This window comes from Equus przewalskii, chromosome 15 (assembly GCF_037783145.1).
Source record: "Equus przewalskii isolate Varuska chromosome 15, EquPr2, whole genome shotgun sequence".
Classification (NCBI taxonomy): Eukaryota; Metazoa; Chordata; class Mammalia; order Perissodactyla; family Equidae; genus Equus; species Equus przewalskii.
The window spans coordinates 81,211,325-81,329,546 of record NC_091845.1 but is presented as its reverse complement, the minus strand read 5'-3'; the positions used below and the strand labels follow the sequence as shown (position 1 = coordinate 81,329,546).

The 118,222-nt window shown below is 38.6% G+C and overlaps 1 protein-coding gene and 1 long non-coding RNA gene across 2 annotated transcripts; one reads left to right on the top strand and one right to left on the bottom strand.

Moving 5' to 3' along the window:
* The first annotated feature begins 48,766 nt into the window (after window positions 1-48,766).
* Window positions 48,767-91,800, top strand: PLSCR4 (phospholipid scramblase 4). Its single transcript, XM_070577596.1, has 10 exons — window positions 48,767-48,906; window positions 49,171-49,257; window positions 68,897-68,924; window positions 71,198-71,308; window positions 80,291-80,511; window positions 84,038-84,080; window positions 85,013-85,239; window positions 88,234-88,395; window positions 89,753-89,911; window positions 90,828-91,800. The coding sequence occupies exons 3-10, from the start codon at window positions 68,918-68,920 to the stop codon at window positions 90,885-90,887; spliced, it is 990 nt and encodes a 329-aa protein (XP_070433697.1). The 5' UTR covers window positions 48,767-48,906; window positions 49,171-49,257; window positions 68,897-68,917; the 3' UTR covers window positions 90,888-91,800.
* A 7,682-nt stretch (window positions 91,801-99,482) lies between these two features.
* On the bottom strand, window positions 99,483-117,547 carry LOC139076229 (uncharacterized). The gene is made up of 2 exons (XR_011527611.1): window positions 117,412-117,547; window positions 99,483-102,146 (listed from the first exon to the last, which is right to left on the bottom strand). It is a non-coding gene; the product is annotated as an uncharacterized lncRNA (long non-coding RNA).
* Window positions 117,548-118,222: the final 675 nt, after the last annotated feature.

Below are 118,222 nucleotides of genomic sequence, written 5' to 3'. Positions count from 1 at the left end.
AAAAAAAAGGTGAAGTGAGTCTCTTACATGCAGCATATAGTTGGGTCTTGGTTTTTTTATCCATTCAGCCACTCTATATCTTTTGATTGGAGAATTTGGTCTATTTGCTTTTAAAGTAAATAAACTATTACCATTTTGCTAATTCTTCGCTGTCTGTTTTGTAACTCGTTTCTTCCCTTCTTCTTGTCATATCCTTTGTTCTTTAATGATTTTCTGTTGTGGTATACTTAGATTCCTTTCCCTTTTTATCTACTATAGGTTTTTGCTTTGTGGTTACCGTGAGGCTTACATAAAACATTAAATTTATAACAGTCTATTTAAAGTTTAAAAAGACTTATGTGTGAATGCATTCTATAGGTCCATGTTTTTACTCTCCTTCCCCCAACACATTTTATGGTTTTGATGTCACAATTTACATCTTTTTACCTTGTGTATCCATTAACAAGTTATTGTAGTTACAGGGTTTTCTCTTTTTATTATTTTTGTCTTTTAATCTTCATACTAGATTTATAAATGATCAACCCATCACCATTTCAACTTTAGACTATTCAGAATTTAACTATTTATTTACCATTGTAAGTTATATTAATACTGTCATATGTTTTCCTGTCACTAATTAGCATTCTTTCATTTCACCTTAAAGATGTTCCTTTAACATTTCTTATAAGTCTGGTCTAGTGATGCATTTCTTTAGCTTTTGCTTTCCTTGAAAACTCTTTATCACTCTTTTAGTTATGAAGAACAACTGTGCCAGGTAGAATATTCTTGCTTGGCAGATTTTTTCTTTCAGTATTTTGACTATATCATACCACTCCCTTCTGGCCTGCATTTCTGCTGAAAAATCTGCTCATAGTCTTACGCAGTTTCTCTTGTAGGTAACAAACAGTCTTTCTCTTACTGCTTTTAAGATTTCCTCCTTGTCTTTGACTTTGGACAACTTAATCATAATGTGTCTTGATGTGGATCTCTTTGGATTCATCTTATTTGGAACTATCTGGGTCCTCAGTTTGGATGTCTGTGTTTCCCAAGGCAAGGGAAGTTTTCAGTCATTTTTTTCTTCAAATAATTGTTCTGCCTCTTTCAGTCTCTCTTCTCCTTCTTGGATTCCTATAATGTAAATATTGGTCTGCTTGATGTGGTCCCATAAATGCCTTAAGCTATCTTCACTCCTTCATTCTTTTTCTTTTTGATCCTCTGACTGGATGAATTTCATTGCCCCTGTTTTTTAATTTACTGATCCATTTTTCCACTTCATCTATTCTGCTGTTGAACCCCTCTTTGAATTTTTCAGTTCAGTTCGTGTATTCTTCAGCTCTGTATTTTTCTTTGGTACTTTTTTATATTCTCTATCCCTTGTTGAAGTTCTCACTTTATTCATGCATTGTTCTCCTGATCTCAGTGAGCATGTCTTTTGGAAAGCTTTTTAAAAATTTTTTAAATTTTGTTTAAAGGTATGCTTTTTGGTGAGGAAGATTGACCCTGAGCTAACATCTGTTGCCAATCTTCCTCTTTTATTTTTCTCCCCAAAGCCCCAGTACATAGTTGTATATCCTGGTTGTACGTCCTACTAGTTCTTCTATGTGAGACACCCCCTCAGTTTGGCTTGATGAGCAGTGTGTAGGTCCATGTCCAGGATCCGAACTGGTGAAGCCCAAGCCACAAAAGAGGAGCACACAAACTTAACTACTATGCCACCAGGGAGGCCCCAGAGAGCATCTTTATAGCCATTATTATGAACTCTTTACAGAGTTGACTTATCACTTATCTCCAGTTCACTAAAGTCTATCTCATCCTTTTGTTTGGAACTGATTTCTTTGTTTCTTCATTTACATTCATTCTCTGTGTTGGTTTCTGTTCATTAGATGAAACAGCCACCTCTCCCAGTCTTGAATGAGTGGTCTCATGTAGGAGATGAACCTTGTTGTTCAAACTTCCATGGCTCTTGGTTGACCCTCAAATCTTTGTCATTGTCTAAGCTGCCTTCTTTCTTCTTGGTGACTAACAGTTGTTGAGGATAAGCCAAAACCTGTCAGAGTTCTAAAGGGGTTTAACTCAATCAGCACACAGATTTTGGCTGACTAGAAGTTAGACTATCAGGTAGTAGCTTTTAAAGTTATGAAAGCAGATATTTTTTAGGGAAAGACTGGGAGCTGGGCATTTCTGTGTGGTCCTTCTGTGCTGAGCCCTAGGTGATAGGCAGTTGAGAACTGTTTCTTTGTTTACTGCAGTCCTGTGGGATCCATGAATTCAAGCCCTGCTGGCTGTTAGAGCCAGGTGATAAGTGATGTTCCCCTTGGGCAGTAGCTGCAGTAGCCAGGGTGCTAGTCATGTGTAGAAGCTCATTCCAGGGAAACAGAAGTGATTTGAAGCTGGCCAGAGGGAGAACGTAGAGATGGAGCCCTCTGGCCTCCCAGGTCCAAGGAGGATCACAATCTATACCTAGATTGTGCTAAATTAGAAGCCTGACCCACAGGCAGCAGCTTTTAAAGTATGCAAATCAGCCTCTGTGGGAGAAGAACTGGGAGATGGTCCTTTCTGTCTGTTTTCTCTGTGCTGGGCCTTAGAGTAATAGCTGTTTAAGTAGTATTTCTTTCTTTGCTACAGTCCTGTGGGACCTGAACTCAGGTCCCACTAGCCACCAGAGCTGGGTGATCCAGGGGACATCCCTGATGGCAGCCACGAAAGCTAGGGCATGAGACACATGCACAAGCTCTTTCCAGGGAGACACTGGTGACCTGGAGAAGGGCTGACAGAGAATGTGGAGATGGTACCTGCTGGCATCCCCAGTCTCCTGCGAGGATCACAGTCAGCCTCTAGGTGTGTGTTAAATTAGAAACCTGATCCTCAGGCTACAGTTTTTAAGATATGCAAATAAGCATCTTTTAGTTAAGACATAGAGATGGGTGTTTCTGTCTGCCACCTGTATGCTAAGCCCTGTGGGGATAACCACGGAAAGTCTTTGGGAGCCCCTTATGAACTGTTTCTTTGTTTACTGTAGTCCTGTGCATCTCAGGGATGCAAGCCCTGATCACTTTTCAAATTAGGAATTTTAGGGGTCCATCCCTCAGGTGGAAGTCTTAGAAATTTTCGTGGTGCCTGATGTTGGGTCCAAACACTTCTCTTTACAAGGAGATTCTGGGAGCGGTAAGGTCCCTTCCAAGTATACGGCAATGTGTTGGGGTAGAGTTTATGGCAATTGTGTATCACAGCCATTCCTACCTGTTTCAATGTAGCTTTCTTCTCATTCGCCCAATGAGAAGAAGTTGCTCAGCTTGATTCTGGATTTCTTTTAGAGGGAATTGTTCCATGTGTAACTGTAGATTTGGTATGTCCACCTAAGGTGAGTTCTGGAGCCTCCTGTGATACCATCTTGGACCTGAACCTCCTCAAATTAATTTTGTTTTAATGCTTGATGAGCTCGCCATTCCTTGTGGTATGACTTTGGTCCAGTATTAGTGTTTATCTAGTCAGAAGTTGGGCTTAGTTTGCAATTTTTGTCATAGTTACCCTTGGTGCCCCTCAGGCTTCAAATTCTCCTGGAGATAACTGGTGTTCAGGATTTGGGCTAGTTTGTCAGCGAGTTTTACTGAGTGTCTGCTCCTCAGAGAGACTCTGTCTCTTGCAGCGTTCCAAGCTGTAATTCACTGTGCTTATTAACCTGGGTGTGGGGAATGGAGGACATAGTGTTCTGTGATGTAATTGAGGTGTCAGTCTTCAGCAAGCACTGTAAATCTCCTGAGGCCACACCTCAATTCAATGTAGCCCTGAAGTCAGAGATTGTGGTGATGTGGCCAATTTACCTCTTTAATCAAGTCATCATGCAGCAAGCATTCACAGAGAGCCCAGGCCTGGCTAGGAATTTGGGTGTGTTTATGTGAGGGGAGTTGATGGGTGATGAGGTACAGGGGGTGGGAGGGTTGATAGAATCTTTTGGTCAAAAGAGACTCAACACGTAGAGAAATTTAATGATCCCAGTTAGAAACATGCCAGAGTGGAAAAGTTCAGAAAAGCAAATTGAGACCACTCCTTCAGAGGGCACGTGCTCTATACGGCTTGGCTGGGGCAAAAGTGCATAGAGTATTGAGTCTGCTATTATCCTAGGACAGGGAAGTGCTTTCTGTACTCCTACCCCATCACCTTCCCACACTTCCCAGTCCATATCCCAAGATTCTTTAGCCAGAGAGGGAATACAAAGGGTGAGAAATTTCTCATCTTGCTCTGGGAGTGCCTGAGTCCCAGGAGAGGTTTAGGGGCACACCTAGGGCCTAGGAACCAGGTCATGTTCAGTGGGTTGTGACAGAGAATGTTGTGGATGTCCCTGACGAAGGGTAAATGTGGGGAGAAGGAGTTTCAGAGGCAGAGGATGGAGCTGTGTTTTCAATCTTGAGAAGGAAGATCTGGGTGTATGGTCAGTGGGGAACAGAGGAGAATGGATGGAGGGAGAGGAAGAAGGCAAGTACCTGGCCAGAGGCATTGTCGGGGTGCAGGGTCATAAGTGGAGAAGTTGCTGGGAGAGAAGAGAAGCTCCAGGCAGTGGCAGTTAAAATGGCCAGAAAATCACTGGGCTCCTAGCATCCAGTAAGCTATTCTTTGCAGTCTAGGTATTGAGTTTGAAAGGGAGTTTGGGAAGAAAAAGAGCTACTCTAATTTTAGGGTAATTTGAATTAATTCAATACTAATTCCTGCCATTGTTTAAGGAAAAACTGAGTTTAAAAAAGCTTCCAGGACACTGTTACTCCTCCTAGCCCTAGAACACGCCCTGGGTGGGTGCTCAGAGTTTCCCTCAGAAACCTGTCCAGCTCCTGCCCCTGTCCCTGCCCCCACCTGCCATGCCCTGGCTGTCTGACTTTTCTAGGGACTCGTTCCTGTACCCAGCCCTGTCTCTTCTAAGCTGTGTACCTCCCTGTTCCGTAACTTCCTCAATTGTCAAGTGGCTGTGAAAACAATATTTACCTCATAAGGTTGGTGTGAGCATTACAGGTTCTAATGTAGTCAAGTCACTTGAGCACATTCCTACAGGAGAGCCAGAGCAGAAAATGAAAATGTCTTAATGTTGGTAATGATCAATGGTTTCAAAACTGAGAGAAGTAGCTCAAGGCAAAGTAGAAAATATTGGTTAAATTGAGTTTCTGTATTGTGGCTTTAAATGTCGTATAAAATTTATTCTGAACACTCAGATGAAAAATGATTCTCCACTTGGAAGAAAGAAGATGCCTTCATATAAGATGCGAAACTGGGGGACCATTCTCATCTCAGAAGAGGGTGGAATACTGTCTGGCACAGAGGCCTTGACTTCCTTTCTTAGCCTCATGGCATCAAAATGTGGCAGGCTATTGAAAGAGGGGGGCAAAAATCTGGAGCATGAGACCAGGTGAAATACTATTAACCGAACAATGCAGGATTTGAATTGGCAGCTCTGGATCTGTAAGCAGGATGGCCATAAGATGACGCCCAACAGAGCCAAACGGCCACAGACTTCTCAACTTGCTTCCCCTACACCATGCATTAGAGTTGGATTTCAGTCTACCTCTAATATTACATAATAGAAAATAGCTTATTTGTACCAAAGGACAGCTAATAAATTTACCTAAGCTGGAAACCGACCAGACTTGGAAAACTGATGCTTGAAGTGGGCTTGCCTAAAAGGCAATTTATTTCTGCCTGTGGGTTCTGGTTTCCCATCATTAACATATTGAAGTTATTCTGCCTGACAATTACAGGAAACAAACATGGTTTATTTTTTCCTCCATTAGAAGTTGCTTTTGAGAATGAGTTGCTAGGAAACATTTCAACTTGTTTTCAAATCTATTTTGTTTTTTGTGAAGAAGACAGATTCACTCAAATAATTCAAATAAATGTATTTGTGGGATTTGTTTCATTAAAATTGAGAGAACAAATATAAAACATAAAATTGATGACATTTAAATTGATTATCAGTCATATAATAAATATGTACAAAGTCCCAACTCTGGGGAAATGGCCGTGCTAGGTATATTGGTCAGAATATTGAATCAAAAATTATTCTACTCAAGGTGCTCAGCATACATACGGAAAGTGCAAGGATAGTGTTCAGGGTACTATGGAAAGCAAGTAGTAGGGACACTTACAATATTGTGATTTATAATAATATGTCTTTACTCATTCAGATGACCAAAGTGTCATTCTCCAGAATATATGTATTTAGTTTTAACCCAGGGTTCCTGGCTCATAGCTCCCCAAAACCTTGGAATTTCCTGAGCAATAAGGCCAATAGAACATCTTTTGTTATAATATTTGCTCCTTTGTCCTCAGTTCCTGAAATCACTTTAGAGACACAAAGGTGACTTTATTCATAACAAGCCTCCTTCTACCACCATAGGGTTTATGTTAACAAGGTGACCTTTGGAAAAGACATAATGATGGGGGCCAGTTGCCAGGGGAACCAACCATGAGTAGAGAGGTATAACTTTTAATTCTATCCCCTGATATCCTGAGAAGGGAGAAGGGCTGAAGGTTGAATCAATTGCCAAGGGCCAATGATTTAATCAATCATGCCTATATAATGAAGCCCCCATAAAAACCCAAAAGGATAGGGTTTGGAGAGCTTCCAGGTTGGTGAACAGGGGGAGGTTTGGGGAGAGTGCTGAGCTCAGAGAGCACAGAAACTCCATGCCCTTTCCCCATACCTTGCCCTACGCATCTCTTCCATCTGGCTGTTCCTGTGTTGTATTCTTTTATAGTACATCAGTAGTCTAGTGAGTAAATGGGTTTCTTGAGTTCTATGAGTTGCTCTAGCAAATTAACTGAACCCAAGGAGGGGGCCATGGGAACCTCTGACTTATGGCCAGTCAGGCAGAAGTACAGGTAACAATCTGGACTTGCAACTGGCATTTGAAGTCCAAAGAGAGGGTCACTGGAAACTCCAATCAATAGCCAGTTGGCCAGAACAGGTGATAACCTGGGCTTGTGAGTGGCATCTGAAGTGGGGGAGGGGGAGGGTATACACAGTATCAAAATTGAGTTGAATGTAAGACACCCAGCTGGTCTCCAAAGAATCGTTTTTGATGCAGGGGCAATGTTGCTTTCACGCTCACATCCATCCGCAGAACATGCAAATCCCTTTCTTTGGTTCAAGGGGATTTACAAATGTCCAAGACTGTTTCATTGTCCATGGCTAAGGTTAGCAAACAGGCTCATGCAAGAGCGAAGCTCGCTAGAGTATTCTTGCTCCCTGCTTCAGGGTCCTCATGCAGTGAGGTTGCTCCATCTCTCTTCTGTTTTGAATCCATTTCACTCCTGTTTTGAAATACCAAAGCCTTTACCTTTCCCCTCACCCAAAGCCTGATACCAAATGTGATGTCCTAATTCACACTCCATTTTGTCTTTCTCTCTTTCATATATTTGTACTCAGTCTGAAGGGGTACTTCTCAAAAAAATTCCCCTTCACAAGGTGCAAGAAAGAAAACCAGCACAACAGAAGATCACATACAATGCTCTTAAACCATTTTATGAACCACAAAGTAATTTTTAAAATTCTCCCTATGATTATTATTCAGAGCAGTAGGGCCCTTAGCTATCAGTAAGCCCATAGGAAGTGGCCTCAGCTTGGTCAATTATTTGAATTTAGTGCTTGGCACTCCACTTTGTGCCTCTGCTGCCATTACAGGACTGCAGGAGAAATCATCAGCATTACATCCTAGGAAACAGGTGAGTATTCATAAAATTAATTAGCTTCAAAGTTCTGAATGCAATGTTTATTATTGTGGCCGCTTGGGTGTCTTACCTTAGACTCTTCCTCATAACAACTTTGGGAGTCTATGGATTGTGGTCCAGACAGAGGACTAAGCCCCCTCAAACTCACCTCCCAGGTGGCCATTCCACACGTAGTTTCCAGAGTGTAATGCGTTCCAACTGTTGGTCACCATAACTGACTTCTTCCCTTTGTTTATGTCTATGGTCCTGTTTGTGGCCTATCTAATAGAGATTTTATAACTCAAATTGGGTAAGTGTAGTCTTTAGGCAAAAAGATCTACAATTTTGCCAATGCTTCATTGCTGCTGTTCTGACATAAGTGAAAATCTTGCTGCCTTTTTGGAGAGGATGCCTAAGTTCCTGGGTTTAGGACAAATCTCCGAGATCCCCCCTCAGCTGTTCAGTATCCAAAGTAAGAAGCAGACATTTATCTTCTTATCTAGAGAGCAGTAAATCAAACATCATAGCTTATGAGTAACAAATCTCCAACCCCATCTTATTTCCAACTTATACTTAGCCACATATTTAAAATATATCTGACCCTACATGCACCTCTTCTTTCCTGCCCTGATACATTTTCTCCACCCGTACTCCCCATCCCCATTCCATGATCAAATTCAGAGACTCCTGCTATTCCTCTTCTTGAGAATACCTGAGCTCTCTTTCTAGTCTCTATATTTATAAATCTGAAAGATAACAAAACATATTTGAGGCTCACATTTTTAATCTGTAAAAATTGTATGAGGGGAGAATGACACCATGGAAGTGGTGTTTTCTATCATATTCCCTCTAAAGAACACTGATATTGACAGTCAGTTACGAATGAGAGTGCCTTTGTGGAAGTCCAGGAGTCCAGCAGAGATATTCCAGCACACCACTGGAGCAAAAAGATATGAGAAATTGGACATATTGAAGAGGATAAGTGGAATGGTTTCACTTTATACACATTATCCTTCCCTGAAGGCAGCAAAGCTCTGTACCAAGGGAGACCTTCTTGGCCCATGATTTCTCCTGCAGGGGAAAGTTGAGCATGTGAATGAATGCCCACGTCCCCAAATGTCCAGGATGATTCCAAAGAGACCTACTCTTTTCTCACCCTATACAGAATACAAAGGTGTGTAAAACGATTAAGGGGCAGCTGGGAGAACTGGGAGGGCATCAAAGGGACGGATTCCACTACTCGCGTCACAGGCTTCATCTGGTAGCCTGCCCACAAGATCTCCCAAGCAGGCTCAGAGCCACCTCCAACACTCTGTGTACCTCACCCTCAAACACACCCACCCTGTGGCCAGCTCACTGCACATGATCCCAAAGGTGGCAAGAGCAAACATTTGGATCTAGCCAGTGAGTACACACAGAAAGCAGGCCTGACTATGCAGGACTCCAAAAAATCACATAAACTTGAGCATTCAGTACCACCCTAGGGAAAGCAAACAGGAGGCTTTCAGCACCTGCATACAATCTTAAGAATTACCCCCAAGCGAGAATAAGAAGTACAAAGCAGGCATACCCATAGAAAGGATGTGAGAAACCCTTGGGATCCCTAAGAGAGGTAACAGAAGGTATTTCTCTCCAAAAATCAGTCAAAAAAGACTATAGGTGTTGACTGCTTCTTCAAATGAAACCACAGCCATGTAAAACTGCCAGGAAGAGGAAAATCAAGGAAGCATGACAGCACCAAAGGAACATAATAATTTTGCAGTAACAGAACCCCAAAAAAATAGAAATTTGCCCAATAAAGATTCAAAATAGTTGTTTTAAGGGAGCTCAGTGAACCACAAGAAAACAAAAACAATTCAATGAAATTAGCAAAACAATACATGAACAAAATGACAAGTTTAACAGAGAGACAGAAATCATAAAAAAGAACCAAACAGAAATCATGAGGTAAAGAATATGAGTGAAATAAAAAATGCAACATAGAACATCAATAACAAACGATCAAGCAGAAGAAAGAATCTGTGAAGTCAAAGACAGTCATTTGAAATTTTTCAGTCAGAAATGAATAAAGAAAAAAGAATGAAGAAAGCCTGTGTGAACTATAGGAAACCATTAAAAGAAGCAATCTAAGACTTATTGGAGTCCCAGGAGTAGAACAGAGTGCAAAGGGGCTTAAAGTTTACTTAAAGTAATAATGGCTGAGAACTTCCCAAATCTACAGAGAGATTTCGACCTCAAGCTTCATGAAGCTCATAGAGCCCCCCAAAATTTCAACTCAAAAAGATTTTCTCCAAGACACACTATAATAAAATTGTCTAAAATCAAAAACAAAGAGAGGATTTTAAAAGTAGCAGGGAAAAAAGATTCCACATATACAAGGGAAGCTCCCATAAGGACATCAGTGGCTTTCTCAGCAGAAACCTTGCAAGCCAGGAGAACGTGGGATGCAATATTCAAGGTGCAGAAAGAAAAAGGATACCTCACCTGGAAAAGTTGCCCTTCAGAAATGAAGGGGAGAGGACATCAGCGACATGGCGGCGTGAGCTCACCCGGGACTCTCTTCCCTCCAAACTACAACTAAAACCACCAACTGAATTCCAACCAAAAAGAAAAAATCCTAATAATGGAAATCATCAGAGACCCACAGCAGCCAAATGACGGAGGGCGGAGAGGCTGGAGCTGCCGTCAGAGGAGCTGGAACAGGGTAAGAGACGTCTTCGCTCCCTCCCCTAGAGACTGGGATCGCTGCTGGGGGTGATGGAAGCAGTAGGGGAGGGGCCGCATGTCCGTGGGATTGTCCAGGACTCCCACAGACCTGTGCAGTGAAAACGCTCTAACGGGGGAAAGCTTTCACGTAGAGGAACCCCATCAAGCCAGGGCCCCAGGAAACCAGAGAGCCAGCACTGAACAGAATCCAGGTCTGCAGGAGACAGAAAGTGCCCCTCCTCCCCCAACCCGCGCTGCGTGCCACCATCATGGCTGAAGGCGGAGGGCTCAGAACGCATGGCTCTCTACCCCCATCTAGTGGCAACAGGCTGTAACTGCAACCGAATAATAGCATGCACAAAAACCCCTCCTCTACCATACAGCAATTTATAAAAGCTCCAGACCAAAAGGAAAATAATTAAAACACAGATTTCCTGAGGACTTGGAAATAGATAAACTCAGTGACAATGAATTCAGAGTAGCTATCATCAAGAAACTCAATGAGGTAAAGGGAAATATAGAGAAACAAGTCAACGAGTTCTGGAGTTACTTCACAAAAGAGATTGAAACTACAAAGTAGAATCAATCAGAAATACTAGAGATGAAAAATACAATGGATCAGATAAAACAGAATATGGATTCCCTGAATGCACGTGTAGACACCATAGAGGAGCAAATTAGCATAATCGAAAATAGACAGACTGAATGGCTCCACACAGAGGAAGAAAGAGAGCTAAGAATTTAAAACACTGAAGAAAATATCTGAGAAATAGCGGACTCAATGAGAAAATCCAACTTAAGAATCATCGGAATCCCTGAGGATGTGGAAAAGGAAAATGGAGCAGAAAGTGTGCTTAAAGAAATTATAGAAGAGGACTTCCCAAAAATAGGGATTGAGGGAGAAATGTGTGTGGAAGAAGCTTTCAGATCTCCTAGCTTTGTCAATGTAAAAAGACCTACTGCAAGGCATATAGTAGTAAAAATGGCAGAAATGAATGACAAAAAAGGAATTCTCAGGGCAGCAAGGCAGAAGAAAATAACCTACAAAGGAACCCTTGTCAGACTTTCAGTGGATTTCTCTACAGAAACCTTACAAGCTAGGAGAGAATGGAATGACATGTTCAAAACTTTAAAGGATAAAAATCTTCAGCCAAGAATACTCTATCCAGCAAAAATATCCTTCAGATATGGGGGAGAAATTAAATCTTTTCCAGACAAACAAAAGCTAAGGGACTTTGTAGCCACAAGACCACAACTACAAGAAATCCTCAAGAAGGCTCTCATAGCTGAAAAAAGAAAAAAAGGGAGAAAAGGGTCACAAAACATGGAGTAGGGAGACAAGTACATAGAATCAGAATAGGATAGCAAATATTCAACTATAGCATTAAGATAAAGGGAAGGAAATCACCAAAGCAAAGACAATCTTATCACTCTAACCACAAACTCACAACACAAGTTGGAATAAGGGATGAAAATAATATTTTAGGAGGGGAGGAGGAAAGGGATTGAATAAGTCTAGGCTAAGAAAGTAAGAGACCACCAGAAAATGGACTATGTTATACACGAGATTCTGAATACAAACTTCAGGGTAGCCACTAAACTAAAAAACAGAACAGAGACACAAAATATAAATAAGGAAAAATCTAAGAAACCCAGCATAAGAAAATGCAGAAGTCAATGGGTAGGCTAAAACACACAGAACAAGAAACAAAGGAAACGCAGGAAAACCAGAAAATAAGTGACACAATGACAGCATCAAGCCCTCATTGCATCAATCATCACCCTCAATGTAAACAGATTGAACTCTCCAATAAAAAGACACAGAGTGGCAAAATGGATTAAAGAACAAGATCCAACAATTTGTTGCCTCCAGGAAACACACCTCAGCTCCAAGGACAAACACAGGCTCAGAGTGAAGGGGTGGGAGACAATACTCCAAGCTAACAGTAAACAAAAGAAAGCAGGTGTCACAATACTTATATCAGACAAAACAGATTTCAAGGTAAAGAGAGACATGGAGGGCCAATATATAATGATCAAAGGGACACTTCATCAAGAAGAAATAATGCTTATAAATATCTATTCACCCAACACAGGAGCACCAAAGTTCATAAAGCAACTATTAACAAACCTAAAAGAAGATATCAAAAATAACACAATAACAAGAGGGGACCTCAACACGCCACTCACATCAATGGACAGATCATCCAGACAGAAAATCAACAAGGAAACATTGGAATTAAATGAAAAGCTAAAACAGTTGGACTTAACAGATGTATATAGAACACTTCATCCAAAAACATCAGAATACACATTCTGCTCAAGCACACATGGAACATTCTCAAGGATAGACCATATGTTGGGAAACAAGGCAAGCCTCTACAAATTTAAAAAAATTGAATAATAACAAGCATCTTCCCCAATCATGCTATAAAGCTAGAAATTAATTGCAAGAGAAAAGCTGAGAAAGGCACAAGGATGTGGAGACTAAACAGTATGCTATTGAACAAGCAATGGATCATTGAAGAAATTAAAGAAGAAATTAAAAAATACCTGGAGACAAATGAAAATGATAATATGCCATACCAACTCATATGGGATACAGCAAAAGCTGTTTTAAGAGGAAAATTCATTGCAATACAGGCACATCTTAACAAACAAGAAAAATTCCAAATAAGCAATCTTAAACTACACCTAACCAAATTAGAGAAAGAAGAATAAACAAAGCCCAAAGTCAGCAGAAGGAGAGAAATAATAAAAATCAGAGCAGAAATAAATACTATTGAAACAAAAAAGGCAGTAGAAAGGATCAATGAAACAAAGAGCTGGTTCTTTGAGAAGATAAATAAAATTGACAAACCCCTAGCCAGACTTACAAAGAAAAAAGAGAGAAAGCTCAAATAAACAAAACCAGAAATGAAAGAGGAGAAATAGCAACAGACACCACAGAAATACAGTGGATTATGAGAGAATACTATGAAAAACTATATGCCAACAAAATGGATAACCTAGAGGAAATGGATAAATTCTTGGACTCCTACAATCTCCCAAAGCTTAGTCAAGAAAAAGCAGACAATTTGAACAGACAAATCACAAGGAAAGAGATTGAAACAGCAATCAAAAACATCCCAAAGAATAAAACCCCAGGACCAGATGGCTTTCCTGGGGAATTCTACCAAACTTTCAGAGAGGATTTAATGCCTATCCTTTTAAAGCTATTCCAAAAAATTAGGGTGGATGGAACACTCCCTAACACATTCTATGAGGCCAACAACACATTGATACCAAAGCCTGACAAAGACAGCATGAAAAATGAGAACTACAGGCCAATATCACTGATGAACATAGATGCAAAAATTCTAAACAAAATTTTGGCAACCCGAATTCAACAATTCATCAAAAGGATCATACATCATGATCAAGTGGGATTCATACCAGGGACACAGGGATGGTTCAACATCTGCAACTCGATCAACGTGATACACCACATCAAGAAACTGAGTAATAAAAACCACATGATCATCTCGATAGATGCAGAGAAAGCATTTGACAAAACCCAACAGCTGTTTATGATAAAAACTCTGAACAAAATGGCCATAGAAGGGAACTACCTCAACATAATAAAGGCCATATATGACAAACCCACAGCCAACATCATACTCAATGGGTGAAAACTGAGCGCCATCCCCCTGAAAACAGGAATGAGACAAGGATGCCCTCTGTCACTACTCTTATTTAACATAGTACTGGAGGTCCTGGCCAGAGCAATTAGGCAAGAAAAAGGAATAAAAGTAATCCAAATAGGGAGGGAAGAAGTGAAACTCTCACTGTTTGCAGATAACATGATCTTTTATATAGAAAACCCCAAAGAATCCATTGGAAAACTTTTAGAAGTAATCAACAACAACAGCAAAGTTGCAGGGTATAAAATCAATTTACATAAATCAATAGCATTTTGATACTCTAATAATGAACTAACAGAAAAAGAACTCAAGAACACAATACCATTCACAATCTCAACAAAAAGAATAAAATACCTCAGGGTGAATTTATCTAAGGAAGTGAAAGACCTATACAACGAAAATTACAAGGCTTTTCTGAAAGAAATGGATGACGACATAAAGAGATGGAAAGACATTCCATGTACATGGATTGGAAGAATAAACATAATTAAAATGTCCATTCTACCTAAAGCAACCTACAGATTCAATGCCATCCCAATCAGAATCCCAATGACATTCTTTACAGAAATAGAACAAAGAAATCTAAAATTCATATGGGGCAACAAAAGACCCTGAATTGCTAAAGCAATCCTGAGAAAGAAGAACAAAGCTGGAGGCATCACAATCCCTGATTTCAAAACATACTGCAAAGCTACAGCAATCAAAACAGCATGGTACTGGTACAAAAACAGGTGCACAAATCAATGGAACAGAATTGAAAGTCCGGAAATAAAACCACACATCTACGGACAGCTAATCTTCAACAATGGAGCTGAGGGCATACAATGGAGAAAAGAAAGTCTTTTCAACAAATGGTGCTGGGAAAACTGGACAGCCACATGTAAAAGAATGAAAATTGACCATTATTTTTCACCACTCACAAAAATAAACTCAAAATAGATGAAAGAACTAAAGGTGACACCTGAAACCATAAGGTTTCCAGAAGAAAATGTAGGTAGTACATTCTTTGACATCAGTATTAAAAGGATCTTTTCAGACACCATGTTTTCTCAGACAAGGGAAACAATAGAAAGAATAAACAAATGGGACTTCATCAGACTAAAGAGCTTCTTCAAGGCAAAGGAAAACAGGATTGAAACAAAAAAACAACCCACTAACTGGGAAAAAATATTTGCAAGTCATACATCCGACAAAGGCTTAATATCCATAATATATAAAGAACTCACACAACTCAACAACAAAAAATCAAACAACCCAATCAAAAAATGGGCAAGAGACATGAACAGACATTTCTGCAAAGAAGATATACAGATGGCCAATAAGCACATGAAAAGATGTTCATCATCGCTGATCATCAGGGAAATGCAAATCAAAACTACACTAAGATATCACCTTACACCCATTAGAATGACAAAAATAACTAAAAAAAATAGAAACAAATGTTGGAGAGATTGTGGAGAAAAATGAACCCTCATACACTGCTGGTGGGAATGCAAACTGGTGCAGCCACCATGGAAAACAATATGGAAATTCCTCAAAAAATTAAAAATAGAACTACCATAAAATCCAGCTATCCCACTACTGGGTATCTATCCAAAGAGCTTGAAGTCAGCAATTCCAAAAGTCCCATGCACCCCAATGTTCATTGCAGCACTATTTACAATAGCCAAGACATGGAAGCAACCTAAGTGCCCATCAACAGATTATTGGATAAAGAAGATGTGGTATATATACACAATGGAATACTACTCAGCTGTAAAAAAGAACAAAATCGTCCCATTTGCAACAAGATGGATGGATCTTGAGGGAATTACGTTGAATGAAATAAGCCAGATAGAGAAGGACAGTCTCTGTATGACTTCACTCATATGAAAAATTTAAAAATGCAGGCAAAGAGAACAGATTAGTGGCTACCAGGGGAAAGGTGGGGTGTGGGTGGGCACAAAGGGTGAAGGGGTGCACCTACAACACGACTGACAAACATTAATGTCCAACTGAAATTTCACAAGATTGTAACCTATCACTCTCAACGCTGAATAGTTGAAAGCTTTTCCTCTGAGAACAGGAACAAGACAAGGAGCCCAGCCTCATCCGTCCTATTCAACATAGCACAGGAACTATAGCTACAGCAATTAGGTAGGAAAAAGAAGTAGAAGGCATCCATAGCAGAAGGAAATAAGTAAAATTGTCTCTGTTTGTAGATAACATCATCTTATATAGAGAAAATCCTAGACTCCCCTAAAAAATGATTGGAACTAATCAATGAGTTCAGTCAAATTTCAGGATATAAAATCAATATACAGAAATCAGTTCTGTGTCTATACACTAACAGTGAATTATCTGAAAGAGAAATTAAGAAAGCAATCCCATTTACAATGGCATCAAGAACAATAAAATGCTTAGGAATAAATTTACCAAAAAGGTGAAAGATCTTTACACTGAAAACTATAAGATATTGATGAAAGAGATTGAAGAAGACACAAATAAATGAGAAGATATCCCAAAGTCTTGGATCAGATGAGCCGATATTATTAAATGCCCATTATATCCAAAGCCGTCTATATATTCAATGCAATAACTATCAAAATTCAAATATAGCTTCTTGTAGATATTTCAAAAATCCTAAGATTAATACTGAACCAGAAAATACCCCAAATAGACAAAGAAATCCTGAGAGAGAAGGATAAAACTGAAATCCTCCTGATTTAAACTATATACAAAGCTATACTAATCAAAACATTACGGTATTGGTATAAAAACAGACGCATAGATCAATGGAACAGAACAGAGAGGCCAGAAGTAAACCCAAGTATACATGCTCAACTAATTTTCAACAAGGGAGTCAAGAACATACAATGGGAAAATGATAGTCTCTTTAATAAATGATATTGAGAAAAACTGGATAGTCACTTGCAAAAGAATGAAACTGGACCACTATTTTTTCTTGGTTTCTACTATCCAGATTGAAGACCTAATAAAGAATTTTTCATGTCCTGGAAGGAAAAGATGAAAAGGAATAAAACTTAACGTAACTCAAAACATAATAGTAATGGATTAGTCTCTCTGAAACTCAAAAATGATACAAAAAAGCTATGCATAGAATTTTAGTAGTCAAAGGAACCAGAAAGTGGCTGGTGCATCTTTTTAAATTTTTTTGTAGGGGGAAACTAAGATACCAGTGAAGCTAAGTGATTTAAAGCCACGCCATTGATTACCCAATGTAAGTTCCATATTTGAAGGTAATTTGACATGCAATTTATACACGTCTCCATCAGTATTACTAATAAACCACCACCTTGTTTCATTCTTTATGCCTCAGTCATTTTGAAACAAAAAATATGAAGTCATCAACAATCAAGGAGAGAGAATTCCTTTTGCAGAAGAGCAAAGCAATCTCCTCCAACACTTCTGTGGACCTTCAAGGCCTTTTACCTTGAGAATTTGTGATATTGTAGGCCACGACATCATTACCACACATAAAGCTCTAAGATGTAGCTGTTGCTGGAGCAACTGCTACCTATGAAAGGTAGGTAAATATTATTTCTACCACCTGATTTAGAAGATATTTGAGTTTTTTTGAAAAAGCCTTAACATTGGGCAGTGTGTTAAAATTAAAACAGTGGATTTGGCTGCAAAGCGTCTGGAAAGAAATATATATCAGGGAGAGAATTATGTATTTGTACCACATACCTGCAGGTGAGGATCATACACGATGCTGTAAATATTTTTCAGGCAATGGAGGTCAGAAGATCTTTAGATTTTTAGAACCTTTCTATTCTAAAATATTGTGGGTTTTATTTGCATTTTCCTGCATATGCTTATTAGCTATTTGAATGTGTTCTAGGAAATGCTGAAATCTTTTGCCCATTTTAAAAATCAGTCTCTTTGTCTTAGTATTGAGTTATAAGAATTCTTTATACAGTCTGGCTATAAGTCCTTTTTCAGATGCATGAATTGCCAATATTGTCTCCAGGTTTATGGCTTGACTTTTCATATTCTTGTCCTTGGAAAAATAGGTTTCAATTTTGATGAAACCTAATTTAGCATGTATATTTAGCATGTATCTTTTATGTTTCATGCTTTTTTTATTGGTTTTTACTGAGGAAGATTCATCCTGAGCTAACATCTGTTGCCATTCTTCCTCTATTTTGTATGGGGGCCACCAGCACAGCATGGCCACAAGTGGCATAGGTCTGCGCCAGGGATCAGAACCCAGGCCACCAAAGCAGAGTACGCCAAACTTAACCACTAGGCCACTGGGCTGGCCCTATGTTTCATGCTTTTTATGACTTGTTTAAGAAATCATTGCCTACTACAAAATGGCAAAAACTCTCTCTCATATTTCCTCCAGAAATTCTATATTTAGGTCTAGCTCCGTTTTGAGTGAATCTGTGCATCTGAGGAAAGGTTTGAGATTCAGTTTTTTCCAATTTGATATCCAGTTGTTTGAACACCATGTTTTGAAAAAGGCTATCCTTTTCTATTGAATTGTCTTTTTACCTTTTCTGAAAATAAATTGCCAATATATATATATCTATTTCTGGAATCTACTCTCTCCCATTGTTCCATTGATCTGTATATAGATAGATAGATGTATAGAGATATATACCATTATGTCAATACTACATTGTCTCGACTCTAACTTTGGAGTAAATCTTAATATCAGGCAATATAAGCTTCCAATTTTGCTTTGCTTTTAAAAGATTGTTTGGCTCTGTTAAGTATTTTCCATTTTCATACAAATTTTACAAGAGCCTTTTATATTACTTTAAAATTCCTGCTGAGCTATTGATTTGGATGGCATTGAACCTGTTCATTACTTTGGAACAGAACTGATGTCTTACTAATACTGTATCTTCTGCTCAATGACCATGGTACATTTCTCCTTGTATTTAGGTCTTCTTTAAGAATTCCCAGTAGTGGTTAGGTGTTTTCAGTGCTTAGTCTTACAAATATTCTATTAGGAGTAAATGTAAATATTTCATGTCTTTAGATACAATTAAAAATATCTTCAGATTAAATATTCTATTTCCGTTGCTCATATACAGAAAACAATAGATCTTTGTATATTGACCCTTTACCCTTTTGATTTTTCCAAAAATCACTTATGAACTCTAGTAGTCTTTTGCAGATTCCTTAAGATTTTCTACAATTATATACTAACAAAAACAAAGTTTTACTACTTATTTTGCCATCTGTATGCTTTTTATTTATATGTGTATATGTATGAATGTAGTATGCATTTATTGTTATTTCTGTTCTGGTTAGGAACTGTCATATACTGTTGAAGAGAAGTAGGAGAGAGGATAACCTTGCCTTTTGTCCTGATTTTGGAGGAAAGGATTCAATCTTTATCATTCAGTATGAGGTTATCTGTAGTTTTTTTTTTTTTTTTAAGATATCACTTACTACGTTGAGGAGATCACATTTATTCCTAGTTTTCTGAATTAATATCATAAATAAATTTTGTATTTTATCAAATACTTTTCCACATCTATTCATTTGATTATATGATTTTTCTCTTTTAATCTGTAAATATGGGAATTGCATCACGTGATTCTTTTAAATGTTAAGCCAAACTTGCATTCTTCAGATAAATCCCACTTGGACCTTGGACATATTTGTTGTTCTTTTTTATATATTGCTGGATTCACTTTGCTAAGATTTTGTGTCTAGGTTTATAATATAAAGATCTGTAGTTTTCCTTTAAATTTTTGTGTGGTTCTGGTATTAGCATAATGTTGGTTTTGTAAAGAGAGTTGGGAAGCATTCCTTATTCTTTTATGAAAGAATTTAATTAGGTTTGATATTATATTTTACTTAAACATTTGATCATATTCAACAGTGAACTTATTTCAGGCTGAAGTAGAGTGTGTGTGAAGGATTTCAGGTTTAAATTCAAAACTTCTTTAATAGATAAAGGTTTTTCTTCTTGAGTCCATTTTTGTAATTTGTGTCTTTTGAAGAATTTGTCTAAGTCGTTGAATTTGTTGGCATAAAGTTGTTAATATTTGTTTATTGTCCTTTTAAGTTTGCATATTATGTAGTAATAGCTCCTTTTTCATTTCTGAGATTGGTAATTTGTGTTTTCTTTCTTTCTCATGCTTAGCTTAAGGAATTTTGTTGATATCTTCAAAGAATTGTAACCAAAAGTTCGGTGTCTGAACCCGATGCCAATCCAAATAATGAGAACAGAGTCTTGAGTGGAAGAGGAAAGGTTTTTACTATGCCTGGCACAGGGAGCAAAGCAAGGGCTCATGCCTCAAAAATTGCTAGCTCCCCGATGAGGAATGGGTAGGGATTTTTATTTGGGGTTTTGGGTAGGGGAGGGGGGGACATGTAGCTTGTGCAGCTCGGTGCTTTCCCACCAGCCTGCGTTTGGCCTTGAAAGGCTGCTTGCAGCAAGGCAGGGGGGAGGGTGAGACAGGAGGATGGCAGGTGGGCGTCCTTCGCCTTGTCTCCTCTTCTTGTTTGAGGTGGGTTCGAGCGCCGGGAGTCGGAGTGGAGGAGTTGAGGTCTGGGAAGCCTCTGCTCCTTGATATTCTTGAGACAGCGGCTTTCCTGGCAAACTCAAGGACACATGATTAGCCAAACTTTAGTGTGCCTCCAACTCCAGGCCACCTGGGCTTTTAACAATTTGTAACTCCCATTTAGTTGTAAAGCTCAAGGAGTCCAAGTTTAAAGAAACAGATATTTACATACGAGTGGAGCTAGAGAAGCAGGAAAGAGAGTGGTGGGTTTTAGTTTTAACCCCATATTCGCTGGGTTCAATGTGGGGAACTGATACCAGGGCGGATGTTAAGAGCCTGTAAACAGAACCAGCTTTTAGTTTCATTTGTTTTCTCGATTTTTTGTCCATTTTCTATTTCATAAATTTTTTTCCTTTAATCTTTATTATTTCTTTTCTTCTACAATTTTTCTCAACTGGCAAACCCCAGGCCATCAAAGCAGAACATGCACACTTAACCACTGAGCCACCGGGCCAGCCCCTAAAAAATAATCTTAACACTCAAATTCTATTTTCTTCAAGGCTATATCTCAAAAATGAAAGTGCAATAAATAAATTAGCATTAAAAGAAAACTAAAAGTTTTACAACACACAGATCATTTCTAAAGGAGATACTTCAGGAAGAAGGCACATGATCTGAGAAAGATCATCTGAGGCTCAATAAGATTCATCAGCAAATAAAATGCTAAATATATTTGTGAATGTAAATATGTTTAAAAAATAAAATAATAGCAAGCATCTAATTTATGAGGTCAAAAAGAACCAAAACTAAAATGCTAGCCAACCAAAGTATATAAGTTGTGAGAAAGTGATTAAAATTAAAATGTTCTAAGGTCTTTCTATTGTTCAAGAGATGAGTTCAGTTAAATGTGCATGTTAAAATTTCATGGATGACCACTGAAACAACAGTAAGACTGTATAAATTTCAAACTAGTAGAGAAGAAAAATGGGATTAAAATACAATCAGGCAAACAAAAAACCAAAAAACTCATTGGGAAAAAAAGAGAAAAAAGCACAGAGAAAGTGAGGCAAACAGAAATAGAGATTAAAATGGTAAAAAATATCTACCTATTTGGCTATATCAAGAAGTCAATTAAATATATATTTATATTAAATAATTTTAAAAAAATTTATATCTTTTTACAATAGCTACAATAAATGTAAATGGGCAAAACTTGCAAGTTAAAAGATAGAAGTCATTAAATTGGATTTTTAAAGTATCCATAGGCTCTTCATAGGAGGCAAATCTAGAATAATGACAAAAAATTTGAAAGAAAGAAAATATGGGTAAAAGTATAGCCGGAAAATATTAACCACAAGATAACTAGTAAAACTAAGTTAACACCAGAAAAAAATTTAAGACCAAAAAAAACATTATTAGGGACAGAGATAGGAAGGGTAACAGCATGATGATAAAAGTTCTACTCAAAAGAAGATGTAATAATTCTGGACTTGTGTGCATCTAATACCAACCTCAAAATGCAGAGAAAAATGTTATAGTATTTGAAAGTGGCAGACTCATCATCATAGTGGGAAATTCTTCCACATCTTTCAATATTTACCTGGAGTAGGAGACAGAACCTTAGTAAAGTTATTTAAAATTTGAACAAAAAAATTAAGAAGCTTGATTTAATGGACATATATAGAACTTTATCAAACAAGGAGATAACATACATTGTTCTCAAACAAACTTTTTTACAAAAATTATTCTCATAGTGGGCCAAGAAGCAAGCCTCATGTTTCAGAGAATCAGTATCATTTGGACCTTGGTGTCTGAGCAAATAAAACTAAATTATAAACAGATAAAGGTATATATTTTAAAATATTTTTTACTATGGAAACACGTAAATAACTCTGGGATAAAAAGTAATACATGATGAAAAATTTAAAATATTATCAAATTGTCTAATAACTAAAATATTACATATCAAAACTTTTGGGATGAAACTAAAGATGTTAAAGAGAAATAAATAGCTGAAAACACTTATTGAAGAAAAGTGGAAAACTAATGAGCTAATTATCTAGCTCTTAAAAAGTTAATGAAAGAACAGAACGAACCTAAAGGAAGCATACGGAAGGAGATACTGAACTGCTGATCAAAGATGAATGAACAAACAGCACCCACAGCTGGTCTCCAGATGGAAAAGAACTTTCAAAGCAAGGAAGTCTCAAAGTAGCAGACTGCTAAGTTAGAATATCTAAACTTACGTACAAGACAAATCATAACATTAAATATTCAAAAGCTGACAATAAAGTAAGGACAATGTAGACTTCAATTATGACCAATGAATAATATCCTTATATTAATGAGAGATTTTATTTAAGTGAGAGGAAAAACTTCAAATTCCCAATGGAAACGGACAGAGAATGTGAAAAAGTACTGTATACAACCACTGAAGAGGGAAGACTAATAACCAATAACCATAAGGAAACATTTTCAAAAACATATGAAGAGAAGCAAAAATGAAAAAAACAATGAAATATCCTTTTTCATTTCTCATATAATCATTTTTTTCTGACGGTGAACTCTCAGCGCTGATGCAGGTTTAGGGAATCAGGGACTCATGAGCTACGGGTACGACCGTGGGGGACCACACCGAGATATCTCTAAAACAGAGTGTTAAAGACTCAAAACTAATGTCCAATAAATGAGCTTGAACGATGAATACTCAGGATATATTATGCAGTGAAAAAAGCAAGATATAAGCATGTTATAATACCAATTCTGTGTGTCTGGAAGGAATTTGAACCAAAAGATTAATGATAGATTTTGAGGAGATTGAAAATATAAATTTTTCCCTTCTCTATACCTACATTTTTTCATATTGAGTATATATGAATGAAAAATGGAGAGAGAGAAATAAAATGAAGTAGAATTAGTTGCTGTCCTCTAAGTGCCTTTATATCCAAATTTGTTATTTTGGTGTGTTTAAAAGTAGTCAAACGATCATTGTTTTGCTCTTGAAAGTTGGCTCCTCCTAGGTCTGATGCTCAGAATTCTGTTTTAATGTTTTATAATCATGTTGTTATAACACCCAAAAAGCACTGTCATGTCTAAGGTCTGTACCTATTTCTACTATTAAACCAAGCTAATTATATTTACTTTTCTTTTTTTTCTAGGACTACATGTATTTTGAACTCTGGTCATGAGAATCAGCCTGAAAGAATACACCAAAGATTACTGACATTAAGTTTTTGCCAGCCCTCAGCAAAATCAAACAACTTTCACTGAGAATATCTAAATAAAATTATTTGTATGATTTTTTTCTGCATAATAAACCACACTAAAATTTAGGAACTTCATATGATCACTTTCTTTAGCTCAGGATTCTGCTGTATAGTTCTCCTGGTCAAGAACTGGCTCACTCATGCATGCGCAGTCACTTAACAGATTGGCTGGGGACTATCTCATCCCAGATGGCTTCATTCATATGTCTGGCTGTTTTCTAAGGCAAGAGTGTCAACAGGCCACATATCTTCATCATCTAGGAGGCTAGCCAAAGCTTTTACACGTGATGGCTATGTTACAAAAGCAGCAAGAAAGCAAGATGAAATGTTCAAGCTCATTTAAAGCCTCTGTTTCTGTTACATGTGCCAAAGTCTCATTGGCCAAAGCAAGTCATGTGGCCAAGTCCAGATTCGAGACATGGAAAAATAGATTCAATTTCTTTATGGGAGTTGCTGCAAAATATTGTGGGATTTTTTTTTATCCCCTCTAATCTACCATTGTTCACCCTCTCGTCACAATTATTTCATTCTCCCCACACAGAAAATATCTTCAACCCTCTTAGCACGTTCAAAATTCTCTCTCAATGACAGCATCAGGCTCAAGTCCAGTATCATGGGATCTGCATCTTTTGTGAACGCACAACATCATACTTGGTTGCAGCTCCTCTTGATTCAGAGACTTCACAATTAAAAAGACACACCCAACATTCAATAGTGAACTAAGGTCAAAATAACCACAATAAACAAATGGAATCTGCATAGCAGTCACCGGTCAACAGCAATGTTGGAATTGAGATGAGCACACGTTCCCAGTTCCCTTTACTCTGAGGACAGAGAACATTCTGCCCTCTGGAAGTGGCTCTCTAGTCCATTGTTCTCCATGGCTGTGCCCTCTGGGATTTTGGTTCTATCTTCTGAGACATTTTCCCTTTCCTAAATGAAATGGCCACGTTTTTAGCTGAACAGTTTTTGCAGCCTTCTTCTCACCTACAGAAAGTTAAAGACAGAAGTCTCTTTTCGTTTTAAACTGTCTCACTTTCTTTTAGTCTGTTCTGGTACAACTCCCTTAAAAACTGTGTGGCTTTCCTTGTATCAGATTTAGTCTATTCCATTGGAAAAAGCCACATCCACTTTTCTTTTCAAGATACACTTCTGTCTCTGGATTTGCTCATAGCTAGCCTAGTTTTTATATGATGGATGGGTTCCAAAAGCACCCAGAGGATACATCCTTCTGCACAAGCACTTTTGAAGCCTCTGCTTGCATCAAGTTTGTAAACGTCCCATTAGCCAGTTCAAGTCACATGGCTAAATCTACATTCAAGGGATCTTATAAGAGACCTCACCCCTTGATGGGATGTGTTGTAAAATATTGTGGACATTTTTTCACAATTTACCACACTATTTAGCAAGTGATTTTTCTTGATTTGTGTTTGCTATAGACTGAATGTTTGTGTCCCCCAAAATTCATCCATTGAAACCTAATGTTCAGTGTGGGGCTTTGAGGAGATGATTAGGTCATGAGAGAGGAGCCTTCATGAATGAGCGAGTACCCTTAAAAAAGAGGCTCCAGGGAGTTCCCCTGCCCTTTCACCATGTAAAGTTATAGGAAGAGGACGGCCAATTATGAACTGCAAGTGGACCCTCATGAGACACTTAATCTTCCAGCGTCTTGATCTTGAACCTCCTAGCCTTCACAACTATGAGAAATAAATTTCTGTTGTTTATAAGCCACTCAGTCTGTGGCATTCTGTTACGGCAGCCCAAACTGACTAAGATAGTCTTATCTATGAAATAGCTTTTAATATGGGATTTTATTTTTCAGTTCTATCTCGTGTAATTACCTGATAATTATTATGATGATTCTTAGATATGGTTTGTTTCAATGAGAGATAAGGTCCAAAGAACAGGGCAGTTAGGGGGAAGGTCAAAGTTTCTTTCAGAGTCTTTTGTTTCTAAAAATAAGGCAAGGCAAAGAGACGCATTTTGGGGTGGCCAATTCTGATCCCCCACAGTAGTTATTGCCTTTGACGTACATGTGGGATGTCAACTTTGCTGGCCCTTTCTGTCCTTCAAGGACTGTGTTCTCAGAACTGTTCCACAACCATCCTATAGGAATCATCATTCCCAGTGCAACTAGTAATGCAATTGGACCACTTGGCATCTGTTCCACTTGCATAGCCTGCAGGATAAATTTGGACAATTATCAGTATTCAAACCACTAGATGACTAGAGAGGTTTTTAGTTTGGATTAGTTTGGTTTAGTTTGGATTCCATAGGTTTACAACCCAAATGTCTATTGAATGACTATACAAAGTAATTCCTGCTTCTAAGAAAAAGAATCACCTTTGCTGTTTTGCAGATGTTGGGAACGCTAGTAGGGCAGCATTGCTTTCTTGGTTTTTATCTGAGAAAACAAATGCTAGAAGCAACGTGGCTACAACTGCACGCACTTCTTGGGCTAATATGTCCTGGTTACCTACAGCAATGTAACCTGGACATAACTGTCTGGAAGTTGATTTTGCCACCATGTGAGTAATTGCTGTAGATTATTACTTCATGACTGTGTGTGTGTCAGATACCTGTGACCATTCTGCACTACCAGTACTAGCCTAAAATGCTTGAAGTCATCAAAGCAGGCCTTCCTTAACTTCCTGCTAATCCACTAACAAACTTACTTGAATTCACATTCATACTTTCTTTTTTTCCTCCTTGTCACAAAGAGGCATCTGCATTTTCTCCCATCAACAAGGCAACCAAACCACTGCAGCTCTATATGCTTTCATCCTTCCAAAGCTCCTCGCCCAATCAACTATCTCTTTTCTCTCCTTTCTCTTCAGTCTCTCTCCCTAGAGCAGAGTGTTACTCAAAGTGTGGTCTTTGAGTCAGCATCATTAACATAATGTGGGAACTTTTTTAAAAGGCAAATTCGTGGTCCCTACCCTAGACCTCCTGAATCGGAACCTCTGGGGATGGGGTCCAGCAATCTGTTTTAACAAACTCTCAAGGTAATTTTAGTCATCACAAAACTGTGAGAAGCGCTAAAATAGTGTGGTGGTTCTCAGACTTACCTACACATTGGAATCACCTGGGAGCTTTAGAAAACTATTAAAGCTTTGGTCCTAGCCCCAGAGATTGATTGCATTTATCTAAGGCACAGCCTGAACGCCGGATTCTTTTTTTTAATAGACTTCTTTTAAGAGCAGTTTTAGAGTCACAGCATAGAGATTTCCTGTGTATGCTCTGCCCCCACAAACACACAGGCCCTGGAATGTTTAAAGGCTCTCCGGGTGATTCTCATGGAATCACTCCCAAGAATATTTTTCTTCTCGGAATGTAAACATGCTCAGGATTCTCTCGTTTTTCCTTCAATTTCCCTCAGTTGTAGATCTACCTCCACCTTTGACATTTTGGTGTTGTTCTTTCATACTTAAGCTTGAGTTTTGTCACCTTTCTTTCTCCACGTCCTCGTCTCCTATTCATCGTCCAGCTCACTGTGATTTCTCTCTCATTTCCACCATTCCCTTATTTTCACTAAGGGATCCTTTTAAACCTTATCTTGCTTGACTTCTGTAGGGCCTTGGTGTTGCTGACAACCTTCTTGAACTCTTCTCTTTCACTGGTTTCCAGACAATCCATTCTCTGGAGTTGATTCCCCACTTCTCACTCAGTCTCTATTAGGATTTCCCCTGCGCCCAAGCCTTAAATGTTGATCCTCCTCAAGTTTGCATTTCAGGCTCTCTTCTGGACTAACCAGCTTGTCACGAAGCAGGAAAATTTGGGTCACATGGAGAATTTTTTTAAAGTAACTTTTGTTTATTAATGAAGAGCACATAGATAGTATAAAAAGCCAAACACTGCTAAAAGACTTAGAAGTCTCTGGCTATTCCCCTCTACCCATTTTCCACAAAAACAAACAAGAAAACTTTCTGGGATTTTTTTGGAATTTCCTTGAATCCATAGAATCAATTTGTGAAGAACTGACATTTCAAAAATATTGAAATATCGAATCTGAGAATATGGTATATTTTATGTAGGTTCTTCTTTAATTTCTGTCATCTCAATTGTGCAGTTAGAAGAGTAGAAGTCTTACACATTTTTCATTGCTTTTTTTTACTACGTATTTGATGTTTTGATGCTGTTGTACATGGCATCTTTTAAATTATCTTTTCTAATTTTGATTTCTTGTATAAGGAAATACGATTATTTCTGTGCATGTTAACTTTCATACTATGACTTTGCTAAATTCACTAATTAGTTCTAGTAGATTCTTCATAGAGTCTTTTGGATTTTTTGTGCACACAACTGTCATTTGTGAATAAAAATAATTATACTTGACACTTTCTAATCTTTATGGATTTTCTTTCTTTTTCTTGCTTTTTTGAATTGGATAGGACCTCCAGTATAATGGTGAATAAAAGTATTGGCAGTAGACATCTTTTCTTTGTTCCCAAATTTCTTTAAGAGAAAACCTTTTAATATTTCACCCTTGTATATGTGATTAGCTCTAGGTTTTATACTCTTAATCAGATAGATACTCTTAATCAGATTGAGGAAGTTTAATTCTATTCCTAAATTACTGAGATTTTTACCAACGTAAATCTAATTAAGTGATTTTTATGTATTTGTGATAAGATCATATGGTTTTTCTCCTTATTCTGATCAATGGTGAACTACATTGATTGATTTTGGATTATTCACCTAACCTTGCATTCTTAAAATATCAATCATATTGCCATATCCCACTTGATCATAATGTTTTGTTAATTTTACTGGGCTATAATGGCTGATATTCTGTTAAAGATACTCACATCTATGTTCATGAGTGATTTTACTCTATAATTCCCTCTTCTTGTAATATCTTTGTCAAGTTATGGAATCAGGGTTAACTGACCCAGTGGTGTGCTGGTAAACATTAAATCATTGGCTTCCCAGAGGAATCAAAGGCCATATTTTATAGTGATTGATGATTACTTTGGTGAACATACTCTCATCATAGCTGATTTCAATCCACCAATGGGATGTCACTGAATGCAGAGTTGGGAAGGGATGCTCACAATTGGCTCTTGCTAGGCTTTGCAAGCTGGATCCAGCATACCACTGTTCTGACCTAAAAAAAAACAAGTGGGGGCCCTGTTGCATAGTGGTTAAGTTCGCATGTTTCACTTTGGTGGCCCAGGGTTCGAGGTTCAGATTTCAGGCTTGGACCTACATGCCTCTCACTAAGCCATGCTGTGGCAGCGTTCCACATACAAAATAGAGGAAGATTGGCACAAATGTTAGCTCAGGGACAATCTTCCTCAAGGAAAAAAGAGGGGAAGATTGGCAACCAGATGTTAGCTCAGGGCCAACCTTCCTCACCAAAATAAAAGTTTGTAATTGTTCTATCATACTTCATACTCTGAATGAATTAGTGTAATATTGATATTTCTACTTCCTCTTTAAATTTTTCTTAGCATTCATAGGGTTGTAATTAATGAATTTGAATGCTGATCCTATTAGTCTTGAAAAAGATAAATGTATTTTCTTTTTCTTAATGTAAAAGAAATTTCCCTCTCCTACAAAGAGCATGTCCTCAGTTGTACTGTGTCTTTTGAGAGAAGCTCTTATTTAACATATAAGTGCCATATTTCCATATTCCAGGAAAAAGAAACTCAAATGAAGAAAAAGGCAAAAAGAACCTCAGGATCTTCCTACCTGACAACTACATTTGCAGTTGGCTAAACAATTAGCAGTGGCTTTTGTCAAATGCTATTGGAGAAAGATTTACACTAATAATGGTTCACTTTGTGTTATGCTAAGACATTAGCTTAATCAGTGGCTTACTTTCTCTTTAGCTAAAACATTAGCTAAATCACATTGAGAAAATAAAACCCAGAGGCAGAAACTAATTGGAAACATTGCTTTTAGGTAATGAAGCACTTTACACATCCATTTTGGGATTCATTAAGTTTTAGTTTGGAGAAGTTTTCACATAACTCACCTAAAAAATGCATAATTGTGACTGAGATATATAATTGCCAAAACCTGCATAAAAAGGGGAATTTGGCATTTCATTTCACCAAACATTCCATCAAAATTTTGACTGAATTTTAGGGGTCTGAAGATAAAAAAGATGAACAAGGCTGTATTCCACTACTTGAGGAGCCTAGTAGAGGATGAACACATTTAAACTAGTAACAACTTTACCAGGTGATAAAGGCAATTAAAGAGATTTATGCGAAGCACTGTAGGAACACAATGAGAGAGCAATACATTCTTTCTAGCTGGGAGACAAAGTCTATTGACAACGTTATAGCCTCCGTCTCTCTCTCAGCCTCCCTCCCTCTCTCCCCTCGTAGATTTAGTATTTTGAAGATCAATTTAAAGAAAGGTCAAGGAATTCCTTCAGTAAACCAGAGGAAGTCACTTCTGTCCCAAGTCCTGTGTTTGGTTAAGAGGTTTGCTCAACCCAAATGAAGGGGAATTCATTCCCAGTGGGAATGTTCCTTCCTTTGGAGAAGTCCAGAAGCATCACCGTGGGTGGAGAACACTTCAGCAACAAGTGAGCACATTCAGGGTCAATGAGTACCATTCTCACAGGAAAGAGAAAACTGATATCCGAGAGGAATAGCTGTTTACTAATGATGAAATGCAGCAGTCCCAGAATTGTCCAGGAACAATCTTGCCTGTTGATTGGGATAGGTTTTATCACAGTTTTAAACATGAAGACTGTTCAAAGAGATATTGAGATATTTTCTAGAAGCAGGACCAGCTATGTAATTTGCTGGACCCAATGCAAATTAAAAATGTAGTGCCATTTGTTTAAACACCCTTAAAATTTCAAGATGGCAACAGTGTCACATTGAACCAAGCAGGGGGTCCTGAATGACTGCACAGCTCCCGGCCTGTGAAGCCAGCCTTGACCAGAGGGCAGTATCACTTCATATATTAAAGCAAGATAAACCTTTCTTGATTGGTCTAGAACGGGAAACCGTAAGCTTTAAAATATAGCAAATACAAGTCTGAATCCTGCCTTCATTGCATATTACCTCCTGGACGTTGGACAAGTTTTGAAAATTTCCATTTCCTCACTGAAATGTGGCCATACAATTTAAAACTTCCATTGCAAGTTCCAACAATATATATGAACACACATGCGAATTTTCTATGGGTGAATTTACAAATAATTATATGCATTATGAAAAAAAGAGTGTGCAAATTAGTGGCGTTAGAATATTGCAGTTAGTTTTAGAAAAATAAAGTAAATAATGTTAAATTAAAAGATTCCTTTGATTTCTTTCTTTTTAAACTTTCTTGTCCATTGCTGACATTGCTCCTCTCAGTTGTGAGCTATCAGTCACAAGTTAGATCCAAAAAAAAGATCATTTTAAGATCATATTTTTTAATATTCAAATAATTTATGTATTTAGGATTAGCAACATCATATCAGGTGCATTATATATTCTGCATATTATATTCTTCATTATGCTATTTCACCATTACTTTTGGGTATTCATAGATAGGTCCATTTAATTTACGTTGTGTTTAACAATTTAAAAAATTATTTGCTAAAATAATATGGTGTTGGCATAAAACAGACACTTAGATCAACGAAACAGAACAGAAAGCCCAGAAATAAACCTACACACATATGGTCAATTCATTTACAACTAAGGGGCCAAGAATGTACAATGGAGAAAGGAGAGTCTCTTCAATAAATGGTGGAAAAACTGGACAGCCACATGCAAAAGAATGAAACTAGACCACTATCTTATACCATACACAAAAATTACCTCAAGATGGATTAAAAACTTGAATATAAGACCTAAAACCATAAAACTTCTAGAAGAAAATGCAGGCAGTAAGCTATTTGATATCAGTCTTGGTGATGATTTTTTGGATTGACACCAAAAGCAAGGGCAACAAAAGAAAAAAAAGTGGAACTACATTAAACTAAAAAACTTCTAAAGAACAAATAAAACCATCAACAAAATGAAAAGGCAACCTACTGAATGGGAGAAAATATTTGCACATCATATACCTGACAAGGAATTAATATCCAAAATATATAAAAAACTTATACAACTCAATAGTAAAAAAAACCAAACAATCTGATTAAAAACTGATCAGAGGATCTGAATAAACTTTGTTCCAAAGAAGAAATACAGATGGCCGATGGGTATATAAAATATGTTCAACATCACTAATCAGCAGAGAAATGCAAATCAAAACCATGAGATATCACCTCACATTTGTTAGAATGGCTTCTGGTCAAAGGGACAAGAAATAACAAGTGTTGGCGAGCATGTGGAAAAAAGGGAGCTCTTTTGCACTCTTGGTGGGAATGTAATTGATGCAGCCAGTATGGAAGTATGGAGGTTCCTTGAAAAATTAAAAATAGAACTACCATTTGATCCAGCAGTTCCACTTCTGGGTATTTATCTGAAGGAAATGAAAACATTAACTCAAAAAGATATAGGCAGCCCCATGTTCGTTGCAGCATTATTTACAATGTAGTTTCCATACAACATATGGAAACAACCTATGTGTCCATTACTGGATGAATCGATACAGAAAATGTGGTGTATATATATATATATATGTATATATACACACTCACACACAATGGAATATTATTCAGCCATAAAAAAGAATGAAATCTTACCATTTGTGACAACATGGATGGACCTGAAGGGCATTATGCTAAGTAAAATAAGTCAGACAGAGAAAGACAAATACCATATGATCTCACTTATATGCGGAAGTTGTAAAAATGAGCGCATAGATATAGAGAATAGACTGATGGTTATTGGCAGTTGCAGAAGGGAGTGAAATGGCTGAAAGGGGTCAAAAGGTACAAACTTCCATTTATAAAACAAACAAGTCATGGGAATGTAATGTACAGCATGGTGAGCATAATAAATAATACTCTATTGCACCTTTGAAAGGTTCTAAGAGAGCACATCTTCATAGTTCTCACCACAAGAAAAAAACTTTTTGACTATGTATGGTGACCCATGTTAAGTAGTCTTATTGTGGTGATCGTTTCAAAATGCACACAAATACCTGTCTGGAATCATTATGTTGTACACTTGAAACTAATGTACTGTTAGATGTCAACTACACCTTCTTGTTCAGAAAGACAGGAGTGCTAGTTCTTGATTGTGGTCCTCCCTCTCTGGGCGGCCTGGCAGCTTTGTTCACTGTCTTCAGGTGGCTATTAGAGAGCTGGCTTTTTCTAGCTCATCAAGAATCTGGAACCACATCTTCAAGTATCTATTCCTCTGAGCAAAATCACTGTTATGCTCTCTCCATTAAGAAGAGAAAGCAGCAGGGGGCAGAGTAACTTTGTCAACAGCCAGCCCCATGGTCCAAGCACATTTCTCCAGGAAATTGCAAAGACAGGGACTCATGCTCCTGTTGAAACTCACTATGTGATGTTTACTGCTGTCTGCCTGAGCCTTTGCAAGATAGCCCTTATTGAGTCACCGGAAGATAACAAGGGCAGGAATTATTCATCTCCTTTTACTAGTGAGAAACGTAAAGTCAGATGAATGAAGTGAAACACCCAAGGTCACAAATCTAGTGATCAGCATTGATGTGCGAAAATATACAAAGAACTCATACATCTCAACAACAAAAAAATTAACAACCCAATTAAAACATGGGCAAAAGATCTGAACAGACATTTTTCCAAAGAAGATACACAGATGGTAAACAGGCACATGAAAAGATGTTCAACATCACTAATTATCAGGGAAATGCAAATGAAAACTACCATGAGATATTACCTCACGCCCATCAGAATGGGTATAATTAACAAGATAGGAGATAACAAGTGTTGGAGAGGATGTGGAGAAAAAGGAACTCTCATACACTGCTGGTGGGTATGCAAACTGGTGCAGCCACTGTGGGAAACACTATGGAGATTCCTCAAAAGATTAAGAATAGAACTAACATATGATCCAGCAATTCCACTGCTGGGTATTTATCCAAAGAACAAGAAAACATGAATGCCTAAAGATATATGCACCCCTGTGTTCATTGCAGCATTATTCACGATTGCCAGGACTTGGAGGCAACCTAGGTCTTCATCAAGGGACAAACGGATAAAGAAGATGTGATATATATACACAATGGAATGCTACTCAGGCATGAAAAAGGATGAAATCTGGCCATATGTGACAACATGGATGGACCTTTGAGGGTATTATGCTAAGCAAAATAAGTCAGAGGGAGAAAGCCAAATACCATTTGATCTCACTCATAAAAAGAAGATAAAGACAACAACAAACAATCACATAAAGACAGCAAACGGATTGGTGGTTACCAGAGGGGGAAGGGGGGAAGAAGGGGAGGAGTATGAAAGGGCTGATCAGGCACACGTGTGTGGTGATGGATTGTAATTAGTCTTTGGGTGGTGAACATGATGTAATCTACACAGAAACTGAAATATAATGATGTACACCCAAAATTTATATAATGTTAAAAACCAATGTTACCACGATAAAAAAAATAAATAAACAATGCAAGTATACTGGAAATGCAAAGGAAAACAAGTTTGCTGAAAGATAAACATCTCCAAGAGAAAAAACTTCATACAATATTTTTTATAATCAGAATAAACTTTTAATTTTTACTGGATGAGTATTTAGCAGAAATGCCTTTAAATACATGTTGCATTAATTCCTTTTTTCTTTATATATATTTGTTTCTTGGCTTTACCTAGAACCTGGCTACCTAAAGTGGGGTTCTATAAGCTGGTAACATCAGAACTACTTGAGAGCTTGTTAAAAATGCAGAATCACAGACTCCTTCTTAGAATCCATCTATCAAGTCAGAATCTCCATTTTGCTCAGGAGATTTGTATGCACATTAAAATATGGAAAGTGCTACTCCAGAATTTAAACTTCTAGAGAGCAGGTACTTCACTCTTCTGTGTTCAATCTCCTGTGTTCTTCCATGTCATCCAGCACCTGGGCTAATGGGAATCATTCAATATGCCAAGCTGCACCAAGTATGAACAGAGTGCTCCTTTATCAGACTATTTATCTCTAAGCATTAGTGCTTTTCCTTGGCATTTGTGTTGTTGACTAGGGAAGTCCATGTGGCAGCGAAAATACTATGTGTTCACTAGCAAATAGTGTATAAAAAAACTACATTTCCCAGCCACTCTTGCAAAAATCAAGGCCATAGTCTGAGTGTTGGCCCATGGGGTAGATCCGTGGCTGGAAGCTGTGGGCATGAGAGTTCCTGTGCAACCCTCAGGACTGACTAATAATTTGTGGGGCCCAGTACAAAGTGAAAAAGCAAGGCCTCTTGTTCAAAAATTAGGAATTTTAAGATGGCAAGGGCAGAGCATTAAACCAAACACTGGCCCTTTCCAGTGGGGACTGGGTGGGCGGTGGGGGCCCAGTGCTCCTGCGCAGGGTGCATACCATGGAGCCGGCTCTGGCAGCACTCTAGTTCCTCTCTTCTCTGGCCCTGGCGACTCCTGAAACCATGTGTGAGATTGTGGTATTATAAAATGCTGGAGCCTCTGTCAGCCTCAGTCCCTGAGTTACCCTGGGGAACAGAGCACCTGCCAACACTCTTTGGACATATAGTGAATGAGGAAAAAACCTTTTGTTTCTGAAAAAAAATAAATAGATAAATAATAAAAATTTTAAAAATTAAATTTACTCTTAAATTCTAAATTTGTCTCTACTGTGCACAGATTTTTAAAATTTTTTGCTTTTCTAGAAGTGTTGAAGCTCATATTCCTTGGGGGAGGCAGAACATAAATTTAATGAATATATTCATAAACTAAACAAATTGTAAATAAGTAAAATATATAGTATTTGACAAGAGAATAAGTACAAGTATTCAAAAAAGTAATAAGTGCATGAGGAAAAAAGGATCAGGGAACTGGGATGGAAAGTATACTGTAGTGCTAAAAGTTTAGATTGAATCATCAGGAAAAGCTTCATATTTAAGGAAAGGTTTGAGGAGGTCAGAGAGCAAAACTTGTGGCTATGGGGGAAGAGCATTCCAGTCAGAGAATGCAGCATTTGCAAAGACCCTGCAGTGGGGTGTGCCTTGGATGTTGAAAAATCAGAAAGAGACCAATATGTCTAGAGAAAAAGCAAGAGAGTGAGAGAGTAACGGGAGGTGAGGTCTGAACTGCCAGATTGTGCAAGTCATTACAAGGAATTTGGTCCATACTTTGAGTGGACTGATGGGAAAACAGTAGGCAAGTCACGTGTCTTTTTCTGAGGCAGCTGGAAGAAGACTCTCAACATCCAAATCTACTAGGGTTCTCCTAGATGGAGGGTCATGAAGGTCAAGTTCTCATTGGCTATGATATGTGTGTTCTAGCTTTCGGGGATCACCAAACCCAAATATGCATGGTTCTACATAATTAAGCATCATCATCGTCAGATTCATAGACAAGCTCTTCCCATGATTAAAGTCTTCGTATGATCTCTCACACTAAGAAGAGAACCTCTCTCATCTTCTCTTCTCAGGTTAAACTGCTGGGAGCTGGGCAGGGACCACGCATGACTGGAATCCTTTGTATGATGCATTTGCCAGACAGCCCTTTGTGACAGCGTATGAGGTAGCTCTTTAAAGCTTTTGTAATGATTAGAAATGACATCTTAGATCAAGTGAAAATCTGTTGTCCATCCCTGAAAATTCTTTTCTTTGTTTTCAACTCTAACATACTGAGATGCAAAGACACTTCTAAAAAGTTCTTCAAATGCTTCAAGACAATGGTCAAACTCATCCTCTACCCTAAACCTTTAGTTTTAGGTGCTAAGTATCCTTGGTGTTAGCTGTTTTTCAAATGAAGCCATGCTCAGGTGCTCTCTGTCTCCAATGGCTATTCTTTAAGATATTCTCACCCCCACAACCCCATTTGAAATGAGGCTCCAGGAACTAAGCATGATATTCCCTGTAGATTCTCATCAGTGCAGTGTACTCATCTACTAATGTACATGACGTTGGTATCAATTTCTTTGGAGCCATATGAGATGGCTGACTCATCCTGAGCATGGAGCTGGCTGACTTGTCTATTTATTTCCGTTTCAGTAACCAAAATATAAGTATATGACTTACATGATTAGTTCATGGAAATTATGGCTACGCTTGGAACAAGAATTAAAGCACTGCAAAGTTTTAAACACAGCCAAAAACTAGCAGGATATTTAATCATTTATTTAAACGGATCGCCTAGTATTGTCAGAGTTGTTTTATATCTTACTTTAGGAATTCTGCTTATGGTTAGGAACTCACTAGGGAAGGTCCATCATCCATTCTCTCCTGACTTTCACTGAATGCAGTTGTTAAAAGCTTTGCCTTTGATTTCAGCCATAAGAAATGATGGGATTTGGATTAGCCAACTAATATCCTTCGGCTAAAGTCAGCACACACGAGATGGTTGAAATCATAGAATGATTTGCTGCTTTGGAACCATTTCCCACTGAAGATGAGCTATTCCTCAGCTGAAACTGAAAAAATTCATCCTCAGCCAGGCTCACGTGCTCAGGGTCCACATTAGCCTTTAAACAGAAAGACACTAATATAAGAAAAAAGTCCAGGGCACTGCAGGTCCCACTGACACTTCTTCAGTCCCCAGTACTCTCCTCACTGCTGAGACTCAAAGGCTCACATTTCATTCATTGGAAACTTACTAGCACTCTTGAAATTTTGCTCATGAACTCTATAATTGGGTTTCAGGATATGTTCACATGCTTTGTCTTATTTGAATCTCACAATATTACGGAGTGAACAAGGAAGGTATTAGCTTCTCCATCGTAGAGACAAAAACACTGAGGCTAAGAGAAGTTAAGTAACTAACTCCAGGCCACACAGCTAGTCAATAGTGGATCAAAAATCCAGGCCCAGATTTTCATGTTTTCTAACACCCATTAGTCACTATAAAAGAGAAGGAACTGAGCAGTGGTTCTCAACCCAAGTGCATATAAGAATTACCTCGAGATCTTTTAAAAATGTACCAATTCTTGAGCCCCATCTCTTAAGATTCTGTCGTTTTTCTGCAGCCCTGACATCAATATTTATGAAAAACTCCCCAAGTGATTCTAACACTTGTCATTGTTAAGAACAAACGGCAGAATGTGTCTAAGCACCCAGACTCTGCAGTGAGGCCGCCTGAGTGCAGATCCTGGCTCTACCACGGGAGAGCGTGTCATCTTGGGCACGTTATCAACCTCTCTGTACTTTGATTTCCTCATCTGTAAATTGAGTATTATAAGAGAATCCACTGAAGTTCAGTCCCGGGAAGACAAAATGTAATAATCCATGTGATCCACTTAGCACAATGAATAACAAATAATAAGCACTGATAAATGGGAACATCCATATTGTTATGGTGCTTTGCAGTTTTTAAAAAGTTTTCATGATCATTATCTCATTTGTTTCTTGCAGCAGCACTGTAAGATAAGTTATGAAATTCAGATTTAAAATTGGAAGACCACAGCTCAAAGGTAGTTCTGGCCTGGGGAGACCAACTGTCCAGTTTGCCTGGAACCAAGAGGGCTCTTGGGACACAAAGCGCTAAAGTCGGAAAGTCCTGGGCAAACCATAAGTTCCTTTGATCTGAAATATGAGACCTTTTTAGGATGTCGTGCTTCTGAGTCAGGCTGGGAACTGCTCAAGGAAAGACAGTGTCTTTCTCTGCTCGTTTCCCCACTACAAAGTACTCCGCCCAACCTCCACTAAAAAACTCACCCATTTTCTGAAGAATTATGAACTGAGTGATTATTTAACTAACTGGTAGATTAAGGCTAATGAGTATATAATGAAAGTGATTCACATGATGTATACATTTGCATATATACAATTCCCTTCTGCTAATAGCCAATTGTGTGCCTAGGAGTTATTTGTTAGTGTTCAGGCTTGGTTACTATACTGACCCAATAGTTAGCTTTTCTTCTCTCAGCGGTTGTATAGTATAGTGAAATGCAAGTAGCTGACTGTCTTCAGCTCTGCCTAATCCAGGGAAAGTTTGTCTTCTCCAAGCTTCAGCTGCCTGATCAATAAAATTAGAATAATAAGACCTACATCACGTGTTTGTTTTGAGGATTAAATGAGACAACAAATGCAGGGCTACTGGCACACTGCAGTGTCTGATAGTTTTTTATGAATTTGTAGACAAGTTGATGCTTTATGTATGTGTTTGTTTGAATTTAATTGGACATTCTTGGGTAAGAAGAGGGAAGTTTTTGCCATACGCCAATCACCTTCCTTGTTCATCCTATCACACCACACACCTGGGGGTTGCTAATTCGATCTGATTTCAACACACCATTTGGTCACATTTGGTGATGGGTAGAGTCAATATGTTATAAAGATCGCATATATGGATGTGCCATTCTTTCCCCTGTGTCCCCATGTATGTTTAAATAAGTAAACCAGCCATCATGCTCACTCTCCTGCTCACGAACTGGTGTTAGGTTTGGGCCAAGAGGGAAGGAGAGGCTTCTAGCCAAATTATCCAACGAACGCTGAGTTAGTGCTTATAGTAATAAGTGTGGATAACAGTAAAGTGTTAACATTAAATTGGTACACCTCTTGTTGTTGCTGTGGACCTGGGACTCCCCTCCCCAACCAGGAGATACCAAGGCAGGCAGGCAGAACTTAGCAATTGGGACTCAGCTACAAGAACCCTGGCCCCAGAAAACTCTTTGCCCCTGCTGGCCTGAGACTCTTCCCCCACTGGGTGACACCTGGCAGCCCAGCAGCCCAGCCTGAGGATACCCCTACTTCACCCTCAGGCAACACAAACAAGGGCTAGTGGAGGCTCTATCAGCACAAGATCTATTAAAGCAGACAAAAACAGCAGCACAAAAGCTTTGAAAAACTAAATGATTATTACAAGCACAGTCCAAAAAAGTAAGCCAGGACCTTCTTGCTAGACCTAAACAGGGTGATTGTCTGCTAAACATAAAAGATTTAAATAGGACCCAGAGTCCCACACACCTCATCCAGCACCTGAGAGAATTCCTATACAGGAAATCTGCAAGGATGTAGATGATCTGAGGAACACAATCAACAGGGAATAATTGACATATAAAGAACACTCCAGCAAACAACAGTAAAATACATGTTTTTTCAAGTGCCCATGGAACATTTGCCAAGATAGACCACATTTTTGATCATAAAATAAACTTCAACTAATTAAAAAGAATTGAAATCACACAGAATGTGTTCTCTGATCATAATGGAATCAAACTAGAAATCAGAAACACAAGAGGAAAACCTCTAAACACTTAGAAATTAAATGACACACTTCTAAACAATCTGTGGGTAAAAGATTACATAAAAAGCATACATAGAACTGAATGAAAATAGAAATGCAATATATCAAAATATGTGGGATGCTGTTAAAGCAGTGCTGAGAGGAAATTTTATAGCATTAAATTCTTATATTACAAAAGAGGAAAGGTATCAAGTCAATAATCTAAATTTCTACCTTGAGAAATTAGATAGAGAGGCAAAATAAGCCCAATAAGCAAAATAAGCAAACAGAAGGAAGGAAGGAAGAGGATAAAAGACAAGCTCCAGACCGGGAGAAAATATTTGCAAACCACATATCCAACAAAGACCTACAGAGTATAGTACAATGACATTAATGTTGTTTTCATGCCTGTGAACACAACGTTCATTCTGGCCCATGGATCAAGGTATGCTTTCTATTTTCAATTGTTATTATCCAAGAAATACATTTGTTAAGGCTATAGCTACCATAGGTGGTGATTCCCCTGATGGATCTAGGCAAAGTAAATGGAAAATCTTCTGGAAAGGATTTACCATTCTACATACCAGTAAGAACATTCTTGATTCATAGGAAGAGGTCAAAATATCAACATATTCAGGAGTGTGGAAGAAGTTGATTCCAAGCATCATGGACGACTTTGAGGGGTTCAAGACTTCAGTGGAGGAAGTAACTGCAGATGTGGTGGAAACAGCAAAAGACCTAGAATTAGAAGTGGAGCCTGAAGATGTGACTGAATTGCTGCCATCTCATGATAAAACTTTAACAGATGTAGAGTTGCTCCTTACAGATGAGCAAAGAAAGCGGTTTCCTGAGATGGAAACTACTTCTGGTGAAGAGGCTGTGAAGGTTGTTGAAATGGCAACAAAGGATTTAGACTGTTACATGAACTTAGTTGATAGAGCAGGAGCAGCCTTTGAGAGGATACTCCAATTTTGAAAGAACTTCTACTGTGGATAAAATGTTATCAAACAGCTTTGCATACTACAGAGAAATTGTTCTTGAAAGGGAAGGTCAATTGATGCAGCAAACTTCACTGATGTCTTATTTCAAGAAATTGCCACAGCTACCCCAACCTTCAGCAGCCACCAGCTTGATCAGTCAGCAGCTATCAACATCAAGACAAGATCCTCCACCAGCAAAAAGATTAGGACTCCCTGAAGGCTCAGATGACGGTTAGCATTTTTCTTAATGTTCTTTTTTTGTGTGTGAGGAAGATTTGCCCCGAGCTAACATCCATTGCCAATCCTTCTCTTTTTGCTTGAGGAAAATTAGCCCTGAGCTAACATCTGTGCCAGTCTTCCTCTACTTTGTATGTGGGATTCCGCCACGGCATGGCTGATGAGTGGAGTAGGTCTGCACCCAGGATCCACACCCAGGATCCAAACCCGCGAACCCGGGGCCACCAAAGTGGAACACACGGAGCTTTACCCACTCAGCCACGGGACTGGCCCCAAATAAAGTATTTTTTGATTAAGGTATGTACATTGTTCTTTGGACAAAATGCTATTGCACACTTAACAGAGTACAGTATAGTGAAAACATAACTTTTATACGCACTGGGAAATAAAAAATTCATGTGACTCACTTTGTTGTGATAATCACTTTATTGTGGTCTGGAACTGAACCCATCATATCTCAGAGGAATGCCTGTATAAAGAACTCTCAAAACTCATCAGTAAAAAAAGAATACAATTAGAAAATGGTAAAAGACACAAACAGATATTTCACTGAAGGAGATACATAGATGGCAAATAAGCTTAGGAAAAGATGTTCAACATCATTAGCCATTAGGGAAATGTAAATTAAAACTACCATGAGATATCACTATATACCTACCAGAATGGCTAAAATAAATGTTGGCAAGGATCCAGAGAAAAGGCATCACTCATACATTGCTGGTGAGAATGTAAAATGATAGAGACACTCTGGAGAAGTTTGGCAGCTTCTTATAAAAGAAGACATGCGTCTACCATAGAACCCAGAAATTGCAATCTCAGGAATTTATCCCAAGAAACAGAAACGTATGTTCATACACAAGTCATAGCAGCTTTATTCATAACAGCCAAAACCTGAAAACAGCCCAGATGTCCTTCAATAGATGAATAGTTCAGCAAACTGTGGTGCATTCATAACATGTAATACTACTCAGCAACGAAAAGAACAAACTATTGATACAAGCACCTTGGATGGAATCTCCAGGGAATTACATGGAGTGAAAAAAGCCAGTGCCTAAAGGTCACATACTATATGATTCCATTTATACAACATTTTTTCAAATAGCAAAATTTTAGAAATGGAGGTCAGATTCCAGGCTTCCAGTGTTAGCAAGAGGGGAGAAGGTGTACAGGGCAACTGGAGGGAGGTGGGCATGGTTAGGCAAGGGCAACACGAAGGATCCTTGTGATAATGGTGTGTTCAGTATTGTGACTGTGGTACTGGATGCCCAAACCTACAATTGTGATAAAATTATATACAACTAAGTCCCCCCCCTACCCCCCGCATGAATGTTCTACCTGAGCCATCTGTTTGCCTGATGTACAATTTTACTTTAGAAAGTTCTAAAGTTCTCTTTTTCTTTTCAGCCAGTCATTTCTGTTTTTGCCTTCCCGAGGTGACATTTGTAATCATTTTGACTTGAGTTCCACGTGTTCCCCAAACACTTACGTCACTCTTTTCCATTCTCTATTTCCATATTCTTGGAGATGCAACTCACTTACCCTCCGTGTATCAAAGACAATTTGATCTAGATAGTATAAATGAGTTCAAGCTTTTAAAATCATATAATCTACATCCATGGACACAAAATAACATGAAAATGTATTTTTGAAACCACTGTCAATTATATTTTCAACATCATAGAAAGTGTGAAGATTCAGAAACATAGGGAGAAACAAACTCTCCCAATTCTCAAAAAAAGAAAAACAATATTGACTTGTAGAAATGGCACACACACTTTGTGTTAGGTTTCTATGGCTGCCTTACCAAATTACAACTAGACCACTTTAGACAACAGAATTCTGTTCTGTCACAGCTCTGGAGGCTAGAAGTCTGAAGAAAAGGTGTTGACAGTGTTGATCCATTCTTGGGCACTCAGAGGAAGAATCAGTTCCACACTTCTCTCCCAGCTTCTGGTGCTTGCTGGTAATCTTTGGTGTTCCTTGGCTTGTAGACACATCACTCCAGTCTCTGCCTCCATTGTCTCACCATGCTCTGCTGTGTGTCTGTCTCTGTTTCCAAATTTCTGTCTTCTTATCAGGACACTAGTCATTGGATTAGGACCCACCCCGATTCAGCATGGTCTCATCTTGACTTGATTACATTTGCAAAGGCCCTATTTCCAAATAAGGTCATATGCACAGGTACCAGAGATTAGGGTTTCCACAGACCATTTTTGGGGATATAATTCAACCCACAATCCACTGCAATGTCAATTTCAAGCAAATGTATAATATAATTTTTAAAAACAATAGTAAGTGAACATTTAGCAAAGGGAGTGGTGAACATTAAAAGTTTTGTATTCTCAGATGTTCAATTTCATAAAATGGACACATTTCCCTTTCCTTATTGTTACTATAGAGGAGTCATGAGAACACCACAATGAACATTGCTTTTAATATACATTTAGCAGAAATTTTAATTTTCTTTACTGGGGGCAACAAAGAAAAAAGCAGATTACATAACAAGATAGTCTAAGTGGATTTTTAGCTGATTGAATAATTACAGGAAGTATTGATTATTGAATTTCTGTCACCTTGGAAATTAGTCTCTAATAGTGACCTACTGGATTCTTTATTTGTCCCAACATTTGTCTCAGTGACATGAAAGCAGACATAAAAAAGCAGGATTACCAAATTTCATATGACAAAATCTAAGAAAAAAGCTAACATGATAGATTAACGGAATACAGATTCAAATTAACCTTAATAGGCTACATCTGACTTTAGTCATAAGGCTGAGAAGCTAAATGGGCTTAATGAAGAAGATGACATTATACAGCCAAATAAGAGTTTCTGTTTCTAAAATAAAAAATCAGTTGCCCACATAGACACCATATCTGTAGCCTTAAAGAGCTGATTTGATGATATTGCCTAAGTATGGCTAATCAGATTGTGTTCTTAAACTGCCACTGAAGGAGTCTGTGGCTGAGACCTCCCTAAATTAGCCCTAAACTGGCGGTAGAGTTACAAAGAGCACAAAAAACTTCCATTATAGGCGCTGTAGAGAGAAACAATTTTGTTACAAGGATTTCCACTTTTACTTACTTTTCCTGGTTAATGTGCCAGGGAAGTTAGTTTGAAACATAATAACATTGGTGTCAAATCCATCCATAAGGTAAAATGTAACAATGAGAAACCTTACTCTGAAACATATTGTTGCTGGCATCCTGTTCATATCTAATATGCACACATATAGAAATATTTCCCATTGCTCAAATACTCTCCTCACATTCGTTAGTTGGGAGTAAAGTTTATGGTCTCAGTCTATGTTACAATGTGTGAACATTGTGGAAGCCCTGGAGTACTTTGACTCCAAAAATGTTGAGGACAGCAAGGAGGATTAGGATTGAAAATGGTGGACCATTTGACTTATATTGTTTGCTGGCAAAACCATCAAGCCACTATTTCGGTTGCTGCAAAGAGACTCTCTCCCAGCATGCTCATCTCCCCCACCCCAACTTCAGCCTGCTTTCAATTCTCATCCTCCATATCCTCCTTTGTAAAATTCTTTGCGTGTCATTCTCCTTATCCCTTACGTATAGACCTTACTGGACTAAACAGCTGAAGTCAGGAAACAAAATACTAACAATTATAACAATTTCTCCAGTATACAATGAAAAGACCCACTCCAGGGTAACTAATGTTGCAGTTTAACTGCCATAAATATACTATAAGTGATTATATGTCAATAAAACTAATGCAGTTGGGCCTCATTAGTACAGCCTTATGGATATTTCATTGTATTATATAAGTATCAGACCAAATAGTAGAAGGGAATTAATAACCCTAAGGAAGATAATCTCAACATAAGGAATCAGGAATGAAGACAAAAAAGTAACAACAAGCAACAAAATGGGTTTTCAGTCTTAAGAAGAAAATATTTAAGGAAAAGTGGATAGCTACTTACAAAAATGTAAAGGTTGGCGCCGGCCCTGTGACCTAGTGGCTAGCATTTGGTGTGCTCTGTGTTGGTGACCCAGATTCAGTTCCTACTCACCTACCCCACTCATTGGCAGCCATGCTGTGGCAGTGATCCACATACAAAACAGAGGAAGACTGGCATAGATGTTAGCTCAGGGTGAATCTTCCTCAAGCAAAAAGAGGAAGACTGACAACACATGCTGGCTCAGGGCAAACCTTCCTCGAAAAAAAAAAAAAAAGTAAAGCTTTATTGAATTAACGTAAGAAATATATTCTCTTTTGGAACAAAGAATAGAATCAGGAAACAACAAAGAATATCTTGTGAATATAGGTTTTGCTTAATAAAAGAGCTTCCTAACAGTTTGGCTTATCTAGCAATGAACTACTTTAAACTATTAGCAGTTTGTGAGAGTTAGAGTTCCAATAACGATAAGATAGCTTGTATTGGAATAACTTGCCCATAGATAAAAATAATGAATATAAAAACAACTATTTGAAGACATTGGAGAGCAGTCAAAACCAGACAGAAACTGTAGGGGCCTTGACCAGTAAAAGAAGGCAATTATGATAACTGAGAACCATGTTTATACAGCCTTTCCTGTGGGCATTCCCTAGTCCTCAGGTGCAGGGCAGATAGAACTCAAGCAGAATGCTTCAGTCTTATTGACTCATGAGGTCAGTGAAGAGATTTCAGGCTGCTAGGGATGCTATGCATGGAGGACAATCTCAGAAAGTAGAGTGACACAGAGAGAAGACATTAACACCTGCCTATAAACAGCCTTCAAATCCTTGATTAGTGTTTAACTATATATGTATTAGGGAGACAATGATGCCAACAGAAAGTAGTAGCTGAAAGGACTGAAAGAGATTTCAGTTGCTATGCACTGCAAGGAAACAGAGTTTGGAATTCAAGTATTGCCACAGATAGAGAGGCTTGGCAAAAACCTTCGGGCATTTGACAGATAGGCCTTAACAAAGTATAAAACAAAGACTCCAGGAGTTAAAGATGATCAGCCTTAAACTGCTTGCCAGAGAATAATTAATCCCTTCAGAGGAAGAAGACAGGAATCAGAATCTCGACAATATATTATCCACAATGTCCTGCACACAATAAAAAATTAACATACAACCTAAGAAACAGTAAATTGCGACTTGTTAAAAAAAAGAAGCCTATAGAAACAGATACCAAAGTGAAACAAATACTGGAATAGAGTAGTAAAAGAGGTATTATAAGCATGTTAAAAATTTAAAGAAAATGATGGCCACAATGAATGAACAGATGTAGAATCTCAGCAGAGACACAGAGGCTGCAAAAAAGAACCAAATAGAAATACTAGAACTTAAAAGTGTAATATCTATAATGGGCTTAATAGCAGATTGAAATAAAGTCAGTAAATTTTGAAGAGCAATCCACAGAAATTATTCAATTTAAAGAGAAAAAAATTGGAAAAAAGGAAATAAAATCTTGGTCACCTGTGAGGCAACCTTAAGTGGTCTATCATACATTCAATTGAATTCACAGAAGAAAAGGAGAGAGAATGGGTTAGGGAGGTAATTTAAAGAGACAATGGTTGAAAGTTTCCCAAATTTGGTGAAAAATATCAACCTATATACCTATGATGCTCACAGAACTCCAAGTAGGATAAATAGAGCAAAACCACACATCATAGACTAACTGGAGAGAGCCAAAGCAAAAAAAGTTCATCTTAAAGCCAGTAATACAATTCCATCAGAAATGGAAGTCACACTGTTGGGGAAGAAAAGAAAAACCTGTCCACCCAGAATTCTATATCTAGTGAAGATTCACTTGTAAAAAGCATGCAAAATAAAAGCAGTTCTGATATAAAAAAAAAAGAGAGAATATTTCTCTACCTGTTCTGCACTGCAAGAAATATTAAAGGAAATTCTCCAGCCTGAAGGGAAGTAACAACAGATAAAACTCATATCTATAAGAAAAAAATGAAGAGCACATGAAATAGTGTATATAAGGGTAACTATAAAAGCTATCTTTTTTCTTCTCTTAATATCTGCAAAAGACACCTGACTGTTTTAGCAAAACAAAACATTTTATTATATAGTTTATAATTTGTGTGCATGTAAAACATGATAGCAGTGGCACATAGGATTCAGGAACTAAAAAGTGCTGTTGCAAATTTCTTAATTATACACGAAGACGTACGATATTAACTCTAAGCAGACTCTGGTAACGTAAGAACCACCAGTAAAAAGAAATTAACACAAAGAGATGTAGCTAAGGAGTGACAGAGCAACTAAAATAGGATTAGTATAAAATATAGTGAATTTATCACCCCCTAAAGTATTCAAGTTGAAACGTCATCAGAACAGGAATTTCAGAAAGATATGGGTTTGAATCATCCTTCTTTTCCTCAAAACTTGTGATTTGGGGCATATGACATACTTTCCATTATTTGTTTATTCACTCAAAGCAGTATGTTTCACCAAACATGTTTTGTTCTTGAATTTTTTGCCCTCTTTCATGTGGCCATTGGGGTGTCTACATTCATAAGCTATAATTTCTTAATGACTCTCATGAATTTAAAACAAAGCTAATACATAGTATTATATTTTGCTGTAGTTTTGGCACTAGTTTCTTTGTTTTATGCTTTCAACACAAGACTATTTCTGTATTTGAGTAATGTCCTGTACAATTACGACTGAGAAATACAATAGGAGCTTTAAAATCTATTCTCCCATGCATACTAACAAATAACATCTACAAAGGAAAACGGAAAATTCCAGACCACTCCCATATGCCTTCTCTATCCAAACTTCTCTCATAGTGGAGCACTGCCAAGTACCCTTCAAGCTTAATCTAATTTATTTCTGTCCAGTAAATTTGATTCTTTATAAGGTCAGGAACATTGAGATTCTCCCAGTTCAGGTCAGTGAATTGTGCTCCTCCCCATAGACCACGGAGGAGAACCCCATTAGTTTAAAAAGAAGCATTTGTGCCTAACAATGCCCACTCACAAATGGCATTTTTCTCCGTGTCAGAAAACACAGGCGACCCTGCCCCCTTTCCCCTCTTTCCTGGCGTCCCTCCCTCCCACATCAAATTGGTCTGCTCCAATGCATGGAAAAGAAAACAGAAACGCCTGGGCGGCGAGCCTGAGCGTTTCCAGCCGGCGCTGCACGGCCAAGGCCAACTGTCTAAGCCCAGGGTCTGCGGGCGGGAGAGGATGCAAGTCAACAGGGCCCTTGCGGAAGAGGGCTCTCCTCGGCTCCCTTCCCTGCTCAGATCTCTCAGCAAAGCCCTCCCTCACAGACTCCAGGACCGGCCTTGCTCTGCTGAGAGGCCGCCGTCGACCTGCCCTCATCTTCTCCTGCACATCACTTAAGGTTTTCTTCACTTCCCGCGCCCCTTCGTTTATTGAGAAGCTGACTCCAGCGGAGTCCCCCTCCCGGGCCCCCTGGCGGCTGCTCCGAGGCCCGGGGGCGTGCCGGGGGCGTGTCCGGGGTGCAGGGGCCACGCCCCCAGCCGCACACCGCCCCCGCCCCTCGGGGCTCCAGTTTGTTTTTAATTTGAAAAATCCTCCTCTTCCTTTCCCCGCCCCCTCCCCACTCTCTCGCCCGCGGATGAAATTCGGCCCCAGGCCTGGCGTCGCGGGCCCCGGGAGGACGGCGGCCGGGCGGAGAGCGGGGCCCCGGGGGCGGTGTCCTGGCCCGCAGCCCGGCCGCGCGCCGCATCCTCAGGTGGTTGCCGCAGTTGCGGGGGCCGCGGCGGGCCCGCAGCGAGCTGTCTGCAGCCCGGGGCTGGGGGTCGGGCCCCGGGTCTTCACGTGGGCGGCAGGGGCCGGGATGGAGGCTGTGGGGGGGGGGACACGGCTCCCCAGGAGCAGCGTCGTGCCGGGGCGAGCTGGCTGCCTCCGGGTCGCCCGGTCCCGTCTCCGGCGTCCCCCGCGGGAAGAGGGCGCGCTGTGCGGGCCGAGGGCGACCCCGCACGTCTCTGTCCCGCAGGCAGGTCCCGGGTGACCGGCTCCTCTGCGTCTCTCGCCGGCGTCGCCGCGCGCCGCTGCCCCGGACTCGGGCCAGGCCGACTCGCAGGTAAAGGGCTTTCCGATCACTTCTCTGCTGCTTGGCGGGCGGAGGGGCGGGGCTTCCGCGAGAGACCCCGGTCTCACTGGAGCAATTCTGGCCGACGGGAGAGAATTTGTTTCGGGATCTCCTTGCATTGTTTCTGTAAAATAAAACGTTTATATTTCAAAGCTTAGATTTTTTCCCTTCATTTATTTTCTGGTCTTGTTTATCTTCTCTTAGGATCCGCGATTTGAGTTTGTAGTTTTATGTTGCATATTTAAAATGTAGCCGCCAGTTGGAGATATGCGCTAAGGTCGATTTCCCACCTACTTAAAAGGATATACATTCAAAATTTTAAATTGGATGTCAGTACATTAGGAATAGAAAGATAACCTCCATCTATCTGTCTCACTATTGTGGTTAATCTTGAAACACTAGCATTACCTCCATTAAATTTGGAAAAGTCAAGAATGCTCATCATCGCTCTGCCATTGTTGTGAACTGTATAGGCTAGTGACATTTGGCAGGAGTGCACCTTAACATTCTGCCTAGACAAAAAGGCACAAACATCACTTTTGCACATTATGTGATTGTACACCTTGAATGTCTGCAGGAAACAACTGAAAATCTCGTAATAGAATTCTGTAAAATGTCCAGTTGCATCTAACCCTAATTTACAGATATCAGTAGATATATACATAAAGTAGGAAATACAATGGACCAAAATAAACCAATTTGGAGTGAAATAACACAAAATTGAAAAACATTTAAAAAATACGTATGAAACTCCAGGGATACATGAAAATAAATATATATATATAAGAATGTATAGGTAAAATAACAAAAAAGACTACATAACAGTTTTCTAGATAACAATATCATTTCTCTAAAAGAAGATTTAAATTGGATAGATTCCTAACTGATTTTTTTTTTGTTTTTAAAGCAACTGTTTAGCTCATGGAAAAACAAACACTTGCCAGGAATATTTCAATTAAAAGAAAAATGTGCATATATATGGGGCCTTCATTACATAAGAAACGGTATTATAAAGCTATAGTGATTAAAAGGCAATTAAGTAGGGAATAGACCTACTGCCAGATAAATCAGTGAAACTGAAGAGACAGATTTAAGAGTGAAAGGAAAGCTGACATTTGATAAGCATACATTTTAAATCAGGGGGTGGGGAAGAAATAACATTTAATTGATCATGTTTGAACAATCGGGTATTTATTTGGGGAAAGTAATAATAAAACTGGAACTTTCCCTCGCTCTTAACACACAAGTGTAACCTAGATGACATGCTAATTTAAGTCTAAATGTGTGAAACCTAAAAGTAAAAGAAGAAAACCTGAATGAATATTTGTGAGCATGGCGTGTGGGGAAAGCATTTTTGAGATTGAGAGAAAAACCAAGAGCCCATTTAAGTATGTGATTCTTATTAACGTTTCCATGCAAAAAACAGTTTCAAACAGGGAAATTATAACAGAAAAAGAGCTGATTTTACTAATATGCCTAGAACTCTCATTAATGACTTAAAATCATTCCAATTTGAGGATAAAAAGTCACATCAAAGCAAAAGAAATGCAAATGATAAGCAGTATACTTAGCCACACTAATTATCAGAAAAATTCGATTAAAATAAAAAAAGTTTTTGCCCGTTTTACTGATTTTGAAAGTCTGATAATACTCAGTATTGTTGATAACATGATGAGAGAACAAACTCTTATTGGAAATGTATTGGTAAAACTTTCTTATGGTAATAGCTATTAAATTTTTCAAATATTCATCCACTTAGTGGAATTTATCATGCTCCTAAGTGTACAAATAAAAATGTGTCCCAGATGGTCACAGTAGGATTGTTTGTAATATAGAAAACAAACAATTCTACAACCATTGATCGGGATTTGGTTGCACAATTTATGGTACATCTGAAAGTGAAATAACATGTAGTTTACGAATTTTGATAGCTCTAAATATCCTGACTTGGAAATATGTTCAAGGTATATTATAAGTTGAAATGCAAAAAACAAGTTGAAACACAGTATATATGTTATATATATTTACATGTAATATATAGTGTATGCAAATAATGTAGAATATAGACTGAATTATGTATATTCATGTTCTGTGATATAGTTCTATAATGTGTGATGTTTATGAGGAAAAGTGACATTATAATAGGAAAAATAATAAAATAATAAATAATAAAGATCCTGAGAATGTAATTAGTAATTTATGCAGAATAATTCCTTTCTAGATATATTGTCATTCACTGTAGAAAAAATGTTTTCTTTTACAAAGCTTTCCATATTGTTCTTTTCATTTACTTTCTCTTAGAATATCGTCTTTCAGCTTCTTCCTTTGAAAATCCCTTCCTTTATCTCTTTCCTTAGTCTCGATTGCTATGATGCTTCTTGTAGGCGCACAATGGGAGAATTTTGACTGTTAACTTTTCACAACCTGTTACCTTTTTGGTAAACAGCAAATGCAGGAACGGTCATACTCTATATTTCAGCAGCATTGTACTAAAATTCACCTTTATAGTACTCATCTTTCTGGATGAGAGAGATGCAGTAAAAATAAATGACAAATTTGGAAAAAAAATCTTAAATTCTAGTACTATTCATATGAACAACACAAGAAGAAAATAAACTAGCAAACAGAAAAATGCACAAATGACAGACAGTTCACAACAATGGTGATGCAAATGACTTTTAAACATAATAAAAACTACTCAACTTCCTCATTATATGATATGGAAAATAAAACTAAACTGTATTTACCTTTCAGATTGGCAATGCCAAAAATTTTCATAAAACATCATATTAGGAATATAACACATTTTTGTCTGGTATGTGAATTGATTCAAATTCTTTGGAGTACAGATTAACAACATATGTCACAATAAAAATCCACAATACTTTGACCCAGTTCTGCTTCCAGGAATTTAATACACAGGTACATAAAGAAGTATGTGTGAGTTTATTTCAGCATTGTTTGTCATAGCATACGTTGAGGAACAATTTAAATTTTCATCAAGTGGCCAGTTAAATTGTGGTGCAGCCATTGAAAAGAATAAGGTTCTATGAACTGAAATGTAATCACCATCAAGATATTTTAATAAATGAAAAAACAAGATCCAGAAAGGTGTATAAAAGATTTCCATTTGTATTAAAATGCATATATTTTAGTTTGTGTATGCTTAGAAAATCTCTTGGAAGACGCAAAAAGTCTAGTCTCTGTGGTTGCCTTTGGAGATGGGAAACGGGGAGCTAGTAGGAGGAATTCTTACTACTCAAGGTATAAATATATGTGCTGCTTGACTACTTGATTTATTCCAGTGATTGTTTGCAGATAACATTTAATTTAAAATATCTGTTTTTATAAATGTATGGTTTCTTATGAAAATGATTTAATTGTAGGTCATGTGACATCCAGTTATAATTTTTAATATTAGAAAACTAGCCAGAAAATGGCACAATAAGACATTATCTGGTAATCTTCCAGGTATGATAATTGATATAGTAATGTTTCCTTCAGTGTATTATATAAGCATTGTTATAACAGTTTTCTTTTGATATTTTTTTGAGTATATACATTTTTTTAAAGATTGGCACCTGAGCTAACATCTGTTGCCAATCTTCTTTTTTTTCTTCTTCTTTTCCCCAAAGCCCCCCAGTATATAGTTGTATATTCTAGTTGTGGGTCCTTCTAGTTCTGCTGTGTGGGACGCCACCTCAGCGTGGCCTGATAAGTGGTGCCATGTCTGTGCCCAGGATCCCAATCAGCGAACCCCCGGGCCACCGAAGCAGAGTGGGTGAACTTGACCACTTGGCCACAGGGCCCGCCCCTTCTTCTGATATTTTTTGTACTCCAGGTGACAAAAATATTTCCCCCTTGAAAACTATAATGGGGAGACCTGATATTCTCTTGAAACAATTTAAACTAATTTAGTCTGTTTAATAAAAGTTATCTATGAACTGTAGCTGTCAGTTTGCTCCCATTTAATCTCATTCTCATTTTAAAATAAAGCCAAATAACCAACCTCCAGGATCTTAACATTCGCTAAAAAGAAGGAAATAGCCTACCATAAGCCTTTTGTTTGGAAGGAATGATGGTGTGACTAAAGTAAGAAATACGTTTATACGGATTATAAAAATATAGCAATATAAATTGATCAGATTTTGCCAGCATTTTCATTTGTTCATGGTGAAAATTAATCAGAGTTTCTCTCAAGTTTCTTGTAGGATTGATTTCATGCAAAGATATAATTAAATAAATGTATATTCCACGTCGAGTTCTAATGAAAGAGTCTGCGTTTCTCTGGGACATTTCTACTACGTGTTTCATCCCCAAGTAACAGACCTACGTTTATCCTGTTAGCGCAAGCCTCTGTGATTGGTTTTTGAGTAGGATAGTTTCTTAATTCCAGCCCATGTGATGGCAATTTGTGAAGTTGCCGAGATGTGGAACGGGAATGACTGAATCCTTCACAATCATTGGGCTTTCATTCATTCATCCTGACCCCCCTCAATTATCCATTTCCCTAGTAACCAAGAAACCCATAAAACAAATCGACACCATATACCACGGGAGCCAAGATTTTGGCTAAAGTCTATAAAGAGAAGGGTGTGTAAAACCCTTCATCTCTGGTGAACCCGAGGTCTTCTTAGTTGTAGATTCACAAGAGGGTAGCTTGTTAGTTCTATTTTTTGTATTCCTTTTTTTCTATTCAGATTATAAAATCTATTTTACATTTTTCTAGAAAATTTAAAGAGGAAATGTTTTTATGTGTTAGCATATTCTCTCTAGGTTTTAAATACTTTTTAAAAACAACACTACATTATAATTATGCAAGTTATTATAAGCATTTTAGTGATTTTTACAGAGCTATCTGTGACCTTATTTTGTAAATGAATATGATTTTATGATGTTTCACTAAAACATCCTTTTTTAACTGTGGTGCTAGTTATTTGTGTAGTTTACAATTGCTATGGTTTACATCCTATATTCCTTCTATGAAAATGAGAATGTATCACAAAACAAAAATCTTACAGCAGATTTTGGATTTCTTTTGAACCTTGCAGGAAATTTACTAGGGCTCACAAATGAAGTTTCAGGAAAAATTTAGATAGGTATTATATTAATAAATTGAAGATTTAATTGAGTTTATTAAGTGTGATTCCTTTAGGAGGTGGATTTTTGTTTGAATGGGGAAGGGATGTCATAGATCTGTAACTGACCTTGTGTGGGGGGGTTGTGAGGGGTATTTCAAAATCACTTGGGAAATGGTTTCAAGAAGAGAAAGAAGTCCTCTCGATTAGGGGTTCTCAAAGTGTGACCCTGAGCCAGCAGCATCAGCGTCACCTGGTCTGAGATGATCTAAGGCATATTTGGAATAGCTCCGAATTTCTTTTGTACACTCACCTCCCTTCTCCGGGAGAATCATTTTACTTGATTGCTGAGCTACAGAATTTTTGTGGAGGAAGGAACTTTGGAAATCAGTTTGTTCAAGCTCACATCCTTGTGTACTTAACACATACTTGTCTGTATGTGTTGTGTGTGACTGAAGCTGTTATGAAATATTTGCATAGTTTTTCTTCAGTTTCAATGTGACAATTTTGTAATTTTTACACTGTCACGAAAACTAACTGAACCATATTATTCAGTAATATATTTAGCAAATTGACTTTCTTAAATATTCTTGACAATATCAGAGCGTTTAAGAAGGCAAAGGAATGTCTGCATTCATTTTGGAAATAGTAACATCAAATGGTGAGCTAATGTTTGGAAAATCCTTGTAGAAACATTCCAAATCCTATTAATCATTGTTTTAAAAATTTCTACTGTGTCAAGTACCTTCGAATAGCATTTTGACAAGAGTTAAAAAAACAAACACTTGCTTTAATGTTGTAGTCTAAGAATATTTATCTATTTTAAAAATATCCTTAACAACTTGATCCAATTTAAAAATCTACACAGAACATCCCTTTCAGATTTGGCTAGGAAAGGTGTTAATTTTTACTTCAATTTTATTTTCTGAATTGTTTCCGTATTGTTTTAATGTGGGAGGTTTATATACTCATAAAAGTTTCTAAAGATGTTTTCCCAATAGGAAAATAAAATTTGATCATGTCCCAGATTTTTGGAATAATTTTCTTAGTTGTTTATAATATGTACGTAAATATTATATGTTTCTATATTTGAAAACTTAAATGTGCACCGTAGAAAATATATTTAATTCCTATACTTAAAAATATATATATTTTCTTCCTGACTGGGTTCTGATGTCAGTGGCAGGCCCTTATCCAAGGAATAATAAGATGTATTAAAACGGGTGATGACTTTATTGAGAGGCGATGAAATGGATTTTTCTGGGCTCATGATGTTATTTGTTTGTGATACATGTGCAAAGTGCTTAACCTAAACTGTGTGTGCAATGTTTTGGAGCAGAATTCATCTTTGTGAGAAGAATTGACCCCAGGCACTTGGACTCTAATATACGATCACTGCAGTAGCTAAGTCACAGGAAGCTGTTGACTGATCAACTTGCCGTGGTGCTATCACATTTTTTAAGAGGAGAAAGAAATCATCTATTAATATTTTTTTAGTGGTTCTCTAAATTTAAATGGACAACATAAATCAGTTAGTTGGCAAGTGGAGAATACAAGATGGTATCCGTACTATTTCAGTTATACAACGGAGTTACATTATCTGTAGTTGGAATCCGGTATATGAGGTCAGGCTCGGGAGAAATTGCTCTGTGAATTCCTTTGAGTTTCTAAGATCCTTGGAAAACATACCTACTTCTGGAGAGTTCACCACATTTATGACCTATCATTGCCATTCATTTCAAAGTATTTTCTTATTTTTCTTGATACATTCTTTTTGACTATGGATTATTTAGAAGCGTGTTGTGTAATTTCTAAGTGGTTGGAGATTTTCCTGTTATTCTTCAGTTGGTGATTCCTAGCTACATTACGTTATGGTTAGAGAATGCACTTTGTTTGATTTTAATTCTTTATAGTTTTTAAAGATTTTTTTTTTTTTTTTTTTATGATGCAGGCTATGGTCTGTCCTAGTGAAGGTTCCATGTGTTGAACAGAATGGGTATTCTGATGTTGGGTGACAACTGGCAGTGTTGGTTGATGATGGTGTTTTAGTTCTTTAGTATCATTGCTGATTTTCTCTCTACTGGTTTTATAGATTACGGAAAGAGGAAGTGTTCAAGTCTCCAACTACGATTGTGTGCTTGTCTGTTTCTCCTTTCAATTCTGTCAGCTTTTGCTTCATGTATTTTGAAGCTCCATTGTTAGGTACAATCACATTTACTATTGCTATGTCTTGTTAATTTACTGACTCCCACTTTTAAGAGATGGCCCTCTTATGCCTGGTAATTTTCTTTGTTCTGAAGTCTACTTGTGGAATATTTATATCCAGCTTTCTTTCTTTTAAGAACTTTTGAGATATAATTGCCATATTATAAAATTCACCCATTTAAATTTTATTGATTTTTACTGTATTCACAGTTTTGCGGCTATCACCACAATCTAATATTAGAACATTTTCATAATTCCGAAAAGAAACCCATGCCCAATAGCAGTCATTCTCCATTCCTGCCACTCTTCCTCCAGCCCCTTGCAACCACTCATCTACTTTATGTCTTTACAGACTTGCCTGTTCTAGTTAGTTCATATAAATGGAATCATACACTATACGGTCTTTTGTGACTGACTTCTTTCACTTAGTTAACGTTTTCAAGGTTCCTCCAGGTTGTAACATGTATTACTACTTCATTACCTTTTATGGCTGGATAATATTCCATTGTAGTGATATATCGTATTTTGAAATTTATCCTTTCATCAGTTGGTGGACATTTGAATTGTTTCTGCTTTTTGGCTATTTTGAGCAATGCTGCTATGAACACATTTTTTGTGAGATTGTAAGAATAGATCTCTAGGTCATATGTTTAATCTTATTAATCATATTAAACTCTATATTTAACCTTTCACAGAACTGCCAGACTGTTTTCCAGAACAGCTGCGACGTTTTACATTGTCACCAGCAGTGTATGAGGGTTTCAATATCACCATCTATTTGCTATCAGTTGGTATTGTCTTTTTGATTATAGCTATCCTAGTAGGTGTGCAAAGTAACTAACTGTAGTTTTGATTTACATGCCTTTAATGACCAATGATGTTGAGAATCTTTTCATGTCCTTATTGACCATTCGTATATCTTCTTTGGAGAAGTGTTCAGATCTTTTTGGCTATTTTTCAATTGGGTTGTCTTTATTATTAAGTTCTGAGCACTCTTTCTATATTTTGGATAAGAGTTCTTTACCAAATATATGATTTGCAAATATTTTGTCCCATTCTGTGGGTTATTTTTTCATTTTCTTGATGGTATCCTTTGAACCACAAACTTTTTTAATTTTGATGAAGTCCAATTTACTGATTTCTTTTTATGTTGCTTATGCTGTTGGTGCCATATCTGTGAAACCATTGCCAAACCCAAGGTCATGAAGATATACTCCTGTTTCCTTCTAAGATTTCTTAGTTTTAGCTTTTACACTTAGATGTATGGTCCATTTTGACTTCATTATTTTGCATGGGATGTTGTAGGGGTCCAAATTCATTCTTTTGTATGTGGAGATACAGTTTTTCCGGCACCATTTGTTGAAAACACTATTCCTTCCTCACTGAATGGTCTTGGCACCCAATTCTGTCCCACTGGTCTATTTGGTCTTTGCAGTAAATTTTGAAATCAGGAAGTATGAGTTGTCCATCTTTGTTCTTTGTTTTCAAAATTGTTTTGACTATTATGGTTTCCTTTTCTTTCCATGTGAATTTATGTTTAGCTTGTCAATTTCTAGAAAAAGGCAACTTGCATTTTGATAGGGATTACACTGAATCTGTAGATCAATCTGGGGAGAATTGCTATCTTAATATTAAGTTGTCTGATCTATGAGCTTGGGATGTCTTTCCTCTTATTTAACTCTTTAATTTCTTTCAACATTGTTTTATAGTTTTCAATGTATCACTACAAAGTATGCAAACTTAGTGTACAAAGTATAATGTATAAGTTTTGTTAAATTTATTTCTAGGTATTCTATTCTTTTTGATACTATTGTAAACAGAAGTGATTTGTTTGTATCGTTCATTGCCAGTGTATAGAATTGATTTTTGGATATTGATTTTGTGTCCTGCCACATTGCTGAATCTGTTTATTAGTTCTAATAGTTTTTAGTGGAGTTTTTGGAAACTTCTATGTACAAGATATGTCACATTTCTTCATTTTCAGTCTAGATGGATGCCTTTTATTTCTTTTTTCTGACCTTATTGCCCTGGCTAGAACCTCCAATACAATGGAATAAATGTGGTGACAGTGGATGTTCTTATCTTGCTTTTGGTCTTGGGGGAAAGCATTCAGTCTTTCTCCATTGAGTATGATGTTAGCTGTGGGGCACTTTATAGGTGCCTTTTATCAGCTTAAGGAAGTTTCATTCTACTTCTAGGTTGTTGAACAGCATTTTTTTTTTTATCATGAAAAGGTATTGAATTCTGTCAAATACTTTTTCTGAGTCTATTGAGCTGATTTTGTGGGTTTTGATCTCTATTTTGTTGTTAAATCACTCATTGATTTTTGTATGTTAAACCAATGTTTTATATGGGTGTTTATAAATCCTGCTTAGTCATGGTGTATAATGTTTTTTATATGTTGCCAGATTCAGTTTCCTAGTTTAGTGTCTATATTCATAAGTGGTATTACTGTAGCTTTCTTTTCTTGTGATGTCTTTGTGTGATTTTGATATCAGGCTCATAGTGACTCTTAGAATGAGTTGGGATATGTTCACTCTTACTTTTAGAAGAATTTGTGAAGGATTGGTTTTTATTATTAAGTGTTTAGTAGAACCCCCAGTGAAGTCATCTGTGCCTGGGCTTTCTGTGGGAAGTTTTTTGATAACTAACTCAATCTCTTATTAGGGCTCTATTCAGGTTTTCTATTTCTTCTTCAGTCAGTTTTGGTAATTCATGTCTTTTTGGTAATTTTCCCATTTCGTGTAGTTTATCTAATTTTTAGCATATGGTAGTTCATATTATTCCCCTATATAGTCATGTGTCACTTAATGACGTGTATACGTTCTAAGAAATGCGTCATTAGGTGATTTCTTCATTGTGCAAACATCATAGAGTCTAGTTACACAAACCTAGATGGTACAGCCTGCTACACACCGAGGCTCTATGGTGCTAATTTTATAGGACCACTGCTGTATGTGTGGTCCATCACTGACCAAAAGATTGTTATGGGTGGCATGACTGTATATCATATAAATATATGTGAATCTGTAGTATAAAATATAGGTAAGTAGTATATTATACATAAATAATTTAACACATTCAGTTGCCTCTATACAGCAGGGTTGTAGAGTTAGTATGTGGTCAACAGAATTACATTTTATAATTTATATTATGAGCAGAACAATGTAATAATATAGACTAATGCAAAAGTGCCAAAAACGTGCAAATTCAAGGGAAGTATCTCCATGTGAATCAACTACCAAAAAGCTTTTAAATAAAGAAATTTAATTTAACTTAATTTTATTCTAAACGTATTTAGAATACACAGCCTCCCTTTTTTCAGAGAAACTGATACATGTAAAGTGTGTAAATCCTGTGGTCTGTCAAGATCCAGAATGTGTAGGGAGTTATTATTCAGAGGAAAGAAAAATACACCAAGAGACATAGAATAATAATTCAGGCTTTTAGTGTAAATTTTCTTGAAGGCTATAGCGTCCGACTTTACACAGTGAAAAGCTTCATTTAAACAATATTTATGCTACGAATGGGAAAAAAAGTTAAAAATCTCTTTCTTTAGGGAAGCTTACCTTCTAGTTGGGGCTTCCACTGAAATTTAATCTTCTTTAAGGGTCTTACCTCTTCAAAACTGCTTTCTCTTGTAACTGCTGCTAATTTTCTCTCTCTCCCTACTCTCTGTAAGCTTCCTTACCAGGGGGCTCGCTCTCCACTGCCCTACCTCCTCTTCTCCACTCTCTCTCCACCAGGGGCATCACCTCCAAGCCAGAAGCCTGGGGGTTTTTTTTGGTCCAGTGCGTCTATTGGGCCACAGGACAACAGCCAAGACCCCAGAACTCCATTTCATAAACGTGATCTCCTCCTGGGCCAGTTTCCCAGGGAAGCCCATGAAAAGCATCTTCTTCATGATCTCTGTTTGTGTCATGAGAAATCTTGCTTCAGAATTTTTTGTGGAAGGAATTCTTTACCTACCTCGTCACATTTACTAGAATACATAAACTGATTTGGTGTACAGCTAATGTTATCCAAAGTAATGTCACCTATGAATTAGTGTATTTATAATCCACAAAACTTTCACTGAGCCAAAATAGATGGGTAAATATAAAGGTATCACCTTTACTATAAGAACATTTCAAAGACCAGACCCACCCAATTATGAAATGAATTTCATATTCAAAGAGAAGCGTATTTGAGCTGGTTGTTTCTGCTTTTTGATTCTATCAAGTCTATCGCCAGAATTGCTGTGTTTTACGGAGTCAAGGAAAAGTGGCTCATTAAATTGTATTTATTTTTCTATTCTTTTTCCACTCCACCCTGCCTCAGCAGTAGATATTGAAGAGTTCTGGTGTGGCCGAAAGGCAGGTGGCTGCGATGGATGTGAGACAGGCACAAGTGCAGCTGCAACATTTTGTCGTCTCAGGGGGACCAGACTGCCAGGCCAAACCCTGGCCGTACTTCTCACTAGCTGTGCAAAACCCTTTAAATAACTTCTCTGTGCCTCAGTTTCCACTTCTGTTACAGTACCTCTTTTATAAAGTTTTTATTAAATTAGTATTTGTAAATTGCCTATGAAGATGTTTTCAAAGTGTTTTTGTTAAGATAAAAAGGGATCATCAATAATGGGACATCAGATTCTGATTTGATACAGTGACCATAAAAATGATTATCAGTTCTTGGGCATTCCAGCCTTTTTTTATCCATTAATGTAAAGCTAAGAAATTTAAAAAGGAAAGGAAGCAAAGGGACACATAGTCAGTCCACTGAGTTTACTGCAAAAATCTAGTTAAACCCTAATGTTTAGGATTTGGGAAGGACCAGAGGCCACGTTTCTGGATGTTCCTATCAAATCTGACTGGAACTAGTGTGGCCATTAGCGGTGATTTCACAGAGGCTGCCCCTGAACATGGTGTTAATTTGGATTTTCTCTCTTTCAGACAGTAGTAACCTAGAGATTTTCATATTCAATCCAGAATCCACAGGCAAGCTAAATAGAAACATAATGCATCTGTTACTTTTAAACCTCCAGTTTGGGGGCTGTCTCCGTAGGCAGCCATTAAATTTCCATTTGTCTTTGTCTTCCTTAATTTGAAGAGGTGAATAAAAGTTTTATATGTTTTAACTAACAACAGGTTTTTAAAGGGTCACTTAAAAAGGAGGGATCAACAATCCTCTGAATGTGTTAATAAAAATTCCTTCCGTACAGTACTGAGTACCTGCTGTTTTGTAATATTTTTGCATTAGCAATTCTTTAAAATCTATGAAGCTTCCATATCAAAGTATTATTTTTAATATTTAAGGAATTAAGAATTATATTTAATGGCATGGTTATACAAAAGGAAATTTTCATTTAGCAAGTTGGCAAAGATTAAAGGGAGATAGTATTTAATACTGAGATGGTCCCTCACATATGATTTAAGTTTAAAATGAAGGAGCCTTGCTAGAAAGAAAATAATTTGGCAAAATGTTTCCAAATTGTAAATTGTAAAAAGTTCACCTATAGAACATGAATCCATCTTAAATTATTTTATCATAAGGGAATAGCCAGAGGTATGTATAAATATTTATGGAAGTGGAAATTTTATAATATTAATTATAATACCAAAAAGATGTAAGCAAATGGAATAGATTAAGTTAAAGTTCAGTCATTAGTACCTTACATTTAAACAAATATATATTAGTTTCACAATATTTCTAATCATATTTATTATAAAATCCCCATACATACACACAGAAAGATAAACATAAACACACATACACACACACAGGACATTCACCAACATTTTAATAGTAGTTATTTTGGGAAGATTGGTTTAAGCATTATGTTCCTTTTTTTTTTTGCTGAGCGAGATTCACCCCGAGCTAACATCTGTTGCCAGTCTTCCTCTATTTTGTGTGTGAGTTGCTGCCACAACATGGCCACTGATGAGTGATGTAGGTCCATGCCTGGGATCTGAACCTGGGCCACCAAAGCAGAGTACATGAAACTTAACCACTAGGCCAGGGGGCTGGCCCATTATGTTCATTTCTTTATACTTCAGTTTTTGATTTTTTACAAGTGATGATATATTACTTTTGTAATCATATGTATATACATAGCACATATATGTGTGTGTTTGTAATAATTTAGCAGCTTTTCTAACAAACTAATTATAATTTGGTTCTGATGCTAAGCACCCAGAGTTAGCACAGACTCCCCACTAAGACTGCTTTCATTTAAGATGCCAGCCGTAAGTTCGGGGGTCTCCAGGTCACCCACACATCTGAGCAACTGGCTACAAATTCAGGTGTTCCCATCACCCCCTCAGGTTTGATCATTTGCCAGAATGACTCACAGAACTCTGGAAAGTGCTACATTTATGATTAAAGTTTTCTTACAAAGGATACGAATCAGGACTAGTCAAATGAAGAGACACATCGGGTGAGGTCTGGTAAGATCTGGAATTCAGAACTTTCATGTCTCCTCCCTGTGGAGTCTGGATGTGTCACCCTCCCAATGTATTGATGTGTTCACCAATCAGAAGCTCACTCAAACCTCGGTGGCCAGAGTTTTTATTGGGTTTTGTTACATAGGCGTGGTTACTAGAATCATTGGCTGAGTGGTTGGACGGAATCTCCAGCCTCCTTCATCTCCCCAGAGCTCAGGGGATCAGTCAAATATCACGTGGCTCAAAGCCCCAGTCCTCTTAATCACATGGGGATGATTCTGGCATGATCGGCCCCCATCCTGTGACATCTCCTTAGCATAAACCCAGCTGTGATCCAAGGGCCCACCATGCTTAATAAAGACACTCCTATCACTCAGGAAATTCCAGGGCTTTAGACGTTTCTCCCTGGAACCTGGGACAAAGGCTGGACAAATTATTATATAACAATAAGTTCCCATAACAACTAAAATTGAATAGCCATCACTTCCTATGGAGAGAGAAGGAAATAATCAATACATGAGACATCTAGCAAAGCCTAATAGATATTTCTTTTGTAAGCAAGGCATATATACAATCCTAGGATGATTAGCACATTAACATCTTCACTCAGCATGGATCCTCGTGAAATAAGAGGTTTATAAAATTTGAATGTTTAAAAAAAATATCAAAATTTACATTTATTAGGAGTTTTATCAGGCTGGCCCTGTGGCCTAGTGGTTAAGTTCGGTGTGCTGTGCTTTGGCTGCCTGGGTTCGGCTCCAAGGCATGGACCTACACCACTGGTTGGCAGCCACACTGTGGTGGTGACCCACACACAAAATAGAGGAAGACTGGCACAGATGTTAGCTCATGGCAAATCTTCCTCAAGCAAAAAGAAGATTGGCAACAGATGTTAGCTTAGGGCAAAAGAGAAAGAGTTTTATCAAGGCTTTCAAGAAAATTATAAGTAGTATTACTTTTAATCACTTATACATATATTATCTAATTTGAATTTTATACTGTGAAGTACTACACTAATATAAACTTAAATATTCAATCTTTCATATTGCAGGATAATTAAATTAATAACCTCAATATTTGTATCTTGGAGATGTAATGGATATTATATTCGTCTAATTTTTAGAAGATGTAGTTAATGTAATTTTAATTGCTCTTTTTAAAGTCCATTTCTAGATAAATCCATTCAGGTGAATAATATAACATAATTAATGTCACTATCTTACGCTAAAGGCAAATCCTGTAGACACTTAGGCTGTACTCTAACCCATCTGTCTTTCATTTAGCTACAGGTAGGAAAAAGCTCTCCAGCAACATCTTCATTTTCTTTCTCCTAGTTCTTTCCAGTTTCAAACTCATTACAAACGGTGCTCATAAAATCATATCTGCTCGAACCATCCTCACTGGTGGCAGAAGATGGGAGTCACTGATGTCAGCCTGGAACCCAGTATAAAGTGTTACGCACGGTTGCTCAGTAATACATGTTAAACGGCTGACTGGCAGACAGCTCTTCTTTATACTACATTTGAATAAAGATAATTATTCTCGGTCTCTTCACCAGTTGGTTTATTTTATGTAGAAAATTATAGTAATAATGCGTATTTGTTGAGGATTTGCTATGTGCCAGGTACTGTTACATCCAAATGCAACCATTTTAGTCTTCACAACAGTTCTCTGAGGTGGATCCAGTGGTCATCATGCCCATGACACACAGCATCACCAAGAACAGAGTGTTCACTCAAGGTCACACAGCTATGAGGGATACCTAGGATCTGTCTGTCTATCTGAACCACTGTCCGTACTGTCTGAAGTATGCTGCCATACACCTTTTACCAGCCATCAAATCTTCTGCCCTCCTCCAGTAACTTACCTTTTATACAAAGGACGGCATCTTCTAACGTTTACATCTTAAACTCAAATAGGGGATTGTGGTAGATGAACCAGGACTTCACAGGAACTAGCTGTTTTCCTGCCCTTGCTGAGAAGCAGAAGGAATTGTACAGTGACCTCCTGCTTTCTTTTCTGTCCTCTCACAGCTGAAGGCACTGGCAATAGGCAGAGCCCAAGGTTTTAGTTTGCATATGCGTGTTTCCAAGCCCTGTGCCTAGAGAACTGCGAGATTCTCATGTGTCCGGAGGCTCCTTTGCGAAGGGGCCAGGACAGCGTCCAATACGTACTCAACTGCAAAGAGCTACTCATCCTTCTCGGTTTTGTAACTGAAGTTTCAAATCCCCATGATGTGGCTCTGAAGCTGTGGTTTTGTTGAGCTTTGCTAACCTGTCCCTGTTTACAAAGCTGAAACTGAAGAGCGAGCACATAACACAGCTGCAATGTTGGATGCGGCAAGTGGTGTCCATGTAAATGGTCTCCTGCTGTAGGATGCCACTGACGGCATCAGGGCTGCCTTGCAAAGCAACAGACCACAGCTTCACCAATCACGTCCTATCCAGGCCGTGTCTTCTTTTCCCCTTTATTATGTTCCAGGCAGCGTAGATTCCCCTGTATGCGGCTTAAGCCCTGAAAATGCAAAAGGCCTCTGCAGTTAAGAGCTCTCAGGACCAGTGAAACGCTGGCCTGTTGTGGAGGCACAGTTCAGTTTTCCAATCTGGTTTCCATCTGAAGTAAAGCCAAAGTCAGTCTCTGTTCAACCTGTGGCACTTTTGGCCCTTGCTGAGTGATTGGGAAATCTGAAAACAATTCCCCGAATGTTAAGGGAGGATTAAGTTCCAACAGTCATGCTTGTACCAGCTGGAAATTATCCTCTCTTATATAACGTTTGGGAAAAAACTATGTTGTAAAATTTTATAAGAAAGGGAAGAGAATTTAATGTAGTAAAAAAGAAAAACTAGAGGCTCCAAGGAGTGGGGAGGTAAACAAATTCTTGGAATACTGGTGGCTTGTCAGGCAATGTGTGGGTAAATTTTAGTTAGTTCAAATTCATTGATATTAGTTTTTTAAAACATTTTTATAGATTTTTAAAATTTTCAAGATTGGTTTATTTTTTTCCAGTTGTTACTCAATCACTTGAATCAGATTTGATTCTCATTTCTGCCGGCATGGTTGAGAACTGCTCTTTTGCTTTTCATAATGTCAGTCTCAAACATGCCTGATCACAGAGACCACCTGGGACAGTGAAAATCTGTAAAAGTACATACTTCCAGGTCTGGACCCCAGAGGGACTATTCATGTTTGGGATTCAGAATTCTGGATTTTTTCCTTCAAGTTTTTATTTTGAAAATAAAAATATTCAGATCTCTATCTTCACCTAGATTGAGCAATTGTTAAAATTTGCCTCATTGCAGTATGCTGCACCGTTTGCCACTGTGGATAGCCGGATAGATGATGGATGGATGGATGGATGGATGGATGGATGGATGGATGGATAGACGGATAATGTGGCCCCTTTTCGACAAGGCACTTAATAATCTGTTCTAAGTAGTTTCCATCACGGTTCCTTCACAGTTTGCAGTCCCCATGGGTAATGTAGAAACGAACAACAGATGTTTAGTTAGAAGGTTGCTCTCAACATATAACTGTAAAATGATTCTTTTTTATTGTGAAATGATGTCATATATATAAATATGCATATTTAAATATATATGGCCTTTAAAGACTAGTAACATCCCATCGCCCCTATTCCCGCCCCCCCATTACTACTAGAATATTAGCAGGAACCTCAAGCCCCTGGGGCCGTGGCTAACCCTTGCCTGCATCACTTCTCCTCCACATGTTACCATTTTCCTGAGTTTTATGTTACTAATTCCCTAACTTTTCTTTAAAGTTTTCCCCTATAGATATCAGAAAAAAAAGTGTTTTTGTCTCATTTTCCTCCTTTTGAACATTCTTAAATGCTATCTTGTGTTTTCTGATGACTTGCTTTTATTGTTTTGTCCTGTGTTGTCATTTTAGGATTCATCTCTGTTGATGCGTATGGCTGTAGTTTGTTTGTTTCACTACAGTATACTATTGCATCATATGACTGTCCTAGAATTTGTTTATCCAGTGTACCACTGATGGACGTTAGGAATGTTTTCAGTTTCTTTTAATATGAACAGCGTGTCAAGAACATTCTTGTATATGTCCTTTGCATACGTGTGCAAGAGTCACTTGAGGGTACATTCCTAGGAGTGTCCAGAATTTAAGGTTCTAGAAATGTGTGGTCATTCTCCTAAACACCAGAGATTACCATCACTGAGGGAATAGGACCAATTCCTTTGAACTCCTTTGGTTGGCCCAGTTGGGTCTGGCTTTTTGGTGTGCCGCAGGATATTTTTTTAACCTTTAAGACACATGGGACACTGTACCACTAACTCCAGCTCCAGAGGTGAGTGGAAACGGTCCAAGACTTGTGGAATTCTGACCCATGCTTGGCAAGACAGTCATTTGTTCTGGGAATCTACATACTGGCTTACGCCATGGGGGTGCCCCTTAGTCAGCTCAGAACCCACATTGACTACTCACTCATATGGTCTTCTGATGCTTCTTTGACGTATCTACTCAATATTGGTGACTTTCTACACTATGTGAAAACACAAATGACCACACTCTGTTCTCTGATAAACAGAACGACTCATTGGAAAGAAAATGGACTTTGGATTTAGAAGTACTTGACTTTAGCAGGGCTGGCCATTTACGTGTTAGAGAGATATTGTTATAATTAGAGATAAAATATGAAAAGTACTCGGCCCTTTGACATTTGATAAGCAGTCAGTAAATTATAGCCTTTGTTAATGTTGTTCTTGTTATTTATCATCGTTCAGAACGCAGAAGTCCTAAAATTCTTTTCTCTGATAACTTCTTTTTTTTTTCCAATCTTGATTGAATCCATGAAATCCCTCCCCCACCCCTTGTTTCAAGTCTCATCTCAACTTCTAGTTGACTTCTCTGAGTTATTCTCGTAATGTTCACATTTACACATTTTTTATTCAAATGTTTAACGTGTCTTCTTTTGGCCTCTCAAACATAACGTGTCCCAGTTTGAACTGTTGATTCCTTCCCTCCCCAGTCCCCACCATTTTCCTCTCTATTTCAGTTGATAACATCCCATTAACCCAGTTTCCTGGCCTAAAAACTGAGACTCATCCTTGGCTCCTCTCTTTGCCTTAATCCATCAGCAACTCCTGCAGGTTCTGCTTCCAGAGTATGTCGTACATCTGACCATATATAACCCTCTCCAGCATTCCCTCCCCAGTCTAAGCTCTCACCTGGATTACTGCTGCCACCCCTCCCTCACTGCTGCTTACTTCCGTTCTTGCCCCCTCAAGATAAAGTATAAGTCAGATCTCATCACTCCACTGATTAAAATCCTCCAAAGACTTCCCAACTGCAATTACAACAAATTCCAGGCATTTCCGTGTGGCCCTCAGATGTGATCACACTCTGTCTCCATCTCTTACCTCTGTTCTCTTCCTTTGTTGTGTCTCAGTTGCACCTGACCTCATTCTCTCCCTTGAATATTCAAATCTCAGTGCCACTGCAGGACCTTTGCACTTACTTTCCTGTCTTTCTGGAAGTCTCTTCCCACATTTTTAGTGTAAAGCCATCTTTCATATTTCAAATAGCTCAAAGGTCACCTCCTGAGAGAGACATTCTCTGGACTCCCCATCCATATTTTTCTTGAAATTTTTACTTTGTTTTCTTCATAACTGTGTTATCTAAATTTAAAGTTACATATTTGTTGACATGTTTTTTAATCTCACCCCGGAAGAATGTAAGCTCCAGCAGTGTCTGTCTGGTTCACTGCTGTATTTTCAACATCTGTAATAGTACCTGGTACATAATGGGCACTCAGTAAATATTTGTTGAATTAATGAAGGAATGAATGAAAGGTAACTGGAGGCTAAAACAATTATAGAACTTTACATGTATCACTAAGTAAAGTAGTAACTATATATATTTCCTGAGATATTAAAATGTTTTATTTTTCAGGACTAATTGGAACTCTTCAAAATGTCAGGTAAGTTTTTGTGAATAAATTTTAATATGCTTTATTTTCAAATGTGAATTGTGTGTTGCTTTCCTTTAAAAATTGGAGTTTATTTCATTTGGAAGTTATTATTGTTGTTTACCATTTGAGAAAAAAAATATATATAAAAAAGTATATACAGACAGTCCCCGACTTACTATGGTTGGACTTATGATTTTTCCACATTACAACCATGCAAAAGCTATACTCAGTGAGTAGAAACCGTACTGTGAATTTGGAATTTTGACCTTTTCCCAGGTTAGCGATTCCTGGTGCATCCTCCATCGTGATGCTGGGCAGCGGAGCCCCAGTGGCTCCCAGTCAGCCCACAATCATGAGGGTGAACAACTGAGACACATACCACCCTTCTGTCTGTCACTTTCAGTACAGTGTTCAGTGAATTACATGAGCTACTCAACACTGTATGATAAAACAGGGTCTGTGTGGGATGACTTTGCCCAACTGTGGGCTCCTGTGAGTGTTCTGAGCACGTTTAGAGTAGGCTGGGCCGAGCTATGGTGTTCGCTAGGTTAGGTGTATGGAATGCACTTTCATTTATGATATTTTCAACTTACAATTGGGACGTAACCCCATCCTAAGTCTAGGAAGATCTTTGTGTGTGTGTGTATATGTATATGCACATTTATAACACAAGCATTCTTATCTGCCTTTGATAGAAAAAGATTAAAAGAGATTTCTATTGGCACATCTGTACCAAAAGGTCTCTAAAGTATGTAGGGAAAATTAAGTAAAGGAAAAATGTGGGTAAGAATCTAAGTCTGCAAAGAGAGGTAATGGTAATAAAAAGCCCGTGACGCCAGCCTGCTTTCACAGAGGAGGGTTCAAAAGTAGGTCTGAGTTTTCAAGCAATGGAGAAGATGAAAGAAGGAGAGAATCACCGCATTTATGAGATTTATGTTTTTTATAGATAAAAGTCAACCAGTTAAGAAATTGAGAACTTCTCCTTATAGTGAGTCCAGGGAGAAATTTCTCTAATTTCAACAAGAGGACAAGGTGTAACATCATGAAAAGTGACTTCAATACAGTGGTCTCCCTTCTCATCCTGGGGGGATACGTTCCAAAACCCCCAGTGGATGCCTGAAACCACAGACAGTACCAAACCCTACATATACACTATGTTTTCTTTATACATAAACACCTATGATAAAATTTACCTTATAAATTAGGCACAGTGAGAGATTAACAATAATAACTCATAATAAAATAGAGCAATTATAACAATATACTATGATGAAACTTATTGTAGATCTTAAACTCAGCATATGACTTTTTTCTTTATTAAGTTGAAGACTTTCACTTTTTCACTTAAAGGAAGCACTTTATGGCTTCTCTCTGGCATATCCAAATGGCCAGTGTCACTACTCTTGTGCTTTGGGTCCATTAGTAAGTAAAATAAAGGTTACTTGAACACCAGCACAGCGATGCTATGACAGTCGAGATGATAACCGAACCGGCTTCTAAGTGACTAACAGGCAGGTGACGTCTACAGCGTGGATCCCGTGGACAAAGGGATGATTCATGTCCCAGGTGGGACAGAGCAAGATGACCCAAGATTTAATCACGATACTCATGATAGCCCACAATTTAAAACTTATGAATCGTTTATTTCTGGAATTTTCCATTTAATATTTTCGGATTGTGGTTGACTGCAGAAAGCAAAACTGTAGATGGGGGGAGGGGGGGCGGCTGCTGTACCTCCCTTGTAGCAACTGCAATGACCTGGATTGCTTTCACTGGAGATGGAGGCTAAACCACCTCTTACTGAGTTTTGTGTGGCACTGCTGCTTTTTAAACCATTTAGTATTTATTGTGTTATGTTTTGAATTTATTTAAACACAGTCATTTTCCAAAAAGGATTAGGGAAAAAATCAGATTCACTCTACGTATGACTGAGTTTTCCATATTATATAATGGGAAAGAATTTTTGCCATTGTGCGGGGAACTTACATGGGTAGGAATCAGTCAGGTCAGCTGAAGCACGAGCATGAAAGCTCTTTGCTTTAATCGTTGCACAATATAATTGCTTAGTTTTATTTTAAAATCTATATTCAGCCTGAAAATTCATCAAATATATTAATAGGTTGATGTCTAATAAGCATAATGAGTTATGTTTTTTGTAAGAAATATGAGTGTATTTCCGATTGATTATACTCACTGATGCATACCAACAAGAAAAAATGAGCATATTCTGTCATCATATTATCATTTCTATTGTAAATCATGTCCCCTCGCTCTCCCTCAAGGTGTGGTCCCCACAGCCCCTGAGAAACCTGCAGAGGAAGGGGAGAACCGAGTAGAGGCTCCTGACCCAAGGCCTGATAACCCTCCTAACTACATGTCCCATTGTGTACAAGGTAAGTTAAATGTTCAGAGAGGATCTTTCCCTTCTCCAGAAAAACCATACTAATAGTTGATTGCTTTTAAAATTAGCCAATTAGTTGAGTGATTCAATAAATAAATATTCAATGCCCACAGGTGCCCAGTAGTTTACTAGATGTCAATTAGAGCATATTCGTAGGCTACTGAGGAAGGGAGCTGTCCAAACATTGATGGTTTCTCTTCCTGTAGTTTGGAAACATGACGAGAGCTCTGTAGGGGCGCAGAAGACAGTAACTGACTCTACCAGGGGTTTAGGGGAAGCCCGAACTGAGGAAGTTAAGTTTTGTTGGCATGATGAGCTTCTCAATCAAAGAAGAGGGAGTGGGGCTGGTCAGGTGGCGCAGCGGTTAAGTTTGCATGCTGCACTCCAGCAGCCTGGGGTTCGCCGGTTCAGATCCCAGGGGCAGACCTATGCACCGCTTATCAAGCCATGCTGTGGCAGTATCTGACATATAAAATAGAGGAGGATGGGTACAGATGTTCGCTCAGGGCTGATCTTCCTGAAAAAAAAGAAAAAGGGGGAAGGGACCATGCCAGGCAGAAAGAACAATGTGTTCAAAAGCACCAGATCATGAAGGTCTGGTATGAGGCTGCATGGGACAAATGGCAGGCACAGTGCAGAGAAATGGAGGTGAATGGCCTTGAGTGTTGATTAAAAGGTTTGTGGTTCTGCAAATATTTTTCTAAGTCTGAATACACTACTGGTGGTGACTCAGGAAAATGGACACTCATACTGCTAGTGGAAATTTGAGTTATTATAGTTTTTTTAGAAAGTACTTGGGCAATGTGTAAAGTTTTAAAAATTAAAAATACACTTACTTTTAACTAAGGAAATAGTTTTAATCAGGATTGTATTTTAATACATTTTAAATGACTTAAAAAGTGATAGATAAGATGTAGAAATATTTCTTTAATGTATATTTAAGTGTCTATTTAGAGGTGGAACAGCAGGGCTTCCTTATCCCCTTTCCCTCCTGTGTCCCTGTGTCGTCTAGATCTGATCCAGTATAACCCCTCGTTACAGACTCAAGCCCTGCTAAATCCAAGGTCTGGACAATCTTAAATTATAATCACGCTATATCTGACGATTTCTCTAAATTTACTTCAATGACTACCAACATGATCTATATAAACTTTTTTTTTTTTTGAGGAAGATTAGCCCTGAGCTAACTACTGCCAATCCTCCTCTTTTTGCTGAGGAAGACTGACCCTGAGCTAACATCCATGCCCATCTTCCTCTGCTTTATACGTGGAATGCCTACCACAGCATGGATTGACAAGTGATGCCATGTCTGCACCCTCGATCTGAACAGCTGAACCCCAGGCTGCTGAGAGGCGGAACATGCGAACTTAACCGCTGCACCACCGGGCAGGCCCGCATAATCTATCTTATATTCACCAATAACTCTATCCCCGAGAACCTAGATTCCATTAGAACAGAAGTGCCACCGTTTCTAAGAAGTAAACATTGGTTATAAATCACATTCTGCTCATCTGGGAAAGCGTCTGTCTATTCTTCTCTATATCAAAAAATTAGCAAGAGAGTAGCATACAGCCTTCAAATTAAATGACTAGATAAGTTGAAAAATACTATAGTGCAGAAGATACAACTGATGAATTTTCAGTCGTGAAATATACTAACAAAAATTTATTGTGACCGCCACCTAGTGGCTGAACTATATACTTACTTATGATGCCTGACAAATTGTGTCCCTGTAATTCACATTAAGGAACTTGAAATACTATACTTCAAATATTTGGCATTAATGAATTTCTTTGAATTCAACTAGGTAATTTTCATTTGAATTATAGTACTGGATATGTGTTGCCATTGAAAATAATATCTTCCATATATGTTTAAAAGTATGCTTAATAACGAAATCTTTGTTGTATGTAGTCTATTTAAAGAGAAAATGACACAATTTCTTGAAATAAAAAAGGATGATTATATTCAAAATAACTAAGAGCACAAATCCCATAAAGCAGCATTTCTTTCAGTGTATTGGTAGGACAATTCTCCATAACAGACTTTCTTTAAATAAGTGTGGAATCCTATAGTTACACAAAGTTAAACGAGTTTTTTTTTCCTGCAGAATGAATCAGAACTCTTAACAGCAATTTCAAAGCTCAAAAGGGAGTAAAATAGGCTTGTTTCCCAAACATAATTTGATCATGTTTTTTCCTTCACTTCTCTTAAAATCTCTGAATAATACATACTTATAACAAAAATCACTTGGCTACATAAATTTGTATATAATTTTTCTTAGGAATATAATCTTTATACTGAATAGCCCCATAATCTAAATTATAATTTTCTTTCTGGTTTATTGATCCTCAAATTTTATTACATGAGAGACTTTTATATTAAAATCACACAGTTAATATCACAAGAATTAACCATCTACTCATTGAAATGATATAACAATTAGTATTCTTAAGATAGTTTATATGACTTTTAGTTGCGTTGTTATTTTTAATAATAGTTCTTAAAAAGCGAGGAGGGATATCTGATTTCCAGTCCAATTTGAGGATTCTAAAGGAATTGAAGTATATTCTTCAGGAGCAACTGAAGCATGTAATTTCCTCCTTTCTTTTCTAAAGACATTGGGTCTTTTTTTCTCCCTTAGCTTTAATTTGACATTGCTTTTCTTACTGTTATTTTTCCTTTAGTCTCTCCTGACTCTCAGTCTCTATCCAGAGCTTGTATCCCCTACCTTTGAAAACTGCCCTTCCCTGGAGCTCCTTGGTCCACTGCCCTGCCCTGCGCTGCCCCGCCGCTCGCTCTCACAGATTCCATTCCCCCTCCATTTACATGCTCTCCTCAGAGGTCTGGGTAATACTCATGGTTTCATTTGCCTTTAACAACTTATGAAGCTCTTATCCCCTGCCGGTATCCATCTCCTTCCTCTAAGCTTACATTTCTAACTGCCTGTAGTCACTTCCCCTGGGTGACCCTGGACTCAGACTCAATGATCTTCAATCCGACTTTGGTGTTTTGCTCCTGAATACATACCTTCTAAATTTTCTGTACTCTGGAGATGCACAGGGACCCTAGTCAGAAACTTGAGACTCTTTCCTTGCCGCCAGTCTGTTTCTAAGACAATATTGTCTCTTGAGTGTCGATTATTATTTCTTCACTTTCTGCTCCTTTCATCTCAATCAAACTTCCTTGCCTTCCGTCCGGACTCCTACAGGCATGTCCTGCCTAATCTAACCTTCTCATTCACAAAGGTTCTAAGTGTAAAACTAATCACTCCACTTTCCATTTTATCCGCATACAGTTCAAGTTCTTTGCACAGAGTGTAGGTCTTTCCTAATTCTCACTCCCTCCCCACCTCCTTTCTAGCCTTGTCTACTAAATCTCCACACGTGGCCTTTAACCCCGCAGGACTGAGCCTCCCCTGTGCGACGGCTCGCTTTGCACCGGTTCTCTCTGTAAAACCTTCGCCCATCACGGAAGTGCTGTCTGGGTCTAATGCGTCAGCATTTCATCATGGGGGACCTCCTTTGCCTGGGTTAGGTGTCCTTCCTTTCTAATCCCTTCACACCTCATGCTTCTACTTATGGTTACAGCAATTACTCACTTCATGATAACCAATGACTTTTTCTCATAAATCTGTGTATCCTCCACAGAATTGGATGTCCCTAAAAACAGATGTGTCTTTGAACATCTTTCTGTCGTGGTTGCAAGCACACAGCTGGTCCTTGAAATGGGCTTGAGGAATGCTTCCTAGATAAAGAAATGTTTGATTTATCTCATAGCCTTACTTTCAGATAGTTTTAGGAGAAATGGCTTCATAATTCATGACTTTTATGAGTGGGATTTTTACGTGTAACCAAAATGTCCCAGACCTCATCAGCCTCAAAAGCCACTCTTCCCTTTAATGCCCGAATCACTGGAATCTGAGCCTCTGTCCAGTTTGCCTTACAGGAAGTGCCATCTTTGCTTTATTTCTCATCCCAAAGAACTTCTCCGGCAATGTCCTTTCCTGCTGGTGGCTGGATTTCTCAGCATTGGCTGAGCCCAGACCTCTGCTTGGCCTCTTGGCTCGTCACCTCTTGCTGTCCTGCGACCAGCTTTCTGCTGGCTAAGCTATTTTTTCCTGTACTGTGTTGTCCCCTGGGAGGTGGGGGATGTGCAGAACCTAAGAATTTCAGGACTTGAAAATAGCGGCCAGCTAGAGTTCCCCTTCCAGTCTACGGTTCCAAGGCTCCCTGCAGAATCCTGTTTTGGATATTCCTCTTCCCAGCCTCTGATCTAGGGAGAGTATTAACATAATTTATTTGAGGATGCTTGTGTTTTAGTTCTGACTCTGCCATATATTAGGTATTGACCTTTGAGCAAGTCACTTAACCTCCTTATGCTTCAGTTTCCTCCTCTGTAAATGAAGGACAATAAGAGTACCTACCACATTGGGTTGATGTAAAGATCACAAGATTTAATACCTGTAAAGTACTTAGAACACTGCCTGGCACATAAGACCTCGGTAAGTGTTAGCTATTATCATGTTGGTTTTTTTTAATAGTCAATGTAGCTCCCTTTAACAGGAGTTCCAGATCTGCCTGGTTTCTAGGACCCAGGAGAGCAGCATCTCCACTTTACCCTACTCTCTCAAGTCTTTTTCCTTCTGCAGAAGTGAGCTTTTTGAAGAACAGCGGCCAGTGGAACCATCCACATTTTTCAGGAGATATCAGTCCCTGCCCTATACAGCTGTGCACATTGCTTTTTGGTTACAGAAAGATACCAGATTACCTAGTCTGTTGACCCACGGTGCCCATGGCCTGGGTGACCTAGGGAAATGTGGCACCATTTGTGGAGCTTCGTCATCACAGCCAAGTTGGGCTTCCACTATCCAGTCTTGTTCCCTGTAGCCTTCTTACCTGGACATGAGGTGGATCTTGGCTTCTCATACCTCTTGCTGTCATCTGCCCAATAATTCTTGAGCAGATATACAAGAAAACACAGATATATGCACCTACATACACTATAAGAACAAACAGTAATTTTCAGAAAGAACCTACAGTTTAACCTATATTTAGGTCAGGTTCCTTTTTTCCTCAAGGAGGGAATCCACAGAGAATGATCTCCAACCGTGGTGAAAACAAGCTCCTGTGTAATTATACATCACAGTTTTGTGACATTGTCTCCATCTTTTCCATTCCAGAATAGAATCTTTCCTCTCTTTACATTGGTTAAATCAAAGGGTCTTTAAATCAGTGGCTTTCAAAAATTCTTGATGATAATTTACTATGACCCACAATAAACAATACATATATATTTGTATTTACTTATATATGACCAACACAAATTTCACTGAGCAGTACTCAATACAGTGTGTATACAGCACACGGGCAGTATAGTATTTTCTATTTTATTTTAGTTCAGTCTAGTCAATTTTATTTATAAAAATTGCAGTTGTGAATCATTAAATTGATTTCACAGGCACAAATCTCTCTACCATTTTAAAACACTGAGTTAGAACAATGTTCCTCAAACTTAGTTGTTGATGAGAATTAATGAGATAGCTGTACTTGTATTGGACAAAATATACTTTAAGACAAAAATTGTTATTAGAGATAAAAGACATTTCATAATAATAGAAGTGTCAATCCATCAAGAAGACATAACAATTGTATACATATACATATACCTAAAAACAGCTCCAAAATACACAAAGCAAAAACTGACCAAACTAAAGGATGAAATAGATAATTCAATAAATTAATTGGAGACTTCAATACCCCACTTACGATAATGGATAGAACAACTAAGGAGAAGATCGAGAAGGAAATAGCAGCGATAAACAACACTATAAACCAAAATAGACATAACAGACATGTATAGAACACTCTACCCAACAATAGCAGAATATACATTCTTCTCAAGTGCACATAAGACATTCTCCAGAATAGACCTCATGGTTAGGCCATAAAACAAGTCTCAATAAATTTAAAACAACTGAAATCATACAGTTTATTCTGCCACAATGAAATAAAGTTAGTAATCTATAATAATAGAAGGAAATTTGGAAAATCATTAATATGGGGAAATTAAACAATACACTCCTAAATAACCAAAGAGGCAAAAAGAAATCACAAGAGAAATTAGAAAATACTTTGAGATGAATGAAACAAAAACACAATATACCAAAGCTTATGGGATGCAGCTAAAGCAGAGCTTAGAGGGAAATTTATAGCTGTATAAACCTACATTAAAAAAGACAAAAGATCTCAAATCAGTAACCGAACTTTCCACCTTAGAAATAAACCAAACCAAAAGCAAGCAGGAGGAAACAACTGAGATTAGCATAGAAGTAAATGAAACAGAGAAAAGAAAAACAATAGACATAATCAACAAAACCAAAAGTTGGTTCTTTGATAAGATCAACAAAGCCAGACTGACCAAGAAAAAATAGACTCAAATTATTAAAGTCAGGAATGAAAATGGAAACATTACTAACAACCTCACAGAAATTAAAATGTATTATAAGTGAAAACTATGAACAATTGTATGCCAATAAATTAGAAAATCTATATGAAATAAACAAATTCCTAGAAAGACGCAAGCAACTGATACTGACACAAGAAGAAATAGAAAACCTGCATAGACCTATATAACAAGTAAAGAGATTGAATTAATAATTTAAAAATTTCTGACAAAGTAAAGCTCAGGCCCAGATGGCTTCATTAGTGAATTCTACCAAATACTTAATTAGGATTTTAATACTAACCCTTTACCAAAAAATGGAAGAAGAGTGAAAGCCTCCCAACTCATTCTATGAGGCCAGTATCACCCTATTAGCAAAATCAGACAAGACATTACAAGAAATGAAAATTACAGACCAATATCTCTTATAAATATAGATGCAAGGGCTGGCCCTGTGGCATAGTGGTTAATTTTGTGTGCTCTGCTTCAGTAGCCTGGGGTTCACAGGTTTGGATCCTGAGTGTAGACCTAGCACCACACATCAAGCCGTGCTGTGGTGGCATCCCACATACAAAATAGAGGAAGATTGGCACAGATATTAGCTCAGGGACAATCTTCCTCAAGCAAAAAGAGGAAGATTGGCAACAGATGTTAGCTCAGAGCCAATCTTCCTCACACACACACAAAATATATATAGAGAGAGAGAGATGCAAAAGTACACAACAAAATACTAGCAACATGGTAACCAAATCCAGCAACATATAATAAGGATTATATAACATGCCCAAGTGGAGTTTATCCCAAGAATGAGATGTTGATTTATCATATGAAAATCAATCAATATATGTACCATATTAATGCAATATAGGGCAAAACCCACATGATCAAAATCAATAGATATAGAAAAAGCATTCAATAAAATGAAACATACTTCATGATAAAAACTCTCAACAAGCTAACAATAGGGGGGAATTTCCTCACCCTAATGAAGGGCATCTATGAAAAACCCACAGCTTAACATCATAGTTAATAGTAAAAGCTGAAAGCTCTTCCCATAAAATCAAGAAAAGAGAGGATATTCCCTCACGCCACTTCTAGTCAACATTGTACTAGAGGTTCTAGCCAGGGCAGTTAGGCAGCGGAAAGTAATGAAAGTCATCCAGATTGGAAAGGAAGAAGCAAAACTCTCTCTATTTGTAGATCACATGATCTTACATATAGAAAATCCTAAAGAACACACATGCACACGCACACGCACATGCACACACACACAATTAGCACTAATAAATGAGTTCAGCAGTGGGAGTGTAAAACAGTGAAGCCACTTTGGCAAATCATTTAGCAATTCCTCAAAAAGTTAAAGCAGATTTCAGTCCTCAGTATATACTCAAGAGAATTGAAAACATATGTCTACACCAAAACCTGTACACCAACGTTCACAGCAGTGTTATTTATAACAGCCAAAATGTTGAAACAACCCAAGTATCCATCAACTGATTAATAGATACATAAAATTTGATATATCCATACAATGGAATATTACTTGGCCGTAAAAAGGAATGAAGTACTCCGAATATGTGCTACAAAATGGATGCACATTGAAGGTATGATGTTAAGTGAAAGAAACCAGACACGAAGGCTGCATGTTACATGATTTCATTTATACGAAATGTCCAGATTAGGCAAATCTGTAGAGACAGTGGTTTCCGGGGGCTGGGGCAGAAGATGGAGAATGACTGCTAATGGGTGTGGACTTTCTTTCTGGGAAAATGAAACTGTTCTGGAGTTAGATAGCAGTCATTAACAGCACCCTATTGAAGTTAAGTAGACTTACTGTCTTTGTGACCTTAAACAATGATAACAATAAACATAATAAAAATTTACAGTGCTGATTATACGCTAGGGCTTGTGCTAATCTTACTACAACCTATTGAAGTAGGTATATTATAATCTCCAAAGGAGAAACCTAATACACAGAGAGGCTAACATGTTACTTGATGTCTCAAACCTTATTTCCACACCTCTGAAATGGGAATAATTATCTCATAAGGTTTAAGAGGATTAAATAAGATAATATGTAAATCTCCTCAGTACCCTGTTGGTATGTGGTATACATTCAGAAAATGGAACTTCTGGGGGGCTGGCCCAGTGGTGCAGTGATTAAGCGCACACGTTTCTCTTCTCGGCGGTCTGGGGTTTGCTGGTTCAGCTCCCGGGTGCAGACATGGCACCGCTTGGCATGCCATGCTGTGGTGGGCATCCCACGTATAAAGTGGAGGAAGATGGGTACGGATGTTAGCTCAGAGCCAGTCTTCCTCAGCAAAAAAAAGAGGAGCATTGGCAGTAGTTAGCTCAGGGCTAATCTTCCTCAAAACAAAAATAAATTAAAAAAAGAATAAAATGGAACTTCTTGTTATTTTTTAAGTGAATGTTGTGTGATCTATATTATCTTCATTTAAAAAATCATGCTAACTTCCAATATATTATAGTGTTGATAGTGTATAACACTTTTATTTGTTTTTGAACACAGCTGTTCCTCCACCTGCCAGCTGCCCAGGAGGCTTGCCTATGAGATTCTACAGTCCACAGCAGCCCAGTACCTTCCCCTTGTACCAGCCAACTAGTGGTATTGATCCTATCCAGTACCAGCCTGGCAAACATCCTATGCCAAATCAGTCGGCTCCAATAACATGGATGCCAGGACCAACTCTTATGCCAAACTGTCCTCCTGGTCTGGAATGCTTAGCCCAGGTACTCCACATAAATCCAAATTATTTTCTTGTGAAGTGTGACTGATCTGACAAGAAGAGACAAAAGGCTAGATAGATAGAGAGTGATGGGTCAGTGATGACAGATGTCCAGTTTGTGAGACTTTAGGAATGGTACTACGAATATCAGAAATGTGAAGGAGGAGCAAAGAGGAGAGGAATGTTTTTGGTGGGATGAGTATGGTTTTCTAAAGGATGTATGCTGAATTTTAAGACAATCAAGATGTCCTGTTGAAGGCAGTTTAAAAAACAGGAACCAGTTTAAAACACAGGAACCAAAGAAAAACTATCAAAGATGCTAATTGAGGTGTCATTTGCTTAGAAGTAGAGTTAACGTCAAGAAAAACAGCATAAAAAAAGAACAGAACAGTAGACAGTGAGTGAACTATGGAGGGCTTCAGCCCATTGCTTTTTCTCACCAGCCATAATTTTCATTAGCCATTCCTGCCACTCCCCAACCATACAGTGTAAGTAAAAGTAGCGAACCCACCAAGGATGTTGCTTCAGACCAAGTTCCAGAGAACTCCTTCCCACAATACAGTGACTTCTTATTTTCTGTCTTTTTAGACATTCTGGAGCCACCAGGACATTCAGATCAGAAACTGGGCCAATATGTCAAATTGATGTACCAAATGGTATTGTTTAAAAACACATGTCAGAAACTAAAAAGAAAAAAATGCTTAATGAAAATAAGATAAAGCTAGTATTAGAAAGCCCTTAGAAGCAATTGAGTCATTGTTTTGCTTTTAGAAGAAGGAAGTGTTGGAATACATTCTAAGCAGGGGACTTGCCAGTTCAATACGTGTCTCCCCACATGGTCAGCCAGATCTTCCTTGGGGTTGACATATTTCTCTTCTCAGCTGTATACTTTGATAGAGACCCTGTTAATCCTATGCATTGAGAGCCATTGGTACAATGTTATAGTGCGGATATTTAAAGCCAATACAGTTGCATAAGGAAAACTGAGATTGTACATGAGCCAAAAATTTTATTAAGTTATTGTTTTGGCAAAATATTCACAAAATACAAAGCCAGTCATTCAGGTACACAGTCCTAGAGGAAACCCCTGCATTATTTCAGAAGCTTATAAAATGTTTATCGTTAAGTTTAGAAGGTCTGTTTTTTATACTTGATGATAAATATGGAAATCGTCCTTAGAAATCCAAGATCTGGAGTCATTTCTCTTTTAAAAATGTGAAGCTGTAATATGCATTTAAATATTTTAAAAATGTTTTTTTAAATTTCACCTATTATTCTGACGGAAGTTAAATGAACATATTTTATGAATTCTATTTTCTCTTTCAGGAAGGTTTTGAATTAAAACATTAAATGAAAAAAGAAACAAAACAGATTTGGAGCCAGACAAACCTGGTTTCTAATTCTAGCTCCACTTCCTCTTCACTGTACAACCTTGAGTAACCTTCCTGACCTCTTGGTGCTTGAATTTCATCATCAGCAAACTAGTACTAGCAATACGTACCTTATTACATTGTTAGGAGAATTTTTAACAAAATGAAGTTTGTAATGTGCATGCTAGTTTGGGCACCCAGGGCCCACCCAATGGGTGATCGCTGTGTGGATGTTATTTGTTGAAATACCTTATATGTGATTGGAAGACCCAGAGCCAATCATTCTCTTTATCATGTTCTTTATCTTAGTGTTTTTGCAATCTCAGGTGCAGATTACGTGAATCTTTATCAGGACTATCAAAACTCCGTAGCATCCAAAGTAGCAGGATTCTGTTCTTTCTGGAGTGTTGGCTTGGTCCGTGACTCCAGCAAATTGTTAGAGAACTTCTCCTAACAGCTGTAGTGTCTTACTGGGTAAACTTCATCTGCACTAACGGGCATCATTTCTTTAGAATATTTTGCTCAGTAGTGCACGCTTTTAGCAAGAAATGAATATTTTTACTTTTTACTTCTAGATTTTAACATCCTGGATTTTCATTTATTTATTTATTTTTTTAAGGAAAATTAGCCCTGAGCTAACATCCATGCCCCATCTTCCTCTATTTTATGTGGGATGCCTGCCACAGCATGGCTTGACAAGCGGTGCGGACGTAGGTCTGCATGGGTATCCCACCCGGCGAACCCTGGGCCACACAAGTGGAACGTGTGCACTTAACCACTGCGCCACAGGTCCAGCCCCCATCCTGGATTTTTTACAGAGACTATAAACCACCTTAGTGGCCATTTTTGGTATTTTATAAGACATTTCTAGAGCACCTCACCTGATTGTGTTTTTATACAAGAAAAAGCTTTTAATGGAGGAAAGATTGTATCATCTCTATAACCTCCTGTAATAAGTCATACCACAAAACATCCATGTCCAGTTATTTCTCATTTTATTTGTTACCATATTCATGTATTTTTCATTAACCAACGTATTTAATGAATGTTTGGTGAAATACGGCATTTCAGGGAGTATTCTGGGCTCAGGGGTTAGGAAAGATCTAATTATATTATCTAAAATTATATAGATATGATTAGTCCGACTTCAAAGAGTTTTCTTTTTTTCTGCAAGAATGTTCTCAAGTTTAACAGATAATAGGCCCCTTAGACTGTCTGTAGAGTGATTCTTAAGTAAAGTTAAGGTAGAAGTTTATCTAATGGTATTCCCAACCTCCCTTTTCAGGAGATCCCATCCCAGAATGTTTCCTCCCCTCTGCCCTAACCCTTCACATGCTTCCTGCCTTCATGGACCCTCCTTTTATTAAGGATGCACCTAGGGAAGACCCTGGCATTAGTAGCTCAAGTGAATAGAATTCAGTGTGTTAACCTTCTCCAGAGGTACCTGTAAGACACAGTCATGCGCCACATAATGATGTTTCCATCAATGACAGAGCACGTATACAACAGTAGTCCCATAAGATTAGTACCATATAGCTTGGGTGTGTAGGAGGCTGTACCATCTAGGTTTGTGTAGGTACACTCTATGATGTTCCCACAATGAAATTGCCTGAGTCATTTCTCAGAATGCATCCCTGTCGTTAAGTGATGCACGACCGTAATATAAAACTGGACACTCCTGTGTGAGGTCCACCCTGGCGAATTCGCTCTCTGTGAGTCCACTGAGAAAACTGCTTTCACTATGGCTTGTCTGTGTTAAAACATACTGAACTTCCTGAGCAACTCCAGTCTGGGTGACATGTCAGAGAGATCAGTGAGTAGGGACTGAGCTAGGAACGAGCTATGCCAACACAGGTTCTTCTAGATGCTGTTACTGTAGCGGGAAGATGATTTTCTGATATACCAGGCAACTGTTTATCTTTTAAAGTAGCACTCGAGAAAAGTGGTTTTCCTGTCCAGACAGCTCTGCTAATAACCATCTGATGAGGTGCAAATGGGCTAATTTCACTGGATAAAATTTTTTTTTGATTGCATTCAATTTCAAAAATATATTTTAGTGTCAACTGATGCATTTTAATGTCTCATCAGTTTCTTTTCTAATGCTGACTTGATTTAATTCTGATATCTCTCTCTCCTAATTGCTTTGTTCTATCCCAACAGTTGGACAACATACACGTTCTTCAGCATTTTGAGCCTCTGGAAAGTATGTACAATTTTGTAGTGTCCAGCAGTATGTGAATCAGGTGGAAATTTGCATTATCCAGTATCTAGTTGCTTATTTGTATTGATCACTTTTTAGTAGTGGGAAGAGAGAAGACTTTTCTCTATTACCCTTTCTTCAAGAAAGTAATTGTTTTGTGCAATTTTATCCATTTATATTTCAGATGTAAGCTCTTAGACTTGAAAAGGACTTACACTTTATCTGGTCACCCCCATACCCCTTACCCACCCCCTCTGCTTCCTGTTCACTTTTCATGCACGAGAAAAAGAGACAGCCAAAGCCTAAATGAGCTAGCCAGGGGCACCATAGTCAGCTTAGCAGTGACAGAGCTAGAAATAGAATCCAAGTCTGCTGAATTCTTGTTCAGTGCCCTTGCTTTGGAAGTAAGAAGAAATCACAGTAAACACAATACCTGTTCTCAGTTCGTCCTCACTAGATTCCTGACCTCATGTCGCAGACCTACGCATTCATGACCACCACATAGAGCCTTTGACTTTCCTTGGCTCATTTTCTTATTTGCAGTTAGCAATGACCCTCATCATCTCAGCATAGTTCATGAGCTGATTCATTTATGGTCCAATGTATAATTTTATTTAAATAGTTTTATATTTAAAGTTTTCTGAATTTAGGTACTCCAAGAATACTTTTTGAATCTTTGCTTTTGTGTGGAATAGGTTTTAAAATTATTTTATACTGAGCTTCTTAAAAGAAATGTTTTAAATTTTCAAAATAACTTAAGTACTTACAGGGCATATGAGTTACTATCTTGATGTTCTAATCAACTGCGTATATTTCACCTGAAATTTTTAAAAAACTATTTCGTTTTAAGCCCCTGAAAAACACTACAAAAGGACTTCTTGAGGCCCATTTTAACTGCTTCTAATTTAAGATGGCTTTCTCATTTTATTTTTTAGAGGTGACAGGTTTTGAAACTAATAATAGATATGATATTAAAAATGACCTGGACCAGATGGTGTACATCGTAACTGAAGACACAGATGACTTTACCAGGAATTCTTACCGGACGCTAAGGCCCTTCGTCCTCCGGGTCACTGACTGTGGGGGCCGAGAAATCATGACAATGCAGAGACCTTTCAGATGCACCTGCTGTTGCTTCTGCTGTCCCTCCGCCAGGCAAGAGGTCAGAGAGCAGAAGTCTAATCCATTGTTTCTTTCTGTTCCACCTCTTCACGGCATGGCTGTGCTCCTTCAAAAACTACACAGGAGGGGACTTTCACTGGCTCTGCCAGTCAGAATGAGAGAAGATAGTGGGGAGGGAGGAAGCCAAATTGTCTCCCCTACAGAAAATCACACAGGACTTTTTCTTGTGGGTTCATGTCTCTTGCTAGTTGGTGGGTCAAACTGATAGAACACAATTCTGCCAGTTTTGTCTCCTGAATTAGAAATTTACCTATCACCTAGAACAGATTTATCTAAATATAACTATGTATCCCCAGATAAGGTGATACTAAGCACAAACATGTGCTTTTAGAATCGGAAGAGACTTGAGATAACTTTACACTATGCATCATAACCCATCCCTTGCTACAGGGAAAGAAAGGGTGGTACAAAAGGTGGCAAAGTGCCTGAGGATGGTGTTACACTTTACCGAGCACTGGGACCAGAGTGCGCGTGCGCTGGCTTCCAGTCGGGTTACTGTTCTATGACCTGTGCAGCTCTAGGAAAGTTGTTTGCTGCAGGGAAAAGAAAAGCAATTTTAGAGAGAGGTCCAAGAGAATTTGAATTTCACTTATGCCACGTACTTAAATTTGGCCAGCTTACTTAACCTCTTTGAGCTTCAGTGTTCTTATACACAAACTGGGCAGAACAATACCCTTTAGGATTACTGGGATATTTAAATGATATGCTAGGTACTAGTGTTTACAATGGCAGTTTTTTTACAGCCCTCTCTGTGCCTTGATTTATTCACCTGTAAACTGAAGATATTAATAGTACCCATCTCATAGGATGATTGTTTTGAGGACTAAATGCTAAATAATTGTCAACTGCTTAGCACAGTGTCTGGCAAACAGTGTAGTGCTCAATGAATATTAGCTAGTGTTGTCAGATATCTTTCTTCTTTTCATTCTTGTCTTTGTAATATTAGCCTTATATTTAAGTTGAACCTCTACCTCTTATCCTTGATGCTGTCAACCCAAGTAACCAATAATCATTCTATAGATAGGAGAGAGAAGGTAAGTCAAGCTGAGGATTATAACCTGGGAGAGCAGCCTTCACAAGGGAAGAAAGCGCTCTGGAGAAGCGTGGTTTTCAGTACAGTTTTATATCTTTTTAGAACAAAAAGCGTACATCAAACACGCCCAGGATACATATTCATCAAGTTTCAAAGAGATATTCAGCTGCAAATTACCAGGTTAACATGACCCTGATGTCTGGGAAAGGAAACTTATCATCAGGAGTGCTGATACTGGCATTACTGATACTGGCGTCAAGAAAGGAAGCATGCGTCCTTATCTTAAGGGTGCATTCTTTTCCTTTGAGATGTTTAATGCATTCTTTACTTTAATGGTTAAAACAGATGTACAGTGTATGTTTGATAGGCCATAAGTCAGGCTTCTTTAGTTCAAACCAAATCAGTTTAAGCAAGAATAGTTACCCCGTATACCCCCATATGTGAACATCTCTTGTCAATTGCATGGTAGGCATTTTTCGTCATATTTATGAGTCGAACTTAGTAAATCAAAGCCTCTAAGTGCAGCCTTCCAAGATTATAGGAAGCCAGCATAGAGTAGATAAAATTAAAATTACAACCTTAGTCCAATGCATAGAATTTTTGTCCCACAACTTATCTAGATTTTTTTCTGATTTCTCCAGTTTTGCTTGTATTCATGTGTGTGTGTGTGTGTATTTAGTTCTACGCAGTTTTGTCAGCTGTGTAGATTCCTGCATCCACCACCACAATACAAATACCAAACAGTCCAATTACCACAAAAAAACCTTTTTATAACCACAGCTCCCTCGCCCTCCTCTTCATCCCTAACCCCTGGAAACTACTAATCTGTTCTCCATCTCTATAATTTTGTCATTTCAAGAATGCTATATAAACGGAATCATAGAATATGCAACCTTTTAGGATTAGCTTTCTTCACTCAGTGTAATTACCTTGAGATTCATACAAGTTGTTACATATATCAACAGTTCGTTTCCTTTTATGGCTGAGTAATGTATCATGGTATGATTTTTTTTTAAGCAATTTATTTGTATACTGTTTTGATTTTTTATCTTTTAGGCCTAAACTTGTATGAGATCTCAATCCTAGGAAACTATCAAATTTATATGTTTGTATATATGTGCGAATGTATATATATGAACAGTAATATCTTGATCTGACAGTTCATGAAGCTGTATAGTCCTGCCCCATGGTGAGACCCAGGGGACTCGAGATTCTTAGGAGAGTATATATGACGCCAGAGAAATCATCAGTAGAACTTTTACTTTGGGCTTTTACCAAATAATTTAATTTTATGACTCTTTTGTTACTAAATATGAAGATCTAAGTTCTTCACAAGAGAATGTTGTAAAGATAATTAGCTAAAAGAAGGTAGTGGACAATATTTTAAAACTCTTTGAAAATAGCTTTATATTCCCATACACACTTTCTGCTGTTTTTACAATATACAATTTTTAAAATGCTTCGTTTCTCTTTTATTTTCTATGATAATTGTCATGTCTGAAGATTTAAATCTAAGAAGTTAGCATGTTGCTTTTTCATGGGTTATTCCAGAAGACATGAGAGCCCTAGATCAGAGACAAAGAACTTTATTACTGCACAGTAAGCAGCATGAGCATCAGCATGTTGTGTAGGTCCGCTTGTCTTTAAGTTGTAAGGGGTTGACTCAGGAGCCCAGGCAGATGCTACATATATAGCTGAGGACAACTGAGCTTGGAGAACTGGTTATTTTATAACTAACAGTAACTTTATCCCAAAGGGAAGCATGACCTCATCTCTCAAGGCTGTTCACTGAAATACAATGTAAGAACCAGCCCAGGTGAAATGGAAGCCTCTCTCCCAAGGACAATTTCCCCAGTCCTTGAAATAAGAACACATCTATGTTGTGTGTATGTGTATATGTACGTAATCGCATCCTCGCCTCTGTCACTGCTTCACTTGCAGCTGGAGGTGCAGTGTCCTCCTGGCGTCACCATTGGCTTTGTTGCGGAACACTGGAACCTGTGCAGGGCAGTTTACAGCATCCAAAATGAGAAGAAAGAGAATGTGCTGGGAGTACGGGGGCCGTGTTCAACCTATGGCTGTGGTTCAGATTCTGTTTTTGAGGTAAACAAATGTAAAAATAATGTTTCTACTATTTTTTCTACATGTACTGACAGCCCTCAGAATGATCTGGTTTTAGATGAATTTTCCATGTGAATGAATAAAGTAGTATGAGGAAAGAGTTAATTAACCAGTTGACATCAAATGATTTTCAAATAATTGTTAGTGGATTGCTTAATGTTTTCCAAAATGTGAGCTTCTTTTTCATGATTTCAGTGTTTGATAAAGGTAAGAAGAAATCACTTAAAACATTAAACCTGAGAGGAAATAGCTTGACCTAATCCATTCATTTTATTCTTGGCTGCATTTAATTAACCATTTTTACAAAGATTTCCAGGATCGGAATATAAGTCCTAAGTAATGAAAGTGCATAACGTATCACAGAACATAGAGAGCACCCCTGAGGTTATGCAAATTGCTTGTTTGCAGGATACAAGTCTATCCGCATCCTCAAGAAATAGGACAACACTGACAACATGGATAAAATGCAGAATAGGCTATGACATTTTCTCAGGAAATAGAAAAATCCTTTTGTTTTGCCTTTATCTCAGTGGCTACAGAATGATTGCTTATTCCCCTACAATTCTGACAAAGGAGATTCCTAGGAATCTTCTTAAAGAGTTCTTTCTGAATGCCTTGCAATTCAGCAAGACTCATCATTTAAAATTGCTCATTCAGGTAGTTCCTGTGACACGCAATAAATTTCCTTAGTTCTCATTTTACCTCCCCATGTCATCAAGCATTGCTTGACAGAAGACCATTGTAGAGAAATAGAAACTGTCGATAAGCCAAATTTCAGGGGTAGATCTGTGGATATTCTAATCACCAAGAGTTAGTATTTGAGTATTTTCCTTGTGGCAAGTGCCAGGGTCCCCCTTTCAGAAGCTGAAGCCCTTCAGATCCTGGTGTCACAGAGTGGATGAGGCCCACACAAGCTGGAGTGATTATAGGAAGTTTGACAAGTGCACAGAACCATGCCTCCTTGCTTTTGATCCTGTGTTTCCCTCAACTGGAGGAGACACCCTCCCCATCCCTAATTCCCATCCTTTGGTATGTTGAAAAGAATTTCAAAATCAATGAAAATCATACCTCCTCTGACAGACTCCCCTAATAACTCATTTGAGGATGAAGCGAGAACACTGGCCTGAGATTATAAGATATATCACAGTTCAGTCATTAACCCGTTGCAAGGCATTAAGCCTTCTTGGACGTAATTTCCTATTTGAAGTTATATTATTACTGTATTCATTTCTTGCACTATGTTGATGCTATCTCAGTGTAAATGGCTTATAAAAAGAAGACTGAAACCTGTATTATAATATCTTTCAATCATCATAAAGTCACGTTCTTATCTCTCTAGGTCATATCCCTTGATGGTGTATCCAACATCGGCAGTATTGTTAGGAAGTGGAATGGTTTGTTATCTGCAATGGGCGATGCTGACCACTTTGAGATTCACTTCCCATTAGACCTGGATGTGAAGATGAAAGCCGTGATTTTTGGAGCTTGCTTCCTCATTGTAAGCCTTTTGCTTTTGAGTTATCTTGAAAGAATTATTCTTTCTGATGAGGAGCGGTGTAGTACAGTGGAAAGGAAATAAGCTTTGAAACTAGGCCAACTTCTCTCTCTGCCACTTACTGGTTACATGTTATGCAAAGTGTTTAACACTTGCAAGCCTCAGTCTCTTCATCTCTAAAATGGAGATAAAAATAGTTATATTTTTCAGGGTTTTGAATATTAGCTATCATATGAGTAAAGGGGCCAGTAGAGTGCTTGGAAGATATTAGGCATCCAATAGGTGTAATGGTCATCATTGCCTGTATTTATCATTCTCACTATTTAAAGAAGCCTGTCCTATGATTTCTTAAGAACTAAGATAACTCTAAAGCTGATAGTCTTTTCCTCCACCTACTGCCCCTCTATCAGTGTACTCCTTGGTGGTGTACCATCCTTAGATTTATTAGGTACAATTCCCTTGCTGTATTTCTGACTAATTAATGGTTAGTATTCATAAGTTAAGCATAGAAATAGAATCCATAGCATTTACCTAAAAACCTAATTACCATATTGCAATTGGTATATTTAACATGTTTAATATTGATTTTCAAGTTTTTCTTCCTTTTAACAATGAAGCTTTAGTTAATTGGTACCCCAAGTGGAAAGCTTATTGGCCGCCAACAGCTTCAAGTTTGTAATTGCTACTGTTCATACTAGATTCTCTTCAAAAAGATTTCTTTGTTCTTAACTGGAATGGGAGGATTACCTGCTACATTATAAAGGATAATATTTTATGCCTTGAATCTAAGTATTTGTCTGCCTACCTACATATAATTCTATATTTATCTATCTATCTACATATAGTTGTATATTTATTTATCTACCTACATATAATTCTATATTTATCTATCTACATATAATTCTTTTTCCAATTTCAGGACTTCATGTACTTTGAAAGATCTCACCACAACGTTCATCAAGATAGATCGAGACAGTAAATCAGCAATTATAATTAATAAAAACAAATTTAGAGAAGTTGCTTGGGCTTATGGTCAATCCTCAATTATTTGCAAATACATTTATCTGTTTTTACAGATTGCTTGTAATGGGTGTTACTTTCACAGGTGGGCTGAGAGTATAAGAGCAAGAACACTGTCTAACCACGTGTTTCAATTGAGTATCTGTCTCCTTGTCTATGTAGTAGACTAGGAGTTCACCCTGAGAGCACTATGACTCGTTAACCAGGTAAATGTATATACAATGAGCTTGAAAACACTTTATCGTGAGATAAGGGAAAATGCATCCCAGAGCTCTCACATTAATTGGTAGCGAAATGGTGGGGTTTTGCGAGCAATCCTTGAGGAGATAGAGTAATATGGTTTCCATCTCTAACACTGTCCTCTCCATCAACATGTCCAGTTACTGAAGACAAATTTGATTCCAGGTGAAAAGAACGATACTCTTCATCTTTAAAAACAAAAAGAAAGCAGACAGACATATTGTTTTACTGCACAAGGAAATTTTTACTTGGGCACATGTATCAAAACCTCTTTTTGCAAAGTTTATGAAAGTTTTGATGGAAATTTTGATTTTATTGTAAAATAAAACATGTTTTTTATGTGATAAGGTTTATATTTTCCATGTCTGTTCCCTCATTCACCAGCATGGACAATCAGGGGCTGCCTATATGTGGAGACAGGGTCAGACGATCAGGAAAAGAGGTGACCAGGGCCACAGCCAATCTAGATCACTGAGCAACTTAGAGACATCAGAGCCCCATGAGAAGCTTGCATTTAATGCATTTAACCTCTCTTGGTCACAAACACCTTATGGATAAAATACATTAAGCTGAATCTCTAAGATTGTCTGTTGAACTTTTGTATCTCATTTGATATGACACAGAGGATATAATTATTTTTTCTTTCAAGAAGTCCATGGTAATCACCGTGCTGTTCTAATTGAAAGAGTTGGCGTTTTGTTTTTAAATTTTGAAATGTGACATTCTGTACAGCACTTTGTAAAAGCAAAACCTACAAATTCTGATACTGCTTAACATTGCTTTGCTGCTTTTTATTTCAATGATAGATAAATCTATATCTGTCAAAGAAAGTTCTAAAACACAGCAAGCATGCTACTTCTCTGGGATCTACAGCTTGTGAGTACAGATTATGTAGAATCAACATAGTTAAAGTATAAATTGTATGTGTTTGTGTTCACTAGTTAGAAGCAGAGTGTGTTAGTGAATACACTGATGAGTCAACTTGCAATTATTGCACTTCAGCTTCCTATCTGGACAAGGACTGTGTTCTTTCAACGCAGCCAGTAGGTAGACTGGAGTGTATTCTTCTGCTGCTCCTTATTAAATAAAGCCAGCCCGAGTGTCCTTAGATGTGGTTATCCTCAGATGAGGGCCTTCGCTCACAGTTCTTATGGACGTGAAAAAAATGTGCCCCATTTTTAACGGTAGTCATCTTTTCAAGGTAAAAGTTGTTTTACTTGGTTTCTTGTATTGTTTATTTTTATGTACTACTACCAGCTTTTTTAAAAAAGTGTAAAAGCTGCTGCTTTCTAAAATAATAATTACCTTATATTTGAAAGTGCAATTGCAGTCTTAAACAGACATGCATATTATTTCCTGTAATGATGTCTGACATTTTATGTAGAAAATCAGACAGTGTTCAGAAAGCTTATCTATGTAAACTTTCCACTTTTACTTGCCTACATGCCTTCATTCCAAGACCTGCTGCATAACACTAAGAAAAAATTATTTCCAGCATGATATTTTAAATTCCTGCTTAAAGTCTTTATGGTATTATGTCTCTTACAGTTATAATATCTTGTTCTTTAAAAATAATACCATGTGTCTTACATTTTTATACCACAGTTCATATAATTTCTATATTTCTTAATGGGATTTCATTGTGTAAAATTGATCAGATTGATTAATAAAAACAAGCTATTCTCTCAAATTTGTGTTTCATGCTTCCTGATATTGTTTTTGGCTTTTAAATAAATGTGTGGTTTACAGTAAAATCCTGTTTTATTTTTTGATTTGTGATTGAGTCTTTGCTGCAGACTGAATATTTTATCCTCCCCCTCCGAAATTCATGAATTGCCCCAATGTGATGGTTTTAGGAGGTGGGACCTTTGGTAAGCGATAGGTCATGTGGGTGGAGCCCTCATGAATGGGATTAGTGCCCTTAGAATCTGCCAGCACCTTGATCTTGGACTTCCCAGCCTCCAGACTGTCAGAAATAAATGTTTGTTTAAGCCATGCAGTCTACAGTATGTTTGTTATGGCAACCCAAACAGATTAAGACAGAAAGTGGTACTGAGAAGTGAGGGTGCTGCTGTAACACCTAAAAATGTGGAAGTGGCTTTGGAACTGGGCAATGGGCAGAGGTTGGAAGAGTTTTGAGGTGCATGCTAGAAAAAGCCTAGAGTGCAGTGAATTGAATTTTAAAGATGATTCTGGTGAGAGCACAGAAAGAAAAGAGAAGAGCTAGAGAGAAAGCCTCAATATTCTTAGAGAATCCATAACTAATCCTGAACAGAATGTGGGTAGCAATGTGGACACTAAAGGCCATTTTGATGAGAAATGGAAATGAGATGGAAATGAGAAACCTATTATTGGGAGCTAGAGGAGAGGTGATCCTGATACTGAGCAATGGGCTCCCTCTGCTTGCCTCGATCTGAGCCAATTAATCACGACGAGTTAGGGATCAAGAGAGGAAGTTTAATTAGATTAGCTGGCTAATCAGAAGACAGGTGACTAATGTCTCAAAAACCCATCTTCAAGGTTTACAGAATCTTGAGGCAGTTATATAGGGAAAATGGGCAGTAAGGAGGGGGTCCAAGGATGTTGGTCTCCAGGCTTAATGGGCTCCAGGCATCACACTGTTCCATTCTTCTGTCAGCTGTGATGGACACCTTGTAGATGTGTTTCCCACCTGTGGTCACTTTGTTCCTGGAGAGAAACTCATAGAACAAAGTTTTAATTTATCAAGGTATCGGGGAGTACATACATAAGTGGAGGCCATAAATGAGGAGAGCATGTGAATTTTTTAGAGTATGTGCAGAGCAATGAGTAGTCACACAGAGGAGGGGCTGGCGCCATTTAGCAAAACAAGATGGCCTCACTTTTGCTCACTTAACAATCCTTGTTATAAGGTGTCAAAGAACTTGACTGAATTGTGTTTATGTTGTTGATGCAAATAAACAGTAATCAATCTATAAATGAAAATTGAGGTGAGTTTAATATATATAAACCAATTCTGAGGATTATAGCCCAGGAGAGCAGCCTCCCCCAGGGAAGGAAGAACTCTGGAGGAGCGAGATGTACAGTATGGTTACATACAATTTTGGAACAAGGAACATACATCAAATATGACGGGAATATTTGAAAAGTACCAGGAATACTTTTTTTTTCTTTTTGCTACAGTCACAAGATGTTTTGCTACATAGAGCAGATCAATCTGACCCTGGCTTCTGGGAAGAAATACTTATCTTTAAAGAAATGCTGATGTGGGGGGAGGCCTCCATTGCTATCTTTAAAGGCTGCATATTTTCTTCGGGACACTGTAAATGTTTAAAGCAGATGTGCAATGCATGCTCGACAGGCCACGTCAGGCCACTCTGGAAAATAAGGTCAGGTCGAATCTGTTTTAAACCAAAATGCCTTCCTCATATACCTCTATATACTAACTTTCCTTATTGCTTTTCATTTACTCCATCAGTGTTCCAGTGTTTTGTGGAAACTGGGATTTGTGAGTGATGAAATTGGATATTTAGCTGAAGTGATTTCAAAGCAAAGTGTTGAAGGTTCAGCTTGTCTCCTGACTGCTTATAGGAAACTTCAAACAGAGAGAAATGACTTAAAGATGGAATTGTTAAACAAAAAGGAAGCAGGATTTAAAGATTAGGAAAATTCTCAGCCTATCCATATTACAATAAATGAGAACACTAAGGGCGTGGACAAGGGACTGATAAAGAGATTGTATGGATCAGCCAAGAATTATTTTCCAAGACAATGGAAGAATGACCCCAAACAGGATTCAGAGATCAACAGAGCTGCTACTCCTGTTACAAGCCCCACTGCAAGGGCCTGGGGGGTGGAGCAGTTGAAAGGAGGGGCCACCAGCACTTGTGGGACGTTTGTGCAAGCTGCCTGGCACCACCTCACATGTTGGGCTCTGCTCTCTATATTCGTGCCATGCTTCTCCACCACCCCAGATGGGGCTCTGGCAGGCCTCAGTGTGTCACGGGCTTCAGTGGCTGCCCCTCCAAAGGGCACAGGCAGCAAACTTTGGTGATGTCCGTGTGGACTGGTCTCTGCCGAGAGGGAGAGTGCAGAGGCCAAAGAGGCGTGGCTGCCTCCAGCTAGATTTCAAAAGATGGGGCCACCAGGGAGAAGCACAGGCTAAGGACCCCAGGCCCAGAGAGCCATGGAACGCAGACAGTCTCTGTGGGGCCTTCCTACTGAGCCCTGGGGGTGACATTGCCACCCCAGTGGGCCTAGAAGGCAGAGCATTGAGTCAAAGAAGATGATTCTTGAGCCTTAAGGTTTACTGTTGTTTGCCCTGTTCAGTCTTGGACTTACCTAGGACCTGTCACTCCTTTCTTCCTTCCTAGTTCTCCCTTCTGGAATGGAAATATCTATCCTCTGCCTGTCCCACCATAGTAGTTTGGAAGCACATAACTTGTTCGGTTTGACAGGTTCACAGCTGCAGAGGAATTTGCCTCAGGATGAATCTTACCTTGAGTCTCACCCATACCTGATTTAGAAGATATTTAGATGAGACTTTGGACTTTTGAGTTGATGCTGGATCAAATTAAGACTTTTTGGCTGTTGGGATGGAATTTTTCTCACATGTGAAAAGGTTATGAATTTTGGAAGGCCAGCAGCAGAATGCTATAGACTCAATGTTTGTGTCCCCCTCAAAATTCATGTTGAAATTTAATCCCTAATATGATGCTATTTGGAGGTGGGGCCTTTGGAAGGTGATTAAATGATGAGGGTAGAGCTCTTATGAATGGGGTTAGTGCCCTTATGAAAGAGATCACAGGGAGTTCCCTTGCCCCTTCTGCCATGTGAGGACCCAGTGAGAAGAGAGCCATCTGAACCAGGAAGCAGGCTCTCACCAGACATGGAAGCTGCCTGTGCCTTGATCATGGACTTCCAGAGCAGTGAGAAGTAAACTTCTTTGTTTATAAACCATCCAATCTATGGTATTTTTGTTTTAGCAGCCCAAATGGACTAAGTCTTTGAATATGTTTTTTCCAAAGGGATTTTTGAATCAATTTCTTATTAATGATCAGGTTCATTCATGGTCCTTGCTTTCTTTTATAAGTTTAATACTAATAAAGTCATTTCTGTAATATTCTGTAGTAACAGCTAGCTCCCTGATGTAACCCAGTTATTTATAAATGCTTATTTCTAGTTCAGTTATTTAAGGCAATTTAAATTTTATGTGTGATTTTAATGGCAGTATATCATGCAGGAAAGCTGTTAGAATATGTAGCTGTCAGTGAGGGATGTATTTTAAAACAATTTTTTCTTATTGGCCAGATTTCCCAGAAATTTTACAAAAAGCTGGTTACCAGACTAGTTTGCTAGCTGGATTTTCCAACCAACTAGATGTTAAATTAAGTTCAAGTACAGAATAAGCAATGATTTCAGGGAATAGCATCCTGCCTCTCTCAGGACAGTTGGCCTCTTTTCAGTCTTTTTTATCCCAATGTTCAAAGTTTAATTTAATTTATATTAAAGATGCAAGCTTGGGAAACCCATACGTCTGGGTTTAATAAACTAATACCAAATGCCTTTCTGGTATTACAAACAAAACCTTTTTGGCTAGTGATAGCTAATATATAAAATGGGTCTTTTCCCATTGGTTGACCTTCACAGAATGTATTCTTCCATTGGCCTCTAGGCCTCTTAAATTGTAAATCCCAGAAAAGAGAAAAACAGAATGATACATTCCAAGTGTAGTCAAAGTGAGGCAGCACAGGATGCTATATGGTAATGCTTAGCATGGTTAATAATAGCACATGGTAAGCATTCACTCAGTATCTGCCTAATGAATAACAATACAGTCAGTGGATATAGTCTGTAATACTTATTATAGCAGCCAGGAGAAGTTTTACTGTCCTCCCCACTTTTTCATTCTATCAACAGTTACTTTATTGACTATCTACTAAATTCAGGCACTCAGCTGTTTCTGAAGACAGAGAGGAAATGCAAAGGTGAAACAGATCTAATTACTACTCTCAGGGGTTCACAGGCTAATGGATGAGACAGACTTTCAAACAAACAGTATACACATGTATGAGGACCACGATGGACCTGTGTTCAACGGGATGTTGGCACATTTGATAGAGGCCATGCTACTAGCACCATCTCAGGTGCTGTATAATATATTCCTGTTCCATTTAATCAGTTTAGGCTGGCTGGTTGTGTTATATGCTCAGGATGTGTCGTACACCCAAACTTCTTGGCACTGCTGGGGTTGAGTAAGATGCATTTTACAGTCTTGTCTACAAGCTGAATCCGTGTTAAATACAATTGAAAAGGTCAGTTTAGTGAATTAAGCAAATCAGGGATTGATTATTACAGTAAACACAGAGCCCAGGAGAGTGGTACATTTAAGATGCTCAGCGAATATTTGCTGAATGAATGAAAAAAGCCCTAATATGTGCATGATTGTGCTAGGTATTCAAGGGGAAGTCCTCTATCCCTCAGGAAGGATGAAGCAAGTAAGTATGTAATTGCCACACAAAGTTAAAGAATTATTGCATAAAAAATTATTTTGTTTGAAAATGTATATTACTTGATGCTCATAACTGTATCATGAGAGAAACGTCCACAGCACTTTTCAGAGGAAGAAACAAACTTCATCACGAGGTAATAGTAAGGAGGAGATGGGTGCTAAGGAATTTCTTCCTCCCGCTGTAATTGTAACGAGGGAAAACTGAAGGAGTGGATAAAAGTTGAGAAACATAAACGCTCCTGGAAGAGGGAAAGCAGAGCAGGGGGAATTTAGCTAATGAAAGAGCTGGGAAAGTTGCCCAGGCTCAAGGCTCCAACCAGAAATCTGGTCAGGCAGCCTGCTGTCCTAACCCCACTTCCCCAGTTGTCCAGAATGGGCTCGTGGTGAGTGCTCAGTGGGGTGTGTTGTGGAGGTGGGGTAGGTGCTAAGGTTGGGGTGATGCTGGTACCTCTGTGCATAATATCTAAGCAAATTCTAAAAACATTCTGTAATTATCTAGCTTAATGCTTGCCATTAAATTTTCCTGCACTTCTGAGTTCTGCTGCTTCTCAACAAAGGAGCAAGTCATGTGAAATAATATAATTTTAGATGTGTAGTTGCCAGGTTTACCTCAAGATTTAATTCCAGGCTAGATGAATACACATCTGGGCACAGATGGAGAAAAACCAACCAAATCATGAGATAAATGGTATATTGTGACCAACTGCCTATAACAATGATGATGATGATGATGATGATGATGATGATGGCACCAGCCAGCTAACTCTTTTTAGTACTTATAAGCCAGACACCACTCTGGTTCTAAAGACTTTCCATATATTAACTCATTCAATTCTCATAACTCTAAGAGATAGGTTAGTGTAATAATTCCCATTTTACAGATGAGAAAATGGAGATGTGGTATCTTGCACAAGGTAACCCAGCTAGCTTAGGTCCACAAAAGCATATTTGCAGGTAGCTCCAAAGGCTACACCCTAAACCACTGTGCCCTGTGCTTCTTTCATCTCTGTGTGATATGTGGCTTCTTTGCATGCTAACATAAAAATATAGGGAAAGAGAAATAGAGGATGGTGGTGCTACCTCGCGTGTGTCAAGTTTAGCATTATGGCTGGGCAGCCCAGGAGGCTGGAGAAGTTCTCATCTGAGGGTGTGTTGTCTCCCAGAGGTGCGCTCTTGCTTCTGCTGGTGTCCCAGTGATGTTACCAACTGAAGACCACTTCATGTTAGTCTGTCAGTTTGGTGCTCCCAAGTCATGTATGTATTTTAAACACGAACCCCAAAGCGATGAGGACAAATCTTGGTTATAAATTCTCAGTGAACACTTTTTTCTTTATCTGTAGCCCAAGCCCAACAGTCAAGCTTTCTCTTGATCTCTGTTTGCCAGTAGGTGAATTTTCTCCTGATTTTAACCTCTACTAAATTCTCTTACTCTTGTAAGAGCTACACTTTTGCATTTAAATAGTTTTTGGTTATACTTGAGTGAGACTTTCTAGGTGTTCTATATAGTAAGAGGGTTTTAAGATGATCTAGTTCACAACATTGCCAGCAATGGAAGTGACCTATTTTATGACATAGCACACAATTGTATTATGAAATATTCAGAGGATAATGCTTTAACATAAATATAAAACTTAAAACTATTTTGAACTTGTAAATTATTACTATTTGTTAGACCTAATTTACAACTAAATCTTTATTTTCTATTTGAGATGACAGATCTCTCTATCATTACATTATTGAATTCTAGATTCTCTCAAAATGTTTAATATTTCTAATATTGTTATTAAGCAAAAAGAGATTCATATAAAATGGCACCACCTCTTCTGCAATCCAGGCTCAGATACATTTATTTTGGGAAATTACAGAAACAATCCTTTCCTTGAACAGTTTTAAAAATAAGTTTGTTCAAATTGTCTTGGCTAACAGTCATTAAGCATAATTTATTTGTTTTAATTTTTTTCGTTATAACAGATCAAAAAAGATAGATGTTAGACAGTTTTTAAAAACTCTTGATTATGCAGGAATAGGCACATAGAGGGTGACAGAGAGAAGCAATTAGAATGACAAAATATTTATCTGGTTTCACAGTCCCCCCTCCCCCTCCCCGCCCCGTCCCATGTCAGTCCTCTACAGGGGGCAGCACCAACTCGTGGATAAACTATACTTGTTTTTTTCCAGTCCAGAATACATTGGTACTAATCTATAAGTTTTAACGAAGAAAATCAAAGGATTTTAGAGTTAAAAGAGGCATTAAGGACTATCTGCTCTACAATCTATTATACGAATGAAGAAATTGAGAGAGGCCCACGTGTCCAAAATTGCACTGGAAATTGGCAGTGGAAGCAGAAGTAAAAATAGTTATTGTTCCAATTTCCTTCCACCACATCAAAAATTTAGCAGTGATTTAAAACATTTTAACGCAACATCTTTCATAACATTGAAATTTTAAGCAATAAAAACCCAGTTTCAAATGTTTCCAATGTCCTCAATCATTTTTGAGCACGTCGTTACGGAGTCTACCTCAAGAAACCAGACTGATTTCACAGAGGTTTTCTAAGCGTCAAGGAGAAGCTGCATTACTGTCACAAAAACAACAACAAAAACATTTAAAATGTTTATGTCATGGATAACCTACAATTTATTTTATTTATTCATCCATTGATAGAGTGATATCTTCTGTAGTCACCACAAGCAAAGCCACAATCACGCCATTACTCTGAGTGGGGAAATACAGCTCATGGGCCATTGAACCCAACTCTTGCCTGGAGGTGACTTCCTCTGCCTGTTGGCCCAACAGATGACATGGAACAGATGATATGACTGAGGAAGTGGGGATATTTTGTTCAGGAATCTGGCAGATGGGATGACAGTTGGCTATGAGGATTATTCCTGGCAACGCTCAGTGTCTATTTTATCCCGTTGAGTTGCTTTGCTATTATTGTTTCTTCTACTGGTTAGGACATTTCTGTCTTTCGCTGAGTTTCCTGTATTGGTACGTCTCTCCCCATTCTACACGGCTTTGGTATTTCTGTTTAGGACATGTTCACGCCTCTTGTTTAAGATAGGGCCCCAGGACCTCCTGGACATGGAAATCAGGGAGAGTTTATGCTCTTTTCCTCACTGATTTTCAAACGGAAAATGTGTTTATATTGCTCGTGTTTTGAGAGAGTACTTTGTGAATGAAATCAATTGAGAGGTAGACACGGGAGGGCAACAAAAATTATTTTTGTCCTATTAAGGCTGCTTTAAGGACGAGCAGTGTTCTCTGGAAGCAAGGGGTTTACAGAGCGGTGTAGGATCAGAGTTACCCTCCCTAACTCAGGCAGAGCTGGAAGCCAGAGGGGTCCCTGGTGGAGGCGCACCCCTGTAAAACTTACCCTGTGCAGGAGCTGGGAGTGTGTGCTCCCGGCAGACAGGCTGCCTCCCCAGAGAGAGACAAAAAGCAGGGACTGAAGCACTTATGTCCAGCTCCTTCCTTCAAACTCACTAATGGGGTAAGTCACCCCACTCCTGGAGGCAAGTAACCGAGGGGACGGACAATGGCCAGGAATGTGCTCTAATGCCACTGCCATTACACCGGAATGTCAGGAGTGGAGAACGACTGTGATAGAGGTTGTTTTGTCCCTTCAAGTCTCTTCTCCCCTTCTTCCCTTATGTTGCAGCTACTAACTTCACTGATTCAGAGTGAAGCCTGAAATAAACACATCTCCTTAATGCAGTGATGCGGACAAGCTCTGGTCCATCAAAGCAAACTGTGGCAACTTTAAAAGATAACTGACGCATATCGTTTGCCTCTCGTTGATTCTTTCCTCCTTACTATATGCTTGGCATGGGAAAAACAGATCAAGGTTTTACCAGTGGATACTTCTGGAAAGTAGAATTGGGGAAGTTCATCTTTATTTTTGATGCTTCTTTATTGCTTGAATTTATTGGAATAAATATTAATTTCATAATTTAAAGAATTAAAGCTAAACCTTTTAAAGTTTCCTATAGCTGGCCCTCCCTAGGGTGCCACGTTTTAGGCTATAACTTAGGGCTTCCTAACCCTAAAGAAATGAAAATTTATTGGGAGCTTTGCTTTAATTGCAACATAGCAGGCCTGCGCCCACACCCCCGACACTGATTTAATTGCTCTGGAGTGGGACGTGGGCATGGGCACTCTTAAAATGTCTTTTGGGTCTTTGTTTGTGTAGTGCAGGATAAAAATCATGGGACAGCAGTCACCAACTCCTCGTTGTAGCACATTAGTGTCACCTGGAATGCTTTGAACAATCCCACGCCCTGGCTGAATCCCAGAGCAGCAGCACCAGAATCTGGAGTTCCTCAGGTGGTTGTGACGTGAGGCCAAGTTTGCAAACAGCTGTCACCATCTGAACGCCTCTGGGAAACTCTACTCCGGTTTGCGTGTAAGCCGGTAACGTAAACTTTCCCGCTCTAATCCACGTCTTGGCCAAATGACTAGGATCGCTCGTTGACATAACACGGTGCCTAGTTAAATTTAATCACAGATAGCAATTTTTAGTGAAAGATTGTCCTAGGCAATATTTGAGACTTGCACACATAAAAAATTATTCATTGCTTATGAGAAAATCACATTTAACTGGCTTCCTGTATTTTTGTTGGTGAAATCTGGCAGTCCTACAAATAAAACACAAATGTTGCTCCAAAAACCACTGAAGAGTCCTGTAGATCTTCTCCGTACGTAGATGAGCTTTAAGTAGATTAAATACTTGAGGAAGCAAAGAGAGATCACCTTGCTAATCTCTGGTAAAACGTGCTAAAAGTCTTCTCATTTCTCTCTCTCCAATAGTCCTAGTTTTATAACAACTGGCTCAGTTTCTTCACTGGATTCCCCACACAACTCAATAAATAAGCAAATAAAAGATACTCCCAAACTCCACCCCTGTCACTCCCACCACACCCTCAATCCCTCCTTCTTTCAACCAACCAAACCAACCTGCTTTCAGATTTTGCTAACCTTTTTTTCCGAACCACACAGAAAAAGTTCTAAACCAAGAAAATGCACAGATGGGTTGGCTGGTGTGTGTGTGTCTGTATGTGTGTGCGTGCCTGTGTGTTTGTGCAGAACTGTTAGGACCTTTCATCAGGTATCACCCTGTTTTTATTCATGTGGAAATACAAGCTTCAGGAAATAGCTCGTCAGTGTTAAACTAGGAATTTCGGTACATTTATCTCCTAATGCAGCTTTCAGTGTCAGTTGCAGACATAAACCATGGAGTCTGCTTGTGTAAAGGATCTGTTGAAGAGCAAGGACTGTAATCTCCGCCCACTTGTAGACTCCACTGTCTGGAATTCTCCAGTAGCCACACAAGTCACCACTACAGGTAACAAATATACAATAAGAGAACAAGGCCTGCTTAAATTGTAACAATGCCTAATATTGAGCTGGGTGTGGGGAGGCACGGATCTGGTAAGGACTGGAGAAACTGCAGAAACTCAGTATGTCAGAAAGAAGGTACTAGACTTTGTGAGGCCCAGACTTTGCTTTGAGTCTAGCAGCCGCCATTGATAGCTAAGTGATCTCAGGCTAGAAATGAAGCTCTTGTGCCCTCCACTTCCACATCTGTAGAATTAAAACCATAACGCCTGGCTTGTTTTGATACCAGTGTTATTGGGAGAATTCCAAGGAGATAATATATGTGGATAAGATTGGACTCTTCCAAAGATTAACATTTTCACTGGGTAAAAGAAGAAAGACGAGGAACAGGGCTTGGTTTGCTCTATACAAGGAAAGTTAGAGAGGCTCTTGTATCGCCTCTTACGAGCTATCCAAGCAAACTGACCCAGAAATACCCTCAAGGGATAAAAGAAATGCCAGTTAGCAGGCCAACCGTAAGCACTGATTTTTTTTTCAAGGAAAAAGAAAAGATGAAAAGTGCCAAGCCACAAGATTAGCCCCCTTAGGGCTCCTGGCATCCTAACCGGGGATCGTGGATTTGTTAAATAATCAGATTCCTTCCCTCGGTTAGATGGAAGCATTAAGTCATCTGACCCCAGCATGAGTCACAGACAAACTTACGGGAAGATCCCCAAAGTCTGAGTGGTAAAGTAAGTGAAGTGGAAAAAATGCGTATGAATGCCATGTTTCCATATGTCTACAAAGATTAGCCAGTTTAAGTTTCCTTTACGAACCAGAACCCATTTCTGTTTTTAGAGTTCAAAGTGACTGCATTACATCGGGCTCCCCTAAGTTGGAAGAAGGGATCATCGAGACAAGCTCTAGACTCGAGTATGTTATTACAGATTTCATGACGAATTTAAAAAAATCAAACAGCATATTTAACTCTCACAAAAAGAAAAGAAATGCAATGTAAGTAAGTATGTTGTCTACCCAAATCTAATTCATACGTTGAATTCTTAGACACACTAAATTCTTTGCAAACTTAACTGCCCTCATACATACATCCATTGTTAGCGAGATATTTACTCTTCATAATGAGTTAGGTGAAGCTGGTGTGGGGGACCTTCTAAGGTTTCTGTTGCTAATACAGTTTTGGAAATCATCTTTTAAAAATGATTCCCCAAACTACAAAACTCAGTTTGTACTGTAAACTCTGTGACCCAGTTGAATCACTCGCCACCTTCACCCACTTATCTCATGTCTGCTCTCAAAGATTTACCAAATTAAGTTACACCCTTCCGAAAAGCCTCCTGTAGCTTTCCATTTACCCCTATGTGGTAAAGCAAACTTGGTTTCCTCTCAGATCCTTCTTCCCAGATCTGAAGATACTTCCCCCTTTTCTCACAGGTTACCTCCTCAGACAGGAATGCCCTGACCCCGCTAAAAGATTTCCAGACCCCAAATCACTCTCTCCTTCTTGTCAGCAATTAACACCATCAGAAACATTATTTGTTTTCTTTTTTGTTGTTTACAGTAATTTCTGAGAAGGCAGGGATGTTGCGTGTCATGTTTACCACTATATCCTCACTGCCTACAGCAGCAACTAACAAAAATCGGAGGCTAAATAACTATTGAATAAATGCCATTGAATATAAGCCAAATAATAGGATGGCCTCTATAAAAGCCTCTGTAATTTCAAAAGAGGAATTTAAAAAGGTATGGATGAGAATAGCGTCATTAGAATAATTGTGTTCCTAGCCATGACAGCTACTTTGAAGGAGACACTACTTATTTGGAAATATCCATTGTCCATAAGCAAAAAAGAAGCAACTTTTGTTTAAAATTACAAAACATTGTATATATTCAACTCAACTCCCTGCTCTTGTTTTCTTCTATGCCTATTGGCAAGAGATGTTTGACTTCTGGCTAAAGCTTTTTCCTGGGATACAAATCCGGGGATAATTTTCTCCTCACCAATGGGTTCTGCAGAGAGCCTCTCTGCATAGGCCCTATCTGGCAGCGGGGTTAGGAATCCAGCAGATGTCTCAGAAGTAGGTACAGATGTTAGTTGGACTCTTCCATGTCAGAAGAACTGGTTGCTGGTAGATGAAGCTACAGTTGAGGAGATAGGAGTTTACTATATTATTTGGGATATCTGTTACAAGGAGAAAAGAAGGAGACCTCAGGTGGTCCAATGGTCAACCTGGGGCCATGTCAATAGTTTCTGGAAGAGATGAGTGATGGTCGCTGGTAGCAACGTTTTTTTGTCTTCTTTGCTGTTGTACCAGTAATGGAACATTAATGAAAGATGGCAGGGTCTGGTTTATAGGGCAGAAGCTTTATTGTGTTTGAGCCTTGGCCCTTACAGTTATGGACAGGAGTAATCAGTGACTCTGTTCATTTCTAGGTTGGGAAGACTTCTTCAAATTGGCAACAACAATAACAACAAAAACTCAGTGGCAGGCTATTGGCACTGAGCACAGAAACTTAGGGACAACGGAACTCTGTCGAGACTAAGTTAGCTGACTTAGCAGAAGTGAATAAAGCTGAAATATAAATCTGTTCACAGTGGATATCAGTGAGAAGGAAACCAATTCTTGGGTTGGAAGACAGGACACAAGACTGATGATACAGTACGATCACAACTTTGCTTCACATGCATGCTCCCACACAAACAAGCGCACACACACATGCAAACTCAGATAAATCATAAATGCTCTCCCTGATACACACGCAGACACAACACTGCAAGAGGAACAGCAAAATGTAAACTCTGGTTACTTCTGAGTGCTTGGGTTAGGAGTGATTTTATTGTTTTACTTCTGCTTTATTTTCCCATTTCTCTTGCTAAGCTTTCTCATCCAATCTCTTCATACCCAGCTCTGCTACCAAAGAACCCTGACCCCTCTCAAGCCCAATCCAGCCAAGTCCCAAACTGTCCCAGGCTACCTCTGACTCACTGGACTCTGAAGCCTTTTGTTACTTCTCTTGTTCATTCTTTATCCCTGGTCCAAGCTCAGAGGGTTAGACTTTTCTTTATCTCAAGCTCCAGAGAATAGTGTGTTTGTCTGGAACTCAGGTAGTTTTAAAACATGGCCCAAAAATCCCTTGACACTACTCCTATTGAATGGTGGGGTCTATGTCCTCTCCCCTTGAATATAGGCAGTCTTGTGATAGACTGTTTCAACCAATTCAGTATGGAGGGAGTGACATCATGTGACTTATGTGACTGAGCCGTGAAAGGCAATGTAGTTTCTAACTTGTTTTCTGGAATACTCACACTTGGAGCCCTAAGCCACCACGTAAGTTCCGACTACCTTGAGGCCACCACATTTTGAGTTGGCCTCAGCCCCTTGGATAGACCAAGTATAGGTGCTGGGCCCAACAGTGAGAGTGAATGAGCCTTCAGATGATTCAAGCTCTGTACAGTTTCCCCCAGCTTTCAAATCTTCCCAGTTGAACAGACATTGAGACGCAGAGTGAAGCTGTTCATACTGCACCCTGTCTGAATTCCTGATGGCAGAATCTCTGAGCTTAATAGAACGGTTATTTTAAACTGAACTGCCAAATTTGGGGTTAATTTGTTACACAGCAACAGCAACCAAAATAAGACACTTTAACCCAACTTGGGTCATATTTCTGACAAGGAGTTGAAGTTAGCTATTTTTCCACAGTCCTGGAGCCAAACATAATCATTCTCCTCAGGTTGACATAATGCTTTTCCCAAGTGTTCCATCAACCCAAGCAGCCTGAAGGAGAAACTCTGCTTCCTGTTACAGAGATGCCCAAGGAAGCCCTAGGAACAGAAACTGCTCTTAATATCATATCCTTCCCTTAATAGGAAATATCCTTAATAAGTCATATCCTTCATTCTTTCCAGACTCCCAAAGTCTGGAAACCTTCTCACTTCTTAAAAAGCATTCATTAGCCTGTCTCCTGGCCCTTCAATTTGGATTTTGCTGAAGATTCTAACCTGAAATTTTCTTCAGGCTTGACCTAAGGCCATGTATACCCTGAATGTCAGAGATCAGAATAGAAGACAAGGCGTAAGTAAAGAACAAGGATATGAATTGAAAGCACAGGAGAAAATTAGGAACTAAAGGAAATGTAAAAAGAACTCTCATTCTTGGTTATTTGCTGTGTGCCAACATGTCACATGTATTATGTCATTTCAACATAAGGGCAGTCCTAACGAAGAAGGTATTTTTATTGTCCCCATAATGAATGGGTGCACAAATTTTTCCCAAGGTTGCAGAGCTGATGGTCATAACCCAGGAGTCTGACACCAGATCCTGCTCTCTTAACACTAGACCCAACCGTCTTGAAATAGTCAGAACTATTTTCATAATAATATTAGAATTTATTTGCCTTTTTTCATTCTTATTATCTCATGAGTGTGTGATGAAGTTTTCCACAGTATATTTGGAAGATCTGCATAACTCAATGAGCAAATATATTTCAAATTCCCAGTTCACAATGTTACAACAACGAACATGGGTAAAAGAGCCATTCAAAGTGCGTAATAGACCAATGGATTTTATGTAACAAAGTACCAAACATTCATCTACATGGTTTTAGATTTCACTTTGCAACTAACCTTTCAGAAATTACCCCTTTTCAAATTCTGGTGTGGCATCAAAGAAAAATATCCACAATTATCTGAAAGGCTATTACAATAATCCTGCCTTTCTTGCCTCCATGTTTGTATGAGTCTAGACATTCTTCACCTACTTCAACCAAAAAGCAAGACATTACAACAAATTGAATGCAGAAGATATGAGAATCCAGTTATTTCTTATTAAGTCAAATATAAAAGAAATTTGCATTCTTCTTATATTTTTTATAGGAAATATAGTTATTTTTCATAAAATATGTTGTATATGTTAACATGGAGTGGGGTTTTCACTGGTATGCTTTAAGATGAATAAATAAACAATATTAAGAAGTCTGTTTAAATTTTAAATATGGTAAATATCAGTGAATATAACCCACATAAACAAAAGGTCTTTGGGACCTGTCTCAGGCAGTCAGGCTGCTCTAACAAAATATCTTAGACCACATGGCTTAAACAGCAAATATTTATTTATCTCAGTTTTGAAGGCTGGGAGTCCAAGATCAGGGTGCCAATAGATTCAGTGTTTGGTGAAGGGTCCTCTGCCTGGTTTGCAGGCTTTTTTTTTTGCTGTATCTTAACATAGCAGAGGGTAAGAGAGGTCCATCACATTTTGGATTAAGGCTTTGGCATATGGACAAATGAATTTGTGTGTGTGTTGGGCGGGGGGGGGGAGGGGGGGGGGAGGTGGGCGCAAACATTCAGTCCATAGCAGGACCTTTAATAATTTTTAAGGATGTCAAGTGTTCCTAAGACTAAAAAAGTCTGAGAATCGAGAGGAGGATCCAAGATGGCACCGTGAGTAGTCCTCTTTGTCTCTCCCCCTTCGAGTCTACAATTATTTGGACACTCATCACTTAACAAAGGATATCCAGATAGCATCTCAGGACGTCTGAGAGACCCACGCGACTATACATTGGAAGGCGGACGGACTTCCCTCCAGGAGGAGGTGGAGATAGGTGAAAACTCTCCGAACCCAACCGAACAGCCTAGTACCTGCAAGCGGCTTTCTTCCAACGGACGCCCCCAGAAGATCAACACACACCTAGGGCAGGAGCAAGCACACACCAGAGGAGCGACGGTGGAAACAGGTGACCAGAACCCTACCTAAACCCCCTGCAATTACTCCTAAATGCTGAGGGAAACTCTAGAGTTACACACCTGAGCCCGCGGGGAGAGTCTCGCCCTGCCATTGACGGGGAGATCCCGCCTAGTGTTCATGGCGCCCGGAGGGTCCCAGAGAGAATCACAGAGGGTACGACGGCCCCCCAGCTGCCACTGCCTGCACAGTGGGGAAAGGGATTGCCGGACATCTCAGAGAAGACTGGGGCTGGGTGAAGCTCCAGAGGTTGGCTCCGTGGCCCGGAGGGGAAGCTCCAGAGTTCCGCCCAGGCAGCAGACAAAACTCTCTGTCTGCCCTTAGCGGAGGGACCACGCCCAGCATTCAACTCCGGGAAAGTCCCGGAGAGAATCCCAGAGGGCGAGGTGACCCCCAGCTGCCATTGCCCGCCCAGTGGGGCTAGGGATTGCCAGAGATCTCGGACAGTACTGGGGCTGGGTGAAGCTCGAGAGGCCGGCTCCACGCCCTGGAGGGGAAGCTCCAGAGTTCTGCCCGGGCAGCAGACAAAACTCTCTGTCTGCCATTAGCGGAGGGGCTACGCCCAGCATCCACAACACCGGGAGGGTCCCAGAGAGGAGAATATCAGGCAGGGCAGCAGCTGACCACCTACCACTGAAATCAGGATCTCCGGCTATCCCCCAGACAGGGCAAAGGGCTCCCCGAGTTCCTGGGGAACAGGACTGGGGCTGGGTGGAGTTCCAGCGACCCAGCTCCGTAGCCTAGGGGGAAACCCTACAGGCTCACAGCAGCCTCAAAGAAAGCCTCTGCACAGCACTAGTAGAGAGCACCCATCTGGGAGCCACAAGGCTGGAAGACCCCGGGACAAAAGTAGCATAGCTAGGTGAGCTAAACACAGACTGTAGAAGATGCCAATAGCTCTGCTGCGACCCATGGCGGACAAGTGAGATTTTGTGGGTGCCGACAGTGACGGAGCGGCAAATATAAGTGATCCTACCCCTGGCCACTGGAAAAGCCCATAACACCATTGCAGACCCCAAGGAGGGAGCACGTCTAGGTGGGCTGCAACAGTAGGCACCAGCAGCCTGAAGCCCCTCCGTGATGGCCCCCACGGCAGAAGAGGGAATCCAAAGGACCACTGTGACTATGAGGAGGGGCCCAGGCCCAGTTAGCAACTGCGGATAGGGTGCCTGGCTGGTGCAGTATAAACAGCTGCTCCCCCACCACACCAGCAGAAACAAGTGGAAGGAGCAACTAAACTCTTTCTCTATGCGGAGGCACAAATCTACAACATCAAGCAATATGAAAAAATACATTAAATCTCCAGAACAGAAGGAAAATAACAAATACACAGAAAACAATCCCAAAGAAAATGAGATATATAACCTAAATGACGATGACTTCAAAACAGCCATCATTAAAATACTCAATGAGTTAAGAGAGAATTCAGATAGACAACTCAACGAGTTCAGGAGCTATGTCACAAAAGAGTTTGATACGATAAAGAAGAACCAAACAGAAATACTGGAAATGAAGAACACAATAGAGGAGATTAAGAAAAATCTACATGCACTGAACATGTAGGGCCAATACAACATAGGGCCAATAATATGGAGGAAAGAATTAGCAATTTGAAAGATGGGAATATAGAAATGCTGCAGGCAGAGGAGGAGAGAGAAGTAAGACTAAAAAGAAATGAAGAAACTCTCCGAGAATTATCAGACACAATTAGGAGATGCAACGTAAGGATTATATACCAGAGGGAGAAGAGAAGGAGAAAGGGGCAGAAAGCCTATTCAAAGAAATAATGGCTGAGAACTTCCCAAATCTGGTGAGAGAGATGGATCTTCAGGTGACAGAAGCCAATAGATCTCCAAACTTTATCAATGCAAGAAGACCAACCCCATGGCATATAGTAGTGAAGCTAGCAAAAGTCAACGACAAGGAGAAAATACTAAGGACAGCCAGGCAAAAGAAACTAACCTACAAAGGAACCCCCATCAGGCTATCAGCAGATTTCTCAGCAGAAACTTTACAGGCTAGAAGAGAGGGGAATGATATATTCAAAAATCTGAAGGACAAAAACCTACAGCTGAGAATTCTCTTCCCAGTGAAAATATCCTTCAAATACGATGGAGAAATAAAAACTTTCCCAGATAAACAAAAATTAAGGGAGTTCATTGCCACAAAACCTCCTCTTCAGGAAATCCTCAGGAAAACCCTCATTCCTGAAAAATCAAAAAAAGGAAAAGGGGCTACAAAACCAAGAGCAGAGGAGATAAGTAGAAGGACAACAACAGAGAGTAGCAGCTCTTCATCAGAACAGATTAAACCATGGGACGAGAAACAAAGGAAACTGAAGAAAACCAGAAAACAAGACATAAAATGGTAGTGGTAGGCCCCCACATCTCAATAATCACTCTAAATGTAAATGGATTGAACTCCCCAATCAAAAGACACAGAGTGGCAGGATGGATCAAAGAACAAGACCCAACAATATGCTGCCTCCAGGAAACACACCTCAGCCCCAAAGACAAACACAGACTCAGAGTGAAGGGATGGAGAACAATACTGCAAGCTAATAATGAACAAAAGAAAGCAGGTGTCGTTATACTAATATCAGACAAGGTAGACTTCAAAGCAAAACAGATAAAGAAAGACAAAGAGGGACAGTATATAATGATAAAAGGGACTCTCCACCAAGAAGACATAACACTTATAAATATATACGCACCCAACACAGGAGCACCAAAATTTGTAAAGCAACTCTTAATAGAACTAAAAGAAGACATCAACAACAATACAATAATAGTAGGGGACCTCAACACACCATTAACACCAATGGACAGAACATCCAGACAGAAAATCAACAAGGAAATAATAGAATTAAATGAAAAATTAGACCAGATGGACTTAATAGATATATATAGAACACTTCATCCAAAAACAGCAGGTTACACATTCTTCTCAAGTGCACATGGAACATTCTCAAGGATTGACCATATTTTGGGAAACAAAGCAAACATCAATAAATACAAGAGAGCTGAAATAATATCAAGCATCTTTTCTGATCATAATGCTATGAAACTAGAAATCAACTACAAGAAAAAAGCAGAGAAAGGTGCAAAAATGTGGAGACTAAACAACACGCTTCTGAACAAACAATGGATCATTGAAGAAGTTAAAGAAGAAATCAAATATTATCTGGAGACAAATGAAAATGAGAACACGACATACCAAATCATCTGGGATGCAGCAAAAGCAGTCCTAAGAGGGAAATTCATTGCAATACAGGCTCACCTCACTAAACAAGAAAAAGCTCACATAAGCAACCTCAAACGACACCTAACAGAACTAGAAAAAGAAGAACAAACAAAGCCCAGAGTCAGTAGAAGGAGGGAAATAATAAAAATAAGAGCAGAAATAAATGATATTGAAACAAAAAAGACAATAGAAAGGATCAATGAAACAAAGAGTTGGTTCTTTGAAAAAAATTAACAAAATCGACAACCCTTTAGCCAGACTCACCAAGAAAAGAAGAGAGAAATCGCAAATAAATAAAATTAGGAATGAGAGAGGAGAAATCACAACAGATACCAATGAAATACAAGAGATCATAAGAGAATACTATGAAAAACTATATGCCAACAAATTGAACAACCTGGAAGAAATGGACAAATTCCTAGACTCCTACAACCTCCCCAAAATGAATCAGGAAGAAATGGAGAATCTGAATAGGCCAATCACAAGTAAGGAAATAGAAACGGTAATCAAAAACCTCCCCAAAAATAAGAGTCCAGACGGCTTCTCTGGAGAATTCTACCAAACATTCAAAGAAGACTTAATACCTATTCTCCTCAAACTATTCCAGAAAATTGAGAAAGATGGAGTACTCCCTAACACATTCTATGAAGCCAACATCACTCTGATCCCCAAACCTGTCAAGGACAACACAAAGAAGGAGAACTACAGGCCGATATCGCTGATGAACATAGATGCAAAAATCCTCAACAAAATTCTGGCAAACCAAATACAGCAATACATCAAAAAGATTATACACCATGATCAAGTGGGATTTATACCAGGGACACAGGGATGGTTCAACATCCGCAAGTCAATCAACGTGATACACTACATCAACAAAATGAAAAACAAAAACCACATGATCATCTCAATAGATGCAGAGAAAGCATTCGACAAGATCCAACACCCATTTATGATAAAAACCCTCAGTAAAATGGGTATAGAAGGAAAGTACCTCAACATAATAAAGGCCATATATGACAGACCCACAGCCAACATCATACTCAATGGACAAAAACTGAAAGCCATCCCTCTGAGGACAGGAACAAGACAAGGGTGCCCACTTTCACCACTCCTATTCAACATAATACTGGAGGTGTTGGCCAGAGCAATTCGGCAGGAAAAAGAAATAAAAGGAATCCAAATAGGTAATGAAGAAGTAAAACTCTCGCTGTTTGCAGACGACATGATCTTATATATAGAAAACCCCAAAGAATCCATAGAAAAACTATTAGAAATAATCAACAACTACAGCAAAGTAGCAGGGTATAAAATCAACATACATAAATCAGTAGCATTTCTATACTCTAATAATGAACTAACAGAAAAAGAACTCAAGAACTCAATCCCATTCACAATCGCAACGAAAAGAATAAAATACCTTGGGATAAACTTAACCAAGGAAGTGAAGGATCTATACAATGAAAACTACAAGACTTTCTTGAGAGAAATTGACAATGACATGAAGAGATGGAAAGACATTCCATGCACATGGATTGGAAGAATAAACATAGTTAAAATGTCCATACTACCTAAAGCAATATACAGATTCAATGCTATCCCAATCAGAATCCCAAGAACATTCTTCACAGAAATTGAACAAACAATCCTAAAATTCATATGGGGCAACAAAAGACCACGAATTGCTAAAGCAATCCTGAGCAAGAAAAACAAAGCCAGCGGAATCACAATCCCTGATTTCAAAACATACTACAAAGCTACAGTGATCAAAACAGCATGGTACTGATACAAAAACAGGTCCACAGATCAATGGAACAGGATTGAAAGCCCAGAGATAAAACCACACATCTATGGACAGCTAATCTTCGACAAAGGAGCAGAGGGCCTACAATGGAGAAAAGAAAGTCTCTTCAACAAATGGTGCTGGGAAAACTGGACAGCCACATGCAAAAGATTGAAAATTGACCATTCTTTTTCACCACACACCAAAATAAACTCAAAATGGATCAAAGACCTAAAGATTAGGCCTGAGACAATAAGTCTTTTGGAAGAGAATATAGGCAGTACACTCTTTGACATCAGTTTCAAAAGAATCTTTTCAGACACTATAACTCCTCAGTTGAGGGAAACAATAGAAAGAATAAACAAATGGGACTTCATCAGACTAAAGAGCTTCTTCAAGGCAAGGGAAAACAGGATTGAAACAAAAAAAAGCTCACTAATTGGGAAAAAATATTTACAAGCCACTTATCCGACAAAGGGTTAATCTCCATAATATACAAAGAACTCACACGGCTTAACAACAAAACAACAAACAACCCGATCAAAAAATGGGCAGAGGACATGAACAGACATTTCTCAAAAGAAGATATGAATATGGCCAATAGACACATGAAAAGATGTTCATCATCGCTAATCATCAGGGAAATGCAAATCAAAACTACACTAAGATATCACCTTACACCCGTTAGACTGGCAAAAACATCCAAAACCAAGAGCGACAAATGTTGGAGAGGTTGTGGAGAAAAAGGAACCCTCATACACTGTTGGTGGGAATGCAAACTGGTACAGCCACTATGGAAAACAGTATGGAGATTTCTCAAAAAGTTAAAAATAGAAATATCCAATGACCCAGCCATCCCATTACTGGGTATCTATCCTAAGAACCTGAAATCAGAAAACCCAAGAGTCCCTTGCACCCCTATGTTCATCGTGGCATTATTTACAATAGCCAAGACATGGAACCAACCTACATGCCCAGAAACTGATGATTGGATAAAGAAGATGTGGTATATGTACACAATGGAATACTACTCAGCCATAAAAAAAGACAAAATTGGCCCATTCGCAGCAACATGGATGGACCTCGAGGGTATTATGTTAAGCGAAATAAGCCAGTCAGAGAAAGACGAACTCTATATGACTCCACTCATAGGTGGAAGTTAATATATTGACAAGGAGATCTGATCGGTGGTTACCAGGGAAAAGGGGGGTGGGGGGGAGGGCACAAAGGGGGAAGTGGTGTACCCACAACATGACTAACAATAATGTACAACTGAAATCTCACAAGGTTGTAATCTATTGTAACATTAATAAAAAAAAAAAAAAATTAAAAAAAAAAAAGAAAGTCTGAGAATCTCTGACCCAGAAATTGGGTGGATGGATACGTAGGGCCAAGGAAGTAGGCCTTTTGATTTTATTATAATAGAATCTGTGGTGTATATAACTGCTTTTAGGAAAGTGCAGAGAGAGAGAGGTGTCGACAGCATAGGAGAGAAGGCCATTTATAGAGTGCAGTATGTGAGTTAGTTCAAGTGACTTGACCCCGAACACAGGTGTAGGGACCTGCCTGGAAGGCTCAGTGATGGTAATGAATGAAGACACCTCTACAGTTGGAGCAATGGGAATAAGGAGGGAAGATAGTTGAAAACCTTTATACTGATGGCTTCCACTTTTTCAACTAAGCAGAAGACAAAGGATTCTTTTGAGATTGAGACTGGGTTGGATTTTGAGGAAAGAAGTAAAGAACTCTACGAACCATTACCCATGGGAGAGAAAGCTTCCCAGGAACATGTAGTTTCTTGCTGGCAAATGATCAAAGCTGAATTTTTGAATTTCTGAAACTTCCCATGGAATAACTGAACGTTGTTTTATGTTATTGAATATTGTTCATTCATATTGTGCTTAGCTCATGTGAAGAGAAAAAATGAGGAAAAGGTTGTCATAAAAATGATAATAATAGCATCTTGGAGTTAGACATCTTAGGTAAATCTTATTAAACTGAACATCAAATTAAATTAAAAGCTTTTTTTTTCTCTTTTAGAAAAGTCACTATCCATATTCCACTATATATTAAAAGCTATGCAACTATTTCACATTTAGTTTGTGGGTTAAAAGGATAGAGCAAGACGTAGACAATTTATAAGTTTGGAAATTGACACTTGATCAAAAATCTATTCCTGAAACTAGGAACCAAAGTTTCTTAGAACAGAATTGCGTTGATGTAACTTTATAAATATGTGGTGGGCTCTACCTTGTTTCTGTCACAACCCAAGATGGCATATATATGTCTCAAGCAATTCTGTGAAAGTATTAAAAAATGCTATATCAACTTAACTCATATTTCAAAATTATTAAAAAGCTATTCATGGGGGAAGCTGGTTGAGAGTTAGAGTTCAGCTGTAAGGCAGTGGAAGGCTTTGGTGTAACTCTGGGTCTGCCATGTGTCAGGAGCCTGTGAAGTGAGAGAAGGAAATTTCTGGTAAAGACTCCTGGAGAAGCAGAAGATCTCAAGGCACAAAAGGTGACCTTGCACATCATTGTGGAATCATCCTACTTTGTGCTGTCAGCTCCAGCCCTCCGAGAGAGGCTAACTGTTTCATTGCTGAGCTGCACAGAGATGAGTGACACCATCAATGATGCCGGATTGTATGAGCAGAGCCTTGTGATGATTCAGGGAAATGTAAAACCTACGTCTCGTGTTCAAGAAACAAACTCTTCACGCTGTCATGAGACCCAAGCCAAACTTTCTTCAAATGATACAGCGACAAGTACATAGATTCCTTTCATAGATGGGCATATGAAAGCCTCAGCAACATTTGGCAAGAAGAGTGCAGCATCAGTTTGTCTTGTCTTGATGGTGACCAAAGGCCAGAGGCCAAATCTTCACCTCAGCCTTTAATGTTCTGTGTAATCTCCTCCGTCAGCCCCCACACTCCACCCAGTTCTCCCCCTGTAGTCCCATCTCCTTTCACCACCTGGCTCACTACTGATCAGCAATTTGCATTTCCTTTCCTGCCTCTGAACTTCAAGTCCCCAGAATACCCTCTCCTCAACTTCTCCTGCATCTAGTGAAATCTCGCTCACCCTCAGGACTTTGAACATTTTCTCTTCAAAGCCTTCCCTGGCTAGGATTGCCCTCCACACCTTCCCCCTCCAAGCACTCTGTGCTTCCTCCTTTCATGACGTTTATCACACTTGTAATTCCGTTTTTCACCTTTGTCCTCTCTGAGAGCTTAGAGGAGCCGGGAGCACTGGGACAGCTCTGTCTAGTCCACATGCTCTATCCTCGGTACTCAGGATGTGAAGCCCAACGCTTTACAAATGAATGAATACATTTGTTATTTAGAAAAGCATCAAAACAGATTAATTAAAAGATGTTTGCCTTTAGGCGCTTTGAGCCACATCTATTCATTTAAGACACCATTAGCACACATCACTTCTCTGAGGGGCAGCATGAATAAAGCAAGGCAGTTTAGTTGGAACCACAGATATGTTTCTATTGACAGATAAAAGCCGCACAAGCTATCTACCAAAACCTCTTAACAACGTTTCTCTCCAGATCACCTTGTTCCTTTAGATCAAGTTTAAATTTTATTGAAGATAATTACATGGATACAGTTAAATGCACAAATCTTACGTTATGAAATATACACACCTGTGTAAACAGTGCACCCATTAAGAGAACATTTCCGTCGCCATTCTCTCACGTCGCTCTCCAGTCAATCAGCCTCCTACCCCAGCAACAATCACTGTTCTATGCCCAAATCACTGTGACAGCAACACAAAAGAAGGAGCAACTGATACAGGCAGCCACATGGATGAATCTCAAAAATATGTTGAGTGAAAGAAGCCAGGCACAAAAGAGCACAGACTATGATTCCATTTCCATGAATAACCAAATCCTAAAATGCTTTCTTCAGCACAGCTTTAGCTGCCACCATGTGCTGATATGGATCTGCTCTGTGCCTAAGACACAGCAAATGCTGGCGGCAGGCTTTGGAGACATGCACTTGGGAAAAATTTTTTTAAAAATACAAGAAAGATCGTTAATTTAAACTTTTCTTTAAATACTTTCTATTCTTTCATATTTCATCCAAGAGACTGTAATAATTTTTTGACATTTCTAGGCCCATAACTGTAATTAATTACATTTCCATATGCGTTATGATTTCTAGAGGCTCAGGAAGACTTCTTATCTACACAACAGGACAACAAGCATATGTTTAAATGAATTCCCAAGGCTCCAAATCAAACTTTATTTCATCCCTCCAAACACATACAACTTATAGTCTTTAAAAAATTCCATAATTCAATACCCTGGAAAAACAACAAATATTTTACAGTAAAAAATTGATATGAACATGAATGTCTTCTGAGGAAATCATCATGTTATTAATGACGCCCAGTCAAGACTGACTGACTTCACAGAGTACTGGTATACACATTATTAAAATCAGAAAAGGTTT

Coding starts and splice junctions, on each gene's coding strand:
- PLSCR4 (XM_070577596.1), top strand. Junction 85,240..88,233: donor GTCCCTCCGCCAGGCAAGAG/GTCAGAGAGCAG, acceptor CTTCACTTGCAG/CTGGAGGTGCAGTGTCCTCC. Junction 88,396..89,752: donor GTTCAGATTCTGTTTTTGAG/GTAAACAAATGT, acceptor TTATCTCTCTAG/GTCATATCCCTTGATGGTGT.